Source organism: Lagenorhynchus albirostris, chromosome 19 (genome assembly GCF_949774975.1).
Source record: "Lagenorhynchus albirostris chromosome 19, mLagAlb1.1, whole genome shotgun sequence".
Taxonomy (NCBI): domain Eukaryota; kingdom Metazoa; phylum Chordata; class Mammalia; order Artiodactyla; family Delphinidae; genus Lagenorhynchus; species Lagenorhynchus albirostris.
In genome coordinates this window covers 27,497,396-27,641,574 of record NC_083113.1, presented here as the reverse complement: position 1 = coordinate 27,641,574, position 144,179 = coordinate 27,497,396, and the positions used below count along the sequence as shown (strand labels likewise).

The 144,179-nt window shown below is 44.2% G+C and overlaps 3 protein-coding genes across 6 annotated transcripts in view; 1 reads left to right on the top strand and 2 right to left on the bottom strand.

Moving 5' to 3' along the window:
- Positions 1-33,172: 33,172 nt before the first annotated feature.
- CYLD (CYLD lysine 63 deubiquitinase) lies at positions 33,173-95,033 on the bottom strand. 4 transcript variants are annotated; one of them, XM_060129744.1, is made up of 18 exons: positions 94,898-95,033; positions 94,278-94,358; positions 87,993-88,644; positions 86,306-86,608; positions 84,026-84,131; positions 61,964-62,062; positions 60,285-60,401; positions 55,123-55,502; positions 54,068-54,233; positions 52,771-52,912; positions 51,367-51,489; positions 48,602-48,693; positions 47,376-47,442; positions 42,501-42,633; positions 41,486-41,594; positions 40,339-40,457; positions 39,840-40,056; positions 33,173-38,192 (listed from the first exon to the last, which is right to left on the bottom strand). In XM_060129744.1, the coding sequence occupies exons 3-18, from the start codon at positions 88,494-88,496 to the stop codon at positions 38,008-38,010; spliced, it is 2,862 nt and encodes a 953-aa protein (XP_059985727.1). In that variant the 5' UTR covers positions 88,497-88,644; positions 94,278-94,358; positions 94,898-95,033; the 3' UTR covers positions 33,173-38,007. The 4 variants fall into 4 exon arrangements, with proteins under 4 accessions (XP_059985727.1, XP_059985728.1, XP_059985729.1 ...); XM_060129745.1 differs by having other exon boundaries at positions 94,990-95,026; XM_060129746.1 differs by lacking the exon at positions 87,993-88,644.
- Positions 95,034-103,122: 8,089 nt separating this feature from the next.
- Positions 103,123-129,162, bottom strand: NOD2 (nucleotide binding oligomerization domain containing 2). The gene is made up of 12 exons (XM_060131599.1): positions 129,069-129,162; positions 127,723-128,189; positions 125,770-125,875; positions 120,594-122,409; positions 116,634-116,717; positions 116,319-116,402; positions 113,963-114,046; positions 111,970-112,053; positions 111,369-111,452; positions 109,610-109,693; positions 106,395-106,478; positions 103,123-104,917 (listed from the first exon to the last, which is right to left on the bottom strand). The coding sequence occupies exons 2-12, from the start codon at positions 128,179-128,181 to the stop codon at positions 104,845-104,847; spliced, it is 3,042 nt and encodes a 1,013-aa protein (XP_059987582.1). The 5' UTR covers positions 128,182-128,189; positions 129,069-129,162; the 3' UTR covers positions 103,123-104,844.
- A 12,631-nt stretch (positions 129,163-141,793) lies between these two features.
- The window catches only part of SNX20 (sorting nexin 20), an 8,111-nt gene continuing 5,725 nt past the window's right edge, over positions 141,794-144,179 (top strand). The window contains exon 1 of the mRNA XM_060131574.1: positions 141,794-141,906. The gene's annotated coding sequence lies outside the window, so the exon portion shown is untranslated. The remainder of the gene's footprint in view (positions 141,907-144,179) is intronic.

Sequence of the window (144,179 nt, the reverse complement as noted above, 5' to 3'; positions counted from 1 at the left end):
GGAATATATGCAATCTCTAGAATAAAGGTCTCATAAACTGTGGAAATGTGTTCTCCTGGTAGTATTCTAAGTGGAGAAAAAAGCAAGATACAAAAGGCTATCTGGCTGAAAGAGCAACTTTAAAAACCATACATTCACAAGGATAGACGAGAGATAGCCTGGAAAGACCCTTAAAATTTGAGAGATTGTAAATGACATTTTTGTCTTTTATTTCTACAACTGTTGCTGCAATATTGTTTGTGCAATTAGAAATGCTGAAATCAAAGCCAAGCCGGTTAAGGCTACCCGTAACTCAGATTTAAACAGTCATGCACTGAACCCTGAGCAGCAAGTCTCTGACTGGTCCTGAGCTAGGATTTTAGGACCCTGGAGACAGACATGGAGCCTGTGCTTGAGAAACTCACAGTCAGGGATGGGAAGGGGGAGCTAGAACCTAAACAGATCATCATGACATAGTAGCAAAGCTTTGAGCATGATGGGCACAAGAAATAATAATGATAATATTAAGAAGAATAATGATGGGGATGATGTCCAGCATCCATGTATTAGTCAGGATAAACTAGAATATGCTGCAGTAACAAACAAACCTACAATCTCAGCGGCCAAGGTCTATTGCTTGCTCATGCTTGTTCATTGCATGTTGGCATGGGGAGGAGGGGGAGGCAAGAAGGAGGAGTTGCTGCTTATTAAGTTACTAAAAGACCTGGTTACTAAAGGACCCAGGCAAGTGACGCAGCCTCCATCTCAAAAGTTGCTGGTCACGGGCTTCCCTGGTGGCGCAGTGGTTGAGAGTCCGTCTGCCGATGCAGGGGACACGGGTTCGTGCCCCGGTCCGGGAAGATCCCACATGCCGCAGAGCGGCTGGGTCCGTGAGCCATGGCCGCCGAGCCTGCGCGTCTGGAGCTTGTGCTCCGCAACGGGCGAGGCCACAGCAGCGAGAGGTCCGCGTACCGCAAAAAAAAAAAAAAAAAAGTTGCTGGTCACTGTGCTGGAGAGAAAGAGAGTTCAGGGGAGTCTTACATCTGCAATTAAATACTCTAGCCCAGGAGGTGACACCCATCACTCCTGCAAATAATTCAATAGCCAGAGCTACTTCCATGCACTCATCTTCGGGGGCAGGGGCAGGAAGTATAATGCTACCAATGCTTCCACAAGGCGGGGGCCAGAAACCTTTACTAAACTACCTTAATAACTGCCAGAAACACTGTTTCTGGTACTGTTCAAATGCGTTGCATATATTAGCATATTTAATTCAGATAACAGGCATAAGAGGTATGGACTATAATCCCCATTATAAAGTTGAGGAAAGTGATGCTCAGAGAGACGAAGTAATATACCCAAGGTCACAGTGTAAATGTCAAAACTGGACTTTGAGCCCAGGACTCTGGCTCTAGAATAGGGCCTCTTAACCACATCACTCTGCTAATGAACTGAAAGGAAGAAAAGCTCTTGGGGGACAGGGGCCGGAAGGTGGTCTGGGGGAGTGGTGCTTGAGATGATGATCAAAAAGCCTTGTCATTGCCAGCACTCCACAGTCTTGAAGGATGCTCTCACACCATATCGGGTATCCAGCATTCTGCCAAAAGTGCATAACCTGAATATAATAATCAGGAGGAAATGATCGGACAGACCCGAACGGAGGGATGTTCTACAGAGAAGCTGCCCTGAACGCCTCAATATCGCCGTTGCGAAAGACAAAAAGGGGAGGGAGGGCGGGGGCTGAGGCACTGTCTGGATTAAAGGAGACACACGGGTGAGTGCAACCCTTGCTTCTCAGCCGGACACTGTATTTGGGGGGAAAATGCTTTAAAGACCTTTACTGAGACAATGGGTGAACTTCGAATATGGACAGTATGTTAGATAACAGTATGCTGTCAGCATTAACTTTCCTAAATTTGATTATTATAGTTGGATATGTAAGGGGAAGTGCTTGGTTTTAGATATTCCCTGAAATATGCAGGTGTGTGAAGGGTCATAATACCTGTACTTTCTCTCAAAGGAGCCAGCAATAATCATAAGAATACTATACACACACAGAAGGAGAGAGCAAACATAGCAACATGCTAGCAATTGGTAAGTAAATATGGGTGACAGTAAACAGGCATTCACTGTATATTCTTGCAACCTTATACAGGCAGGAAACTCTTCCCCCAAAATGTATTTTTAAATAAAAATCACCATCCGCCTTCTGTCCTGTTCATGCTCTGTTGTGCGTGCGTGTGTGTGTCGTGTTCACCATCCGGTTGGTGACATGGGCAATCCTCACCCACTGGCTACCCCTTTGAGGACTGACTCACCCTATCCCAGTCGGTCTGAGCAGGTGCTCAGGGCTGTGGCCACCCAGCTCTGACCTTGTTACTTGTTAGATTGACAGGAGGGGTTGCAAAAATCACATTGCCCAGAATGGAGGCCAATTTTGCAAGCAATTTATCCAAAAGTGTGCGTGCCCCTGGGCCTGCCCGTACGTGCGTGTCTGAAGGCATGGGCTTATGTGAAGTGCATGTACGTGAGAAATAAACAAACTGTTTGTACTGCATGGTGGGCTTCCCACACTCAGGAATTGTTAGTGCTGCCTCTTCTGTCCTCCCAAAACCCTCTGAGAGGCAGAGTCCTGTCACTGGTGGCAGCTCTATCCGGAAACTCTTTGCTCAGACCCAGTGCTTAGCGGGGTTGTAGAATGAATTAACGTCCAGTAACCCTGCCTGCAGGGTTGGCTCCACAATCTCTGGAGCCCTGTGCAAAACGCAACTGCAGAGTCCCTTATTCAAGATAGTGACAGCAGAGCATTAAACCAAGCATGGGGCCCTGCTGAGCATGGGCCCTGCCCAGGTCACATGCTCATGACGGCAGCCCTGCCAGCCAGGCCTCCTCGCTTGGCCTGACCCTGGCCACCCACCACAGTGCTGGGCCCACCTTCATTCATTCATTCATTCAGTACAGGTTTATTGAGTGTCCACTCCATCCCAGGGCCTGTTCTACATGCTGGGGATGCAGCAGTGAACGGATCAGTCCCTGCCCGCATGGAGCTTACATTCCGGAGCGGGAGACGGACAAGTCAGAAAAATCAATATGTCCTGTGTCAGACACTGAGCAGGGCTAAGAAGCAGAAACAAAGCAGGAAGAGACACATGAAGTATGAGGCAGGGCCGGGGAACGGGAATGTTGGTAAAGAGGCAGGATAGTAACTAGAGTGGGCAAGGAAATCTTCACCACATAGGTGACTCCTGATTAAGGATCTGAAGGAAGGGAGGGACTGACCCAGGCCCGTGGAACTGGGGGTGGGGGGACATTCCAGGGAAGGAGAACAGGCAGTGCAAAGGCCCTGAGGCAGGAGCATGGCTGGAGAATTCGAAGAACAACAGGAGGCCGTGTGATTGCGGAGGAAGGAGCCAGGTGGGTAAAGTAGGAGGTGAAGTCAGAGAGGAAAGCGGGAGTGGGACAGATGGGCAGGGCCCTGTTGGTCACGGCTAGGAGTCTGGTTTTTACTCCAAAGAGAAAAGGGAAGCCAGAGGAAGGTTTTGAGCAGAGCAATGACCTGGCCTGACTAATGTTTCAAAAGGATGGAACTCGCTGCTGAGTGGAGGAGAGTGGATGGGGGCTGGGGAGGCAGGTTAGGGGGGCTGCCCTTCCCCCACCATGCAAGGTTCTAGTCCAGGCTGTTGGCTCAGGGACCACACCTGTGACTCTCTGTGGCTTCTGCAGCCAGCACTTAGAGGGCGGGAGGTACTGGGAATTACCCAAAAAGCAGCCCTCAGTCAGTGACACATGAAGGTGTAGATAAATACGCCAGCTTCCTCATCTACGGGTGAGACACTCTGGAAGCTCCCCTACAGCTCTGCCCCCCCTCCCCGTGCCCCAGCAGGACTGCACCCCAGGTGCCCATGAAGGTCACCTGCTTGATAACGTACCCCTAGGGTCTTCCTTCTCGTCCCTGCCATCGCTTCCTGGATCACCTCCCAAAGAAACCACTTGCCCCCAAACCCTTGTCTCTGGGAGACCCTTCACTAAGACGGAAGGACGGCAGGACCGTGGTGAGAGCGGAAGGTGGCCGTGGAAGGGAGGGCATCACAGTTGCTGAGAAGGGGTCAGACTCCGGCTCCACTGCGGACAGATTTAAGACTAACGGGACGTGGGTCTATAGGCGCAAGGCACCTGTCTTCACCCCTGCCTGTGTGTCTTTGCCCCCCAAAACAGGCTCCCAGGCCTGAGGGTGGCTCAGCCTCTGGGGAACCAGGAGGCCGGACTGTGGCCTGGACACAGGCCCTCAGTGCCCAGCCGCCAGCCCGTGTCCTGCGGGGCGGAGGGGCTGAGGCTTCGGGAGTTAATGAGGTCCCAGGCTGCAGCATACCCCGCTGAAAATGACAAACGAACAGCATTACAGCCCGTTCCCACAATTACTATCAGTTGGCTGTAATATAAATATGCAAATTCCCTGGGCTTGAACTTTAACACCCTCTGTAGAGACCATTCATCTCTTTAAAGTATTAATTTAAGTTGTAAAAGGGCCCATACATCACCGCGTGTCATTTTGAAAACAAATATTAATCAATTTTACCCTCGGAATTGCTGCGGCGGAGGCGGTCCCCATTACTGCGGAACAAGGCGGCGGCGGGGAAAGATTTACATATTCATCCGAGCTTAAGGAAGCCGGTGATAATGGAAGAACAACCCCGAAACTTGGGCCTCCAGACCTTATCTGCCTGGCCCCGCCGGCCGGCTCCGCTCGAGCATTCGCAGCACCGCCCCGCCATGCAAATGAGGCCCCGAGCTATCTGGATAACCTTGAACGCCGAACCGCACGCAAAGGCCTCTCCCCACTTCTCTCCTCCCAGAAATGACAAAGTATTGGAAAAGGTTGGGTTCGCCCGCCCGCCCTCCCCAAACGGTAGAGGGACAACTCTGGCTTCTGGGGTCCTGAGCAGCCGCCAGCCTTCAGAACCAGGGAACAAGGGTGGCAGATCCCTGGGAGGACGCCCCAGCCTTCAGCGGTGGGGGGGTATCGAAGGTGGTTCTTCCGGGGACAGAAAAGGGCTTTGGGGTCATGGAGTCCTGACTTTAAAAACTGATTCTGCATGTCCACGCTGTGTAAACTTGCATGCGTTGATTTGGCGTCTCTGAGCCTGTTAACATCATCTGAAAAATGGACCTAGGTGTTAACGATATCGACTCATAGAGTCGTTGTCAGGATTAGAAATTATCTATGAGAAGCACCTAGCACAGAAATGTATACAGTCAGTGCTCAAATTGCATTTATCCACAAGTATTATTATCCTCCATTATCGTCCCCTCGTCATCAGCCCCTGCTTCCACTTCTCCATCCTTGCCTTGGACGTGGGTTTAGAGAGACAGGAGCCCCCTCATCCCCAGACCTGCCAACTTCCACAGTCTGAGTCTAATAAAATCTCCTGCCACAAGCCTGGATGTCAGCCACAGGTCCTCCACAAAGTCCCTGTAATGAAATGCCGGTCTCGGTGAAAGGATAATGGCCCCCAGTCCACAAGGCTCTGGCCCTCCTCGGCTTCCCCAGGAAGATAACACCATTCTCAAACCAGCCTCTTGAAGTGGGGTTCGCAGGCAGGTGTGAACCCCTGTTCAGCACGCGGCTGCCACTGTTCCCTGGTCAAGCCAGCAGAGGGCACATCACACCTGTCAGGGGGACCCTCCTTCTTTCCCAAGGTGTCCCATAGTGGCCTGCACATGTGTGTGGGCACCCACTGCATCGCGTGAGTTTACACACACCCTCGGGCACAGAGGACACCCCCTGTGTCATCCACCTCTACATCACACCACAGAAAACCCCGCCTCCTTTCATCTGCCCTCCTACAAGGTGGGGACAGGTCTTCCCTGATGGACTCACTGGGTGGAACTGCGTACAGCCGAAGGGTTCTCCGGGAAATGTTACACCGGCCAGGAAATATTTTCCACCACCCTCTGGGAATGTTGCATGTCAGCCAGCATCAGACATTCGCTGGGGGAGCCACAGACGCTGGCTCAGGTGAGGAACAGGGAGAACTCCCTACCCTCTCCCCTGTGCAAGAGAAGTTTATTGCATCACTTCTAAGCCTGGGCAGGATTCGGGATCACTCACGGATACAATGGAACTGCCACCTCACAGGTGTCTCTGAAGCACTCCAAGCATGTAACACACATGGATGTCGAATCACATGTAAGCACGTGCACATCGCCATGTTGAACCACGTGTGTGCGTGTGTATATCGAACCACACCTACATACGTGGATTTGCACATGTATGTGTTGGGCCACGTGTAAGTGTGCACACATTTGTGTTGGACTACATGAATGTGTGTGCACGTGCATACATCCGTCCCCATGTAAGCATCGCGCGTGCTAGGGTGTGTGTTGAATTACAGGTAAGTGAATGTACATGCGTGCGTTGGTCTGTGAGAATAAGTGCCAAAAATGACAACCAGAGATAACGGGAAAAAAGGAAGCACGGTCAGAGGCCAAAAAATAAAAAGAAATAATCCTTATTCAAAACACCCTACATTCAGATTTTTAATTCACCAAACATCCATCCCGCAAATGTTTATTAAGGATCTAATAAGTTTCAGGTAAACGTCCAGTCACGATTTCCAAGGGCTGTGTTATGAGGAGTAGAGAAGGCAACTGGAGTTTTCATCAAACCTAAGAAGGAGCTCTAGGCTATGAATAAGAGTATGTTTTGATAAAGTCAAGAAATCATAAGCACATCCTTTCGCCTCTGCCCTGCAACTTCGAAATTAACATGGTTATTCCCTGATACTTAAGGAAATCCCAGGATTCTGAAGGACAGTGATAACATAGAGGTGGAAAATTTCAGAAAAGAGGTGTTTTTTTTTTAAAAAGGACAGCGTGGGGTTTTTTTTCTAAATAGAACACTGAAATAAGTTGGCCTCTACCAGGAGATCTATCTTCAGGCAAAATCCATATTTCCACACAGGCCCAGAGTCCCTTGTCAGTACATCTCCAAGTTCCAGGAAGTAAATTACCTGATAAGCTGGACGGCAAGGACAGTTACCTTGGACGAGTTACTTACAGTGCTTCCACTTCCTCACCTGTAAAGCAGGGATAGCATCACTACCTGTCTCACAGCATTGTTGTGAGGATAAAACCTGTCTAAGACAGTCCCTGGTACGTGACAAGCACTCAGCAATGTTAGCTGTCATTCACAGTCATCATTATACTTAATCAAAGCCAGCAGACACTTTATTTTATCGACAGAGTGGGGTTTAAAATTTTTTTTTAATTCAACGCCAACACTAAAAGTTAAAACAGTTGACATAAAAATTCAGAATTCCGGTTCCTCTTTAAAAATCTAAACCTCTAGGTCTGCCAGGCTTTCATTCACCCCTGGCAATATTCAGCTGCAGATGAGCAGTGGTAGTGCCCTCCAGCTTGCCACAATTCCCGGCCTACTCACTCATCTCCGCTGCTGCCTGGCCCCGGTACGAGAGCCTTCACATCCTACTCACTCCCCTCGTAAACAGGTAAGAAGACGGAGGCCACAGCTGGGCCCCAGCAGCCAAGTGCACCCACCCAACCCCTGGCTGAGAACCCTTTCCACCCTCCCCTCCTAAATTCTTCTGGGTCCCAAGACCAGAGGGAGGCCGAAACCTCAGCTCCAATGTTTCCAAGCTCTAGGAGACCGATTCCCTCCCTGCGTTACTCATTATAATGGGATTTCTAAAGATGGATGGGGCCACGAGTTTAGGGTGGAGCTGGGGTTGTTGCAGAACTGTATGGCTTGTCTGGAGTTTAACGTTTTAGCCTCTCTTCCGCGTTCTTTTGCATTTAACGTATTACCGATATTAAGGCAAAGTCGACCTATTAGACGATTCCACAAGGGAGCCCAGCTGCTACCATAAAGCCAATGAAGTTATGACAGCAGAGCCCGGGAGGAATCAAAGCTGAGTAAAACCTGTCAAGGTTGCTGACAAATGATGATAAAGTGATCTCTCCTGCCAGCGCTTGATGGAAATTGACAAGGTGAGCCTCCTCCCCTAATGAACAGATGCAACCCTTGCTCCCAATGAAATGCACGGCAAGGTTAATCTCCATGAGCATCAAAAGAAATTTGCTCCCACGTTTAGAAAGGGACACAGACACGTGGGCAGGAGGCACGGCGTTCATAGAAGAGACCCTGGTGTGTGGTGTGGGGTGACAGCGAAGGTGCTGGGGGCATCCCCATATACAGTATCGCCGATGCACCTGCCTAAAAATACATCCATTGCCCACCTGTCCGGCTCCCAGAACAGAAACTGAGGCTCAGATGGCACCTACGTCACAGGGACCCAAACTGCTCAGAGAGCAACTGTCTCCACGACTCCTGTTAAATGTACCGAGCTCTGGATTCTTACAATGTCAGTTACAGAACAATACCAGCCTGCCAGACAAGACGCATTAGAGGGACAAGGCGGATGGGGTGGGGGAGGGGAGGGGAGCCCCCCCACCCCTCGGAATACAATGCACCAGCTGCACATTAATAAATATGTAATGTTTGATTAGAAATATGTATAGTATTTTTCCCTCCCCAAATGCCGGCTCGCCCTTAAGCGGAAGACGGGATCTGGCCCACACTGACGGGTTTCTTTCTTGCTTGCTTTGAAAATACAAACTCAAATGTTTTCCTGTCCCAGCTGTTTCCCATTGTTGCTGTTTATCAGTTTGAAGGATGAACAGTGGAATAAAAAAAAACAGGCTTGCATTTCAAATGTGCCAGTCAGTCACTCCATTGTTCAAAGAAGAAAGCTTAATTGTCTCTGCTGGCAAACTTCTTTTTGGTGAATGTCCAGGTTTTAAGAAAAGCTATTCAGCTGTGCAATTTGTCTAATACATGCAGAGAAAAGCATATAAAATCACACGTTTTCTGGAAAAAATTAAATAAGGGGAAAAGAGGAATTTGGGGAAAAGAACGAGTCGCACATTGAAGTTTTCCAACTTGCCTGCACTGGGCACAGTTTTCTGCTTCCTCTGGGGCAGTCTTAGCTTCCCCAGGGACACTCCAGGGAGTCCCACCCCGTGGTCAGGCTTGGTGCAGACAAGCGGCACCAGCAGAAGCTGCAGACTGAGCTGTCCAAAACCCCACCTTCCCTGCCGATTGCACCAGCTTCTGTTTGAACGGCTTCTGCTTTCTAGGAATGAAGTGCAGACACAGCCAGCAGTGCTCCTGACTTATCTGGGAACATGTATTCTGAAGCCGTCTCCAGGTTTAAAACTACGGAGAGAAAAGCTTCCAGGGATAAGGTTAGTTACGCCCAAAGCAGACAAGGCCCCGTCACCACAGATCAGCCAGATCTGGGTGGACACACAGGTGCAGGCCCGGGTGCCCCCCCACAGACGCCCACCTAGGGGTTGGCGGAATCTGTGGCTGCCCGAGAGGGGAACCCACGCTGTCTAGAACAGAAATGCCGTTTACGAGGCGGCACGGCCTTCAGCTTGGGTTGAAATTGCTCAGCTTATCTTCCAAAGGAACCCAGCCCCGAGAAGCTTCCACGTTAAAGGAGGACACCAGGGACAGGAGAATGATAAGAGCATCAGTATCAGTAGGAAGACCCTCTGTTCCCTTCCAGACCCAAGTGTCTAAGAAAATGCCCTGAAGATGTAGATGACTGATCTGTAAGTGGAGGAAGGAAGAATTGGACATGATGGAGTTGAGGGGACACTAAGGAATTAGGGGAAAGTGACTCAGAGTAGGTGGAAATAAGAGTCAGTGTCACAGTTTAACCAGAGGGCAACATTATTACCCATTGCTATCTGGCTTTTCCCAGATTCAACCTCAGCAATATTTTTTATACTAGAAAGGAATGCTACGGCTGTAAGTGTCATTACAGCCCAATTCACTACAACGTCCCCTGAATTTTTGAATACGCCATGCCATGCCCTGTGTCATTCACAGCCACCCCATGAGGTCAATGTCACCATGACCTCAAAACAGCAGCGAACAAGAAGGGGGACAATATTCCCAGTGTCTCACAGCTTCCAAGAGGTAACAGGAGGACTTGAAACCAGACCTTCTGAGTCCTGGTCCGCCTCGGTCTGTGAAGAGAAACACAGGTGGAAAAGGTTAACCAGGTCCCTCCCAAGTTCTCCAGCTTCCAAACCCGCGCCCTGAGTGACTGAGGACTGGACGGGGGCAGCGCCTCTGGGCTGGACCTCCGATCCGAGGACTAGTTCCCAGCAGAATCCAGGAAGCCTGTTTCCCCATTCAACTACCTCTCACGCTCTGCACAGTGACGGTTTCAAACATTCCCTTCTCCCAGAACCCCTTGGCTTCTCTCTGCATCCCTCTCCCTCTCCCCACGATAACCTCACGTCCTGGCCCTCAAGAAACGCAGGAGGAACCAATGAGAACACAGTTCATGTTCTGCCATCAAACCTGAGGGCACACCTATACCTGTGGCTGCCCTTGACCCACCCTGCGTGTCCGAAACCAGCCCCGACCTTTGAGCTCAGCCCCTCAAGCTCCCCAGGGAACCGCACCGTATCATGTATCACCTCTCCCCTGCATCTTCATCTTTCCTTGCTCTGTCGGCCTCTGTGCAACCAAGAAAGCACACCTCGGATTCTCCTGACTTAAGAAAAACGAACACACCAAACAAGATGGTTCAAAAGACAAGTTAAGCATTCCCATCTCCCTGTCCTCCTGCCCCAAATTCCTGAAAAGTCGTATTTTAAAAAGAAAGAGTGGGGCTTCCCTGGGGGCGCAGTGGTTGAGGGTCCGCCTGCCAATGCAGGGGACACCGGTTCGTGTCCCGGTCCGGGAAGATCCCACATGCCGTGGAGCGGCTGGGCCCGTGAGCCATGGCCGCTGAGCCTGCGCGTCCGGAGCCTGTGCTCCGCAATGGGAGAGACCACAACAGTGAGAGGACCCCGTGCCGCAAAAAAAAAAAAAAAAAAAAAAAGAAGAAGAGTGAATCCGTCACCAGGCTGGAGAAACAAGAACTTGTCCACAGTTCCTGGAAGATGGGAAGCAGGTGGGGTGGGGTTGACAGGAGCCGAACAGGAGAGAAGGAGAGGCTCAGAAGCAGCCGATGAAACCACAGTGAAAACCACCAGAGCTAGAGCCACTGAGAAAGGAAAAAGGACCCCAAATAACCTTGGGTTCAGAGGAAACAAACACAGAAAGCAAGGGGTGAAGCGATCGGGAGAGAAATTAGTAAAATAACCATGTTCAGAATTGGTCTTCACTGGAGCCAATGGAGCCTGCCTGTCCCTTTACATCAGACAGGAGGCTGCAGTGACATTTCAGGTCAAAAGCCAAGGACTGCACACTAAAGAAGTGAACCCACTTCTACGGGCGATCTCACCCTCTAATTTGCCAAGTGGAGGTACAGCCCCTTTCACTCGGAGCTAGAGACATTTCACCAAACCTAAAGAATTCTGTGGTGACATAAGTACAATCCCAGAGACCCTCCAGGTTCGTTCACAATGCAAACAAAAAATATAAAATACCTGGGAATAAACCTACCAAGAAATGTTCAGGACTATGAGAAGAAAACTATAAAAATTTACTGTGGGACATAAAAGAAGACCTGAAAAAATGGAAAGGCACAACCATAGACCTGGATGGAAATAGTCAATATTGTAAAAATGTCAGATCTTCCCAAATTAAACTATAAATTCACTACCATCCCAATCACTATCCTTACAGGAGTTTTTAAAGGAACTGGACAAGCCCAAGCTAAATTTCATTTGAAAAAGAAAATGCAAGAGAATAACCAGGAACAATTTGAAAAAGAAACAAAATAGTTTGGGCATTTGTTCTACCAAATATGAAAACAGACCATGAAGTACTTAAAAGAGCATGAAGCAGATGGGATTACACAAAGAAACCAAAGAAACAGAATAGAAAGTCCAGAAATAGACACATGTATATAGAGAAAAATCAGGAAAATGATGGAGTTTTTAATACATGAGATTATGACGTCTGGCTCTTCATTTGGAAAGAAAAAAAGTCAAATCCCTACCTCACGTTGTGTATAGAAATAAACTCCTACCAGATTAAGAAGCTAAACATGAAAGACAAATCTAGAAAATATTAGACAATGTCACGTGTTGTATTTGAAATAAATTAGAATGATGTGGTTTTGAAATCATGTAGTATGAAAAACAATAATGTCTCAATGTTACATACAAAGTTTGAAACTCCCCTCAAGTAAAACAACCGTGTGGTCAGGCCACTCAAGATGACTGTTCTCTTGTTCTCTGTACATCCCCTGCTGGACCAGGCCCTGCTTCACTCACAGGACTCTCCAATCTTCTTAATTATAGGGCTTAATCAGTAACTGCCTACATGCTTGCCCCTGCCCCAGCCTCTGGTTTCCATGGTAACTGATGAGCCAACCTGATGTCAATTCCCCCTATAAATGGTAGCCTCCTTCTCCCTCATGTAGTGAAGATTGCTGCCGTGTCCTGCCTGCTGTCTGCTGTCTGGTGTCATCCCGGGACCTTGCTTCAGATGCCCTGTCGAATAAACCATTGCTGTCTCTCTCATTGTTCCTGGGCTCTTTCTTAGGTCTCCAGGCTGGACAACTACAAGGCTTGCAGGCCTGCGGGATGCAGCCCAACAGCAACAATTCATCAAGAATTGTGGAATTTCAAGGGACTTCCCTGGTGGTCCAGTAGCTACGACGCCTCACTCCCAATCGTTCTATCCCTGCGTTCTATCCCTGCGTTCTTTCCCTGGTCAGGGAACGAGAATCCTCACACATGCCGCAACTAAAAAAGATCCCACACGCAGCAACGAAGATCCCAGGTGCTGCAACGAAGACCCGGCAGAGCGAAATAGATAAATATTTTTTAAAAAAAGAATTGTGGAATTTCAAAACTAGGGCAAAGTGAGCTGGAACTACGTTTATATTAATGCCACATGGTGATGACTCTTTAGCAGATAGAAACAAGGGCCTGCTATCCTTTGTTACTACTTGAGCAGTGGTTCTCCAGTCACGACTTCCAACAGTAAGTTTGATGACTAATGTGCATTAACATTAACTGATCTTATGATTCAAAATATAGTTTAACCTTTTAACAACACCCTCCAAGCATTTGTTAGAGTGGTAGTGCTAGGTTTGCGCTAAAACACCCCCCGCACACACACATCTAAACATCAATAACTCTGGGCTAGAGAATGGAGGGGATAAAATTATTTTGAAGACCAAACAATCACCATGGTGTGCTGTTAATTTAGGAGTGTGTGCTCTGTAAACTATCAGAAACATTGCTGGAAAAAATTCATCATCATTATAGAGTTGTGCGTTCCAAGAGTACAATAGACGCCACCTCGTGGAACAATTAGTCTTAAATGATGCTAGCTTTGAATTAGCTGAGATCTCTGGGATGCAGATTTCTGGACCCCAGCAGCCCAGAGCCCCTTTCTGGACCCCAGCTGCTATGAGGTAGGCTGGTAATGGCCCCCAGTGGCCCCCTTTTCTGGAGAATTGCCTTCAGCTGATGGGAGGTCCTTGCCCTGGAAGTTGAACCCCAGCATGCGGCAAGGGCAGCCCATAGCAAATGACTGGCCGAACAGGAGGTGCAAAAGACTCTGGTCTCGAGGGGGGCCAGCTGCAGTGTGATCTATGGGCTAGAGCTCCATCACTGTGGCTCAGACAAGACTGGGCTGTACTGAGGTTACCTCCTTGTCCCGCTCCTTCTCCACAATTACCCTGCTCGATTCCCTCCCTCACAGGTTTTCTGGAAGAGAACCCTCTTTGTTAATCCTGTGCTCCTGAATTCTCATCTCAGGCTCTGCTTCTGGCGAACCTGAGCCAGCAGAGTCGGGACCAGGAGTGGTCCTCAGAAACAGGCTCAGGGAATGGAATTCTGCAGTTGCGAGCGGACTAGCATGATGACCCCATCGTTGGCGGGAGTGGAGAATCGTCTGGAGCATGCGGTAGCAGCGCGGTTACCGGGACTCCCGCCTGTGGGTCCCCTGGGGCATGGAACACATGTGGATGGGGTGCACTGCCTCATGCAAGAGCCCTGATGTTGGAGCAGTATGGGAGGAAAAGGACTGAGACTGTGGAACCGGGAGCCCATTGATGAGCGCCCCTGATGCTCAAAAAGCCAGGCTCGGGGTGGTCAGTCACAAGGTGGAACAAACCATGAAAGACTGGGAGCCCCCATGACAGCATTATGGGCAGAGGAAGCTGACTACCAGGAACTGAACCGCAGAGAAATCTCAGCTCCCAGCCCAGGCAAGTTTTCTACACCAAAGTCGGGACCCTGAAAAGAAGGATTCAGGACTCCGAAACCTGGGCTAGGGTCCTCTGAGTCTGTGCACTGGAGAACTTTGAAGCCTTGGCAGCTGCAGAAGCGGCCCACTCCCCCTGGTGTGGAGACTATGGGAAAAGCCTCAGATGGGGCTTATAAGACAGTGCTGGTCTTCCTAACGATCTGCTGACCGTCAGAAAATTGCTAGGGTCAGCATGACTCAACTGTGCCAGGCCTGCAAAGGGAACGTGGGGTTGAAAAGCCAAAGGAGTTGAAAGACCTCACAAACGGGTCCCAGCAGGACTGACAAAGCAAGCCCAGGGGTGTATCCTGAGGGTGTCGGTTACAGCGCTGGGTGACATGCACAGAATACAGTGCTGGTTAAGGGATCGTCTGTTGATAAGGGAGCCCTCTCCTTTGACATGGGATCTAACACCCTGCGTCTAATACACAGCTGAGATGGCTCTTAAAAGCCTGGAAAAAGTGATGTCTCACATTAAATGAAGTAGAGATGCCAGAACTATCCTTGCAGGTGGTGGGGGAAAGGCCCAAGCAGGCAGTAGCTGAAGTGCAGTTCCTGGGCCAAGTGGGGTATATTTACTAGGGCAGCTTAACGCAACCTCGGGTATGTGGTTTGCAGTCTCTGATCTAGCAAATCCACACTGTGTTAGTTTCCTGGGGCTGTCCTAACAAATTATCACAAACTTGGTGGTTAAGACAATAGAGACGTATTCTCTCACAGTTCTGGAGGAGAGAAGTCTGAAACCAAGGTGTGCACAGGGCGCTGCTCCCTCTGTAAACTTCAGGGCAGCATCCTTCCTTGCGTCTTCCGGCTTCTGGTGCCTGACGGCATCCTTGGCGCTCCTCGGCTTGTAGACACATCACTCCAGTCTCTGCCTCTGTCCTCACGTCACCTTCTCCCCGTGTGTCTTCCCTTCTCTTCTCAGGACACTTATCATTGGATTTTATCATTGGATTATCATCTGAACCCAAGATGATCTGATCTTGAAACCTTAATTACATCTGCAAAGACCCTTATTCCAAATGGGGTCAAGTTTATAGGTTCCAAGCGGACATATCTTTTGGGCAGGGGCAAGGAGGGACCGCCATTCAACCCATTACACCTACCCATCACAAAGGAGGATGCCTTTACATCCAATGAAAAAGAGCATACATTTACAGCCTGGCCCTGGAATATGGTAATTCTGATTTCCGTCATAATACAGTCTAAAGTGACTTAAATCATCAGGACACTTCCCAGAACCTGACATTAGTTCCCTGTCTCAACGATGTCATGTCAACTGGATCGGGTAAGAAAGAAGAGGCAAGTCTTCTGGGTGCCTCATAAGATACATGCTTTCCAAAGGATGAGAAGGAAAGGATTCAGAGGTATGCATCTGCAAAATTTTTAAGGGTTATCTGGAGCAGTGGAACATTCCCTCTAAAGTAAAGGAAAAAGGATGGTACCGTGTACCTCCTATCACTGAGAAAGAAGCCTGATGCTTGGAGGCTGTTTGGATATTGGAGGCAGCATACTCCCACACTTGGGAAGACGGCTCCTGCCCATCCATTGGGTTATGTGGAAGGATGCTGGTCTTAAGTGAGGTCCAAAGCAAGAAGGGGCTCTACCCCAAGTCTGGGTTGTGCTACAAGTCCTGCATCTTGTGCCATATGCCTCGATGGACCCCAGGGTGCTGACATTAGAAAAAAAGAAAGGTCTCAAATTAATGACCTTAGCTTCTACCTTAAAAAAACTAGAAAAAGGAGAGAAAATTAAACCAAAGTAGAAGAAAGGAAATAATAAAGATTAAGGCAGAAATCAATACAATAGAAAACAGAGAAACAATTTTTAAGAAATCAAGGAAACGTAAATCTTTAAAAGATCCATAAAACGAATAAACCTCTAGGCAGAATGATCAAGAATAAAGAAACTACAAATTACCGATATTAGGAATGAAAGCAGGCACCTCACTAGAGAGCCTATGGAAATTAAAATGATAAACGGATATTAAGCGTGAATTTATGGCAATAAAGTTAATAACTCAGATGAAATGGACACATGCCTTAAAAGACACAAACTACCAAAGCTTATATGAAGAGAAATAGATAATATTCCATAAAGGAACTTGATTTATAGTTTTAAATCTTTCCATAAGCAAAACTCCAGGCCCAGATGGCTTCACCAGTGAATTGTGCTAAACATTTAAGGAAGAAATAATACTCCTTCAGAAAATAGAAGAGCAAACACTTTCCAGTTCCTTTTCTGAAGCCAGCAGTACCCTGATACCAAAACCAGACAAAAATCTAACAAGAAAAGAAAACTAGAGATCAATGTCCCTCATGAACATAACCTCAAAAATACTTTTTAAAGTATGAGCAAATAAAATTCAGCAATATATAAAAGGAACACTGCATGATGACTATGTGGGGTTTATCCCAGAGATTCAAGATTTGATTAGCATTCAAAAATTCACCACATCAACAGGCTGAAAAAAGAAAAATGGTCATTTCAATCGATCTAACAACAGAGATTCAAAGAATGCCCACGCGTACCGCCTCTGTTCAACATTGTACTGGAGGTTCTAGCCAGTGCAGTAAGGAAAGCAAAAGAAATAAAAAGCATATATCTTGGAAAGGAAGAAATTCAATATGATCGTCTACATTAAAAAAAATCTACCATAAGCTCTACCAAGTAGCTATTAGAACTAGTATGTGAGTTTAGCAGGGTCACAGGATACAAGATTGGTATACACAAATCAATTATATTTCTATGTGCTAGCAATGAACAATTGGAAACTGAAATTTTAAAATACCACGTACATGGGAGGGAGGGAGACGCAAGAGGGAAGAGATATGGGAACATATGTATATGTATAACTGATTCACTAAAGCGGCAAAAATTGGTTCTCAGGAGACTACAAAACGTTTAAATATCACAATGGTATATGTCCCTCCAGAGAGCAATAGTGCATAAACAGATATGCAGTATACCTGTGGCATTAAATTTCTTGGGCAGGGGTAGTGCAGGCATTAGGGGAAAATGTCTGAAAAGGCTCAGGGGTTGGGGGAAGGGTAGTATTCAAAAATATGTCTTGATAAACACTGGATGAAAAGTTTGTATCTAGAATACATAAAAACTCGCTTACAACTCAATAATAAGACAAAGAATCCAATTTTTAAAATGGGCAAAAATCAGAACAGATACTACATCAAGAAGATATACGGATGGCAAATAAACACATGAAAAGATGCTCAACATTATTAGTCATTAAAGACATGCAAATTAAAACCACAAGAAGATACTGATACACCCGTACAAGAATAGCTAAAATTTTAAAAAAGACTGACAATCCAAGTGATGGTGAAAATGGGGAGCAACCAGAACTCTCTTGGAAGATATGTTGTCAGTCTTCGGTAAAGTCGTAATATATACGCCTGGTTATGAGGTATCTGCTCCAACCTTACTAGTTACAAATATGAACAAGAGACAGTCAAGTAGCTAATTTCTGGGCACCCAGTTTCCTCAGCTGTAAAATGATGTTAATCATACCTGGCTCATAGAATTATTATTCCTACTAAATGAGAATTATGTATAAAGCATTATTAATAGGGCAAAATTTTATCTACTTACAGCTTCTTCACTGGACAGGAATCAGAGTTTCCACTTGTCTGAATCTATCCCCAACCCTTTAAACTTGCACAGTAGAAGGCGCCCCTGAAAAGCCAGAAGACACCACCCTCTAAAATGCAAACCCATCAGCTGGCAGAGGACCCAGGAAGCCAGGATCACCCGTTGACACCTCAGCAACATCAGGTTATCTGACAACCCACCATGGCCCAAGGAGGGCGGGACGCCAGTAGGGGGAGAGGGCTCTTTGGGTGGGTGGGTCTCTGATTCAGGCTCAAGAGCAAACTTGCCCACTCCACATGGTACACCCCCACCTCATGCACAGACTTCAGCCCATCTTTGATAGTCACTTGTTCAACTATCACATGACTCACACTCTCAGTCACTCAGGAATTTGTTCATTCATTCATCCTGAAAAGTATTTATGAAAGGGCCAGACATTGTGCCAGACGTCAGGTATGCAGTATTGATCTCTCTGAGCCTTTGTTTTCCCATCTGTAAAATGGGCTGTTGGCAGAATAAGTTGTGTGTCCATGAAGTGCCCTGTATGGTGCCTGGCTCAGAAAATGTCCTTTCTCTTCCCGTTAGCACACCAGGCTCTGAGATTTCCTTTCCATTAAAATGAGACCAGTGTTAGCCTTTCCTGGGAAATAGGATACGTGGACCCTGGCAACCCCTCTCTTTATGTCAGGGGTTGCAAACTCAATTATCTCTGGTGTCCAGGCCTTGGGGAAGGTGACCAGGTGCAAGCAGAGCACAGAGCTTGTCCTCGGTGGTCAGCTTCAGCCCCTGGTTGCCCTTCCAGAAAACAGCCCCCAACAGGCCAGATTTCCCAGTGTTTCAAGAAAAGCTGGGGGTCCAGATTTCTTGTAAAAGCTTCTAGTTTTTAAACAAGGGCAACTTTTCACATTTATTCCAAATACCATGCAGACTTTGAGTCTGCAACCTCTACACAGCGGAGAAAAGGCTGTGGTTCACAGCTTTCACCGCTTCCCCTCACAGGGGTAGAATTTTCAGAGACACAGACCAACCTCATCCTTAAAGGCCAGCCCATCCTCACAGCCTCCTGGCCCCACAGTCCACACCGACCAGAGCCTCTTCAGTTCTCAATATATGCTTGTTATATCCACTGCCGCTCCCCATACCCTCACTCCTGGGTAAGGAAATGTCAGATCCCAGCTCTTTCTGCCTCTGGAGTATGTTGACCAAAGTGCCCTTTCTTCGCTGCAGACACAGATGAATACAGGGCTGCAAGGTGCCTGCCACGTGCAGGGGCCACTTACAACAAACAGGACTCCCCTCCCTCCCTGAGGCCCCGCTGCCCTGCCAGCCGCCCGCCTGCATGGCCACTGCTCTCCCAGCTACGCTCTTCCCCACCTTGGCCACCTCTGCTCAAAGCGACGCACGTGTCCCCCCAGTGACAGAGCTGTGTGGTATGAAAAGACTCAGAGTTGATAAAAAAGACTTTTCCCCTTGATGACCATTTGGCCTCTGGACAGGCTTTCCAGACAGCCTGGAGAGAGCTTATTACATTATCAAACACCTAGAAAAGCAGTTCCTCTCTTGCCATATTCCAATCCTTAAAAAAAAAGAAGAAAAAGCTACAATCTGGAAACAACCTAAATGGCTACATTAACCGGGGCGCAACCAGACAACAGAGCATTATGCAGCCGTGTGAAAAGCTAAGGAGCTCTGTTATGTGGTCACATGAAGAGAGCAAAGCACAGAACCAAGTGTAGAGTGTGTCCCATTTCTGTCCACAAAATGGTGATATTTAATTGCCCGAGTTGATTCATGAAAAGAATATTTCCGGAAGGAAATAAGAAACTGGTGAAAATGCTAAACTCTAAGGAAGGGAATTGGGAACAGGGAGGCACAGGTAGGAGGGAGGTTTGCCTTTCACTTTTATACTGTTTGACATCTTTTTAACCTTACTGTTATATTAGTGACTTTTTCACAAACTTCTTTTGTTTGGGAATATTTTTTAGGCTCACAGATTTGCAAGGATGACACAGTTCGCATGTACCCTTCATCCAGTTCCCCTTAAGGTCAGCCTAACAGTGGTACATTTGTCAAAGCTAAAAAGCTGACAATGGTACCGTCTTACAGACTTTATCCAGGTCCTACTGGTTTTTACACAAATTTCCTCTTTCTGTTCCAGGCACCCATCCAGGGTCCCCTGTCGCATTGAGGTATCATGTCTCCTTAGTCTAAGTCTGTGACAGTTTCTCAGACTTTCCTTGTTTTTCGTGAACTTGAACACCTTTGAAGAGTAGTGGTCTGATGTTTCATCCGGTGCCCCTCAGTTTGGGTTTCTCCTGTTTCCTCGTGGTTAGTCTGGACCGTAGGTGTGAGGCACAAACAGCCCGAAGGTGATGCGCTCTCCTTGCCATACCACATCGGGGTCCGTGCTGCCACGCTTACCCCTGGTAAGGTTAACCTAGGTCAGCTGGTTAGTCTGTTTTGTCAGTTTCCCCGCTAACATGGCTGTTCTTTCCTGTCCACACTCTGTTCTTCTGACGGGAGTCCCGGAGTCCAGCCCGCAGGCAGGGAGAGGGGATGCTCCCCCTCCAGACGCGGCAACAGCTACATGTGTTATTTGTACTTTTCTAAAAGAGATATTGGTCCTTTTCCCCCATTTTTTAATGTATTCAATCATTTCTTTATATTAATATGGGTATTTGGGGTGTTACAATCCAATACTGCAGCTGTTCGTTTTGTCATCCAAATTATTCCAGCTTTGGTTACATTTTTTTGTTTTGTTTTGTTTTTTTGCGGTACGCGGGCTTCTCACGGCTATGGCCCCTCCCGTTGCGGAGCACAGGCTCCGGACGCGCAGGCTCAGCGGCCATGGCTCACGGGCCCAGCCGCTCTGCGGCATGTGGGATCCTCCCGGACCGGGACACGAACCCGTGTCCCCTGCATCTGCAGGCAGACTCTCAACCACTGCACCACCAGGGAAGCCCTACATTTGTTTTTTAATGGTTTTTGATGATAAAAACCTACAGTCATTTAAGAAGGCTGTGATCAAAGATAAGGTTGCTTGAGATCATCAGAAATTATTCCCGGGCCTCAATCTTCCATACCAGAGGAGAAAGTACTGGGGAGGGATGACAAGCTCAGGCCCCAGAGTGAGAACCAGGGTTCAAATCCCAGCTCTGCCACTTGGGAGCTGTGCAGCTTTGGGCAAGGGGTAACCTCTCTGTGCCTTAGGTGAAACATTAAAAAATGGGATGATTATGGTACATAGTAATACTTCCTACCCCCCAGTTTTTGTGAGAAACAATTACAACAGTATCTGGGAAGCATTCAGAACGCTGCTTGACACCAGGACAGCACCCAGTAACCGTAAGCCGTGGTTGTCATTGGCATGGTGTGGGGTGCTGGGCGCCGGGTGCAGTTGGGGGTCCCTGCACACTCATCTCCCCCCATCAGTCCTGGTCGTCAGCAAGAGTGGGCAGAGGGCCAGCCACATGCAGGAGGAAGGGAAGGCTTGGCGGAGATGGAAGGGTCAGAGGCAGGAGGTCTGACTTCCAGTGCAGCCCACCTCTGTCTCTGCCGCCGCAGGGGGCTGGGGTGGAGGCTGCGTCAGCCCCCCTGGGCCTGAGTTTTCTCACCTGTGGGGAGGGGGCTCATGAAGCTGGGCTGCCTTTCTCAACAATGGATACATGAGAGCTTTGGAAACTGCCAAGTTCAGGGGACCCAAAGAAGTCGGTTGATTCTCGAAGCTGTCTCCCCAGGCAGGGGGTCCAGATGCTTTCCCTAGCCTGTTCAAGGGGGTCCTCTTTCAGCCTTCAGCAGCCTTGAAAAACTCCAGCCAGCCTGCCTCCTCTGCTCTGCCCCCAGGGTCCCAAGCAGAAGCTAAATAAAGTGTGAGATCCCCATTGCCCACACCTGATTCACTTGACCTGCCAGGCCAGGGTGACAGTAGCTGGGCTGCCCTCAAGGCCCTTCCCCTGAGTGTTGAATGGCTGGGAGCCCATTTCACAGCCCTAGAAACTGAGGCCAGAGGGAACCACCCAAGTCAACATGGTGAATAAGTTTCCGATCCAGGACTCAACCCAGGTCTAGACTTCCCCCAGGGATTCCGCTCTGCACATCCCACCGCAGTCATCGTCCCTCTGGGCTGGGGAAGTAGCAGGAGGCCACTGGAGCGAACCATCTCTTTCCTCCACATCTACTCTTCCTGCCCTCATCTTGTTCCCTCGGGAGTTAGCCTAGCGCATCCACTCAGCCCCCTCTGGAGATCCAAACCCTTCTCCAAGTTTCCCCACACTACCTCCTCAAGGAAGCCCTACTGACCAGATGAAAATTCCAGAAAGAGCTCTGGATTCTCTTGGACCCGAGTTTGGATTTTGGCTCCCTATTGCTTAGCTGAGACATCTTGCGAGAATTACCTACTTCCCGAGCTGAGACATCTTGGATGAATTACCTACTTCGTGAAATGGAGGTACCCACCTCGTGGGAATGTCACCAAAACTAGCTGAATATATATAAAGCACTTGGCCTTGGTAAACGTTTAGAAAGTGGTAGACGGTACACTCTTCTCCTTGCAGCAGAACTCACGGAATAGCTCAACCTCATCCTGCATCATCCAACCCTCCGCTCACCCATCAAGTCCTCATGGAGTTCCTGTTCTGGGTCAGAATCCGGGAACCCAGTGCTAAGTAAAGCAACACGGTGGCTCTCACAGAGCTTGCAAGGAGTCAGATGCCATGAGTGTCACATGATGCAAAATGACAGCTGGGAGGGTGAACCTTGTGGCCCTGAGAGCCCATACTTGGGGGACTTGGTGGAGTCTGGGGTGGGTCAAGTGAGGCTCCCCCATGAGTCAGTGATGCTTAAGTGAAACCTGACAGGTGATGAGGGGTGAGGAGGTGTGGACCAGACCAAAGACCAGCATCTCAGCTCCTGGAGGAAGGCCCATGTGCCTGAGAGAGGGAAGCAGAGGGGCTGGGCCAGGTGAGCTCCAGGGAATGGGGAGCCCTGTGTTCTGGCCGAGGAAAGGGACATCGGGAGGTGGGCAGCCGCTTGTGTCCAGAACATTCTACCCCTGTCCACCCCAGCTGCCAGAGGGGAGTCCCCATGCTCCCTATTCATTACCTGACATAACTAATTGCCTGGTGACATTTCCCATATTATAGACAAATGTGAATTATGGGCCCAGCTGTTCCCCTGCTCGTCACCAAGAATCGGTTGATAAATATGTTTATTCGAGGTCAGCCCGGGCTCATCCATTAGAAATATTGTTTTTCTAAACATTACATTGATTTAATTTAACTCTAATCAATTTAAAATGGTTCTGACAATTAACAAAAGCTTCAAATATGACCTTAAAGTAATAGGATTCATTAGCTATGTTTAGGATTAAACTTACCCTAATAGGGCAATTTTTCTTCCGAGGGTATTTGGTAAGCGACTAGTGGTCAGTCAAAATGAAATCAATTATTATAAATTATACAGTTAAAGTTGATTATGTATCCCCTGCTAATTTGTATAAATAAGGGTCTCTGACAATGGGAGTAATTTATTAATAACTATCTCTACCCCAGCCCGGTATCACACTTCATGTAACAGCTGCCAGGGCATCTGTAGCCCATGAAGTATTATTTTCCACGGCTGCTCTCGATGTATGCTAATTAAACCCATAATTAATTGGAACAGTTATAGTTAAGACACAATGCTGGCGCCCTTTGCCCTATTATTCATTACAGTCAACTCATTCAAAAGGCAATCTGATCAAAAATTCATATGCTAGCTCGGCCGCCCCTAAAGTAAGGCGATCTTCCTACAAAGGGTGCCTGTGATGTGACAGCTGGCGTGCTGGGGGTGGAGGAGACGTAGTCAGAATCCCAGCCCCGAGAGCTTCTGTGCTTCCCACCCCGCCAATGCCAGCCAAAGCCCGGTGCAGAAGGAACGGAGGCTCAGAGCGGCAGAATAGAGGGCCTGGGACAGAATGCCTAGGCCAGAGCTCATGAACTGGTGGTCCACACAGTGTCTAAAAACAAACTAGCTAAAAAAACTCATGTTTTGGTCAGAATTGTTACAAATTTGGGAAATCTCACATCTCCTGGAGATTCCCGACTTTGAAAAATCAGAATCCTCTGGGCCTGCTTCTCCCATTCCCTGCAACACCCCCATGCCTTTCCTTCCCTTCTTCCATTACCTGCCTGGTCCCTATAGGCGGTGAGCTTGAGAGCCAAGGTCTAGGACGCCTCCCCCTTTTATAGGTGAAGAAACTGAGGCCCTGAGAGACAGTCTCGTCAAGGAGCATGTGGTGACCAGGCCCCAGGCAGTCTGGGTATGGCTGGTTTCACAAGTATCTAGGTGGAGCTGGGGGCCCGAGGGGAGGTGGGCCTGTCCATGAGTGGACCCTGTCCCTGCTGTAGACTAGATGGACCAACATCACCGTGTTGGATGTTTGCAGTTGGAAACCACAGACTGAGTCCCTCTAATGGCAGATTCTTTGAGTTGGGCTGGCGAAGGATGGGGGAAATTCTTCCTTACCCCCACGTGGGCTCTCTGAGGCATGTGGCTGAAGGAGGGGACCAGAAGAGAAAAGTCCTGACAACTAAAATGGCACGGGCAAAAGAGAATATTCAGCTTGGAAATGCCCATGAAAATGACCTTCATGTGAACGTCCAGTCCTCCAGTGGACATGGTGTGCTTCCCATTGGGCTGTCCTGGGATGGGTGCTGAAGCAGCAGGGACCACGCAGCTCTCGCCCTCTGATCGCCCTCCTACCAGAGCCAGCAGATGAATATAAAGCTTTGTGGAAGTCCCAGGAGTCTTGGGAGCGCCTGGGGAGGGGTCCCCTTGAGGATAAGGGAGGCAGAAGCTCTAGAGGTGAGGCTGAGCCTTTCTCTGCACACAGGCAAGTGAGAGTAGCATTCCTCTAGGGAAAGTCTTGAATTCTTCCTGCAGGAAGTGGCAGGTTGGTGAGTAGCGAGAGGTAGGGATGATGGAGCAGGTCTGAGGCCCCAGAGGCTTTGCTGGCAAGGATACTGGGAAGCTTCAGATGACTGTGAGAACCCTACAGAGCCGTGAACTAGAACCACGGATATACACAAATGAGCGAAAATCACAGACACCGCACGGAGCATACAGGAGCCTGTCCCCCTTTACATGGAGTCACAAACCTGGCAAAATGAATCATGGGGACAGGAGTCAAAATAGTGGTTATTGCTGGGGGAGGGGAAGGAGCTGCCTGGGAGGGGCAAAGGGAGAAGGACCAGGTGCTGGAAAAGCCCCGGAAGTTGACCTGAGGGCTGTACGGACACGTGAAATTCACGGAACCCTGCACAGAAAACAAGCGTGCTTAAACAAGGTACATCTCAATAAGAAAGGCCGCAGCCCCACACAGTCATGCCCGCGGTGGGCGGGGCATCCCCCAGGCTCCCTCCCGCGGATCCCTGAATAGATCCCAGTTCAGCGCCCCTAAGCGCTGGCGCCCCTCCCTGGCCGGGGTGACGGCTTGCTCTCTGCAGGCGGGCCAGAGCACGACTCCAAACGCAGGGCCACAACCACAGAGCATCAGACTGAGACCTTACCTCGTTGGCACGGAAACCCTGCCCAGGGCCCTCTGTCAGAGGGGGACCTGGATCGGGCAGGGTCCCGCAGACGTGTCCAGAAGAATGGCAGAAACGAGTGGGACCAGAGGGAACTGTCTTGAGCAGAAGTCCCCCAACCCTACCTCCTTTTAGAGTCAATGCTAGGCCTCTGGAACCAGGCAGCCCTGAATTTAAGTCCCACTGGCTCTGCCTGGGCCTCCGTTTCCTCATCTGGGAAGTGGGGTGAGGTTCTTGTAAGAATGGGAGAGTACATATAGGAAGCACCTAACCCAGGGCCAGATGTTCACCAGATGGGGAAACTGAGACCCAGGGAACAGACAGACATGCTTCCCTCCATGTGTCAGGACCCTGTGGCTGCAGAGCTCCGAGTGGCCCCCCCTGCAGCCCCAATTCCCCCCAGGCCGTTCTGCCACCAGCAGGAACACATTCAATCCTGCGGTTCCACCCTGGTCCCCTCCTCTGGGTGTCGGGACACCCAGTCCTGCCCACCACGGCCCTTTGCGTTGGCCCCAGCTACCCCGTCTCTTGGCCTCCTCCATCCTCGCGTATCCCTGATGCCCCGCACGCCTCCCCAGCCCTGCCTGTCCAGACTCCTAGCACGCAAGGCCGGAAGGGGAGTGACATTTGGGGGCAGAAGGGACCCCCTGGGTCTCCCCTCCCACTTTTCCGCAGTGAGCAAGCAGCAGGCTCTGTGCCCATGGCCTCTGGGGAGGAACTCAGCCTGCCGCTTCTGGTCCTGCCCGCCCGGGAGAGTCCGGCTTATATGCTCGGGAGCACCACAGTAGAAGTCTGCTTAACCCGTAACTCCTGCCAAATCCCCAGCTCCTTCGGCCTCAGTTTCTCCAAAGCGCACCTCTCCATTCTGTAAGGTCAGAGGGCGAGGGTGAAGGCTGTGAGCTCTGGCAGTCACACAAAGGCTTGAACGGTGAGCAGAGACTGGAGCGGACAGGGCCGGGCACAGCCGAGTCTGTTTACGCCAAACCATCCTGAACACAGCTCTCTTCCTTGGCCACCTCATGCCTGATGGGCTGCCTCAGTCTCCCCAGTGTGATCCCGACGGTTCCTGCTGTCCCTTCAAGACCCCCTCACCCAGAACGGTCGTCGTGGCCTGGGAATAGCTTCTGTCTTGATCGGGCAGCACCCCCGAGCCCTCGCTGACTCACCCTTCGTGCCAGCTGCAATCCCCTCCCTCCCTGGGGTCCTAAACGCCCTCTGACCTCCGAGGCCCCTCCCACCTCCCTTCCCTTTCCCCAGGAGCCGTCTTTTCTCCCCAGGACTGCCAGGAGAGAACTTGAAAACTGGTGGACGTGCACCTGTCTTCATCATGCCAAATGACCTCCAAACTCACCGCCCAAACTCCCCAACATCCTAGCAGTATTTGATTTACAGCCACAGACTTTCCCACATCCATTATCTCCTTCTGATACATGGCCCCTGCCCAGCCACGTCCCTGCATATCCCGTCATTCAGTCAAACACGGGTTTTGATTTGGATAATACTGACAAAGGGAAACAAACGAGAACATCAAAATCATTTGCCATCACTGTAATCTCTGCAGTCAGTGTATTCACTGCAAACTTTTCAGTACACTCGTACAAAACCTTGTATAAACAAAATTAGACAGATCTATTATGAAACGTGTTTTATAATCTGCTTTTTTTCACCTAATATATTGTGGAACTTGGCTCATGTCATTTAAAAAAAAAATGATGTTCTAGAAGCATCTTCAACGGCTGCTGAGTACTCCGTAGTCTAGCTATACCAGAAATTGATCAGGGTCCTGCACCCTTAAGCTTCTCAAGTGTAGCCACGTTGCGAACAATGTTGCCTGTGGTCTTACAGCTAATCTTGGGCATCCTTGTGATCATGTCCTCAGAAAGATGTCCTAGCAACAGAATTGCCAGGTAGAAGAAAAACATCAAGGCTTCTGAAAACTAAGCACACGTGGATGGAACCCCACAAGTGGACTGACTCACAACCTGTGTGTGACTGTTTAGGGTCAGGGGGCTGAGGCAGAACCAAAGCAAGAGAAGTCAGCGGTCTGAGGAGGGGCCTGAGCACATACCAGGCCAAAGCACCCTCAGATGTGAACATGGGGAAGGGGGCTTAGAAAGCAGTGGGGCCCCTGAGTGTCAGAGGACAGCAGAGAGGCTAGCCCCGATCCCCCTATATTAAGGGGTGGAGAAACAGGCCAGAGAGACACCACCCAGAAAGGTGGCGACCTCCAGTTCTGGAGTCTTTCCAACAGAGCCCTGTGCTTTCTGTAAAGCGAGCCCTGCTGGGGAAGAGCAGGCTGCGCCTCGGTGTGGGAGTGTGGACTGGTCGTATCCAACCTGCCAAGCAGAGCCAGGGAGAGATGGTGGGTATGAGCCGGGGTCACGGACATACAGTGGCTATAATCAGCCTGAGCGCCTGTGATGTGCCAGGCGCTGGTCCAGGCGTTTGGGTCTGTGATGACAAAGTGAGTGAAGGTAGGAGCTATGGCTATGCAAGAGACTCCAGCTCTTGCTCACACAGAAAGCAGTTTATGTGAGCCTTCATCCACATGCAAATCCTTCCCGGATTTTGCTGAAAAAAAGTCTTTGCCACAGTGGCAGAGTCTAGGGTAGTGGTTCTCAAACACACACAAAGAGTGTACAAGACTCACTTGGTGGGGGGAGGGGGAGGGGTTCAAAGTGCAGATTCCAGGGCCCCATGCTGAGAGTATGATTCTGTAGTTTTAGGTGGGGCACTTGAGCCTGCATTCTTTCTTTTTTTTTAAGTGACGGATGTGTCAGCCCCATCACATATTTTTTTAAGTCTTCATTGAATTTGTTATAATATTGCTTCTGTTTTATGTTTTAGTTTCTTGGCCGCGAGGCACGTGAGATCTTATCTCCCCGACCAGGAATCGAACCCGCACGTCCGCCTGCATTGGAAGGCGAAGTTTTGACCGCTGGACGGCCAGGAAAGTCCCTGAGCCTGCATTCCTAAGGGTCCCAGATGGCTCAGCTGCATGTGGGCCACAGACCACTCTTTAGGAAACACTGATGAGAGTGTGGTTGATTTTCATACGGAGACCCTGACAACTTGAGCTGTAGTAAAGTTAGTAGATATTAGGCTCACCCCGACAGTCTTTTCCCACACCCTGTTCCCACCCCGCCCCCAGAAAAGCATGTTTCTAATGAAGGGAGAAATGCATACCAGTTTAGGGGCTTGACATCAGGATCCCATGATTTACCTACTTTCTTCTCATAAAGCTAGGGATTTAGTACTCCATTCTTCAGCAGATCCCTGAGAGAAGCGCTCACACCCGACCTTACGGCATTCACCCAGCAGATGGCACTAACTCATTTTAAATACCATTTGTAAAAGGAGACAAAGCTCAAGATAGATGGAGACAGAGAAAGGGCAAGACAGACAGACAGTGAGAGGACAGTCACAAGCAGAAACGTCCTGAAGTGACACAGAGGGAGCTTAAACCCCCCTGGATGTAATTTGTAATCTGGTGTGTAGCCTTGACTAATTGCCACACTTGTTTTCAAAAATCACCTGCTGCTTCCCAAACCTGGGATCTGGCTGCATAGCCTATTATCACCACAAGATGGCGATGCTGTGCCAGGCGGACCAGAAGCACAGGAAAATCTAAGTCTAAAAGGCAATATGAAGGCTTGAGAATATGTCTTGAAAATAAGATCATGGAGGGAGAAGAGAGGGGGAAAGAGACATGTTGATTAGATTTGCAGCCTGTCTCTCAGAGTTCACGATTATGCTATTACCACGACAGCTGCTGCCACCAGCGGCTGCCATTACTGAGGGGCTACCACGTACCAGGCTGTGATAAGCACTCTACATACATACACAGTTTCATTTCAAGTTCATCAAGCCTTACGAGGGAAGTTCCACGATGTCTCCACTTCTGAGAGGAAGCATTATGTGGGACACCAGAGGCTGGGACCTCTTGTATTTTCTCAAAAGAAATGGGGACAGTGATCTAATTCTGGCCACATCAACAATAGTGAATGGGGTGACTTATATGCATAAAAGGCTGAGGGTTCCTTCTTTCACTGAGCAGATATTTGAGTGCCTACTCATGCCTGGCCCTGTTCAAGGTGCTAAGGAAAGAGAACTGAAGGAACTAGAGAAAAATCCCTGCTTCTAGTGCAGAGAGACCACAGAAAAGCACCAGATTCCAGGAGGGGTGCCATGGAGAAACTGAAGAACCCCAGGGCCAGAAAGCGCCTGCAGGGGCATTTTAGAGGATGCTGGTGGTGGGCTGGAGCTAGTCCCACCGACCCTCAGAACCAATTGTTTAATTTTCAGGAATTTTGTGAGCCCGGTCTTAAACACATCCATTATTAATGTTAACTTATATGAACTTACAATTGTTATATGTAAAAGTTATCATTAAATAAGTCATATTTAAAACTCATTCCTTCCTAATTATTTTACATTTTACAATTATCTAATGAGAAGCACACTTCTTCCGTAAAGGACCGGAGAGTAAATATTTTAGGCTGTGCGGAGCATACAGTTTCTGTCATTAACTACTCAACTCTGCCCTTGTATCTTGAAAGCAGCCATAGATATGTAATATGAATGGGCATGACTGTCTTTCAGTAAAACGTTATCTACAAAAACAGGCAAACAGGCGGTGGGCTGGGTTTGGTCACCCAGCCGTAGTCAGCAACCCCCGGTCTGTACTCAGCTATTCCTGTCTGTCGTATCTGGTTGGTGGATATGCTATATATTGATACTTGTGTGCTAATCCTAGCTACATCTCTTCCCGGTGCCACCTTCAGGGATGTCACACTGGCAGCTTGCAATCAGCCGCTGTGAAAGTATTTACACCTCAAAATTGGCAAACGCTGCAGATCAGGGCTTTTTTTTTCTCCCTGGAGAGCTGGCTGTTAAACATTTACCAGCACACCAGCGGCTAATGTGGTCTGAGAAGGCCTCTCTGGGGACGTGAACTCTGCACGGGAACCTGAAACTGCACTTAAGTCTTTCTGTCCTGCAGCCGCCCATCCCACCCACCAGAGGTAATATACAGGACACAGCTTGGAAACAGATCTGAACAAAACAGTCTAAAGTTCGCAGAGACGGCCAGAAAGAGTAAAACACACACTTGTTTAAAACGTAGAGATTCCAGTCTCATAACCCCACCACGACACACTCCACGGAGCAGCCTTGCCTGTCTGCATTCAGCCATGTAGGACGCACAGCTAAGAAGCCATGCGTCATGCCCCAAGGCCTGGCCTCATGTATTCCACAGGCTGGTGAGACTCTGCCTGCTGTCAAATGGGATTCAATAGGTACAACCTCGGAGGTCACATTCAACGTCTCACAAAGTAGGGAGGGGTGGCAGAGAGGGACTCAGGAGGCCTCCCTGGGGAAGTCAATTTCAATCCAACTCTTCAAACCTGAGTTCAGACTGCTTTGGAAAAGGCAGTATTTGAAACAGACCTGGGTGCTATTTGTAAGGGGATGGTCTGATGTATAAAATTTACGAGTTTTCATAAACTCCTAGCAAAGGGTAAGGTCAAAGCAGTGGATGCAACTTGCAAATTTCTGTGGCGCTTTTGTAATGGAGGTCACTGCTGGGTAAATTACTCTACCTTTATGATGTCCAGTTCAGTCTTCACTCACCTAATTACTTCAATGAGACCACAAACTACTCCCTCTTCCGATAAAATTCAGCATTGAGCAACAGCCCTCCAAAAGTGGCAACTTGCACGAACCTGACTGTCCACAGTTCAGTGTAAAGGCTGCCCCCCAAAACACTGAGCCCCTTCCTAAGAGCTTTCCCACCTTCTTACCTAATCAACCTGGTGGGTTTTCTTTTCTGTTTATGACATCTAAGTTTCTACACACCTTGGAATATTTCCTGAACAGGATAGCATCTTCATTATGCCCCTTGAAGGATATCTTCATTCAAGCCCTCTTCAGAAGTAGTGACATTCACCCTGTTTCCAAATCCTTTCTCTGGCCTCTAGAATACATCCCATATCGATTTCCAAGGCTCTTTCTCAATAGTCTGGGCCATGAGCTTTACAACAGACTTTCTACTTCCCCTTTGGAGCCTGTCCAAGTCCATAGTCCTCTTTATCAGAGCAGAAGTTCCACCAGGGAACGACAGGTGGATTATGTTTCCCTCAGAAAACTCCATTCCCCCTGACAAGTGTCCCCCGATCCTGGCTGCATGTTGGACTAATGAAAGGAGCTGTGAAAAATGCCATGTGCCTGTGGCCCCGTTGTCACCAAGCAGGACCCTGTGGAACCTTCCTGGGACAGATGCCTACCCTGTATCCTCTGCTTTAGCTCCTCTCTGAAGCACCTAGATAATAGCGTCTGATGCATATTTCCTGAGATTTTCAGATGCTAAAACCACCACCAAATGGAAGAAGTTTACTACTTGATGATCATGAGCAGTAGCCCCCAGACCTTCTGGCACCTATGGATTGATGACGTTAACCCCTGTGAGACTGCCCTGTTACCTCACCATCAACCAATCAGAATTGTGCATGAGCTGATCACATACCCTGGGACCCTCCCCCCTCACCTGGCCTTTAAAAGTGCTTTGCTGAAACTCTTTGAGGAGTTGGGGGCTTTGGGGGCACGAGCCACCAGTTCTCCTTGCATGGCCCTGCAATAAACCTTTCTCTGCTCTGACTCTGTTCCAGTTTGTTTGGCCTCACTGTGCATCAGGCACAGGAACTTGCGTTTGGTAGCACCATCTGCAGACTCCAGTGGGCTCGGATGGGCACAGGCATGAGTCATCTTAAAAGCCTCCATCCGTGAATTCAGTGCGCGGCCAGGATTGAGAACTGCTGCTGTAGGCAGCACAGCCCTTCTCAGGACAAGGGACAAGAGGCTTCAGCAAGTCAGGAAAGGAGCAGGGAGCCAGGACCCAGGAGAAGAGGCCTAGAGAGGCCATGGTCCTCTGCCAACCAGGTAGCCTGCCTCCAGCAAGGTCTGGCTTTGACTGTCCACATCCAAAGGTGGACACAAGCGTATAAACTATCACTGTCTCACTGACACACCCACAAAGAGAAAGAATGGGTCTATGAAAAAGCATGAAAACCCTTGAGTCTGAACAAAGGAAAATCTGAGTATGTTAAAATGGCAAAGTTTCATTATCACCAATGTGTCATTCAGCTACGCATTTCTGAAACACGAAAGTTCTTGAAGGTTCTATATTCATACGAATATTGCCAACTCAGACCATTCTGGCTTTCTTACCTTGGCATAACAAGTGACTTAAAATCCAAGTAGTAATTCCTGTAGAAGGCTTGTTATATCAGTTACCTAAAAGAAGGTAAAAGTTTCGGTCCTTATAGCATCATGTAATCATGCCTCTGGATTATACAGAAAAGTAAACTGTTTAACTGCCTCCTTGGCAGCTGTGAGGGACCAGGACACACTATTCTATAGTGTGTCAACAGTTTTGTGCCCATGTTTAGAGATGAACAACTTCTGGCTGGATTAGAGACTGGTGGATCAGAGCTTGGAGGTACCAGGTTATTTCAAGAAACTACAAGGAGTCATGATGTCAGGAGGCGACCCAGAGGCCACTGGCATATCTCCCACAACAGGAAAAGTCTGTAAGGTTTTCTAAAACAATTGTGATGATGGCAGAGACTTGAGGAAGACACAGGTGTGCCCGGTACAGCATTTTCCTAAAGCAATCTTCTTTCCCGGCACCACTGCAAAAACTTATGAAGTTGTACTCAATTCTAGTCTTCCCATAACCCAAAACCCTTCCCCAAAGAAATCAAGGAAAAGGAACCATACAAATTTAATTTTAATGATACAGAAATAGTATATAGTACATTTCTTTCCACAGCTGCACTTCAATCATCTCTAAAAAATTTAACAAAATTAAGGCTAAATCAGAGCAATCTGATAGTAAAGGGATATTTTATGTGGTTTTATTTTTAAAGAATGTCTTCATAAATATAGAATGTTCATCAGGCCAAAAAAAAAAATGTTGAACGAGATACCAAATATGGGAAATGCAATACAAAATGTGCTCCTTTATACCAATTTCCTAATAACCACGACTTCCCTGGGAGGTTCCAAATGGGATTTTTTTTTTTTAATGAATGTTTCTGACAGGATACTATGACTTTCTGAAGTACTATAGGCCATTTTAGAAAATAAAACCAAGGACAGTTGAGTCTCCAACACAATCTCTATTGAAAAAATGAAAAGCAAAAGTGGACAGGGTTTAAAAGTGCAGGAGAATTCCATCTGAGACGGCGATGCCCCCAAGGATGATCCCACCATACCTGGCCTTTCCCCCAACCTGTGTTATAGAAAGACTTTAAAATACAGTGAAAATAACTGGCATCACTGACAAGACAGAGAGTCAGGAAAGCAAATGGGGTTCTTGAGTGACCTGCTCCAAATACTGATGTTTATTGTGAACAGGAAGAAGGAATGTCCTTCTTTCCCCCTTTTTCATTATCCTTGGCCATATTTGCTGGTTAGCTTTTTACCACCACTTTCTGACTCAAGAAAGACCCTTCGGCTCTTCCAGGATTTAGAGTAAGATGAAGAGTCTTTTTTCCTCTCTTTTCCCTCCAATAAAGCTTCTGAAAGGAAACTAGACAATGCAGTGCTGACTCCCTGCAGGAAGCCTCGCTCTCTGCAGTCCCAGTCTCTGAGCAGCGACACAAGCCTGCGAGCAGAGAACCCACCTTCACAGGCTGGGTACCACACCTGGTGGCCTTCCCTCCTCCACCACCCCAACTCGCCTTGGGAAATTCCAGTATTATTTTCACTGAAGGAGAATTGTGGGTGTGTTAACATCACTGACCCCTAGAAAAGGTAGTTTTATTTCGTCATTATAAGCCTTAGAGTCCCCCTACTTTAACAAGGACAGTTTATGACCAGAATCTTCTCATACAGGGTTCAAGTTTTCATTATAAAGTAGCAGCTAGTTTACATTTTTTTCTATAACTTTGCATAAGAATTTTGTTTTTCCATTTCTTTGGTTCCCAGAGCCTCAATTTCCCCTAAAGAAATTAAATGAAATGCAAATAGCCAGGTAAATAACATCCAATACCCTCTTTAAGTCTTAAGTGTGTTCCAAAGATGGCTAAAACCTCTAGGAAACAGCGGGCTGAGGCATAGATACTAAAATGCATTTCTTATATAAATTCACATGTAAACACAGAGAAACAATATGACAAACATACAATTACCCACGTGACTGTAGAGTCATTAACACAATAACATTCTATGATCACACAATCACATAAGGAGAAGGTATTCGCGAGATCTTTCAGTTCAGTGCTTCTCAAATCTGGCTGATCATCAGGGTCACCTGGTTGGGCTTTAACATTTCCTAGACTCCACCTGTGAGGAGTCAGATCCAGCATGCATAGCCAGGGACCCAGAAATTTCTTTTTTTCCTATAAAATTCAACAGTCCCACCCTCTTGCTATATAGAGAAGGACACTAAGGCCCAGAGAAGTCAAGACGTTGCCCAAGACTAACAGAGCAAGCGACAGAGAAAGGGCTAGCACCAGCTCTCTTGTCCCCTTGTCCACCACTTTTTCTGTCACACCTCACTGCGTCCCAGAGCTTTCCCTTGACCTGGTACCCTTACACTTAGGCTAAGCAGCCTTTAGTAGACATTCTGTTGTTAGAAGTAGGTGGTAAGCTGCCTGAGGGCAGGGACCATGTCTCATGTTCCTTCTGACACAATCCTAGGTTATAAGTGTCTAAGAAATACTTGTTGGCAGGCAGTCCCTCAGCTAAGGCCTCATTCTGTATTCTCCACTCACATCTCTGTCTGCAATCATCCACATAGACGCAAAATCATCTAGCTGGATATCGAGATCCACCTGAGGAGGGCAGTAATGCCTCTGAATTTATGAAGGTGCCATGTTCACACAACAGGAATTTGAACGACTATGCAAGTTCCATAAGGACTACCATGTCTTCCCCTTGTTCCTGAATTACGTGAATTATGAAAAAAAATAATAATATTAAATGAATCCATGGGATAGAAAGAAGTTATTTACCTATAATATTTGGCAAATATGAATTATAAAAATCCTCAACTAGTCCAGGGAGATAATCCTTAGCAACTGTAACAACTATATTTTATTGAGTTTTGTTACTGTTTCTCTTGGTTTGCAATGTGTATCCCTAGTCTTATAAAACATCCTTTTGTGGATGGAGTCAAACTCCTTCAGAAAGCTGACAGCGAGGGACTGAACACATTACGGCATGGTTGCTCTCCCTCCCCACCCCACATGTATAAACTCTCACACACAAACACACACACACTTACACGTGTGTACTTAATGGAGGTGGGGGAACATGACTTGTTTTATAAATAAGATGATTCTACTATATTGCCATCTTGATTGTAGATATGATAAGGAAGAAAGGATAACAAAAACATTTGAAAAGCCAACAGGAAAATATTAAAGAAAATTTAAGGCTGAAAAGTAAATAAATCAACAGGCACATGGGCCACTGGTGCCACACAGCCCAGCCCTGCCTGTGCCCACCTGACACACGGGCCTCTGCTGGACCAGGAACAACACAGGACTGCAGGGGAGCAGGGAGGACACCCAGGGCCGGAAAGGACCCCGCTTCCCCAGGAACCACTACAGCAGGCCCTGCCTCCCTTTACTGGGTACTCCCTCCCCAGCTAATGCTAAAAGAACAGTCAGCATTCTTCAGCTAATGCTTGAAGAGTCTGTCCTTAGAAATCATTTATGGATGAGGCCCCTCCCACTTGAAAGCGCCTCCACCCGCCTCGGGACACGGCACAGGCACCCTCACAAGTCCTCTTCAAGTCTTCCGCCGCGAGGGGCCGGGCACGGCAGAGCTTCCTCAACTTGTACTTTGTTGTAATTTTTACAGGAAAGGCACTGTCTTCTCTTTTTTAACTGTTAAGTCCAGTCCTACCCAGATATAGAGTCCTAGTCACTCCTCCAGACAGCCTTTTCAAATCACATTGATAAGCTCCTTCATCCATTTCCTCCCCAGCACGTACTGATTACGTGGTGACTGGACTTCCGGAAGGTCAGGACTGGGTGGGACCACAGACATCCTGTGTCCCATGCTTCTCACCTGCCCCGGGGTGACAGGGCGGGGTCACCCCCACCCCCCCACCCCGATCTAGGAACCATCTCACTCCCCATCCAGGCACTGAGCAAAACTTCACGCACAAGTTGCGGACTTCTTCCTTCCAAAACTGAAAAAATCACGATATGAAAGAACTTTTTGTACCTTATTATGATTTATAAAGCTAATAAATATTAGGAAAATGGAATGACAGAACCAAAAAGTAAACGTGACTTGAAAAAGAAACAATTGCAGGGTTTGCAAGGATTCTCTCCCGTTTTTTGGACATTCAATGTTTTATGAAGTCATATGCTAGACACACGACAGCCTCTGCCTTTCCGCGCGGTTGGGAAGTCATTCCAGAGAGACGATGACGCCATACAACACATCCCACGGCACTTACATTTACAGCCTATGCTTCTAGTCTACAACAGACACACACTACGGATATTAGCTACAAAAACATTCATCTTCTACTTATCTAATCAGGAGGAAGGCAAAGCTGCTGCTAACACTTCAATAAAATATCTGATTCGTAATGGTCATTATCTCAAGGGAAATCAGATGGAATTTAATGCAGGTACTGATCTAAGTTCTGGACAGTCTTATCTAAAATAGTAGAGGTTTAGATATCCAATACATCTCTTCAGGGAAATTTTAATGAGTGATTCTATATGCCAAATTTATTTTCTTATGAACCATATATATTTGTGTAGGAATATATTTATCACCCCAACGCTTTAATAAAACTTACTGTGCCCTGTTGCATACAATAGAGAGCCTTAAAAAAAAAAGCTGTTAGCTGACAGTTACTACTATGAATGTAGAGCTTCAATTGCTGTATACGCTAATCCTCCAGGAAAACTACATCCAAAATGGACATTTTATGACAAAATCACTCATTTATATCAAAACCAGAACAAATAGAAAACACCACTAAGGGAATTTAAATACTTTTCTGACCACTACTGCAGAAACACAGAAACTCAGCAGATTTCAGACATGCAGGAATCAGCACTATACAGGGAAGAATTAACAAATCAAACTCAGTACAACTTTAATAACTGGATTGAAAGTAGACTCTTAATAAAACCAAAATATATCCTCCTCAAGGCAACCATCAGCTACAAAGGAAAAATGATTTCATATCCTTGGTCCATAAAGAAGACACATTTATTTACATTCTCAATGGACTAAAAGAGGTTTTAAACTGTCACAATTAAAATTTTATGCTTCCAAAAATATCTTATGATCAATGCACTTAACTTAAAGCTTCAGGTATTAATAACTTCATTTAGGCATCTTAAAAAACCAACACAAACATACTTTCTAGAGTGCAAAATGCTTCTTATTAAATACTTTAGTAACACAAAAGCAATTTGTTTTTAAACGCAGGAATCCTCTTCTGAAGGATCATCACCACAAAGACATCCATTGCCGGCAATGGACGTTGAACAAATCTGCCAGCTCGCGTGAAATGCAACATTAAAATTGTGCATTAGGTTTCTGCACCTGTCCAGATGACCCCGTTTATTTGTACAAACTCATTGTTGGACTCTGGTACATGCACATGTATGCATCACAAAGAAGTCTTCGTGCACAGCCTTGGATTCTTCTGGAGTCCAAGGAATGCAGATCTTCTAGAGACATTTTCAAGTACTCTCCTACTTCTGGGCATGGGGTAACCTGAGGAATGTTGAAGCCATTCTGACCACCTACGGAAAAGAGGAAGAGCTGTATTTAGGGCAGTCAAGTTCTAAACCCTTTTGCTGTCCTGCCCCACCAAAGTAATTTTACAATTCCATAATTTAGTTAAGGCTAATTCCCAGGACCTGAAAGACCTTATTTTACTTCTGATTTCTAGAAGCTAAATCCTCTTGTTAACTCCTGACAGTCTCATTTCTTGGTTTCTGAAAGGATTCCGGGACCAACAGTGAATACTATTGATAAAAGGACACATATCCTGAGCAAAGTCCAAAACCTACTTCCCAGGCTTCTCTGTGTATTCAATCAGGGAATAATGTTACACACACATACATACACGCACTCAACTCTTCACATTCCCAAATCCCTTCCCAGACGCAAGCACCCCTCCCTGTATGCTTTACCATGAGCCTGTCCAGTTCAGGGCAGATCTAGTAAAATGAATACCATTTTATCCCGCTAAATTTAAAATATGTATTTGTGTGATTCTCGCAAGGTTTTGTTCTACATTTCGTTAGACTGAATGAAGATGCTATGAGGCGTGGTCTTAGGGATTCCAGGAAAGGCTTTAGCCTCCCAGTGGCTTTTCTAAAATTGCCTGGAACCCTTGTGCTTTTGAGTTACATGGCTAAATGCAAATTTTAACTGGGGTAAGGACCTATTTACAGTTGGGGCTGTGCTATATCCCTCAACCGTCTGAGAGTTGAGAAAACGTTGAGAACCCTTGGGGTACAGCTTGGGCATCTGATCAAGAGGCTGCCACAAGGTGGCGTCCTAGGTCACCAGAGGGCCACACCAGAAGACTCGGGGTCTGGAGCGTGAGAGTGACTAAAGGAAAAACGGAAGAGAACTGGAAGTACGTGTAAGTCATACTTCACAACCTGGCCTAGGACCAGTCCTAATCTGTAAACTCTATACAGGCAGGGGTACAGCTGTTTTGACAACTGTTTCGTTTTTGAAACCTACTAGAGCCCCAGGCACTTCACATGCACTCACTAGGTATTTGTTAAATAATGACTAAACATCCTAGAAAGCAGCCTAGAAGGTGCAGTATGCTCCCCACTTAAGGAAGACACATTACACACAGAATAAGCTTATTTTTCCAAAGAAGACATTTACTTCTATTCTTAGCTTTGTCATCTAGAAGACAACAGAAAAAACATAAGCACCGAGGTCAGAAAGACTGAATTAAATACAAGCTCTGAGACCTTAGGCACCTTAAATCTCAGCTTTAGTAAGAGGAAAATAGGAATCATTCCCATCTTGCAAGGATTTAGGTATAATGACGTAAGGTACCTCCCTGACAGCTTGGCACGTAGGTATTTAGGAAATGGTGACTATGGTACAGAAAATAAGAGAAGCCTGAAAGTCAAAGACGACAAAGCTGAAAACCTTTCAGCCCTAAAGAAAGAAATTTCCGGTTCATTTTTTTTTCTTTTTTTTAAAAGACTCTATGCATGTCAAAATATCACAACAATATTATCCCTTCGTTTAGTAGCAGGGCTGTTAATGCATTTCAAGATTTCGGACTACGTCACCAAGATATTCCTGAACGGCTTTTCCCAACACTATTTTATTACTCAGACCAGACTAGCCCACTATGGTTATCCCACTACAAACTCAAATGTCGCCACATGTAGAAAAGGTCTGGAAAGTACCATCCCGATCAGCCATGCTGTCAAAGAAGAGCCAGGCAGAGTCGTCTTTCCCGTACTTCACAAAAGCGACATAGTGGCTTGTTTCTATGCAGAGGACAGCAAATAACTCCATCTTCTGACAGGGGATGCAGCCGTGTCTCCAATCCCAGTCAGGTAAATCTTTGGGAAGTGACACTGGGTTATATTTATGATTCAGCCTCTTGGGATGAAGGTGGACCTGAAAGGGAACATGAAGAGAATGCCATTAAGAAGCCAAACTCAATGTTTGACGGGAATGAATGCCACTTACTCTAATTGAATACACCCTCACAAAGAGCAACTGCGTACTTGACAGAGAAGTCCATCAAATCAGCAGAGGAGGCATAAACAATACCATTTAATTACGGAATTTTTAAAGTTAATTATGATTCTGAAAACTTTTCAAAACCTGAAATCTGTTTAAACTACAAATGATTCACTGTTTATTAAGAGAATATCCATTAAGTGAAGTCAAACTTACTTGAGTGTTGCAGGTTTTACAAAACTGCTTGATTTTTCCAGCTGAGATGTCAGGGTCATCGTAGCATTCTCTACACTCATACATTGCGAGCCCTCCACATATCCGGCACTGCCTAGGGGCTGAAAACGTTGGGGGTGGCGGGGAGTTAAGGGGTCTTTAAAAATGCATTCTTTCATTAAAAAGATTAAAAAGAAAAGTTAAGCTTTAAAAAGGATAATGCTCATGGACTCAGTGAAGTCCACCCCTCCCCATCCCCATAAACTTATTGGATTTTCTTGGATTCAGGGTATCTTTAAAAACATTTTCTCTGACCAAATGACAATTTTTTAAAAATAATATATTCTAGAGTGTTTCCCCGATAATAAAATTTCTATTGATGAATATGCAAAGATACAAGAGAGTATAAATAAGAAAACCGAAAGCATCTACAATTTCAGTTAGCAAGAGACAACCACTGTCAATACAACTGTGAATTTTCTCAGATAATTTTATATCTGCACACTCATATAACTCGGCGCACGTGTGTGTGTGTGTGTGTGTGTAGCTCCTCTTATAGAAAATGTCAGCATACTCTCCTTTTCACTTATCATTACATCATGACCACTTTCATATAACACTGGTCTTCAAAAACATGAATTTTAATGGCAGTAGTTTTGTTGTAGAGATACACCATAATTCACTTAACTACTCTCATTAACATATAGAGTGCTTCTAATTTCTTACTCATAAACAATTTACATATGAAATATTGATTTACATGTCTGATTATTTTTTCAGAATAAATTTTTTTTTTTTTTTTTTTTTGCGGTACGCGGGCCTCTCACTGTTGTGGCCTCTCCCGTTGCGGAGCACAGGCTCCGAACGCGCAGGCTCAGCGGCCATGGCTCAGGGGCCCAGCCGCTCCGCGGCATGTGGGATCTTCCCGGACCGGGGCACGAACCCGTGTCCCCTGCATCGGCAGGCAGACTCTCAGCCACTGCGCCACCAGGGAAGCCCCCAGAATAAATTTTAGTGTAGTATTTCCAGGCTCTTCAGATACCAAACTGTCCTTTAGGAAACTCATATCCTGTTAGACTCACATTCACAATTAACGTGAATGACCTGACAGACTATTTCTGAAAAACAAACAAAATAATCTTATACTTACTGTCTTCAAGTAAATCTGTTATATTTAATTCCAGAGAAGGAAAAATTTTTTTAAATAGTTTAAAGTCTTTTCCAAATCGAGGCATCTGAATAATCAGACATGATGGTGCCTAAAAAAAAAAAGATACATAATTTTAGAAGCAAAACGCTGAAAAAAAATTTCCCTGAAATAGTTGATTGTCAAACCAAGCAGTGGTTCCACCATAACATGGATGGCTACTCCGTGTTCACAAATGGGATCCACATGTGAAATGGACTGTGAAGGCAGAGCACCACGGAGCCCCAAGCCTCAAGTAGTCCAAGATCTATGGACATGTGGACACGGAAGTCAGGCAGTTCAACAACCTTGGGTCTCGAATAATATGATGACCATGCAGAGTCATCTACTTTGGGTTTATATTTTTTTAAGGCTTTGGAAAAACCTGAAGGTCACTATTCCTTATATTTCAACAAATAAATAACGGTAGCTGTTAAGGTTTTACCAGAACATTCCTTCAGAGATGGATACAATGAAAATGAACCACAAGCATGTACTACTAAGATCATGAAGATACTCAGTAACCAGTAAAAGAAAAGTAATTTAAATCACTTGTTCATTTACAGTAAGTGAATTTTGTTTTTTATTGAAGGAGGAAAAGTAAACTTTTTTTTGATATATTTGGATAATATGCTTGGGTAAAATTTTTAATTGGGTAAAATGTTAAGCTGGGTGAAAGGACAACAACAACGAAAAAAAGCAAATCTTCTTTGCTTTAAGCTACTTAAAAGTTTTCAAGTTACAAATTAGAATGATATTTTCTATGGCACCAAAAATCTAAAAAGTTCAATCAATTCTAAGGTATTTTCTACATGGACAAAGTTGAAGCATGGCATATTTTTTTTAAAATTTGTGTTTTGTTAACAATTTGTGCTCCTAACTGTTCTCAGTGGGTTAAAAGTAATAGTTATAGAAGCTATAGTTGTCTGGAGAACCCTAATGACTTGCATAAAAAATACAATAAGTAATTATCACTAACCTCAGCAAATTTCAGGTTGCTGTTGATAAAAGACCATTCTAATAATTGCTGAATTGTAGGAACTCCAACTTTCTCATTTTTTTCCATAAAAATCTGATAGAAGTAACAATCTTGAACTTTCTGACCTGCTGATCTAAAAATATGCAGAAAAAAGCCAGATGATTTATTTATGAAATGCATCAAAAAGTGAAGTGGTTCCAGAGGCATTTGAGAACAGAAAAACTGTTGAGAACAGAAACCGATGGTGCAACTCTGACCATAAAACCAATGGTGCAACTCTGACACTCAGAACAACAGGGGCAGAGACAATCATTTAGATAAAATAATTAAATGTACTTATGCATAAGACCTTGCAAATGATTTCTTGTTTAAGTTCTCATATTGAAAAGCTGCCTTAATGATTAGAAGAAAAATAATGCAATAACATCCACAGTCAAGAAGCACTGTGTGAACAATAAAAACCAGAAGCTAACATCACTTGGTTCAACTTAACCACCGAAGCTAGAAAGGAGCAAACTGCATTTAATGCTTGAAACAGGAAAGTTAATTTGTACATGCCTGAATGCGACAGACCCTAAGAGACCTTCCAGATGCAACTTTTCATTTCTAAAATAAAGGCCCTGAGATCTGGGGAAGGATAATCCTTCCCAGTAACTCAAAATCAGAGCCAGGTATAAAACCCAGGTGTCCTAACAACTGCTTACTATTCTTTGCACTAAAGCATGCTGTCTCTTTAGATGGTCACTCACTTATTCAACAAACACCAAGTTAGGGCCCACTATATGCCAATCACCGTGTTACCCTTATATTGAACATTTTCCCTTCTAAATATTTTACTTCAGAATGCATGAAAATTCAAGACTAACTCTACTAAAAGAATCAATAATCTTTCAATTTACTATTTACCCTTTTTAGCAGAATTTCTCCATATAGAATCAGACTGTTTACAATTAGATTTATAAGTACAGTTCAAGATTTTGAGGGAAAAATATTAACATAGTTTTCACAATAAAATCTCAGCTATTGAGAGGCCAACCTCAGAAACCCTCAGTTTCCCAAAGCAACTTATAGCCTGAAATAAACACAACTTATTTGGTAACAAAGCAAAGATTCTTGGGAAGCTACAACAAAAAAAGAAAAAAATGATAGCCAAAAAACCTGAAGGTTATGCTGTACCAATATTTTAATTGGTTACTGATGACAATAAAAGGCCAGCATTTTTCTGGCCAAAAAGCAAAAAAGCATTACCAAAAAAAAGCCATTAAAAAAAGCCAAAAAGCCAAAAAGCATTAAAAAAAATTAATAGGTAACAGAAAAAATAAGACTGGAAACTAAGAAAGCAGAAAGTAGTAGAGGTCAGTAGTTGCAAAAATTAGAAATAATAATAGTGATGGGGAGGGGGATGGTGGTTGGATGGAGCATGGAGTGGCAAACACGAGAGATGGGAACCAGAAATGAGGATGTAATACCAACAGCTTTGGGATACTGGGACAGAAAAACTGGAGGCGGTGAGGGGGGCAGCAACCACTCAAACCTCATAACTAAAGTTTTAGAAGGCTAATATCCTAGGGTAATTAGCTGGGCATTAAGACACACATATAAAAGAATCACAACAAAACTGGTGCTGTTGTACAAAACCATGAAATTTACATTGCTGTTTATCACCAAAAACATCTAAGAGCAGAAGGGTACAAATGTTGTATTAACCTTAAAAGAAAACAGACGTCTACAGAGAAGATAAAAGTATCCATGGGTTTGCATAATATTGGTCTATCTACCTTTGTAACACAGACCATAATGGGTAGTCAACTAAAACTTTTTACAGATTCTGGATTATCTAGTACTATGGAATATAGCATATCCATGTAATAAGAACTGCCAGTTCTATTGTTCTATAATGAGAGGTACTCAGTAATACAACCTGAATATTCCCTTATATCTACTTCCTGATGCTGATCTTATTCCGTTATTTTTCTTGTAATGCTTTACCTCCATCCATTAGCCTCTCGTATTAGTGGCTATGACTTTAGCTTCACCTTAGCACCCCATACACAGTAATTATTATTACTACTACCATCGTTGTTATTGTTTTTAAGTATGAAGGCTTTACTTACCCACATTTACCAATTTCTTGCTTGGCTTTCTTGTTTCTTGCATATCACTCCTTTATTCTAAATTCAGTTTTATGTTATTAAAGTACACCCTGTAATAAGTCTCTGACTGGTAATTTAGTCTTGGTTCTTCCAGCTCAGGAATTTTATGCATCTTTATTCTTAGAAATTAAGTCTGTCAAAAATTCCAAAAAATCTTCAGCTATTATCTCTTGAAATATTGCTTCTTCCCTATTCTCTCTAGTGTCTCCTCCTACAATGACAATTAGAATTTGTCTTCCATGTCTCTTATCTCCTCTTTCTTGTTTTCTAACTCTTTATCGCTTTGGGCTACATTCTGGGTAATTTCTTCAGATCTATCTTTCAAGTAAGCAATTCTCTCTTTAGCTGTCCATACTGCATTCAGTGAGGTACCCTCTCCCAGCCATATATACATATATGGCTATATATATATAACTACATATATAGTTTTTTATTCTATTTTGGGGAGTTTTATTTTTGTTTATTTTTCTTTGTTATCAAATCTGCATTTATCCTCCATAGGTATCTAAGTTCTTCTTTTTTCTCTTAAGCTATTTAAGAATATTCATATTAAGAATATCATTTTAGAATAGTCTCTTTTAGACTACTTTACTATTTCAAGGTTTTAAGGTACTCATCCTCCTATTTGTTGCATCAGCTGATGCTCCCTCAGTCAGGAAGACAGGCTCATGGAGGGGAAGAATGACACTTGGGAAAAAACTGCTAACTTCTAAAGTATTTTTTTTTAATCTTTTTATAATCTTCAAACTAGTGATTCTCAATATGAAGAGGCTGCTGAATGGGGAGGAGAGGCAGAGCTTCCCAGGGCCCTCTTCAAACTCCACAAGACCTTCAGACACTGAGACATACTCCTGTATGTGACTGACCCTTCTTCACCCGCTCTGAGAATCACTGCAGTATTCATCCTATGTACATCCTGTGCACTGCAGTATTCATCCTATGTAACACACCAGGAGTGTATTACAACCCAAGGTGTGTTGGGCTATGCAAAAAAAGAATGAAAACTGTTTTAATCATCTGAAATTTATCTCTTCAAGATGAAAAACAGAAGTGATTTTTTTCCTCCCAAACTGCCTGGCAGATTTCCTACATCATGTATTCAATATATATTTCCTTCCTCCTTTGTGTTTGAAGGTCGACTTATAAAATACTGAAATACCACATATAGTTAATTCTATATCTGGGCTTTCTATTCAATTCTATCTATCCAATTTCTAATTGTATACCAGTATCACACGGTTTTAAATGTCTGTTGTTTTGTCTTTATAGCTTATAATAGAGTTCTTTAAAAAAAAAAAAACTGCAATGTTTTCACCCATTTCATCTTGTAGAGAATTCTAAAATCATTTTACTAAGTTCCAGGAAAAAAAAAAAGTTAAGATCTTGATTATGTACAAGTTATTTTGTAAACATTAACATCCTTAAGTTATTTAATCTTCCTACCTGGAACACAATCGTTCTCACTAATTAATTAAATCACCTTTTAGCTCTGTGCAAGTCTTCTTTAAAAACCTATCTCAGTAAAATTGATTTCTTAGCATTTTGTACTCTCATGAAGTATGAAATTATCTCTTTTTCATATTTGCTAGTGGGGATACCAGAATATGACTGATTTCTCCATGGTTTTTTCCTGCATGGTCAAATTACAAATTCTTGTGTTAATACTAGTAGTTTCTAAACAACTCTCTAGGATTTTCTGGGTATACATATAGCTATGACCTTATTTGAATAGATAATAAATATATCCTATCTTATTTCATTAGCTAGAACTTCCAAAATAATATCAAACTATAACTTCAGTACTGTCTACCCTTCCCTCCATCCTTCTTACTCATCAATTTGACACTGGCATCAAAGAACATCACTTAAGACACTGAGATGAGTAAGAATACTTGTCTGTGATTAGGTTTTAGGGAAGTAAATAGTATATAAGCAAGATTTTTCAACAAAGAAACCCAGACTAAAATGTAAAAAGGCCCAGCATTCAATCTGGAAAGTTCATCAATTTAGAACATCTCACTAAGAACTTCACTGTATTAGATTCAAGGCTTTCATTGAAGATGGGGGGAAAAAAGACCAAGTTATAAAACTGAGAACAAGAGAGCTAATTTAGAGCTAAATTAATTCTTTGACTAATGGGTTGTCAAAAACAGTGCTCCCACAGTGTTTGATTGAGTTTGAATAATATTCTCTTAAAAGGATTCATTAATTTAAATTACAAAAATATTTACAGGGCTTCCCTGGTGGCACAGTGGTTGAGAGTCCGCCTGCCGATGCAGGGGACACGGGTTCGTGCCCCAGTACGGGAAGATCCCACATGCAGTGGAGCGGCTGGGCCCGTGAGCCATGGCCACTGGGCCTGAGTGTCCAGAGCCTGCGCTCTGCAACGGGACGGCCACAACAGTGAGAGGCCCGCGTACCGCGAAAAAAATATATATATATATTTATATACAGTTTTATAAGAAAACGATTTGCAATAGTGCTTATTACTGGGGTTAAAATTAAAAGCACAAATTTACACTGGATTTGTTCCTCAAGTTAAGTATGATACTATGGCAAAGATAATGATTTAAATTAATTTGCATTGCAGGAACCTAACATATTGAGATCCCTAAATAAATACAATATTAAGTAATCATTAAGAAATCATTTCTATTGAATGATGGCAGTGGAAATGAGGACTGTCTATTTTTTCCATGCTTCTGTAACAGTTTAAAATTACCTTATCTTTAACAATGGTTCTACCCTTAAAATATGATGAAACAGAATATTCAAGAATTCTTCAGGATCTAGGAGAAAATAAAAAATCAAATAAGTCACAGACGAGATTTTTAAATCATTCTATTTTTTCTTTATAACAGTCATATTCCTATACAGAATTCAATTTCATAATCAATATTATTTCCATTAAAAGCATAGTTCTCAAGTTTTCCTAACAAACTACAAAGGATATTTAAAGGATATGATAAAGTATTACGTGCCAATTTTGTTATAACTTTATTATATTTCAAAGGGTATAATAATTCACATATAGGGAAATAATTTAATTTCTTTGGGAGGGGCTTAAGATAAGTGTAATAAAACGTGATGTATGACCTTATCTTTCCTGTTATTTAAATAATTATCAAGTCTGTAACTATTATAGCTAGTATGCTGTTAATACATTCAAAGTCAGGAGTTGAATCTCTGAGTAAAATCATTAGCTATGAATAGATTAAAACACTGTCTCTGACCATAAACTTAATCCTAATCAGCCATTTGTAACTCCCTTTATAACAAGGAAGGCTAAGTGAGAAATGTGGGTGACTCAGTGCAACTCTTCAACCCTGAAAAGAAAACAACTCCGAATATCATCGCTGGACGGAAAGATCTCCTTATTTATTCATAATATACTAAAACCAACCAGCTTCTTAAAGGGGTTCATTATTCCACATATCACTCACTTTTAGAAGAGAGAAAGCATTTACAAAAAGAAAATTGTACATCACATAGAAAAAAATTATATTTTAAAATATAATCCCCAAAACTACACAGATATAACATTTCAGCCAACAATTTAGCATTTATGCTTTCAAGTTATTTTTAATGCCTATCCTATAAATTAAAACAGTCACCTTGGGCTTCCCTGGTGGCGCAGTGGTTGAGAATCTGCCTGCTAATGCAGGGGACACGGGTTCGAGCCCTGGTCTGGGAGGATCCCACATGCCCTGGAGCAACTAGGCCCGTGAGCCACAACTACTGAGCCTGCGCGTCTGGAGCCTGTGCTCCGCAACAAGAGAGGCCGCGATAGTGAGAGGCCCGCGCACCGCGATGAAGAGTGGCCCCCGCTTGCCACGACTAGAGAAAGCCCTTGCACAGAAACGAAGATCCAACACAGCAAAAATAAATTAATTAATTAATAAACTCCTACCCCCAACATCTTCTTTAAAAAAAACAAAAAACAGTCACCTTTTTCTTCAGAGGTAAATCCTGATGCAGCCTCAACTTTTTCAAGTATTTTCCTCAGTTTCATAATCTTTGTTGCACATACGTATCCATATCTATGTTAGTAAAAAACTCTTAATTAATATTAGCAAATATATTAAATTAATATAACACATTTTTTATTGAAGGACAGTTGGCTTACAATGAACATAACACATTTTGATAATCAAATATTTCTTATGTAACTCCAGTGTGTCATAAATTAGTAAGCTTAATAAGTATTTCAGAAAATACAATTATAAGCTTCTTGAGGTTTGAAAATTTTAAAATCTATAATCAGAATTATCTCAGACACTATGATAACCTAAAAATAACTATCATATACTAATAAAAGAAAAAAATATTTTTCATTTATGATGACTGTTTTTTTAATACTATTTTACTTAAGGAATTAAAACATGTACTTTACAAAACAGGATATACAATTTTGAGAGAGAATCCTTTTAATGTTGTACTAAAGGATGAAATAGCTACCAAGGGGGATGGAAAAGGGCAGTGATAAGAAAGTGAAATTCTAAACTCTGCAATCAAACCAGTCATCATAACTATGACACTTTCTCTTATCTTTCTCTGAATACAGGATACATTCAATAAGCTTCCTGTCAATCCTTGACAAAATTCTAATTCTAAAAATGGCTTCAGAAGACAGCTTAGAGGCCACCATGGGTTTCATAAGAGCAAGTCAGAACCACCTAATCTTATATCCATTTTTCATATCGGCTATCCACTCACTCATTAGCTCTTTGCAGCCAACATATATTGAGCATCTACCACTTACATAGTAATCTAACCTTTCAGTCACTGGGAATACAAAAATGAATAAGGTGAAAAAACAGTGTCTCTGCCTGCGAGAAGCTTGAAATGGAGAAAGCACGTGTTTCAGTACCAAGTAAAACCAGTCAGCTATAATCTAGATATGACTGCTGCAGACACAGGGAATCTTGATCAAAACAGGGCATCTGACAAGCTTCTTGCTGTGGACAGGGTGACAAAGTCTGACGAACCATGATTCTTGACTGGTTGGACAACAGTATTCAAAGAACGTTTATTAACGGACTTATGGTGTTTTGGAAGGAAAGAAGGAAGTGGTAACATGCCTTAGAACTTTGGATTTAATCTGTCTTGTTCTAGTATCAATCACTTGGGGGGAAAATACACAGTATGTTTAAATTTTGCATTTATACAAATATAATACAAAATAACTGATGTAAAACTCAAGATTCATAATTATCTTAAGGGGGTAAAAACTACAGTTATTTTCATCATTACAGAATTCAAAGAAAACAAAAGATACAAGTGGGAAATTTATTCACCTATAATGTACTTTCCTAGTCATGTTATATAGTAGGTCATTCTAAATGCTCATTATATTTCAGTGTTCTGCATTTTGGGGTCAAAATCTTATATCAAACTATTTTTTATTTTAATTGTTAAATAATAAAAGTATGTCACAAAATTTAAATTTATCTTAATGTGGACTTTAAATTACATAGTTTGCTCCCTATATTCCTAAAAGAACAGATTTGTTTTGTGATCTATGGCCCTGACTCTTCATAGTTTAAATTTTACACTGTGACATTATCACACATTCCTCCTACCACTTAACAAAAGTCCTTACTAGATGTCTTGTACTTATACCATTACAAATTGCTTCCTGTGGCCAAAGAAAGACATACTTATAATTCTTAAACTAGGAGATAACCAAAAACATCACCTTTTTAAGAGAAGTGGAGGGAGGCCTAAATATCTTCCTTTAACCAAGAAATGTGTTAATAAAATACATCTTATTTATTTCTAACATAAAACTATTAAATACTTGCTACTCTATAAATAAAAATGTCCCTTGCTGCTATTCATTCAGATAAAATTAAGTTTAAGAAGCCAGATCATACTGATTAAACTAATAAGCATGATTACATTAGGGGTAGTATTGAAGATAAGAATCCCAAATACCTTATATCAGCTTTTATAAACCTACTGTAATTGCTGAATTGTAGTACACTCTACCAAAATGGTTTAATCACTTCATGGCATACACTATGTGCTACACTTTGGCCAGATTTAAAATGTTAAAGAAGTAAAGACAGTACAACGGGACTTCCCTGATGGTGCAGTGGTTAAGAATCCTCCTGCCAATGCAGGGGACACAGGTTCGATCCCTGGTCCGGGAAGATCCCACATGCCACGGAGCAACTAAGCCTGTGCGCCACAACTACTGAGCCTGTGCTCTAGAGCCAGCGAGCCATAACTACTGAGCCCGCGCACTGAAACCACTGAAGCCCATGTGCCCTAGAGCCCGTGCGCTGCAACTGCTGAGCCCACACCCTGCAACTACTGAAGCCCGTGCACCTAGAGCCTGTGCTCCGCAACAAGAGAAGCCACTGCAATGAGAAGCCCGTGCACCGCAACAAAGAGTAGTCCCTGCTCACCACAACTAGAGAAAGCCCGTGTGCAGCAATGAAGACCCAACGCAGCCAAAAAATAATTAAATAAATAAAATAAATATTAAAAAAAATAAATAAAAGTAGCAACAAAAACTGAACAGAAACCTTCTTAAAAAAAAAAGACAATACAAGGACCGAAAGTTAAAAAAGATGTTAATACATCATCGAGAGAACTAATTCTCTCCCATTTCTCATTAAAGGAAAGCAGAGAATAAATTAATTACTGTACCAAAAAACAGCACCTAGGATACCACCTAAAGGCAAAAATAACTATCTTCTACTTACATTCTCAGAGGATTAACGATTTCTGTCCTCAGCAGCTCTTGAGTTTCACTATAATATTCTACGTCATTCTTTTCTTTGGGTCTAAGTAACACAGTGTCCAGAACAGAACTAAAAGCAAACAAGCTGCAAAATAAAAAGAATATTTTTCCTCATGCTGTAAATGTACTAATTTTTGAGAAACCCATACTAAAAAGAATATGAAGAGAAAAATCACAAACTCTGGAGAACAAATAACATGCAAATTAGTGGTTTTTATTAATACAGGTAACCAAGACCCCTGTCAAGGTTCCCATGGTTCAATCATCAGGGCCTAGAGATCCTTAAGGAGAATACTAATATCAAGAAGGCAAACTATAGATTGACAGTGTTAAAGGATTAAAAATACGCCTTCAGTACACTGGAAAACTTCTTTGCAAAAGCTGAAAGAAGGCCTACAAATCTGAGTCAAACTACAACAGAGGAGAAAGTTTGGAAACTAATTTCCCAAGGCAAACACATAGCCAATATGTAACCCACTCTAGATATTATACTTCTCTCTCTCCACAGCCCTTTGCAGAAATCTGAATTCCTTTAAATGTCAAAATCACTTGTGAGTGACTAACAGCAGTGACTTGCTGATATCAAAGAAAAAGAAAATTTGGCTAAACAGATTTTTATCAGAAAATCTGAAGAATATTACATCAATTCTTGCTTTTGTCAACACCTCTGAGAGACAAAGTATTCTGCCCCAAAAATGGCCCACCACTTTTATTCTTCTCCCTTGTCTTTAAAATTTTAACATCCCATTAACTTCCTAATTCTTACAACATGGCTGTACAGAGCTGGCAGGTTATGCTCAGTTTAACTGGCGATGTTCTTGGTTCAAGCTTCAGAGTGTAAAAATTCTTGCCATGTTAAATTGTTCTTCTTTGGAACAAACTACATATATGAGGGCAACTGTGCTTCTACTGAAAATACTTCTTTAAAATGAAGTAGTTTTATGATTGCCTCTGCCTAGTAAAACAAACACACAAGCCAGTCAATGGCTTATGACAAGTTATTTCATTTGTGCACAAAGATCCTGTACTTATTCTCTTCAGTCCTATGATTTCCCACATACCCTCAGAATATCTGTACCACCTGTAACACTATCATTCACCTCTTATCCATCATTCACTGCATTATTTTTTATATTAATTTTTTGGATACAGGCACATAAGGCAACATTCAGTAGCTTCCAAGGAGTATATAGTGAAATACAAATCTCCCTTTCTCTCCTGAACCCCAGCCCCCAGTTTCTCCACTCAGAGGCAATTAGCAGTTTCTTTCTCTCTCTCTTTCTCTCTCTCTCCGACACACACACAAAGTAACACACACACCTGCCCCCATGGCACTATATTCCTACTGCATTAATTTTAAACTTACCAGAATAAGGTTGAGTCTAAGTAACAAGAATTGTAATGACCCTGGATACCTTTCTTCTTTCCAATCATTATCTCTAAACCTTCTTTTTCCATTTTTGGTGGAGTATTTTCTTCTACTACTTCACTTAAGTAGCCTCCAAATGCTGCAAAGATAAAAATGAAAATAATTCTTTTAAACTATTATAGCTATGTATTCCCATACATATTTCTTCACTTAAAAATATCTCTTTGGGGCTTCCCTGGTGGCACAGTGGTTGGGAGTCCACCTGCCGATGCAGGGGATGCGGGTTCATGCCCCGGTCCGGGAGGATCCCACATGCCGCGGAGCGGCTGGGCCCGTGAGCCATGGCCGCTGAGCCTGCGCGTCCGGAGCCTGTGCTCCACAACGGGAGAGGGAGGCCACAGCAGTGAGAGGCCCGCGCACCGCAAAAAAAAAAAAAAAAAAAAAAAAAAATCTTTTTGTATTTTGATGCACAATTTATTACCCAACTTAAAACTAAGTTAAAGGTAGGTTTTGGTTAATTGTTATTCAGCTTGGCTTATAAAAAAATGCTAATGTTCGTTTTCAACCTTACTTCCTCCACAATTTAAAAAACATTTTAGAGTATCAAGTAACATAAAAAAGCATCTGCCAAGTAAAATATTTTGTTCCCCAAATATCTTATTTGTCTGAAGATGTTCCATTTTCAAGTTGGAAAAGAAAACAAAAAATTCCAAAGCACTACTTCAACTGTAAGAAAAATTGTTTTTAATAAAGATAGCTTTCCTATTTATACCTGTTTAACCCTCAAGATGTTTCACCACAATTATCCAAAACTGGAAAGGAACAGTATCAGGAAACTGCCACCTACTATAAGTGATGAGATCTGTCGTTCATCAAGCAATTAAAACTACTTATAATAATGCTGACTTCTTGATAAGACATGCTTATTGATGTACTTGAACAATACAGAGAGAGGAAAATCAGTGCCATAACGAAGGCCACATTTCAATCTCTACTTCCTGGGTTGTTGAAAATTAAATGTCTGTAATCAACAGGAAGGGGAAAATAAATCCCACTATTTCTCAATTTTTAAGTCTCAAGCATGGTTTCCTGGCTAATACTTTTTCTAAATGTCCCCTCTTAGGATAACTGTAACTTTCTCATACACCAAGTAATAATTTTTTTCTGATTTAAAAGCTTGATGAAAACTGGCAGGAAAGAAGAAACACTGTTTACTACCAACTACTGCAAAATGACATGAGGTCAGAACTAGAGTCATTCCAGATTGATGAATAAATGAAAGGCACACAAATACCTAAAGAGTTACAGCGTTCGATCTGATTGGAAACTGGCTGCAGGGACGCAAACCTAGAGTCTGGCCGGCAGCTCTTCAGTTTAACAAACAGCGCCTTCTTCAGGGCACAGGTGAAATACCGAGTACCCCTAAAGGTTCCATCTGTACAGCCTGCACACTCGTCTTCCTGAAAAAGAAAAAAAAAAAAAAAGCTTAAACATGCATTATTCTCCATCTTGCAAAGATGGTATACAAAGAACTAAGACTTGTTTCAAGTTTACCCTTTCTTAGAATTCTGCTGTCACACCTGTACTGAGAACTCCATCAGGAAAAAGGGGTTGACTAATCAGTGTTTCAGCCCACAGCTGACGATTTGAGAAATTAATGCCTTATTCCAGCATAAAATCCTCAATGTATTTCCCTTCAGAATACATGTTAAACCTTCCCTGGTTAACTGACTTCCCTGCATCATTTCCAAAAGCATTAAAACTAGTGGAGACAGGAGGCCAGAAGGGGCTGTTTATTTTAACAACCCAAAGAGAAAAATAGCATCCACTGGCCTGTAAACCAACAAATAAAAAAGCAAGAAATATATTTAAATAAAAGCTAAATGTACTCAAATTCTCTTTCTGATTATGAAATGTCAAACAATATGCTTTCTAATCTCCAAAATCTTTCCCTCTACCAAAGATCTCAAAAGGTCACTAAAAATGGTGATTAATCTTAAAGTCAATGATAGAAATATTAGAACTGATTGCAGGAGGGAGGCTAAGAAAAAAGAAAAACTGATAACAGTTTGCTTTCCTTACTGTATTCTGTTTAATATAATGAGCCTAAACATATTAGCCTAAAAATCTACTTTCATTCCCTGAACATAGATCAACTAACATTAAGAATAAGTGGATCAGATGCTTAATGGGTGGCAAAGGATGTCAGGCAGCGTGGTAATAAAATTTTTCTCTAGTGATGGCTTTGTGGATAAATAAAATATGTCACCAAAAAGCAAAGCATAGGGAAAGATCTGTACAAAACCCCAGACAGAAAAGAAATGCAATTTTTAGGTGAAATTAAATTACCAGTTCCAGTCCAGCCAGTACTTCATTGAGTCCTGGTGGCTGACCAATCCAACGGATTACCCCATAGAAAGGAGGATTCTCTTTAACCTCGGCCAGCGAGCCCACTTCCAGGCCATGTGAGTTACCAGAAGATACGGCCAAGGGTGGACTCTCCTGCACAGGTGCATTATTTAGCTCTCCCATCACAGACTGAACGGACAGAGAGAGCGGACTGTGGCTAATACTTCCATTGGTGTTGGGCATCTTTGTCAGACTAAATGGTAAAGAATGAAATCTGTTCTCGCTGGATAGTGAGTTCATGGAAGGAGGTTGCAGTGGTGGTGAAGCATGTCCAAAGTCTGGAGAGATCTCCGTAAGCGATTTTGCAGGGTCTTCAGCAACTATAAGAAATTATTCTTAATTAGAGAAATTTATTCAAGAATATTAAATATGCCATACATCTCTAAAGATTAATATATACATAAGTCCAACTGCCCACCTGACCTCTTCTAGTATGATTCTCATAAGCATCACAAACTTACTACCTCCACGTCAGTGTTCTTGATTCAAGCTCCACGTCAGTGTTCTTGATTCACATCCCCACCGCCAAATTTTTCTTCTTCAGTAAATGGCACCCAATTATTCAAACCAATAAAATATGTTATTGATTGGAATTGTATAGGTTATATTCTTTGTCCAAAATACAATTAAGTTACAAAAACCAATACAAAAAAGAGAGCAAAAAATTTAAGAAAGATGCTTCTAAATAACAAATGAGTCAAAGAAGAAATGATAAAGTAAATTTTTAAAATAAAGAAAAAAACACTTGAACACAACTAAAGTAATACTTATAAAAGAAATGTATAGACTTAATAGTTCATTTTAGAAAAAAAGGAAAGGTAATTAATAAACTCAGCATACAACTTAGGAAGTTAGAAAAACAACAGAATAACCTCCCCAAAAGTAGTCAAGAGGAAAGAACACAAAAACAGAAATTAATGAAAGAGAAAACAAACATCCAATAAAAAGAACCAAAGCCAAAAGCTGTTTCATTAAAACAACTAATACAGTTGCCAGGCAGGTACTGCAAATCAGTGTGGAAAGAACAAACTTCTTAATAAACGGCGTTGAGATAATCAACTATCCATATTTTTAAAAAATTAAATTGGACTCCTCTGTCATACTCTACACAAAAACAATTTCCAGATGTCTTAAAGAAAAATGTCAAAGGCAAACCTACAAATTTTGCAAGAGAATATAGAAGAATGTTCTTTATGACTTTAGGGTAGAGAGAAATATCTTAAACATGAGTATACAAACCAAAAAGGAAAAGACTGACAAATATGACCACATTAAAATTAAGAGATACTTGTCCATTAAAAGGCATCATAGCAAGAGTAGAAATATGAGCCACAAACAAGGAGAAAATACTTGTAATCCTTATTTCTGACAAAGGATTAGAATTTGAAAAAGGTCTATAAATCAATTTTTTTAAAAGACCAGAAAAAAATAGAAAAAAAAAATGGGCAAAAGACTTGAAAAGGGAGCTCACAGAAAAAGAAACCTAAATCACCAACAAATCAATGAAAATGTTCTTGCCCTCACTAGTAAATACATAAAAGAAAGTCAAAATCAACATGAGAGAGCATTTCAAAAGGTAAAGGTCTTAGAACATTAACTGCTGGTGAGGATGAGGAGTCAATGATACCCTTACACAAAGCCGATGGGAGTGTGAAGTGGTATTAACTATTCCGGGAAACAGTTTGGCATTATTTAGTAAAGGAAAGATGTGCATATCCCATGTACATCTAGTAATTCCACTCCTAGGTACATACCCTAGGCATGGGTAAGAATGTTAATAGCAGAGCTGTTAATAATAGCAAGAAAATAAAACCAGTTCAAATGTCCATCAGCGGTCGAATGGATAGTTACACATTGTGGTATATTTAAATACCATATTTCACAGAAATGAAATGGAATGGAATGCAATGCTATACAGCAACGAAAACAAATAAATCATCATCACATACTACAACTTGGATGAATCTAGAAACATAATGTTGAGGGAGGAAATTACACAATATACATACAGTCTGATTCCTTGTATATAAAGCTCAAAACCATGCAGAACTAACAGTATGCTGTTTAGATGGACAAACTCATAAAGCGATAATGAAAACCAAGAGAGCGATAAACACTAAATTAAAGACGATGGTAGCTCAGAGGAGAGTGAAAAGAACAACACCAGGAAGAAGCGCTGTGGGGATTTCAAAGGGAATGATAATGTTCTTTGCCTTAAAGTGGGTAGCGACTCCATGGGTGTTCACTGTACTTTATAACTTATCCATTTAAGATTCTTTACTGATGATACTTAATCTAAAAATTTTTTAAGTTATTATTTTCTTTCCCAAACCCTTAACCCCCCAAGCCCAACACTCAGTTCCATACAGCAAGATCTGTTGTTTCTACTTCCAAAATATACCTCAAATTTGTCCACCCCTCTTATCCTCTACCATCATCTCCCCAGTCAAAGCCACCATCATCTTTCACCATGCAACCAGTCTCTTACCTGGACTCTCTGTCCCTCTTCTCGCCCCTCTCCAATCTAATTACCATACCACAACTAGTGAGATCTTTTTTAAAGTTTAACGATCTTACGTGATCTTGTATCATTCCCTTGTTTAAAACCATCAATGGCTTTCCAGTACCTTACAATAAATACTAAATTTCTTACCAACACTTACTAGGTCCTAAATGATCCGGCTCCTACCTACCCCTCCAAACTCATTTCGTACACCTCTTTTCCTTGCTTACTCTGCTGCAGCCACTCTGGCCTACTTCCTGTTCCCCAAATATAGTTTCTCACCTCAGGACCTCTGCCTTTACTATTTCCTCTGCCTAGAATGCTCTTCTCAAGCTCTTTTTCTGGAAGTTTCATTCACATCATCCAGATCTCAACATAAATATCATTTCCTCAAAGACTCTTTTCCAAACCATCTCTGGAGCCAGCTTCCCACCAGCTGCTATCACCTTGTTCATTTCCTTCATTGCACATGTCACAGTTAACCTTGTCTGTCTATACATTTATTGTCTATCATACCAACTAGAATATAAGCTCCCTACAACGAGGAACTTTGTTAGTCTTTTCCATGGTTGGATCCATAACACTTGGTGTAGCCACTAACACAATAAAATACTCAATATTTAATTTAAAAAATTGAATAAATGAATCAAATGTTGTAAAGAATAGCCTTTAAAATGTGTAAGTAAAACAACTACAGATATGATGTTCTTTTACAAGTAAATTGCTTCTATTTTCTAATTTCTATTCCATACAAATTTCATTACTTCATGTGTCTTTCTGGACCAGTTAGAAGGTTACTATATTAATCCAGACAGCAAAAAAACAAAGGAAAGGATCTGAACTAAGGCAGTGGTTTCAGAAATGAAGAGAGGGGAAGGATTCTAGTGATATTAAAGAGGAGGAAATCCCTAGGACTTGGTGACATCTGGATGTGACTAATGAGAGAGAGAGAGAAAATCCAGGATGAAGCAGAAACTTACATTTTAGGCAACTGGACTCATGTCTCCATCTCCTGGCTCCGTAAAAACATAACTCACAAGGCCATCAGCGACTGCCACTGGCTAAATCCAACGGGTTTTTGTGTGGTCTTTATCTTATTTGCCTTCTCAGAAGCATTCAACACTGGTGTCTATTAGCTCCTTGGCTTGTTGGCCCAATAACCTCTTGTTTTGCCCACATCCTCTGGTTACCTTTTCTCTGTCTCCTTTGAAGACTTCTCCTCCCAGCCATTATGCTCCTCAAGGCTCAGACTTCAGCCACACCCTCCATCCCTACTTTCTCCATAGGTGATACTATTCACAGGATTTTAATCACCACGTACGTGAAGGCAAACTACAAATTTATTTCTCCAGCTCTTAACATCTCTTTTAAGCTCCAGATCTGCATATGCAACTGCCCGCTTGACAAATCAACTCTGGGAAGTTTAAAAGGCTCCTCAAACTCAACATATTCAAAGCAAATCCATCACTTTCCTCCACAATCACCTAATCCATCACCTTCCTCCATCATCACCTACGTACGCAGGCCAGAAAACTAGGAGTCATCACTCACATCTCTTGCTTCCTTACCTCTCACTTTCAATCTATCTGTGAATCCTGTCAATTCACTTCTGATATCTCATAGCCATCCACCTCTCCCCATCCCTTCCCCAACAAGTCTAGCCCCAGCGACTATAATCTACGGCTGAGCCTATCAGCAGCCTTCAACGGTGTCCTTGCATTCACACAGCCCCTGCTTCAGTCCACTGTCCACCCTGCAGCCACAATCATCTTTTCAAAAGGCAAACCCTGCAAACCCCTTGCAAAATCCTTCAGTGGCTTGCCATTTCCTTTCAACAGGATACACCAGGCTCCACGTGCCCTGGCCTTGTTTGCCATTCCATTCTCATCTCATAAAATGTTCTCTCTCCGTTCTGGCTACTCTGGCTCTCTTTAGTCCTTGGCAAACACCAGCTCCATTTTACCACAAGGCCTTTACATATGCTGTTCTTTCTGCCTAAAGCGTTCTTCTGCCCCATTTCAATTTGTTATCTATCACTCCCCTGGTAAATCTAAGCTCATGTCACTTCCTCCTAGAAATATCCCTGAGCCCCTCAAGTAAAAGCATCCCTTAATATACTCTCACAGCATCATATGCCTTCATTATACCCATCAAGACTGCAATTCTTCATTTGTTTCTGGCATACAGTAAGCATTCGATATGTACTTGTTGAACAGATGAACAAAAGAAAAAAGAATAAACCAGAAGAAAGTGATGTCCCAGAACCAAGGGAAGGTAGAGTTTTTTAAAAGTGGTATCAAAAAAAAGGATATCAAGATAGTAAAGTCTTTAAATGATTCAACTGATTCTAGAGATCTTCTACCTTAAACAGATCAATGAAGTGCAGAGAACAAGCTGCTAATACATTTTCTAAATATTACATTAGCCTTAACAGCAGTGCAGCTCAAATTGTGTACAATATTTTAATTCAGCAATATTAATAAAGAATGGTCTACTCATTCTGTTTCCAAAAACTATCTATATTGGTGAAAAAGCCATTTTTTCTCTAGTGAGTTAAAAGGAGAGAATCATTATAAAGAACACTAAAATTATAGATTACCTTCATCAATATACCATGAATTTTTTGATTTGGATTGTGGTTGTGAGTCAACAGAAGACCCATTTAAGGTATAAAATAATTCAGATCTGTTTCTATTTCCAGGGTCTGAGGTAGATCCTATGGAACAAGAAAAGTTCCTTTTAAAAATAAAGTCAATACGATGTGAAAGTTTTTCCGTAAAATAATATGTATACGGTGTTAACAATTATTTACACAACCAACAGATGTATACAAACACAATATATTTTATTAGTACCTTCAGCTTTTAAAATTTTGGTAACCATTTTTGCAGTGTCAAAAAGATTCTTCAGCCCAAGAAACAATATAAGAGGAGAACAGGAGTTAAGTTAAAAGAAAAGCCTGCTTTTTTTTTTTTTTTTAAACAAACTGCTTTAAAAAATCATTTCACGTACTATGGCTTATTTCCAAATGTCAAAATCACCATTCCCCAATTTCATTTAACGAAGCTCTTGGTTCACAAACTTAACATATTATTTTAAAACGGTTGCCCTCAAAAGAAGGCAGTCTTCAAATGTATATAAATAGATGCATAAATTAAGTTTAAAAGATTTAAGGTTTAAACATTTTGGAATTTAGTCAACAAATCCCTTGCTGAATTTCTTCATGTCTCTGAAAAAGTGAAGCAGTATTATTTCTTATACATTAGATTTATTAAATGTAAGAAAATTTAGTGTAGCTATGCCACAGACACATCAAGACATTCCCCCTGCCTCATTACTAAAAGGACATGCTATCGTTGAGAGCAGTGGGGTCTGAAGAACCTACAACAAAATCTGATTTCTTTTTCAATTTAAAGCAGATAACTTTACACTTCATACCTATAACTAAGATCTGCTACAACATAAGTAGTACACATATCTTAAGAAAATCTTTAGGCTATTCATATTTAAGTGAGAGTAGCAAATTGGTGCTAACCTATCTAGATCCATAGGTTAACATAAAAAATACTATCTATCACTTATATATTCTATTAATTCTACATCTCCCAGGGTCCAATGTCACATAAAATATTTCTTAAAGTACAATTTCCTTTTAAATAAGCTGAAAAAGTTTTCTTCACTAGATAATTGAGGAAAAAATATTCTTTTCTTAACCTACATCTGAGTTGAAAATTCTTGCAGCTTTTTAAATTAGCTGTTTAGCTTGTATAACTACCACCCTATACATCTATGAAATATGTGGAAGCTAACCAAAAAACAACTAAAAACTCCACATGTATTGTAAGGGAGTCTCTGAAAGAAAGACAAAAATTTTTGCTTAGTGGTTTGGAATTTAATTTGTGCCACCTCTGTTAGCAAAATCCACATAATCTCTAGTATATTTTATCCTATAAACATTATCCATAAATGATTATTTTGTACAGTGTGACTCTAAACTATATATACAAATGTTACAAGTAGGGAATTCCAAAAACCAGCATATATGGACCAGAAAAAGACACAGGTCCCCACAGGAAACTTTTCATCATTTAGAAAAGGTTGCGAACCCTTGGCTTAAGCAACACCATCTATAAACATTTTTTAGTAAACTACTGAAAATGTTTGCAAGAAGAAAGTCTACATATACATTAAGGAGTAATACCTTTTAACCTTTTTTCAATGCTATGGCAAATAAAAAATCATGTAAATAACTAAGAACTGTATTCTATTAATCCATACCTGTAGCCTTTGGTTTATTATGACTGGATGAACCTTTGTCCCCAACACCTCTTGACATAAAGGCTAGTTTGGGAGGCCTCCTTTCCTGTGTAACGCTATCTGAAACAGTAAACATGTTTTTTAAAGATAAAAGCAAATTCTTATAGAAGAGAAACAATTGAGCAAATAATGACAATAACAACAACAATCCCTTTCCAATGAAAAAACAGAATTTTCAGAGTAGTTTTACAAATTCATCAAGGCCATAAAAAGTACTGAAAAAGATCATACCAAAAATAAATCATTGCTGTATTTCAAAACATAATTTCTACAAGATAATACACCCCAAGTACAATTCAGCTATGTGCTTTAACTTCTTGAAAATTTAACCACTTTTAATCAATTTTATTTGATATGTTGAAACACCACCAAGAAAACCTTACTCAGTTTTTTGCAGGATTTCCCAAATCAGTATCCCCAGAACACCCCTGTGTGTTATGAAGTGTCCCACTCTCAAATATCTCTAGAAGATGCTGAGATAAACAGACTTCTTTACTGCATAACCCCAGAACCTTTAATATGCTGATATGCATTGTGAATCTCTCAAAAAGGGATATAATAAACTTATTTGATAATGTTTTTGGTGCCACTCTACTTAGCATCTCAGATTAATATATTTCATGGGACACAGATTGGAAAAAGTCTGGTTAGGTATATGTATCAGTTTTTAAAAATATATATACATGTTAAGAATAACACAAACACATATACATATAAGAGAAAAAACACAGAGAAATACACAAATGAATAATGCAGAAAGCCAGAGATAAATAGCAACAATATTTCTGAAGAAAACACTTAAAACTGTTTTGAAAAATTGGTGCAATAATTTTGTTTTTGATACAAAGACTACTTTAAACCTTAAAGGCCAGTGATTTTCATAAGATATTCACAAAAACTGATCAAGCAAATGTAGAAAAGTCAGTCTGGAAAGTTTTCCCCTGGAAAGTTCAACATATCCGTGGAGTCCAACATGACACTTAAGAGTCCTACCTGATAAAGCTATGTATCAGCAAAAACAATATCACCCACAGTGGATTTTTGAGAACAGAAAAAGAGGGAAAGTTTTACATTTTAAACACAAGGGCTATTTTTTTTAAGAAAAAGGAAATAATATTGAATTAATTATATATAAATGATGCTTGGTAACTTTTTTCCACAGTTGGAGGGGGAGAAGAATGCATTATTGAACTATATCTTAACTGTCTCATAATGTGATCAAATGGAATATTATTTTAGTTCAAAAATTATACTGAATAACCATGTGTTTAACCAAGTGATATAGTAAATGTAAGGCTATTTACCAATATTTTTATGATGTTACCATTCCAATATCTCTAAATACCACATGTGACAGCTACTGTGAAAGTAAAACTTCTTAGTCACTGGCAAAAGTTTCCAAATTACAGCATACAAATTGACTAAAGAAAACTAACTCCCACTATTAACTGTAATTAATTGCATGTAAGTACATTTTGAAAAGATCTTCACATGTATACCATAATCTATATACACTATACAGTTAGTGGTGATTATAATAAAGGCAGAAAATGGTCTTAACTAAGGCCGCCTGGCAGTACCAAAAGGCCAAATGGATGAGCCGGTGGTGACAACTCTGATGGTGATGCTAGGGGAGAGCTCCAAGGGTTAGGAATATGCAGGGCACTGGAGTTGGAAATGGTGGTTATCTTCTGCCAAAGACTTTGTCATGGGGGAGGTAGGGGCTCAAATATCAACTTTGAGGAATAGGACAGTCCTGCAGAATTCTATGCAGATAAAGGGTCATATGCCATATCTAACTTGCCCTCCAGCAGTTACATACCAACTAATTCTTTCCTTATCACAACTGTATTCATGATCCAAAATCAAAGCCTTCCATCTTAAATGAATTTTAAGAGATTACCATCTCAGGAAAAGGCAAGTATGAGAAAGTAAACAAAGTAAGGAATAAATTTGGCAGGCAATTTTGTGAGATTAAAACAATCCTGATTAAAAGATATTAAAAGAGATAGCAAGACATGTCCACCAAACGGCATGTATAAAATGTTCATAGCAGCCTTATTTGTAATAAACAAAAGCTGGAACAATGCACTCTACAGGAGAATGGATAAACAAACTGTGATCTGTTCGTGCAATGGAATATTACATAGCAATAAAAAAGAATAAACAACTGATATACAAAACACCATGGACACTGTGTTGAGAAAAGAAATGAAGCCAAAAGTACCCATTATATATACACAGCAGGAGTGCATTCAAAATGATAAAATTAGAAGCCTGCCCATCACTCTTATCGATTTAATCAGAAAAAGAAAAACCTCTGGAAGAAACTTGGGTTGGAAATCATAACAATAAACCAGTGAACAATAACAAACCACAAGAAATGTCTGTGGATTTGAATGACCCACTAAATTGAGAAAATTGCTTAACTGATGTACTGCTTAACATCATCAGCCACAAGAGCATAATTCAAACCCAAATGAGAATTTAATATCCATGGAGAAATCTACTGAAGAAAATGTAAGTTTACTTGGGTAGAATGAAGAATTATAAAACCCAATACCAAACATACTATACACAACAACAAAGCAAAAATCTCCTTACAGTGAGACTACTGATCAATGTAAATATTTTCCTTATATTTTAGACAATTTTATATGAAAAACTGTTCAAGAAATCCTGGAAGGTCCATAGAGATAACATCAGGGTTGCATACTGTGATCTAGTGCTTCAAAATAACCTTTTGGGCTCTAATTGTCTCATATGAGAGAAGTCCTGCCTATACAGACAACATTCAGGGTGATTCAGACTGACAAATCTCTACAGAAGGCCACTTGGCATTATCTATCAAAATGTAAAGTACACATACCCTTTGACCCAGCAAGTCCACTTCCAGGAAGTTATCTTTTTTTTAAGATCTTATAAATATTTTAATGTAAATATGAGTATAATATATCCCATTTAAATACTCAGAAAAGTATATTGATGGCACACAAGAAAAATCTACAGATGACATGATATTGAGAGAGACAAAACACAAAAGGACAGAATTAGTATCCAAAATGATCTGAAAATGGAAGACTGGATAGTTCTAACGACATGAAGTTAAACAGGGACAAATGTAAAGTCCTGCCATGTGTCCCCCAAATCAACCATACAAATATAGATCAGAAGCAGAAGTACATGTGAACAAAATTGGGGATTTAAGTCAAGCGTAAGTTCAGGAATCATTAATTCATTAGTTTATAAGTGCATTCATTTAGTCAAGAAATACTACTAACTCCATGCAAGGAAGGCATTACCGTGTCTCTGGGAATATAATTCAAACTGTGACAGGGCAGTCCCAAAATCTTTTCTTCCAAAGTCCTGTTCTATTGCAATAATTAGTCTACATACAGACTACGGTATTCTGTTCCCCTCTAGGTGTCCAAGTGTGAAGGTGTCTTTAACAAACCAGGTCTTATTCAGAATATCTGGAAGGCATGCGATATGAGAAATGGCTAAAATGACTCAAACTATTTAGGCTGGAGAACAGAAGATGTAGGTGTCAAGGACACTCATCTTTGAATATCTGAGGGTTGCTACAAGGAAGAGGGGCTGGATTTGTCCTAACTTCATCCCCAGTTAGAAGTAGAATCAATAAGGGAAGTTATAGGAAGGTAGAGGTAAGCACGTATCCAAGGAGAGACTTTTTCACAATTAGATCTTTCTAAAATGAAATACTCTAATTTTCTTCAGGACCAAGTGACTCTTCTATCAAATGAACACATAAGTAATGTTTTAGCTATACTGGATACATGCAAACTGAAACATACATATGACATTACTCACTGAAGCATTGTTTATAATAACAAAAGACTGAAAACAGCCTTAATGCCCATCAGTAGGGGACTGGTTTCAAAAAATTGATACATTTTGGGGCTTCCCTGGTGGCGCAGTGGTTGAGAATCTGCCTGCTAATTCAGGGGACACGGGTTCGAGCCCTGGTCTGGGAGGATCCCACATGCCGCGGAGCAACTAGGCCTGTGAGCCACAACTACTGAGCCTGCGCGTCTGGAGCCTGTGCTCCGCAACAAGAGAGGCCGTGACAGTGAGAGGCCCATGCACCGTGATGAGGAGTGGCCCCCGCTTGCCACAACTAGAGAAAGCCCTCGCACAGAAACGAAGACCCAACGCAGCAAAAATAAATTAATAAATTAATAAACTCCTACCCCCAACATCTAAAAAAAAAATTGATACATTTATAAAATGAAATACAATGCAATAATTTAAGCAAAAGATTAAGTATGCAATTTATGTACTAATATAAAATGATCCCTATGATCGATCTACTGTTAGCTTTTTTTAAAAAGGTGCAACTTACTCTTCTGGGAAGATAAGTTGGTGTACTTTTTCCTATTCCTCCTGATAAGTACAGCTAAAAACTCTGGATGTAACATATAAAACAAAACTGAGAAGCCTCTGAAAGGCAAAGAGGAGAAGGCAGATGAGCTAGGGAGCACAGGACCTAAGGAGTGACACGAGATTTCCCTGGGTTTTCTTATTGCCTCATATATCCTAGACTTAGAGCTGAAGAAGGCAGCAACCTGGAAATGCCAACGGGGAGAGGCAAAAGAAACTCCCAACAAAGGTATCCTCTCATTAGTCAAATAATGAGAAAAGACAAACCCTAGTTAGACAGAAACTTTTAGACAATAATCACTCTATTGCAACCAAACACAGCGGCCACACCCACTCCAACAAAGGCCAAGCAGGGAGTCTGGACTTCTGCCTCCACCTGGCCATAATGAGGTGACACACACCCCTTGAAGCGGCAAAAACAAAGTTTAAATATGATCTAGAATTTCAGAATATAATACCCAACTGTCCAAGTTTCAAATAAAAATCACTCATTATACCAAGAGCCAGGAAGATGCCAAAAAGAATTTAAAAAGACAGTCAATAAATGCCAACACTGAGATGACAGAGATGTTAGAATAATCTGACGAAGATCTGTAAAGCAATCATGGTAAAAATGCTTCAATAAGCAATTACAAACACACTTAGGAAAAAATGAAAAATAGAAAACTTTTTACATAAAAGATAAAGAGAAAGGAATATTAGCATACCACTAAACAAAGTCATCAAACCACAAAGGAACAGAGCAAGAGAAGAAGGGAACAGAGAAGAAATACAAAAACAGCCAGAAACACTGGACTCCATAAAAATCTAAATCTTTTGCTTTGTGAAAGACTCTGTTAAGAGGATGAAGAGATAAGCTACAGACCGGGAAAAAAATATGTGCAAAGGACTAGTGTCTAGGATATATAAAGAATTCTCAAAATTCAACAGTAAAAAAGCAAATAATCCAATGAAAACATGGGCAAAAGAGATGAAAACAAAATTCACTAAAGAAGATACATAAATGGCAATCAGTACATGAAAATAGATATTCAACATCATGAGCTATCAGGGAAATTCAATTAAAACCATAGTGAGATATGACTACACACATCTCAGAATGGCTCAAGTAAAAAATAGTGACCATACCAAATGGTGGTGAGCATGTGGAAAAACTGGATCACTCATAGATTGTTGATGGTAATGCAGAATGGTACAGCCACTCTGGGAAAGTGTGGCAGTTTCTTAAAAAGCATGCAAATACCACATGACCAGAAGTTGTACACCTGGATATTTATACCAGAGAAATGAAGATTTATGTTCACTTGTGTTCACTCTACACAAATGTTTATAAGCATTAGTTATAAGAGCTAAAAACTGGAAACAAATCAGATGTCCTTCAATGGGTAAACTGTTAAACAAATAGTGGGACAGCCATAACATGGACTGTAACTCAGCAATAAAAAGGAACAGACCAGTGACACACACAGCATGGATGAATCTCTAGAGAATTATGCTGAATGAGAAAAGCCAAGCTCAAAAGGATTCCTGAAATGACAGAACTGTAGAAATGAAGAACAAATTAGTGGATGCCAGGGTTAAGGAGAGGTTGGGGACAAGACGGGCAGTGTGACAAGAAAAAGGCCACATGAAGTATCCTTGTGGTAATGGGAATGTTCTGTATATTGACCATATCAATGTCAACACCCTGGCTGTGATCTTACACTGTAGTTGTATAAGATGTTCCTTTGGGGAAAACTGTGTAAGGGGTACACAAGATCTCTCTGTATTATTTCTTACAACTGCATGCAAATATGTAATAATCTCAAATATGTTTAAATCATATATCTGACAAAGGGCTTATATTCAGATTTATAAGAATTCTCAAAACCCAATAATAAAAATAAATTAACAAGAAATTGGCCAAAGATTTGCATAGATACTCCACCAAGGAAGATATACAGATGACAAATAAGCACATAAAAAGATGTTCAACATCACTGGCCATCAGGAAAATGAAAATTAAAGCTACAACTAGATGCCACTATATAGCTATTAGAATAGCTAAAATTTATAAGACTGACCATACCAAGCGCTGGCAAGGACATGCAAAAACTGGGATTCTCACACACTGCTGCTGGGAATGTAAAATAGTATAACCACTTTGGAAAGACCGTTTGGCAGGTTGCTGTTGTTTTGTTTTGTTTTTAAAGTTCAACAATCACCTACAATAGTACCAGCCATTCCACATCTGGGTATTTACCCAAGAGAAATGAATACCTATGTCCATACGAAGACTTATACATGAATTTTCATAGCAGCATTATTCATAATAGCCACAAACTAAACAGAAACAAGCCAAATTCCACCAACAAGTGAATGAAAAAACAAAATGGTATATCCTTATGCCTATAGGGAAAACACGCTGTCTTTCCCTTTGTTCTCATGCTCACAACAATTTTGACACTTCTGGCCACCAAATGTGTGAGGAGTTTTCCCACACTAAGCTGTGACACCAGCTGGGTGTCCTACAATTCAATTTGGTTCTGACGCTATCTACCTGGGGTTAGCAGCAAATCCCACAAGTTAAGGGCTCAGTCCCAAAAGACCGTAAGCTTTGCGGTAACCTGCAAGCTCTCAAAACCCCATACTATGGGAATGTTTATGGAGACTTCATCAGATAGGCATGCTTGATTACTAACTCAATTTCCAGCTCCTCTCCCCTCTCCAGGGGATGGGGCTGTGGCTGAAAGTTCTAATCATGGCTTGGTCTCTGTAGTGACCAGCCCTCCATCCAGGAGCCCACTAAGAATCACCTCATAAGAATAAAAGACACTTCTATCACCCAGAAAATTCCAAAGGATTTTAGGAGCTCTGTGTCAGGAACCTGGGTCAAAGACCAAACATTAGCAAGACTCAGGGGCAGACACATATATATATATATTATACATTTATATATATTATATATACATTATACACACATATAATATATATAATGCATATATACAATATATAATACATATATAATATGTATAATTCGTATATAATATATATATATTATTTCTCACTATAGAATGGAATACTTCTCAGCAACAAAAGGGACACGTGGATGAGTCAACAAATAATTACGCTGAATGAAATAAGTCAGACCAAAAACAAAAGAATACATCCTGAGTTACTCCATTTATATAAAATTCTAGGAAAATGTGAACAAATGTACACTGACAGAAAAAAGATCAAAGGTTGCCTAGATTTTGGAGGATGGGACACGCAGATGGAAGGAAGCAAACACAAGGGGCATACCTCGGGGTGATGGACATGCTCACTATCTTGACTGCGGTAAATGTCTCACTGGTCTACACATTCGTTAAAACATAACAAACTATATACTTAAAATATGTGCAGTTTACTGTATGTCAGTTAAAACTCACTAAAATTGTTAAGATTATAAAAAGAAGGTACAAAAAAGTGTATAAAATATGCAAACACTGAACAACAAAGAAACGAATTAATCAAGAAGGATGCAGAAGATAATTAGGTAGTTGGGGGGCAATGCTAGGAGGAAAAGGTCTCATACACCCTTTGAAAATTCTGTGCGAACATGAATGTACTACATAATCTGAAAAACAAAATTAGTATTACATTCCTAACCCCCAAAACTAAAAAAGACAACACAAATTGGACTAAAAAAAGCAGAAATTTAGGGGAGGCACTAATTGATATGCTTCATCACAACAGGTTTAAGAACCTGAATATAATGTCAAATTAGATTATGTTAGAGGTTTTTAACATTTAAAACAGTAACAAACGGGACTTCCCTGGTGGCACAGTGGTTAAGAATCTGCCCGCCAATGCAGGGCACACAGGTTCCATTCCTGGTCCAGGAAGATCCCACATGCCGCGAAGCAACTATGCCAGTGTGCCACAACTACTGAGCCTGCACCCTAGAGCCCACGCGCCACAACTACTGAAAGCCGGAGCACCCTAGAGCCTGCGCACCACAACTACTGAGCCCACACGTCACAACTACTGAAGCCCGCACTCTCTAGGGCCCGTGTGCTGCAACTACTGAAGCCCGCATGCCTGGAGTCCATACTCCAGCACAAGAGAAGCCACTGCAATGAGAAGTCCAGGCACCACAATGAACAGTAGCCCCGGCTCGCCACAACTAGAGAAAGGCCGTGCACAGCAACGAAGACCCAATGCAGCCAAAAACAAATAAATTAAAAAATAAAAAAAAAACAGTAATGAAGAGATGAAAAACTCTTAACAGGCTGAAGACTCCTGCATTTTTAGTCAATGGTATTCTTCAGAAGCCTACTGTAACAAGCAACTGAATAGGATGAATTCTTTCCTAATCTCATCAACTGTTCAACCACTTCCAAAAAAAATTTTTTAATGCTGTAAATAATTTTGTCCTACGAGTGAAGGTAATAGGGCAAGAAAAAAAACTAAGAAACTAAATGAGATTATGACTATTGTCTTCTCTCTCAAGAAATGGGTGTTAATGATGACATGAAATATAGATGAAGACCTATTTAAATAAATGAAATTAATTTTCGTTTAGACAACTTTGCTTTTTAAAGTCTATTTGCAGGCTTTATTTTGTTGGCAAAAAAGTATAATTGGTGTATTATGTAATAAAAGCTGGTATCATTCCTAATTATCTTCTATTCATGGTTTATGAAAATCAAGGTTTAAAAGAAAAAAAAAAAGCATTCTTTGCCTTGCCTGTCACACTGCTCTGAGAGCCAGTAACAATGACAATGATTGCCACTGATCTATAAGATCAAAGTTTGCCTGACAAGTGATTCCTAAGAGATTCATGTAACTAATTTTGCTTATTTTAATCTTACATCACTATTTAAATAAAATGTAATTGTAAATGTTTTTGAAAATAAATACTACTAAAGATGAGTTCTTTGTGAGGTTATATATAATTCCATCACATGAAAAATAGAAATGGTAGCTTTTTCTTTTCTTTTCTTCTTAAGTGCTACTGTAGAACCCAAGATCATTTACATTTCAAACCAAATCGAGATATGGAAAAAGTATACAGAAAGAAATACAGCTCTGGAGTTGGGAAAAAAGGGGGTGGGGGCATTTCAAATCTTTATTCTACGGCAAACTGAGAAAAACACAATTAATTATACATAAGCCAACCTCATATTTCAGGTATCTTTTTCTTTCTTAAATTATAATACTGAACTAATGATTTCCCCAGCCTCCCAACTTACTTGATATAATGAATTATATTTAGTTGTAAAATGGAAAATTCAAAGAAATTCAATTAAGGTACGTAAAAAGGATGGTTATACTAATAAGGTTTTGAGCTTTCAAAAGTACCCTTTGGACATTTAAAACAAAAAAAAAGGTAAGAAAGAAAGAAAAAGAAATACCCACAGAGATATTTGATTTGGTAAGACAAGTTAAATTACATTTATCCATGTGGTTCTGGTGAGACAATATTAGCATAGAGTTGATTATTCCTGTAAGAATAAATAATGAAAGAAAATTGATTTTACAAGGGATTCCCCTTAGCTATCCAGCAAGTTATTATAAAATTAGCATAACTCACAGAATTTGCTTATTAGGACAGGGCTTCTCAACCTCGGCAAGGCTAACATTTCAGACCAGATCTTTTTTTGTGGAGGGCTGCTTGCTGCATTGTAGGATGTCTAGCAGCATCTCTGTCTCTATCCCCTAGATTCAAGCAGTACTCCTACCCCAGATGCGTTGATCAAAAATGTCTCCAGACATTGCAAAATGTCTTCTGTGGGCAAAATCACCACAGGTGGAGAACTACTACTGGCTTACAACTAAAATGACCTTCTTATGAAGGTTTTGTACTAATGCTAAAAGTAAAAGTAAGGGCTTCCCTGGTGGCGCAGTGGTTGAGAGTCCGCCTGCCAATGCAGGGGACACGGGTTCGTGCCCCGGTCCGGGAAGATCCCACATGCCGCAGAGCGGCTAGGCCCATGAGCCATGGCCGCTGAGCCTGCGCGTCTGGAGCCTGTGCTCCACAACGGGAGAGGCCACAACAGTGAGAGGCACGTGTACCGTAAAAAAAAAAAAAAAAGTAGAAGTAAAACAAAACAAAAAACTTAAAAAATTGCTTAACATACCAAAAAAAAAAACAAAACAGTAAACTGACAGTCTAAAAAGAAAAAACTGCAATGGATACCAATGCATGGATGATTCTAATGTTGTAATTGGCAGATAAGAATTGTAAAGAGGCTATTATAACTGTGCTTAATGAAGTAAAGAAAAATATGCTTATAGTGAAGGAGAAGATAGGAATATCTCATCAGAGAAATAAAAACTAGAGAAACAAAAAAAGGAACTGGACGGAAAGTCTTAAAATACTTTTAAAAACTTAAAAATACAATATCTCAAAACATAATGTATTGGATGTGTTAAAAGCACAATGCGGATAAAAGAGGGGGAAGTGAATAAAATTGAAGGTAGAACAATAGAATTATCTAAAGAACAGAGGGACTAAAATTTGAAAAAAAATTAACAGAACCTTAAGGATAAGGGACAATACCAAAAATTTTGACATATATCAAATTGAAGGTACAGAAAGAGAGAACACTGAAAGGAACAGAAAAAACATTTGAAGGAGAATTGGCTAGACGTTTCCTACTTTGTTAAAAATATAAATTTACAAATCCAAGAAGTTTAGCAAATGCCAACCAGGATAAAGATGAAGAAAATCATTCTGGGCACATCATAGTTAAATGCTGTAAGCCAAATATAAAGTCTTCAAAGCACACAGAGAAAAACAACATATTACATTACATACAGGGTCACAATGATTCAGGCTACTGATGACTTTTCATCAGAAACTGTGAAGGCCAGAAAATCACAGAAAACCAACTTTATAGCAGAGTTCTATATATACCCAAAATATCCTTCAAATATGAAGGCAAGATAAAGACATTCTCAGACAAAGAAAATTAAGAGAAATTCATTTCTAGAAGACTTCACTTCAACAAACACCACAAGAAGTTCTTCAGGATGAAGGAAAATGATAAATAGATGCACAGATCTTTTAATTCTTTAAAATATAAATGATTATTTCAACAAAAAATATAACATTTTCTTGTGCATTTTTAAAGTACACAGATGTAATGTACATGACAATTAATAGCATAAATAATGAGGAAGAGGTAACTAGATTTACATGGTTACAAGGTTTCTACACCTTATACTGATGTATATAATTGGCACAATATTAACCCGAACTAAACTAAAACATTAAGGATATATACTATAATCCCTGGAGAAACCACTAAAAGCAATATTACAATGAAATATAGCTTTAAAACCAATAGATTAATTAACATATAATTCTTAAAATTTTTCAAATAATCTACCAAAAAGGTAGAAAATGACTATAAGAAGAATGAAAAACAGAGGGACAAATAGAAAACATAAAAAACAAAAATTACTTTAAGTGTTAATAGATTAAACACAACAACAAAAGACAGTGATCATCAGAATGGATTTTTTTAAAAAATGACATGCTGTCTAAAAGAAAACAAGTGGGATAGAGTGGGAAAATGGAGTAAAGAAGGTGGGGCGGGGGGAAACATCTCAATCCAAAAAAACACACTGGGGATAGGGCAGATAAAGTAGCACAAATAGAAAACACACAAGATGGTAGAAATAAATCCAACTGTCAGCAATGATAACTATTAATAGATTAAAATCTTCAGTTAAAATATAAAAATTGTCAAACTATATTAAGAAACCAACTATATGTGATTATAAGAGACATAACTAAAACATAAATGATGAAAAAGAGACACACCTGGAAAATACTAACCAAAAGAAAACCTATCTATATCATACAAAACAGAATTTAAGGCAAAAAAAAAAAAAAAAAAAGAAAAAATTACTGGAGATGGAGGCAGTCACCACATAATGAGAAATCACAACAATTCTAAATCACAACAATTCTAAATTCTAGGTATATAAAAATTCTAAACTTGTATGTAGCAAATAACAATTTCAAAATTAAAGGAAACACTTATAGATTAAGAAGAAATTAACAAATCCATCATCATATGAGGATTTTTAATATACCTTGCTCAGTAACTGTTAGACCTCACAATTAAAAACTCAGTAATGATACATAAAATTTGAATAGCATAATAAATTAGCTTGACCTAAGGGACATATAAACTATGCATGAACTACATTCAACTAAAATTGAAGAAAACACATTCTCTTCAAGTACACACAGAACATTTCTGAAAACTGATCACTTACTAGGGCCATAAAGCCAGCCTCAACAAATGTCAAAGGATTAGTATCATATTCTCTCACCATATCAATCAAATTGAAAATTAATAACGATAAAAACAGACACCTGAAAATTTTTAAAGTACATTTTAAAATAGTTGATGAATTACATTAAAAAACTCATGAAGGAAATTACAAAACACTTCAAATTTAATGGTAACAAGATAACTATATATCAAATTTTATGGAATGTAGGTAGTTGGGTACATAGAGAGAATCTATAGCCTTAGATGCTTTACACTAGAAAAAAAGACTAAAAATTAACAAGCTAATAAGCATTCAAACTAAACAGTTTAGAAAAAAATAGAATCCACAAAAAGTCAAAGAAAAAATAATTTTTAAAATTACTGAAACAGAAAATCAATATATCTAGAAAGGATTAAGAAATCCAAAAGATGGCTTTTTGAATAAATGAAAGTGAGAATCCTCTGGCAAGATTGTTTTTCTCTGTCTGCCTTATTTCACTTAGCATAACGCCCTCACAGTCCAACCACATTGTCATAAATGGCAGGATTTCCTTCTTTCTCATGGCCAAATAATATTCCACCACATCTTCTTTATCCATTTATCCGTTGATGGACATTTTGGTTGTTTCCATACCTTAGCTACTGTAAATAATGTTGTAATGCACATGGGAGTGCAGACATCTTTTTGAGATCCTGTTTTCATTTCCTTTGGATATACATCCAGAAGTGGGCTTGTTGGATTGTAGGGTAATTCTATTTTTAATTTTTTGAAGAAAAAGGCAAATACTGTACGATCTCATTTATATGTGGAATCTGAAAAGGACAAACTCAGAAAAACAGAGAGTAGAGTGGTGGTTACCATGGAGTGGCGGGGTGGAATGGCTAATCATTAAAAAGGAAACAGTGTACGATTCCACTTAAATGAAGTACTTAGAGTAATCCAAATCATAGAGACAGGAAATAGAACAGCAGTTGCCAGAGGCTGAGGGTAGGGGAGAGATGCGCGTTTACTGCCTAATGGGTACAGAGTTTTACAAGATGAAAAGCATTAAGGAGGCAGATGGTGATGATTGTTATACAAAATTATGAATGTGTTTAATACCACTGAACTGTACATGTAAAAATGGTTAAGATGGTAAGTTTATGCCATATGTACTTTACCAAACAAAAATGTTTTTTAATTTAAACACATGCATTTTTAAATTTTTTTTTTTTTTTTTTAATTTTACCCCAACACTTTCCAAGGAACAGGCCCTTCCTGAGGCAAGCCCATTCCAGGGCACTATGTAAAAAAATTTTTAAACATGCAATGCAAATTTGTTCTTTAATTCTGAAACATGCAAAAATTAGCAAACTGGACCAAGCAATGCATGACTCATGATAAAAGTGGACTTATATCAGGAATGTAAGGCTAATTTAATATTAGAAAATTAGCAGATTAAAAGAAAAGAAACATAGGACTACCTCAATATATAAAGAAAAAAGTTTGATAAAATTTAGGGACTTCCCTGGTGGTGCAGTGGTTAAGAATCCGCCTGCCAATGCAGGGGATATGGGTTCAAGCCCTGGTCTGGGAAGATCCCACATGCCGCGGACAAGCTAAACCCATGAACCAGAGCTACTGAGCCTGCGCTCTAGAGCCAGCCCGTGAGCCACAACTCCTGAGCCCATGCATCTAGAAACTGTGCTCCGCAACAAGAGAAGCCACCGCAATGAGAAGCCCATGCACCGCAACGAATAGTAGCCCCCGCTCGCTGCAACTAGAGAAAGCCCGCGTGCAGCAACAAAGACCCGACCCAACACAGCCAAAAAAAAAAAAATTCGATATCCACTCATGATAAAACTCTTTGAAAATGGAGAATAGTGGGTAACTTCCATAACCTGATAAATGACAGCAACAACAATAAAATCCTATGATGAACATCATACTTCATAGTGCAATGCTGAAAGCATTCACTTTGAGATCAGGAGCAAGGCCAAGATGCCTCCTATCACCACGTCTATCCAATATTATATTTACAGGGACACTAGGATAACAAAACCATATTTTAAAAATGAAAGATATAAGGATTAGAAGGAAGAGGTAAAACAGTATTTGCAGATGATAATGACTTGCTACTAAAAAAGTAATCTACAGATAAACCGTGAATAAAAGATTTTAATAAGATTGTTTATAACAAAACTCAGCATACAGAAGTCAACTGAGATACTACTTCACACCCACTAGGATGGCTAGAATCAGAAAGTCAAATAACAACAAAAAAATGAAGAAATCAGAATTCTCATACATTGCTGTAAAATGCGAAATGGTGCAGCCACTTTGGAAAACAGTCTGGCAGTTCCATAAATGATTAAACATGAGCTACCATATGACCCAGCAATTCCATTCCTAGATATATACCCAGGAGAAATGAAAGCATACATCCACACAAAAACCTGTACATGAACGTTTGTAGCAGCATTATACATTATAGCCAAAAGATGGAGGGAACCCAAGTGTCATCAACAGATGAATGGATAAACAAAATGTGATATATTATTACAATGGAGTATTATTCAGGCATAAAAAAGAATGAAGTACTGATATATGCTATAACATGGATGAACCTTGAAAACATTATGCTAAGTGAAAGAAGTCAGTCACAAAAGAGCACAGATTATATTATTCTATTTATATGAAATGTCTACAATAGGCAAACATACAGAGACAGAAAGTAGACTGATGGTTGCCTAGGACTGAGGAGGATGAAGGGATAATGGAGTTATAGCTAAAAGGTACAGGGTTCCTTTCTGAGTTGATGAAAATGTTCTCCAATTGACTGTTGTGATAACTATACATATCTGTAAATACACTACAAGACACTGAATTGTATGGCTTAAACTAGTGAATTATATGGTATGTGAATTAGATCTCAATACAACTGTTTTTATAAGTAGACTATATTTCTACTTATCACCAAAAAACTATTAGAAAATATGTTTTACTTTATAATGTATCAGAATACATGCAAGAAATGGAGAAAATTATAAAATTTTACTAAAAAGAGATTAAACAAACGAAAGGCTATACATTGTTCATGTATTAGAAGTTTCAATATAATAGAAATGTCAATTTTCCTCAAATTATTCCACAGCTTAACTGCAATTCCAATCAAAATCCCAACGGAACTCTCATAGTATCTGAGAAGCTGACTGTTAAATTTACAGTGAAGAGTCAAAGGCCAATCACAGCCAAGACACTCATTAAGAAAAAGAACAAGCTCAGGGTTTATTGTTTTGCTCTTCTGATGTCAATTAAAACACTTGGTTATTAATTTTAATAAACCTTTTTAGTTATTAAAAAAAAGAGAAAGAACAAGAAGGGAAATGTACTCTTACAGCTGTAAGACTTCTGCTAAAGCTATGATGATAAAGGCCTAGAGGTCTTAATGTAGAAAAAGAGTAGAGCACAGAAAGAGATCCATATATACATATGTTAAAACTTGATTTATACCCAGCAAGCATGGTAGAGAAAATTGGGTATATGTACCTCATATCCTACACAAAATAAAATCTAGGTGTATTATACACTTAAATGTGAAAAGCAAAACTATTAAACTTGTAGAAGACAATATAGAATAACAGGAAAACTCAGAAGAGCAATGAGACAGGACTAGGGCTCTTATTAAAACATATTATAAAGAATCATTAAAAACAATGTGGTGCTGAAGCATGAACAGACAGAATAGAAAGTCCAGAAATAACTGAAGTATATGTGGGAGTTCAGTATGATGAAAGTGGCATCTCAAAGGAGGAAGAAAAAGATGGACTTTTTAATAAATGGTGTTGGGACAAGTGGGTAACTATCTGGGCAGGGGGCTGGAACCTAAATTAGATCCATATTTCACATCATACACCATATAAAATAAAAATGGATCAAAGAAATAAATGTAAAAAATAAAACCACAAGAGTACTAGAAGAAAACATGGAGAAATTCCTTTATAACCTTGGAATGACAAAATCCAGAAGCCTCTAACAAATTTGATAAATTCAGCTATGTAAAAATTTTAAATCCTGCATGACAAAAATCACCTAAACCAAAGTCAAAAGACATTAAACTAAGTGAAATAAGCTATATACAAAGGACAAATATTGTATGGATTCCACTTACATGAGGTATCTAGAATAGGCAAACTTATAAAGACAGAAAGTAGAGAACAGAAGTTACCAGGGGCTGAGGGAAGAGAGAAATGGGGAGCTATTTCTAAATAGGTATAGAGTTTCTGTTTGAGATTATGAAAAAGGTCTGGAAACGGCAGTGATGGTTGCACATCATTGTAAATATACTTAATGCCACTGACTGTACACTTAAAAATGGTTAAAATGGTAAATCTTATTACATATATTTTATCACAATGTTTAAAAATGAGGACAATCAGATAAGCAAACAATTAAAAACACTAATGACAAATGAGGGTTAGGGACAAATGAAACAGGAACATTTGCATCTCATATCACAAAAAAGTTTACAACCCTAACACATAAAGAAGAAATTGGTAAGAAAAAAACGATAATCCAACTTTTTAAAATAGACAATAAATATGTATAAACAGTCCACAGAAAGAGAAATACAAATTTCTCTTAATCATACAAAAGGATGCTCAACCACATTCATCACAGATATGCAAATTAAAACTATACTGAAATATATCCTTCACCTATCAGATTGGAAAAAAAATCTATGACAAGGCTATAAAAAAATCCCCCTTATGAAACCCTCCTATGCTGTTGGTGAGAATGTAAACTGTCACAGCCACTATGGAAAACAGTGTGGAGGTTCCTTAAAAAACTAAAAATAGAGGGACTTCCCTGGCACTGCAGTGGATAAGTCTCCACGCTCCCAATGCAGGGGGCCCAGGTTCGATCCCTGGTCAGGGAACTAGATTCCACATGCATGCCGCAACTAAGAGTTCGCATGCCACAACTAAGGAGCCCACATGCTGCCTCCCACAACTAAGACCTGGTGCAACCAAATAAATATTTTTAAAAAAAAACTAAAAATAGCGCTACCATATGATCCAGCAATCCCACTCCTAAGCATATATCTGAAGAAAACTCTAATTCAAAAAGATACATGCACTCCAATATTCACAGCAGCACTATTTACAATAGCCAAGACATGGAAGCAACCTAAATGTCCATCGACAGATGAAAGGATAAAGAAGATGCAGTATATGTATACAATGGAATATTACTCAGCCATAAAAAAGAATGAAATAATGCCATTTGCAGCAACACAGATGGACCTAGAGATTATCATACTAAGTGAAGTAAGTCACTTAGTATGATAATCTCTAGGTCTCAGACAAAGACAAATATCATATGATATCACTTATTTGTAGAATCTAAAATATTATACAAATGAATTTATTTGCAAAACAGAAACAGACTCACAAGACACAGAAAACAAACTTATGGTTACCAAAGGGGAAAGGGGGTGGGGAAGGGGTAAATTAGGAGTTTGGGATTAGCAGAAACAAACTACTATATAAAATAGATAAACAACAAGGTCCTACTGTATAGCACAGGGAACTATATTCAGTACCTTGTATTAAACCATAATGGAAAAGAATTTGAGTGTGTGTACACACACACAAACACACACACACGTATATATATATATATATATATATATATATATATATATATACATGTAAAACTGAATCACCTTGCTGTACACCAGAAACACAACACTGTAAATCAACTATACTTCAATAAAAAAATAAAAAACAAAATAAAAAAATAAAAATAAATCACCCTCACACTCTGCTGGTAGGAATATAAATTGTTATATCCACTACTGAAAGCAGTTTAGCAGTATCTAGAACAATACAAATGTATACAGCTTTTCACCAAACAATCCCACTTCTGGGAATTTATCCTATAGATAAGTTAAGCACATGTGGAAAATATATATGTACAAGGCTATGCAGCATTGTTTAAAAGGGAAGAAAGACTATGTATTTATAGTGTGTAAAGAAACTCTGGAAAGATATACAAGAAACTAAAAAAAATAGTTACTAATGGGAGGCAAGGAGAGGAGTGAGGGTGCAACTGGAGCAGAGGGGATAAGAATGGAAACAAGATACCCTCCTATACTGTTTCATTATTTTGACTTGAGCTATGTGAATGCATTTCTTATTAAAAATTATTTTAGTAACTTGATAGTTACTAAACTCAAGGGTATTTGTATTGGTCAAAACTCAAATGATACAATGTATATTTCATTACATGTATGTCTTTTATCTCAAAAGGAAAAAAAACCCTAAATATTTATCTCTAGCTAATTATATGCGCGCTGAAGTATTTAGGAGGAAGTGTACTGATGTCTGTAACTTATTTTGAAATGCATTAAAAAAATGGTGGATCAGTGCATGGATAGAGGGATGGATAAATAGATGATAAAGCAAGTACAAAAATATTAAGTGTAGACTCTAGGTCATAGGAATAGGGATGTTCAGTATAAAATTCTTTCAACTTTTCCATATGTTTGAAATTTCATAATAAAATGTTGAAAAAATATTTTATTAAAAGTTTAAAATAGAGAACTCATAAATCAATAAATAGACAAACAAATCAACAGAAAACTGAGCAAAGACACAAACAGGTATTTAACAGAAGACACAAATGTTCCATAAACATATGAAAAGTTATTCAACCCTACTTGTAATCAGGAAACTACAAATTAAAACCACCTTGAGATACCATTTCCCAAAGGCATCAGATTGGCAAAAATGGTGGTGAAGTGGTGAAGAGGATACGGAAATACGCAAAACCCAAACATCCATTCACATTAGAATGGGTTATTAAATCATGAAGTATTCACACAATGAAATATACTATGAAGCAGTGAGGGTGAACAGACTACTAATACCATCATCTACAGGAAAGACTCTCAAAATACACTTTAAGTAAATGATGCAAGCATTAAAGAATACAATCACTGTGACTCTGTTTATACTAAGTTTAAAAACAGGCTAAACAATATATTATATACCACCTCAATATACCACCTCAATCCAAGCCACCATCCTCTATCTCTCATATGGATAATTGCAACAGTCCTCCTCCTGATTGCCGTTTTTGCCTTCTAACACGCAGCCAAAGCGATCATTTTAAAATGTAAGTTAGGGTTAAGTTGTCCTTCACTCAAAACCCACCCGAGCTCCCCATCTCCCTCAGAGTAAAGCCAAGAATCCATACACCAGCCCACTTGGCCCTGCCTGGTCCAGCTCCACTACCTCTCCTATCACTCTCCCTCATTCAAGCCACAATGAACCCCTTGCTATTCCTCAAGCTGGCCAAGCCCTCAAATCTCCTTCATGTCAAGAGCTCAAATGTCACATTAGAGAGGCTCACTAGGACTACCCTATATAAAGTAGAAAAATCCCACCCTCACAACCCAGCACTCCCCTTCCACCTTGCCTTGTCATTCTCCATGCAATCACCATCTAATTGACCATATGTCTTATTGTCTGTCTTCACTCACTAGCATAAAACCTCCATGTGGGAAGACCTTTTACCTGTTTTGCTTCCTACTATATCCTCAACACCTAAAAGAAGCCTAAGTAAGGCTTTAATAATATTTGATGAAGGAACAACCTTTTACGAAACTGCTTTTTAAACAATAAGCATTTATTGTAACATTAAAAAGTATTTTGATTTATAAGATCACAAATTGTGTTTTTCCATAAGCAGTCATGAAAAGGTAAATTAAATATTACTAGGTAAAATATAAAGCACGTGTATACTTTCCACTGAATGTAAACCATTTGTTTCCAAAGAGAAGCAAAGAAACAGCTAACAATCCAATGTGTAAGAAATTAAAAACATTTTAAAGAAGTCAAGGAAAACCAAGTATGTCAGAGTTTACAAAGCAAAATCAACATAAAGCTATCATTTGAATCCCATACCTCCAACTAAATTAATGTACTCTTGCTGTAAGGCTAAAAGCTAACGTAGAAAGCATTTCCTAACTCAGCAAAACAAGCATTTATTACTTGCCAAGCCAACAGGGAAACAGGAAGGACAAAGAGGGCAGGTTAGAAGGAATCTCAAGGATCACCTAGTATTAGCCCCTTCATTTTTACAAAAAAAGAAACTGAGGACCTGAAATGACCTTTTGAGTTTTGGGGAACTCAAAAGTGTTATGTGTCAAAATCAACAATAATGAAATAACACTGGAAGCAAAAAAAACATTTTGTTCAGTTGTGATCCTTGCTGTAGTAAAATTCAGCTTTTAAAGAATTAAAGACAAAATACATCTCCATGGAAACAATATTCCCAAGTATACATGTGAGGCTGAGAATCATGTTCTTCTATGCAGGGCTTCATATCCTAAGTACACACACAGGATTTGGGGTGAGGAGGTACTGAAAAGGTCAGAGCTTTATAATCAGACAAGTCTGGATTTGAATTTGGGCTCTAACAGAATCAACTAGGATGTTACTTGATCCTAGTCAGTCTTATCTCTATCTAATCCTCAGTTCTTTATCAGCAAAATGGGGATAATTAAGACCTACCTTATAAGTTTGTCAAGAATGTAGAAACTAATTAAGAATGAATGTCCAATCTAATGAAGAGATTCATAATTTGTGGCTACTGAATGCAGACTTTCAATGCTCAATAAGAATCACCACCTCTGATTGCCTCTGTTAGTTCCATGACTACCAACAGACTAGCTGGTAATTGGAATTCTACTAGGAGCAGGGAGAAGGTGATGTTGATGCTGCTATCAATAGGAATTTATCAATTAGTTGACAGCAGCCATTAGGTGCTACTTGTTTAGGGTAAAATAAAAGGTTGCTTAAGATTATTTTTAAGATGTAAAAGTTGAGTGATCTGTTTCTGACTACAGAGTCATGAAGCCTGATCAATTATGCCATTCTCAAAACTGGAAGGGATATCGTAGGGCATCCAGCAAGAATCCTCTCCATAGTATATTAGATTATATTAAATGACCAACTTCTGCTTAAAGGCTTCTAGTTTAAACCAGGCTCTCACTCAAACAGGTAGCAGTTTATTACATTTTCTGACCCTTGCAATTATCAGAAAGGGTTTTTTTTTCACCCACTTAGAAGGGAAACGTAATGAAAAAGTGAACAATAATGGATAAATGCTACCCCACACTCACATACTTTTAGAAATGCAAATCTTTAAATATTGTTTTTATTTGGGGGTAAGGAAGGATATTCTATGTAATAACAATTCCATAATATAAAAGTCAAGTTCCAAAAATGCATCTTGAAGCTTATATTTACATCCTCATAACTAAATATGCCTTAGAAGCTCTGCCTTCATAATATTTAAAACACAAAGAAAACATACCTGGGATGATATCATTGATATGCAAGAGAATTGTACTTTCAACACTTGCAAAACTACAAAGCTGTACTCCATCAAATCTTCCATCCCAGTTGCCAATAGGATTATCCTAGAAATTAAATAATAGAATAAACTTTAAAACCCTCCTCAACAAAACATAAATATGAAAGTCTGTATTTTCCATAAAAAGATCCTCCAACAAATGAGATCCAAGAACAATCAAGCCATAGTAAACCCATGGATGAGCAAGGGATCAAAAGCATTTGCCATATTTCACTGGACAATACTTATCTATATAACAACAATCCATCTACATAGGTAGATGTATTAATCATACACTGTTTCAGCCAGAAATCTGCCCCTAATTAACCCTAGCTTGCTCTAGTCACTTCACATTCCCTGAGCACTTAAATATTCGATTTGAATTCCTGTGTGCCTTTCTGTAGACAGAAAGTCTATTTTTTTAAACTGTTCTTTTGTCATTTTATGGGTATGCAAGAATTCCCTCCAAAATGGAGATTTTTATATTAATTATAAATAATTATAATTATAATTATTATGTACAAGTGCTGTTCATAGAGCTAGATTAAGAGATGGCCCAGTCAGACAACTGCCCTGAGCACCAATATGGACAGCATGCGAAACGTCATCAGAAATAGGAGACGAACACTAATTGCATTTGCCAGAACTTTCCTTTCAAGGAGTGTACTAGAGGGGTTTGGAATGAATGCTTGCACAAGCCAACTGGAAGACAGACAGAGGCAGGGGGAGAAGCTGGCGGTGCAATCACTAGGCAGCCTGCCCCAAGTAAACAAGATGCTCCCTAGACTGCCATCTAAGGAGCGACAGGCCTAAATGGCTTTTGCCAACTTTAAGGCCCAAATGACCTAAAGCAAGAGGAAACTAACCCCAATGACCAGTGGCCCTCTTTCTCCAATCTTCCCTCCACTCAGCCCACAACCTCTTCTCTAAACAAGTTCTGAATATTTAAAGAATAATGGTTTAAAGATGTGCTTTATTTCTAGCTACCCCGAGGGACCCACATGTTTTACACTGGCTCTAACTTCTCACATGGTAAATGTTCAGTAAGTGTTTGTCTAAACAACATAGTAACGTTTGTCTAACTAATGGATATCAAATAGAATTTCCCAGAATTTCCAAGCACAGCGTAAGAGAAACTTACGCTAGAACATTCGTATCCTACTAAAAAGTGTACCTGAATTGATAAAAATAATCACGAAAAACACTGTGAGTACAAGTCTATTACTCACATCCTCTCCCAACTCTTTCTAGTATTTAATAATTCCATACGAATTTCCTTCATTATACCTAACAAATTCCTGTCCGTATTTTCAATCTATGAGAAAAATGTTCTCAAGACTTTTTCTTCTCCTTCTCTTAATCTCACAGGTATCGTCCAATTTGCCATATTGGGATGTAACCATAATTAACAAATATGATTGTAAGGTAACATTAAAAATAAGTGACACAAACAAAAGGACAAATATTGTATGATTCCACTTAATGAAGCACCTAAAATAACCAAATTCACAGAGACAGAAAGAATTCTGGTTACCAGTAGAATACTGGCTGAAAGGAGTGAGTAATAGGGAGTTATTGTTTAATAGGTACAGAGTTGCAGTTTGGGCTGGAGATGAATAGGGGTGATGGGTGCACAAAAATGTGAATGTACTCAGTGTCACTTTAAGGTGGTCAAATTGGTAAATTTTATGTCACATATATTTTATCACAGTAAAAAAAAACACCTCTTTTGAGTGAATTACATCCTAAGAAGACACTCTAATTGTCTTTTCCTCTAAAGCAATGTGCCTTTCCTCTATTCAGGTATTGATATTTTCCAGGAATGACTTTTACACACTACTCATTAAAATCAGATCAGCCAATTAAATTCAGCAAAATATTACAAAAAGAGAAACAGATTACAGAAAAAAAAAAACCTTTTCAAAATAAAGAAAAATAAGACATCATGCAATATATTTCAGTGGGGTTTTTTCTGTTTATTGGTCAGCTATTATAGAGCAAATTTAAAGACTGAAAACATTATTCCAGTTTATTCAAACTGGAAAAACGAGTAAGTGTAAATCTACAGCTAGACTCCTGTCCCCTATCAATGTTCCTCTACCAAAGACATATTATAAAGTGTTATTTAAATTACTACAAATTAGTCCATTTTAGATATTCTAAGTGTTTAATTTGTACCTAAATTGGTCATACAGCTAATAGATATATTCATAAAGATAACATAATTCAAAAGTTTCTTACCATGTCCACACCTACAAAATATCCTAAGCTTTCTTTGCCTGGCAAAACATCACAGAATATAACTGTTCCAGATTCTATAGTTTCTCCAAGCTTCAAAGAAACTCTGGAGTTTATTTCCAGAGGGGGAAGTTCAACTTGCATTGTGTCCACTGGACCTGCATAATCACTTTCCAATCCAGTGTCATCATCTTCTATGAGTTCTAGCTTGTCCAAGGCAACAAATACTCCACAATCTTCATCACACTGAAAAAGCTGTTTCCCTTGATATATCCCATCAGTGAAACCTTGGCCACGACCTTCTTCCTAGTTTTTAAATGAGAGAAAAAGAAATGATTGACTGATAGAGAAAGATGATCCCTAAGGAAAAAGATCCACTCTGGGGACTTCAGAGAAATCACTGAACAAATTCTAAATGACACATATAAGAAATATAATTATTAGAAGTTGATATTGAATTTAAGGTGTTTAAAAAATAAGGAAGAAACTGTATCCGATGCTGAAATAAAATTACTTGATAATTTCAAATCATTACTGTGAGAGAGCTTGGGCTAGATTCTACATTGTGATTTTAACAAAAATTTTGTCATAAAAAGAAAACTTTACTTTAATATGACAGTAATGCTAGCTCCATTTATTGAGCGCTTACTGTGTGCCAGCCACTGTGCTAAATCCTGAATCAATATATCACAAAAACACTGCAAGTTGTGTATAATATTACTATTTTACAGATGAGGAAGCAGATTTAGAGAAGTGGCTTGCTTAAATAACCTAGTAACCCAGCTAGCAAATGGCATAGTTAGGATTCAAATCTCCAATTGTTTTACAATTGCTGCTTTAAAAAATTAAATCAAAAAGCAAACAAGGGCTTCCCTGGTGGCGCAGTGATTGAGAGTCCGCCTGCCGATGCAGGGGACACGGATTCGTGCCCCAGTCCGGGAGGATCCCGCGTGCCGCGGAGCGGCTGGGCCCGTGAGCCATGGCCGCTGAGCCTGCGCGTCCGGAGCCTGTGCTCCGCGGCGGGAGAGGCCGCGGCAGTGAGAGGCCCGCGTACCGCAAAAACAAAAACAAAAACAAAAACAAAAAGCAAACAAGGCATGAAATTCTACTTGCAAGAATGTCAAAATATAACTGACATTTAAGTTCTTGAGAATTAATATTAATTTTGGAAACATTATCACAGAGTTCTTGGTTCTCTTTTCAGTAGAAACAAATTCCAAGATGATTTTCACGTACATTATCAGGGACAACTATAAGCAAGTTGAAACTGCTGTAACTTATATAACCAAAATTCACTACTTAATAGTACACTTTAAGAAAAAGTGAGAAACCTACAGATGATAATATCACAGGATAATTAACAATTTTAAGTAATGAATTCATTTACAATTGATAGAATTCATTTTTAACATTCAATGTTAAAATTTCTAAGATATGAAAGTCTTCAATAATTACATCATCTACTTGCATTTCCTAATATAGTAGGTAGTTTTTAAAAGTTTTCAATGCAGCATCTTTGCATCATCTCAATTTACCATTAGAAAGTAAATCCTAAGGATTATGAATATTAAAAATTACAGAAGATTTCTGGGAAAACTTATTTTGTATTTAAAAGGGGAAAAAACACGTGTGCACACACAGACACAGACACAAATACACACAGCCCACTAAAATGGCTTATCAAACTTACCAGTAATTCTACTCCAAAGAATATTCCCGATACTGTCCTCTCTGCTAATAAGGGTCCTCTGAAGCGTACAACTCCAGGAAATTTCTCTTCCCCAGATCTCAGCTGGACTTTCACAGGGCAGCCCACATCTATTTGGAGGCCTTTACTTAGTCTGTTTCTGTTTTTAAACAGGCTGAACCTCTCTTCACAATTGGTAATTGCCAAAAGTAACTCTGTGAATTTTTCATTTATTTCTACAACATCCTTTTCATCAACAAACAGAACTGCATGTGGTTGCTCTAAAATTTTTAATCCAATCTGATTTTTCTTGCCTTTTGTAGAAGGAATCCTTGAATGCCCCACAGAACGGTCTTGGATATACTGTCCTATACTCCCCTTTGGTACTTTAAGGAGTTTTTGTGTTTGTTTGTCTGTAACACTGCATTCTTGAAGAAGCAAATAAAAAATCCGCTCTTCCCAGTAAGGTGAAGTAACTTTTTCTTGGCTCCATAAGCCCGAACTCATTGTGATATTAACTCCAAAACATTAACTCAAAAAAAAAGGAACTACTAAGTGTGTAGTAAAACCACAAAAGATAAATTCACTGGCAGTCCCAAAGCATGTTTTTAGCAATCTGGTGTCCATGCTGTAAAAAGACAGCAAATCAAAACGCCTGGAGGACAAGCAAAAAGAAACTTTACATTTCACTCTACCGTGAGCTAAAATTACGGTCAAAGACTTTTAAAATTCTTCATTGGACTAGTAAAAACACACACTAATGACATACTTCCAAAAATATCTTAAAAGGTTAAAAGATATACTATATTACTTGTTTCTACTGTAACCTCGCGTATTTAATCAAGGAGATCCAACTGTAAATTATCTCCAAAGACAATACAATAATGTTTGTTTCCAAGGCATTGAAATTTATGAATTCAAATTCTAGTAAAAGATAACCTTATATACATATTCTGACATTTTCAAACTTTCACAAGTAGAAGTTTTAATAGATCCTGCCTAACTTAAATGGATAAGCTGCTATATTTGGGCAACACACACAAATCAAAAAGGCTATTTATATATATATATCTGTACAGGTAGTTTAGGTAAAAAGTTACCCATCACAATTATTATATTGAACATTTTTATCAATAAAAATACCATAAAATCACATTCTGAAACTTCAACCACAATTCATTTATCTGTGTACCACAGTTTGATAATGGAACATTTTATCTAACTCAGTTTCATTTCCTTAATCTTGTACATTTTGTCCTTAGGCAAATGTTAATAGTATTAATCATAGCTATCATTTAATTTCTCTCAATCATAAATATCAGATATTATAAATCTGCTTAATATTAAATATATCTTAAAAATCAATTCTGTAGCCATCAAAACTTGGACTACATAAGGAAGAAATATAACTGCAGTACAGCATCAAATATAAAATGTTTTTATACCACAAGTTTAACTATGTATACTAGAAAGGAATACATGAAAGATTATTTCTTTTTCAGTTTCAATTTTTCATTAAAAATTTTTACAAGAATACTAATCTTTTGCAATTAAAATAGACTTCGCAACCCTACTTGAATCATGGGTTTAAAACTACACAATTTCATCAATTCAAGTAAAGACTTTAATTCATTATGTTAATTAATTATCTTACTGAAAACAATAGTTCTTAGGTATTCTCTGTCACACGCATGTGGCTATTTGGTTTCTGAATACGGTATTTATTCCATCCTTCTCTGAGGTAGCCATATCCATTTCCATTATTCTGGGTAATAGCAGCAGATGATAGCCCTATCATATTTATCTATTTTATTCTTGGAATTAAAAAATAAATACTCCTAAAACTTAAGAGCCAAATTTTAAGTTTAACCATTTAACTTAATGATTAAATGTGTAATCTGGCAAATCTACACACGGAATAACATTTCTTTTAGAACGCACTGGTAGATAGTGAGGTTCTCTATAATGGTAAAGTTTTAAAAGTCTGTCCCTCTACAAGCCAGAGTGAGACATGAAGATCACCCAAGACAGGGTAAAGGGCTTGGCACCTCCTCAAGCCAACATTATCGAAATATATGCACAACAAATATATGCACAATATTTAGTGAGGGCAAGCAGCATAAAGTGGTTCTCTCTCTTTTTTTTTCTTTTCTTTTTTTTATAATGTGTTTGTCTTAATTCCACTTGAGGGCACTGTCTCTTCAGCAGGAATAGGATCAATTTATGTTTGCTACTTATATAAGACACCTGTGGAAACCCCATATAAACAAAACCCCTTAGGAAGGCGACCCAAACCGTAATTTGGCTCTATTCCTTAAAAGTCCTCAAATGAAGTATTTGTTATTGCTGACTAAAATTCTTTTTAAATGTCAGCACTTTTCAACAAGGAAATAGCCTCATTTTTATCTTGATCACTGAATTATCAACATGAATATAAATTATTATGTGTGACCCTCAATATGCAAGCGTGTTCGTTACTTTGTAATGAGGCTTTACGTCATGCTTTCTGAGTTCTTCGTCTGCCTTCTGTAGATTTACAGTCTATGGTTTTCCCCTGCCATCAGCCATTTTCTGTGGTTTCCTGCAACATGCATTTGACTTATTTTACAGCCTTGCTGCTTTCCAGCTTATTGCTTCTAATGAGTTCTGGGAAGCCAGGTGATGAAATATGGTTGTGTGTTTTAAAAAAAAACAAACAAAACAATAACAAAAAGAGGAATGCATAAATTCTGAACGGGTCTTTTAGGAGTAAAGTGCATAGGCTTTATTGCATAGAGATTATCTCGGTTGCTCCCGGAAGGATGAGACGGTCAAAAAGCAACTCCTAAAAAAGTGAAGTTGTTTTGTTCTCTTTAGAATATATTTAAATATTTTTGGCCAAAAACTGTTTTTAAAGTATGGCAATTCTATTTTGAAAAGAAATCTTTTAAGTTCCTACAAATTATATCTTCAAATATTAAAATTAAGAAATTCCTTGAATCTTAATAATTAGTATATGCCAACAACTTCTGCTCTGCTGATGCTCTAGCTTAACAATCCATGTCATGATTTAAAATAAAAACCACCAGTGCTAATGGAATATTACCAAGACAAAACTAAATCACTGTATGGAAGGCATTAGGACACCCTATTTTAAATGAATTTGATTACAAGATTGGTTTTTTGCAAATCATTTAAGAGACAGTCCACAGTAAAATATAACTACCTTTGGTTTATAAAAAGGTTGAGGGCAATTTAATAATAGTTAATAAGAACTGTATTTTAAAGTTAACTACACAAGTAGTAGTAACTTTTTTCTGACTTGCATTAGCACAAGTCAGAGTGAGCTTAACTCATTAACAGGATGGGTCATGTTAGACAACTAGAACAGCCAAAGCAAAAGTTATAAAATATTTTAAAAGCATTATCCAAAACGTAAAAAGGATGTGGTTTTTCCTCTTTGAAAAAGAATACATGAAGGAAGAATAGGTTTGGAATTATCATATTAAACATTGATTCTCCTCATTGCAACTGATAGAGAAAGTTGAACAGGGAACTTTATGGCTCTATTAGAGGTATATAAGACAAATTTAATGAACATTAATATCTCAACTTACTGGCATTACAGCAGAATATGCTAATACAGACTTTCTTCCCTGTAGAAATGAATATGATGCCCACATTCTTCTTTCACTGGGATATGCACAACACTAAACTTAAGTCTTAAAGAACCCCAAGCAGTAAAAACTGACTCAAGACCACATGGGAAAGATTTAAATCACATTGTCAGTGAGTTCTTTATCCATCAAGGTTTGTTAGTTTAGTATTTTTACGGACTCAGCACAGTGTTAGACACTGAAAAATACAGAAGATTTAAGGTTGATGGCTGCCATCATTTGTGTTCTTTTATTACCTTCCAGGTCTAATTGTTTAAAAATTGCCTCTAACAATATACTGTACTTCACTTTGAGTGTAAATGTATCACAAACGATTCATCTAAAATACCATCATACTTATTTCAGGCCGAAAAACTGAGTAATTATGAATATCCTGATAAATACTATAAGTACTGAATGAAGATTATCAAAGAGTTGGAATACAATAATATTTTTAACGCTAAAACCATACTGAACAGGACTTTCTTTTGACAAGACTTCAGATGAGATTCAGGGTCAGATAGATTTGAAAATATATCTGGTTATCTAAGCTTGTTGATGGTCTGGATTCTGAGTAAAGGAGAATTTAATTGTATTACAATAAAGTCATTAAACCAAGTGAGGGTGGGAAGGCACAAATATCAGTTTCCTATCAAATGCAATGAAAAGAAGATGATTGAGAAATACGTTTCATATGAAAATATTAAAGGTCCAAATTAGTTCTAAAAGATAATATATAGTACAGATGAACAGCATTAGCTACATGAAAGTGACAATGGTTAACTTATCTAGAAGAAACAATGTCATTTTGATTCTCAAGTTATCAGGTTATTGTTCAAAGAACTTCACCGAAGAAAACAAAAACAGATGCAATTCAGTAACATTTTGCATCTCCTGAGATATCGTGACTTGTTCTAAAAACCACAGGGGTCTATGTATACCAGAATAAACATTACAACACTAAAAAATTGCCCATAATTATAAATGACAAACAGGTAGGGAGGCCAGTGTGCATACCCAAAAAAAAGAAGATACACAGGACTTTTTCCAAATGCTTCTAGATGGCTAGAATAATTACCATTTTAAGAAAGAATATTTCCCATTAAAAGAACAAGGTTGTACATTCCCAAACAGCAGAGATTCCAGAAAAGAGACCAGACCAGAAAAGAGTCCGTTTTCCTCATAGATTAATCTGTGACCCAAGTACACACTTATTCAGTACCTAAACAAGTGGGTTTTATGAGGTTTGGAAGAAAGTCTGGCTCCCACATCCGCATATTCACATCCTCCGAAGAACCTGAAACACTCCTGTCTCACTGGAGTTACACCTGGCCACTGCACTTCCAAACTGTGAACTCTCTAAGTCCTTCATCTTTATATTTCCACTGCCCAAACAAGAGCCTGACAGTATGTTAGACAATCAGTACATAAGAAATGAATGAATGACTTGGTTAACTCAGGTGATAACAGTGAAAGCCAAACTTCCATTTCCTCATCCTAATCGTTTAAGTGATTAAAAGCTTCTTTTAGGTTAAAAGAAGAAAAAGAGAAAAGACTCAGGAGTTGAGAGTAATTAGGTTTTTACCTAATTCCCTAAATAAATGCTAATTCTAATTCTCTGGCTCAGTGAAGGAATGGTCAGTCTTTATATCACTTCATTGTTACACACGTAAGAGGAAACAAATAAGGAATATTTCACAATTACGAAAAGTTGTTTTGAGGTTCATTTGAAACTGGGTTCCTAGATTCTCACACCATGTCTGATGCCTATAAATTCTGCACAACCAATGAAAATACCTTGACAAATTTAAGATCACAGTTGGAAAATCAGGAACAAAATACTAAAAGTTTGATGAATAGGATAATTTACTCCTTTCTTCTGTGTTAAAGACTTCCTTGAACAAACTCACAGTTTAGGCATGCCAGATCACAAGAAATCATTCCTGCTGCATGTCTGTTGTTTTATATAACAAGTGCCCTGGTCTTATCAGCTCCTCACTAAAGTTACCCTCCAAAGGAAGGCTTCTTCGAAAGAGTACTGTAAAATTTTGTAGCAGAACATTAGAGAATGTTCTAGGTGTTATCAACATTCACAGTACATGAACTTCAACAAGAATTTCCGGCAAATCATTTTCACCTAATATTGTGCTAGTTCAAATCCACCCACTACTCAGTAGGGAATTAGCAAGCTAAATTCTTAGACCATTCAATCTACTTCGGGCGTGAGGGTGTGCGCAGAAAACCAACGCTTGAATGAACACCCTCTCTCAAGGCCTGGATTTTTCTCCTGGAGCCAATGACTGCAAAAGGAACAATCTTATTAAGATCCCTATTAGCCCGAAATCAAAAGCCAGGCAGGGAATGCTCCTTAGCTAAGCTAAGCTAAGCATACAACTTTCCAGGGAACCTGAAGAGAGGAAGGGGGCAGGCATGACGGGGACTGAAAAGCTTGGTGGCTGGAAGGTGACAACCACCCTAAAACATGCAAATGCCATAGGGTGGAATAGAAAAGATGCCAAGTAAATGAATAACTGGACAGTTGAGCCGGCTGAAAACCAAACTCAGGAACACCATCTTCCGTCAAGACTTCACGGTTTCCCCAGAGATCGTTAATATGACAATAAAGAAAAAAAAGAAAGAAAAAAATGAATACCTTGCTTCAACAGAGCGCACCTTTCAACTAAAGAACTCCGGGTTGTTGTGTAAAACCATCCTCACCCTGGAAAGGGAGAAACTGAAAGAAAAACACAACACGCCATTAACGAGGCCAGAACCCCGACTGCTCTTCCTGGACAGGAGCCACAAACACTCCAAAACCCAAGGCACCGATGTGACAGTATTACAGCCCGGGGCTCTCGATGCCAACCCGGGCTGTCCGGAGCCAGCCAGCGGCCCGTGCCTCAGTTTCCCCATCTGTAAATGGGGGGCCCAAGGAGCAGACGGTTTCCTGCGCTGCTCCCACCCCCAAGTCCTCTCTTCTCCCGGGGTCCTGGCGGTGGTGACCACGCTCCCACGACTTGGGAGCCCTCTCAGGAAGGCCGGAGGGGCTGGGGTGTCGGTGGGGAAGCCCCGGGGAGTGGGTAAGTCCAGGCTGACGTCAGCGGGCTCAGCACCCCGCGGGCCCGGCCGGCTAAGGGCCGGGGCAAGTAACGGGCCGGCGCCGAGGCCCGACGGCCGCCGCGGTAGCTTGAGGCGCCCAGAGGCCGGGGAGGGGCGCCCGAGGGACCGGGCCGCCAGTCGCTCGCCCGCTCGGCCGCCAGCTCATTCACTCACCTCGGGCGGCGGGGCGTCGCCCCTTCCCCAGTCTCGCTAGCCCGCCTACCGGGTCGGCCCCGGCGCCCCACACCCGCCGCCCTAGTATTTACCTCCAACGCGCTAGCCCCAGTGCAGCCGAACCTGCTACCTGGGCCCGCCCCCACCTGCCCCGCCTCCGAACCGCCCAGGGACAGAGGGAGGGAGAGGGGTAGGCGGGGGCAATCCAGACGCTAACCAATCGCAGACCGAGCTGCGTTCCTAAGCACGTTCTGATTGGGCCATCCTGTGACAGACCTTCCTCCAATGGCTGCCGGCCCGGAGAGGACTGAAGGGACTTTCCGCTCCGTCAAGCTCGGTCGAGCCAAAGGGAAAGCGAAGGGGAGGGGAGGAGAACTGGAGATATGGGGGGCGGGGGGCTCTGGCTGATTGGACGAAATATTGCGGGTGCTACGGTCCCATTGGCTAACAACAGAGCCGGGGCGGGGCGCTGTGCTTCTCCCGGCTCCACCCGGGTCTTGGCTTTTGGCTTAGCTGTCAAAACTCCTGCAGACTGAGAGTTCGGAGCTGGGGTGGGGAGGAGCCCAGACGCAAGCTAGGAATAGGATTTTAGGATTCCACGAAAAAGCAAATTTTTGGAATAAGACCTAAGTTTGAATCCTTTGCGCTTTCAATTAGTAGCCGCGTGACACGGGGAACTCAACTGCTCTGAGCCTCAATTTCCCCATCTGTAAAATGGAGATAATCGGATCGCCTGTGTTACAGGATTGTTGTGAAAAATCGTATGTAAAGTCCTGACACACATTAAGAGCTCAGTAATGTTGTCTTTTCCTCTTCCTCAGGTTCTGTGTGGGACCCCTGCTGTGTCCGAACCTCCGTTGCCACCTATCCGAGTTTGGAGGAACGTCTCCCTAGGGTGATGGAGAAGGGATTTCCACACAAGGCCTCCCACAGATCTGCACCCCTGGCCACCAGCCAGGACTTGGGGTGTAGTTAAGGATCTTTCAATTAGAAGGGAGATTTCTGATTCCCAAAAGTGCTCACAATATTTAAGGAAGTGCTTTTTATAATCAGTCCCAGAGCCTTGCAGCATGCCTTGCTGCACCGGATACTCCTGTTAATTAATTCCTTCTCCTTTGACATTTTAACTACCAATTATAGGAGAAGGTGATTAATACTGAGGAAGGAAGATGTGGTGTGTGTGTGTGTGTGTGTGTGTGTGTGTGTGTGTGTGTGTGTGGTGTGTGTGTGTTTAACCATGAGAGGGAAAATTTTCCTCAGTGGAAAGTGACATTTCTGAAAATCTGGAGAATTTAAACCAGTGAGTCCATAAAATAAGTCACAGGAGTGATTATTAACATTACTGGTAAACATCTCCATCTCCTTTGCCATAAGAGCCCAGAATGAAATGGACATCTTTTGAAAACCTCAATCCATTCTTGTCCCTCTTTAGTCCATCCTTAGCCATCTTCATGATCACAATGCAGGAGAAAGCAATAAAATGAGACTCAACAGGCCTAACTCTAAGTGTGGCCTTAGGCAACACTGTTCCCTTCTAGATCTAGGTTCTCCAAAAAAAGTCAGTAGGACTCCGAAGTCACAGTCTGGCTGTCGGGAAGAAAAATTCAGCCTGAGGACTGTTTTTGCTTGACCCATACAGTGAGGAGGAAGAAGTGGGATGAGGGAGAAAGATTTTGAATCCTTTTAGACAGGGCAAGCCCACTCCCTTTCTCCAGTTTGCCACACTCCTCACCATTCCCTATTTTATCCTGCTGGAACACTTCTCTCATTTACATTATCTGCTGGCTCCTGAAGGCATTTGAATTTGCCACCCCTGGCATAGAACATCCTCGTGTCCTTTGGTGCTGCTGAGCCCTAGGCTTCAGGAGGGCTTTCTTCCCTACCAGCGGTGGTCAGCCCTCCTGTCACAGGTTCCCTGAATCAGTGTCAGGGCCCAAATTCATCCAACAGATATTCTTCCAAGCCAGACGGGATAAACAGGGCTTATCTCAATTACCGTCTCCTATCAATTGGTAATGACCGCCTAGAACATTGTGTTGAAAACAATCCTCACGCTGTATTCAGGCTCACAGGGAAGAGAGATGCCTGCCAGGGGATGAAATGGGAAACGGTGTCATGGTGCTATTACTTACAGTCCTTAGTAAGCTAGCCTTTCATTTTACAGATGGGAGATTAAGGTCCAGAGAAGGAAAACAGCTTGTCAACAGTCACCCAGGAGATGAGCTGTGGCCCTGATTCTCCTAATTGCAAGCCAGGGCTCTTTCTACCTCTGTTTAAATGGATTCTCCAACTGAAATGCCCATCCTCCCTGCCTTCCAAATCCTCCTTCGTTTAAGGCTCAGCCAGAGCCCACCCACTTCCCGGGGTCTTTGCTGATGGCTCCAGGCCCCACTGATCCCCTCTGTCTACCCACCACCCCGCAGCCTCTTCCACTCAGCCTGGCCCTGGCTTCACACGACCGGTGGTTCTGTTACTGTGCGAGCAGCAGGAAACACGGCAGTGTATGAGAGAGATGCCACCCTCGTCCTTTGGCAAGGAAGGCAGACCTTAAATGAATAATTACACCATCACTTAACTGGGGCGGTTAGAGGGAGCCCCAGAAGGAGAACTGCTCTGAACACACATCAAAGGTGGTTGGGTACCCAGGGAAGGCCTATTTGAGGAAGTCATCTTTAAGATGAGGTAGGAAAGTTGACTGGCAGCCGGAGTGAGGGGAGCACCCCAGGCAAAGGGAACATGTTACATGACATATTGGAGGAACTGGAAGGGGCAGAGCACAGAAAGTGTGGGCGCAGAAGGGCCTGTCTAGGGCCTGATGCGCAAGGACCAAGGGGTGGTCTATATCCCAAGAGCAGTCGGAGCCTTCTGAAGGGTCTTAAGCAGGGTAGTAACTGTAATTCTGCACTACCTCGCATACTTCTCTTATGGCACACAGCAGGACCCCAACAAAAAGCCAGTGAACTGAATGGAGCTCTCCCCCAGGAGCTGGGACCCTCCTGGTTGCCTGGTAGAGGCCTATGACTTGGAGTAACACCCAGTCAGGTCTCAGCAAAACCTTCACAGCAGCACTGGTCATGTTTATTCATGACATGCCGCCCCATGCTTCCCAAATCGCTGCCACAGGCTACCCCTACTTCCAGCCTTGCCAAATTCAGTGTGAATTTTATATCCTGCTGCACAACCCGAGTATCCTGATATTTCACACTTCCACTCCCCCATCTCAGTAAGTGGCAACTGCCAGTTTTTCATCCAGCCTCCCGTGGGTCCAGTCCTGGGAACGTGTGCATTCATGAACTCTAAACCACGAGGCTAAATGGACCAGGCGTCCCCACAGACAAGGACACCATACCACTGCTCTCTCCATGATAGACCGGTGTGGCGTTTCAGTCAATGGCTGAGTCGAGAGCCCTCCATCTCGGGGATGTGCTTCTCTCTTAGCGAGGCAAACGCTAAACACAACTGAACATTCTGTCTGAGGGCTTGTACGCCGGTCACCTAAAAGCTCTTTTTAATCAGATAAAAGAGATTATTTTAATCATCTTTAAACTAATCCAACTGAACTATAAATCCATGTTCTCCTGTTTGAGCTATTTGCTCTTATCAATGACAAATGATTTCTGTGTGATTTAGAAAACACACACAGAGAGAAAAAGGGTTTTGTGCTCTCCATTGGGATCTTTGTGCTACATCTAGAATCTCATTTTGAGCAGTAGATACGTTAGGAATGATCCCATATCCCAGGAAGCCTTCCTCCCTAAGGAAGGAATCACTAACAGTGTCGGAAAAAAGTGACTCATTATCAGAATCTACCCCAGGGGCAGAAACTTCTATTTCTGCCCCTTTTAAGTAGGTGGATTCTCCCTTCATTCAACAAATATGTGGGCACCTACTATGTGCCAGGCACTGTTCTAGATTCTGAGGATGCTGCAGTGAGCATAGCCCATGTTCTCATGGAGTTGACATTCTAGAGGAAGGAAGAAACAAGGGTGCATCAGGTGGTCATGCTGAGAAGAGAGGACTAAGCAGGACAGGGGCGAAGAGGTGGTTGGGGACTGCTGTTTTAGGTAGATTGTTCAGGGAACGGCTCCCTTGATGTGGTAGCATGCGAACAAAGACCCGAAGGAAACTAGGAAGCCAGCCATGCCGCGTCTAGGGAAGAGTGTCCCAGTAGGAGGAGACAGGCAAGTGCGAGGGTCTGGAAGCAGTGGGGTGCTTGGCGTTGCCAAGGAAGAGCCAAGAAGCCAGTGTGGCTGGAGTTCAGAGAATGGGGGTGTGAGTGACAAGGGTGAGGCCAGAGAAAACACAGGGGTGGTCCAGGCCAGCAGCAGACCTCGCCTTTTACCCGGCACCGGATGGGAAGTCCTGAGGCGTTTAAATCAGAGCCCTGGCTCATCTGACTTATGTTTTAATGGGCTCACTCAGAGGCACAAGGGCAAAAGCAGAGAGACCAGTCAGTAATCGGGCAAGGGTGGGCCCCGAAGGAGCCCCTTGTTTCTTGGGGGGTGGGAGAGAGCAGGTGGGAGGAGGGGAATGTGGAACTGGAGATGTGAAGAAAGAAGGTCCAGATAAAGAAGAGATGCAGCCCTTCCTGTGAGGAAGGATTTTCAGGTGATTGACGGGGCAGGGGTAGCACTTAGGGGATTGGATTTGTGGATTTTTCTGGAAGTGATGATAGGTGGGATTACATTTAGAGGAAAAAAAAAAAAAGGAAATCTTGGGGAATCCAAAGAGCTTGGATTGCCAGTCTGCACAGCTGCAGTCTCCCCCTCTGTAGTTCTCCAAGGGCAACTGCCCAGGCCGGTCCTCGATGTTGTTCATGACCTTGCTGCCCACCGGAACCTGCCACCCAGGGCCCAAGGCCCTGTGTCCCCTCCCGTAAGGCCTTGCCAGGGAGTGTGCCCTAAGTGCTGTGTGCTGCACCAATCTCCCGAGCGGGAAAGGAGGCGTGAAGGTGTTGGTGCAATAATGAAATGATGCTGCATGTAGTCTCAACGCAGCCCGCTTGGAATGGGATTCCGCCTCCCACATTTCCGTGGGGTGTATTCATTTCAGCATCTGGGTTTGCCACTCTAGGTTTTGGGGAAAAAAACACTCAGATTGACATTTTTTTTTTCTTCTAAGATGATGGTGAATCTAATTAAAGTCTCAAGCTCTTTAAAAATTCTTCTGCCCTGATACCTTTTTTTTCTGTGTGGAAGAATTAAATATTCTGAGCTACAGATCTGGAATCTGCCTGCTCCCGGATAAGCCACTGGCCACCAGCACACATCTTTCAGGTAACCTCCCTGTTGGAGAATTTTAAGAGTCCTAATTTGCAAGTTACCTGCAGATACCTAGAACGCCTTTGGTGGACCTAAGGTCCACCAAAGGTAGGAAACATCCACTCTGAGCTCTGACGGTAATCACATGTCAAGATCTCAGCTCCACCCTTACCTGGGCCCTCTTACATTTTTTTTTAAATAAATTTATTTATTTATTTTTGGCTGTGTTGGGTCTTCATTGCTGCGCGTGGGCTTTCTCTAGTTGTTGCAAGCAGGGGCTACTCTTCGTTGCAGTGCACAGGCTTCTCAGTGTGGTGGCTTCTCTTTGTTGCAGAATACGGACTCTAGGCGCGCGGGCTTCAGTAGCTGTGGCACGCGGGTTCAGTAGTTGTGGCTCGCGGGCTCTATAGCGCAGGCTCAGTAGTTGTGGCGCACGGGCTTAGCTGCTCCACAGCACGTGAGATCCTCCCGCACCAGGGTTCGAACCCGTGTCCCCTGCTTTGGCAGGCGGATTTTTAACCACTGCACCACCAGAGTAGTCCCACCTGGGTCCTCTTGAGCTCTTTGTTCTCCATAATCTCTCCCTGGGTTATATCATCCAGGCCCAAAGACCCCATTCCCCTTTTGATGCTGAAGATGCCCATGGTGTTATATCTGGTGGTGACCTCTCCCACGGGCTCCAGACCCACGCCAGAACGTGGCGTCTCCATTTGACCTTTCGACTTAGATACCTCAGACTTGAAACTCCAAAACAGCAGTCTCTCCTGCTTCCAAACTTGTTTCCTCCCCAGTTACTCAAGTCAAAAATCTAGCAGATATCCTTGAGTCTTCACTTTCCCTCATCCCTCTCATCAATTCCATTTGTAAACCTTTGGGAATTGACCTCTAGAATATCTCTGGAATCCATCCTTTTCTCTCCACCTCCACTGATACCCCCTGATGCTGCCCAGCTGCCTCTCCCCTGCAATGGCTCCTAGATGGTCTCTCTACTTCCTCTTCTCCTCACCCTTACCTTTATGCATTCCACTCGCTTCTCCACCCCAGAACAAGAGAGATCTTCTTTAAATGGGTTGCATTGCACTGCTTAGAACTCTCCAATGCCCTGCCATGATTCTTGCCCATGGCCAACTAGGCCCTTCATGAACTGGCCCTACCTACCTCTGCAGACCCATGTGGTGGCCTCTCCCCTTAGCTTGCCTCAAACACACTGTATTCGTTTCCTGTGGATGCCGTAACAAATTACCACAGACTTCGTGCCTTAAAACGACACAAATTAATTCTCTTACAGTCCCGGAGGCCAGAAGTCCAAAATGGGGCTAGAACAAAAGTAGCTGCAGGACTACACTCCCTTCAGAGGTTCTAAGGGAAAATGTGTGTCCTTGCCCTTTCCAGCTTCTCAAGCTGCATTCCTTGGCCCATGAGGCCCCTTCCTCCACCTTCAAAGCCAGGAGTATAGCCTCTTACTTCAGTGGTCACCTTGCCTTCTTCTTCTGTGTCAAGTCTCCCTTCGCCTCTCTCTCATAAAGACACTTGTGGTTGCATTTAGGGTCTACCCAGATAATCTAGGATAATATCCCTATCTCAAGATCCTTAACTTAATGACATCTTTAAGTCCCTTTTGCCGTGTAAAGCAACATTTTCAGGTTCCGGGGATCAGGACCTGGCTATTTGGTGGGGGGGTGGATTATTCAGCTTACCACACCCACCAAGCTCTCGTCCATGACAGGGTCTTTGTAAAGTTTGTTCCCTGTGACTGGAATGCTCCCCCAGGTCCCCCTCCCTCTTTGCATGGCCAGTTCCTTCTCATCTGGGGGCCTGTCACCTTACCTGTCACCTCCTCGCAGAACCTGTCTCTGAACAACCTCCAATCCAAAGGTTTCCCTCTATCTTGAAATTTTATTTCCTTCCTAGCACTTGACACAGTGGACCTTATTTTATATATTTTCAAGTTTACTTGTTTTCTGCCTGCCTCTCCCTCTGCCCTCCCCACCAGTGCCTTGATGACAGGGCTGGTGTCTGTTCTGTTCAGATGAATTTGCAATGCAAGATCGTGCCATGCAAACAGGCTGCTCTGTCTACTCCTCTGAGAAAGCAGCACCCCCCATCTTCCTCCTGATCTTCTCTATTTGAAAGAATGGTCCAGACAGAACCTGATGCCACCAACAAAGAGAACCCACCCCTATGTTCATAGCATCATTGTTTATAATAGCCAAGACATGGAAACAACCTAAATGTCCGTCAACAGATGAGTGGATAAAGAAGATACAGTATATATATATACACACACACACACACACACACACACATACATATGCAATGGAATATTACTCAACCATGAAAAAGAATGAAATAATGCCATCTGCAGCAACATGGATGGACCTAGGGATTATCATACTAAGTGAAGAAAGATAAATACCATATGATATCAGTTATATGTGGAATCTAGAATAGGACACAAATGAACTTATCTATGAAACAGAAACAGACTCACAGGGCTTCCCTGGTGGCACAGTGGTTGAGAGTCTGCCTGCCGATGCAGGGGACGTGGGTTTGTGCCCTGGTCTGGGAGGATCCCACAAGCCGCGGAGCGGCTGGGCCCGTGAGCCATGGCCGCTGAGCCTGCGCGTCCGGAGCCTGTGCTCCGCAACGGGAGAGGCCACAACAGTGAGAGGCCCGCGTACTGCAAAAAAAAAAAAGAAAGAAAAAGGAAACAGACATAGAGACTTGTGGTTGCCAAGGGGGAGGGGTGGTGGGGCAGGGATGGAGTGGGAGGTTGGGGTGAGCAGACATAAGATCTATAGAATGGATAAGCAACAAGGTCCTACTGTACAGCACAAGGAACTATTTCAATATCCTGTGATAAACCATAATGCAAAAGAATATATACCTATATATGTAACTGAATCATTTTGCTATATAGCAGAAATTAACACAACATTGTAAATCAACCATGCATCAGTAAAATAAACTAAAACGAACAAAGAAAGAGAACCCACACACATGCTCTCCCTGGGCAAGGGCCCAGGGAGATGTCACAACATTTAACCAACCAGACACACACGAAACCATTCAAGGAAGCAGATTTCACCTTGATGAGCGGCCACGTGAGTCCTTGCTAATTAAATGCAGCTAAGAATTATTTCGCCAAGGCCCACTCAGGAGGCTGCTTGCCGAGGAGAACTGTTCTCAAATCTTCTCCTGTTAGAGACTCCCGGAGCCACTTGGAGAGAATGGAGGGAGGCCCAGGGGTCCTTCTCGCATTTCTCACATTTGCCGCAGCCTAAAGTTCATGCTGGATTAGACTTTTCTAAACCAAAGCCAAATGTGTTTTGATTGCAAGCCTATTTCTAAAACCTGCTTGTGCCTTAAGCAATCAACTATCTGGTTGAAACATCATGTTTCCCCCCTTCAAGTAGAAAATTGTGCTTTAATATTTGACGATGTTCAGGAATATTTTTAAATGTTTGGTCTCAACAAAGATAGCTTCGGTGACTCAATAGTTTTCTCCTCTGTGATTATGTGCGGCATAAAATTCATGGCCCTATTTTTTTTATCAAAACATAAACTTGGGAGAAAAAAACCAAGGGGTTTATAAATATTAACCAGTTTTTCACAGATAACAGTGTTTAAAATAATAACACTTGCACGGCACCTGACAGTTTAGAAAAGCTTCAACATGCATCATTTTGAAAAATTCAGAATAAACCTTTGCTTTATAAGGAAGGGCTTTTGATTTTGCCCCGTAAACTTTTGATCCGTAACTTTATATCCTAAAGCATTCTGGCGCATATAAAACTGAACGGTCTCTTATGAATATATTTTGGAAGTCTGCTTCCAGAGTTCAGTTCACAGGCATCAGAGTGGGGCTGCTCAAACTTCTGGCCCAGGTTAACTTTAAAAAGCTGCATTTGGATGGGGAGTGGTTTCCAAAGGTTTAACTGAAGAGTAATTGATTTCACTGGAAATAAAGGTCCAGGTGTGATACCAGCTGTAGTGTGGTCATATTTTTCTTGAAAATCTAGAATGTCTTGAGGAACACATGGCTGTCATGTGTCCCCTTTCAAAAATGTCTTAAGTACCAGAAGGAGAGCAGGGTAAGTTGAAGCCCTTCCCATCCAGGATGTGTGGGGTGTTGAGCGGAATGGGAGGGCGGGAGGAGGGCTGGGGTGTAACGGAAGGAGCAAAGATGAGAACGCCAGTATTCTGAGTCCTCAACTGCAGAGGAAGCGCCATGTACAGGGGTCCAGGATGAGTGGAGGAACCAGACATAGAGAACAACCTAATGGGTGACCATGAGTTGAAACACAGCAGAAAGTTGCTTCCTGAATACCCCTCCTCACGTGGAGCTCTCTGCACCAATAAGCACGCAGTGGCATCCGTGGCTCCACTGACCCGTGTCAGGTTGGCCCGAGACCAGCCCCATCATGTACAGGGGGGCTGCCCCTCTTCTACATCCCAGGATTGAATCTTGGGAAGAACCTGACAGGAAAAATAGGCTTTGGGAAAATCTGCTCTGCGGGGCACTGATGCGCCTTCCTCTGCCAGGACAAAGGTGACCTATTGGGCTGGCCCTGGGCAGGACCAGGTTCCATCTGAGTGGACTGCTGTCAGATGTCATTCCGTTTCTGGGATCCAAACCCACGGCCTGCTCCCAAACAAACTGAGATGAACGTTGACCTGGAGACATCAAAGCAAGAGTCTGGTGTCCCTGTGGCTGAGCTTCTCAGTTTCCTCCGGAGAGAAAGTGTTTCCTCGGAGCCTAAAGCAAAGAGAGGTTTGAATAAGACCAGGACCAGAGCAGTGTCTTCAACCGGGAAGCTGCCGCTTTATGAACTCATGCCTGGATGGCCTGGCCCTCCGGCCCAGCTGCAGCTCTCCTGGGAGAGAAGTCTATGTGGGTTTTATCTTCTGTCAGCCAGGATGGCTCATGAATCACTGTGCACGATTTAACAAGCCTTCATGGCCCTGCAGAGTCCACACTGGGCCCAGCCAGCCCTGACTCCCAAGGCTGGCCATTCTTTTTAAGGCAACAGCAGAATCTGTCAAGAATGCAATGAGCAAATCCCAATGTCCTCCCAAGCTCTGCCAATAACACCAGAACCCTTAAAATATCAACCTGATGCTAGCTTGCTCCCCCCGGACACAGAATGTGACATTTCTCAGAACTGTGCAATGGTTTAAGAAAAAAATAAAGCCCACGCTCTACCCAGGACCCGAGGACCTCACAGGCTACAAGGATTACACAATCGCACAGAAAGGAAAAATCTCTCCATCGTAGGACAGATTTTTACAAGTCTTTATTTTTAACTTCATCATTTGATAGCTACAGTTGCTACTGCCTTGATGTGCTTTTTGAGGGAGGGACAAATCTGCATATGTAAAGCAGGGTTCACGAGCTTTCAGGGATGAGGCATGTAATATACAGCAGCCGAAGGGGCCTGGCCCAAGCCAGTTGGCATGGTGGGGTTTAGGGTCAGCCTGAGCCGGTTTGCCCAGCTGAGTGGGGTCAGCCTGTCCTCTACTCTGCTTAACTACTGGCATTCTAAATGGAGTTCCAGAGTGGCCAGCTTTTTTTTGAGAAATCCCTGAAAGATAGATTTTTATAGGGAATGTCCTCATTTTAAAATATTGGTTTCTAGCCCAGTGCCTGAAACATATATAGTGTCATTCACTCATAACATGTTAAATCAAGAGAAACCTTTCTACCTATAATCTGAGTGATAAATCTGTATTTATCCAGGGGGAAAGAAGAAGGAGAAATCTTTGAAGTTGTGATGCACTGCTCTTTTCAAATACATAAAGGAACATGGCTTTTCATTACGTCTAAGACTTGGAAACACTGGCCAACAGTTCCCATCCTGTGTAACAGCCGCCCAGAACTGCAGAGGGTCTAATACAAGAGCATTGACCTGTGAAGGCAGATGGGATACCCAGGGAAGGCAAGGGCTGAGTTCTTTTCTCTGTTTCCCTCTTCAACCACACCCCAAATCCCACACGATTGCCTAGAACAGAGACATTTCTGAATAAACGCTCATGATTTAAAAATGAGAGAGTTGGTCCCAGCTTAGAAACATGATGACATCTTTCCCAGGGAACCAGACCCATCACATGCAGAATGGGACTAAATGTCAGGGTCATAAGGGATCTTAGAAATTCTCAAGTTTCTCTCTCCCTTCACCCCAATTTATAGATTGGAAAACTGAGGGAAGTTAAAGAGGCCTGCCCAGGGGCCTTACCAGACTTCCAGGATGGTGTCATTCTTTTCAAGGGCCTGCAGGAGGGCTTCTGCCCCAAGGGAGGTGATGCCGTTGTTAGACAGCCTGGAGAGGAAGATGGAGTGGTGAGCTTTCAGGATGCTGGCTTGTCTTCTTGAGCCTGTTTAATTAAAGGAGGCTTTGGGAGCCGGCCAGCCTCCTGAAGCCCACCTGCCCCCTCAGCATGTCCCTCTCCTGCCAGAGATTCCCAAAGAGCTCACCTGCAAAGGCTCAATGCCCAAAGTGAAATGCACCCCCCCTCTCCTCCATTCACCAGATGAGTATTAAGTACCTGCTCCCTTAGGAAGGAGCATGGTGGTTAAGTACGTGCATTTTAGTGCCAGACCTCCTGGGTTCAAATCCACCTTACGCTACTCCCTTTTTGATCTCAAGCAGATGAGTCCAATGTCCTCATCTGTAAAAAGGACCTAGAAGAGTACCCACCTCATGGAGTACAAGGATTAAACAAAGAATGGCATATTCTAAAGCACTGGGCACTGTACTTAACTGAGAGAAAATAATCGATGAACAGTAATATTGTCATCTAAGAGCCTTGGGGGCACAAGGACACAGACTAAAGAAAATATGAGGTTGGAAATGGGGAGGGAAGATGGCATACAGTCAGGGACAGCAGGGGGAGAGCCAAGTGGTCCCCACACTGCTCTTTTGCTCACAGCTGGCCTTCTATAATCTCCACTACCTGGCTTCCCCCTCAACAATTTCAGGAACTTCTGAGAAGCTGACCCTAAGGCAGTGCTAAAAATAACAGCAGGCAATATTTTTAGAGCTCTTACTATGTGCCACGTCATAACCTACATCACCTGGGCTCACGCTCAGAACCCTATGTGGAGGGTTCAGTTTTTACCCCATTTATACTTGAGGCAACTGAGGCACAAATCCAAGCGGGAACGGCTGGTAATGGTGGAGCTGGGGCCCAAACCCCAGCTGTCAGGCTCCAGAGCCTACAGTCTTAACCAAGGCCTGGCACAGACCACGTCTGGAAGAAGGATGTAAGCTTTGCTTTTCTTTTTTAAGATATGTGAGAAGCTTGATTTTTATGGGGAAACAGTGGAGGAGGATACAATTCAGTGGTGCTGAATTATAAGACTCTCGACAAGAGCAGCGTGGGACATCGGCGGCTCCCACTGCCTGGCATCTGTGGGGTTCGAGTGGGGTAAGTCTATGACAATGAGGGAGGACAAATGCGCCTCATCCGCACACGGTGGATAATAAACCAGGTATTGCCAAGAGCCGCCCTGCGTGCAAAGCCTGGGATCCCAGCGCAGACAGACCCAAGCTTCACCAGGGCCTCCGAGCCCGAGCTTCATCCGTGTGACGAGTGGAAGTGTTTTCCCCAAACACTTGGCAACTTCCTAGCCCCTGTGAAGCAACACAAACAAGTGTTGCCAGAGTGGATGGCGGGTTGGCAGCAAAGCAGACGTTCTCCCGGCTGCAGCTGTCTGCTGGTCTCGGAAGGTGAGTGTTTTCCCCGGGCCACGCTTGCCAGGGCAGAGGCCAGTCTCCTCTAGCAAAAAGGGCCATCTGCTGGTGCCCTGACATACCTGGGAAATGAGACCTTTGGCACCATGGCTGGTGTGACACCAGCCTCAGAGAGCACCGTTCCACAAGCCTGTGGTGACCACTGGCTGGGCCCCTGCTCATACCCGCCGTCCCTCTCCTTGTGGCGTGGGTCCCTGACCACCGAGTGCGCCTCTAGTGGTCCCCTGATCGCCTCCCCGGCAACACCACTGCTGCCCAGCCCTCCAGCTCTGGACCCGCAGGACCTCCATGAGCTGCCATCCCCTTTCACCTGCTTCCTCCACTGCCCTCAGCCTGATCCACTTTCCATCTCTCACCTGGAAGGGTGCAAGAGCCTCCTGGCTGGTCTCCCTGCTTCCATCTTACCCTCCTTCCACCTGTTCTGCACAAAGCAGTAAGCACGATCTTTGGATGATATAAATCAGATCACATGACTGCCCTCATTAAAACCCTCCGAAGCCTTCTCAAGGTCCTTAGAATAAACTCCCGAATCTTTCCCAGAGCTCTGAGGCTGCTGTGGCCAGCTCCTTCCCACTCCACCATCCACTACAGTCCAAGCTCACAGGCCCTCCTTCTGTTCTCAAAACCACCAAGCTCGTTTCTGCCACAGGGCCTTTGTACTTGCTGTTCTGCCCACCTGGATTGCACGTCCCTAAGACCTCAGCATAGCGGGAACCTTCTTGTTATTCAGGTTTCAACTCAGATGTCACCTTCTTAGAGAGGCCTTACCCAGCAGCAACTCCCCTACCCTCTCCAGTCACTCCCTGTCATCTCTCTCTGGAATTTTCTTGAGAGCACTTATTACTAACAGAAATGGTCTCATTTGTTTACTTGTTCATCATCTGTCTCTCCTGTTCAAATTTAAGAGCTATGTGAGCAGGGGCCTTTTTACCACTCTATCCTCAGTGCCTCAAACAGAGCCTGGCACGGACTGGGTGCTCCAGAAACATTTCTTGCATCAGTACATAAATGGATGAACGCACACATGAGTAAAAGCAAGCATGCCTGCCTGCATAACACACCAAGAGGAGCCACTGGGCATGACCATCAGAATTCTCCAGCCTGAGTCAGAGAGGACCCCTGGAGGGGGGGAAGGGCCCAGCCTGTAAGTCACTATAGCGGATGCTGTGGGCAACCCACCCATATTGCCTCAGCTCTCACCTCTACCTCTGAGGGCTGCTTGCCGGGAAGACCCCCATTCTCTGCCTGAGGCCTTTCTGCTGACCCCAGGAGCATGGTCAGCCATGTTCGGGGCAAGCCAGATGTGCCCGAAAACGAATATCCCCGCAAGCACACTTCAATATGTGAAGGACAGCAGCTGGTGGACAAACACCCCCGCTGCCTCGCGCCCACAGCATTGTACCCCAGAGGTCCCCAGGGATAACCGGCTTGATAACACACCTTCTTTTGGTTACTGTCCCTCCCCGGCCTCATTTCACTACCCTCTCGCCAGTGTTTGCAGGGACTACCTCCCAAGTAAACAATGTACACTGGAACCCCTGCCTGGGATTGGGGGAACGCAGAAAAAACAGCAGTTTTCTACCGGGCCACCTCCTGTGAGTTAGCCAGGTTGGGAAGCCTCCCAGATCTCTGATTCAGAAACACCCCCTCCCAGGGCCAGTCATTACTGGCCCAGCTCCTGCTTACAGGTTCCTTACTTCAGGACTTTCAAACTTGAATTTTTCTCCAGTCCTTTCGCGAGACAGCACACACCTTCATCCTGGACGTGGTTCTCCTCCAGGCTGGGAAGAACAAGGGAGAAAACCCAGTTGATATGGTAATGTTTATTATGGAAGATGACGCCAATAAAAATGAATGCATGTGCCCCCCCCCCCCAATTAAGAATATCCAACATCTGAAAACCCACATTCACCAGTAAAGTAAGAACAGGCCAAGCAGGGTATGAGGGTTCTCAATTTCTGGGACATCTCTGGGAGAGAATTTGCCCCAGGGCTCCTTCACATAAGAAGTTTCCTCATGTCCCAGTGACTCAATACCCATTTTCCCTTTCTTTCTCATTAATGGAAGGCTAACGTCATTGGGAGCAGCCATGTGCTTGGTGGAAAAACTATGTTTCCTGCTCTCCACTGCAGCCAGGGTTGGCCAAGTGACATCCACATGGTCACCAACACATAAGGAGAAACTGACAGATGGGACCTCTGGGAATGTTCTTTAAAGGGGAGAGACCCAGCCTTTCGCCCTTCCTGGATATAGAGACTGAACCTGGACTGCAGAAGGAGTGCTGTGGGTGCTGCGGCAGCCACCTTGTGACCATGAGGAAACCAACCATGAGGATGAAACCACACACTAAGGGTGTGCAGGATTAGAGAGATAGAGTCCAGACCCCTGCTGGCCTCATGTAGCTGCCATACCAGCCCTACGCTGCCTACCTCCAAACTGCGTGTACATGAAAACATCAATCCTTTACAAGTTTAAGCCACCGTAAATAAAGGTATTCCATCACTTGCAGCCTAATGCAGTCATGACCGATACACTCACAGTGAGGCACTCCTCTAACAAGAAATTCCAATCAGGGTATACTCAATGGTACACTGGCAGTGCTAGTGAGCCCTGGGCCCTGCTAGTGGGCCCTGCAAGGCCCATTGGCAATATTCATCTTGTGGCCATGCTCATAGGTTTCAGTGCCTTTATGCTTCCCAGAAAAATCAAACATTCAGCATTTTATCTCCCTGATATAATTTGGAACTGCCCAGAATATGTCAGAAGAAGGCTAGACAAGTGGCACCTAAAGGATGGAAAGCTTGGAATCAGGATAAATATGATTCATGGTTCATCTTTTAACTTCTGCCAAACTCCACTCCACCTTGCACGTGACCCTGACTTTAATATCCAGTGCCCTTAGGCACTCACATTCACCTCGAAAAGACAAAACAGCAGTCATTGGAGCAGCAGCAGCAGCGAGAGTAGTAGAAATGCTGTCACTACTACAATTTCACATTTATGGAGCTTACACACACTCCAGACACTGTACTACGCTCCTCACAAGCATTACCTCATTTAATTCTCACAAAAGTGTTTTATAGTGGAAAGCATCCATACTCTCATTTTACAGGTAAGAAATTTAAGATTCAGAGATTGTTACTTAACTTGCCTAAGATCACAGCAGGCCTTGAAGGTCAGCTGGCTGGATTCCAGAGTCTGTTCTCTTAACCATTATGCCCCAGGGAGGCAGTAAACAAACCAACAAACCAATCAATATAATTAAATGAAAAGAATTAGCACCTATATGCCAGGCTCTATAAGCTTCATGTCACCCAGGACAAAGACAAACACAATCACCCAATCATTCAGTCATCCACCTTTGTCTTACACACACAATGGCTTCCACAGATGAGGCCAGAGAATGAAGAAAGGCTGATGTCTGCCTCTCTAGAGCAATGAATCTCCTAAACTCACCAGAGTTCTTCCAGGGCCGTGTTCTTTTCCAACATCAATGCTAAGGCTTGAGCGCCCACACTGCCAATGTCGTTCCCCACCAGGCTGGATGTAATCAAGGAAAAAAATATGTCAGAGCAGGGAGGGGCCTCAGAGATAAGATAACCCATGAAGTGCAAAATGCATGGCACACATTGCCCCATGTCCTAGTCTGCTCCGTGTCAGACATCACTAATTGATTACAGTGCCAGACATCACTAATTGATTACAGTGCTCTTTTTCATTAAGCCCAGAAGTAGCTTTAGAATCCTTCCCAACATAGTGTACTGGGCAGCCCCCACTAACAGACTGGAGTTGGCCCTTGAGCTAAAGTGTATCTGATCTAGCCCAAGACCTTCAGTGTACAGATAGGGAATTAAGACCCCCGAGAGGAGAAGTGACCCAAAGTTACCCAGAAAGACTCAAGTGTCCTGATTCCAAATCTAGTGGTTTTTCTTTATCATCCAATTATCTAATACAGGGGGCTGAAAATGAAGTTCAAAGGTCTTCAGAACGGGCCCAAGCTCCTCCCTCCTCCTATTGGCTCCCCCATGACACTTTCAGGACAAACACTGAGGCATACCTGAGCCACCTCAAGCTCCGGTGATCACCCAAGGCTTCAGCCAACGCCTGGGCTCCCCTGTCGCCCACCTGGTTGCCCCAGAGCCTGAAAAGTCCAACAGAGCCAACAGACAGTGTCAGTGAGAACCCGCCATGTGTTCTAGACATGTGCCTTTCCTCTCTGTGGCCCCAATCAGAGGGGCAGGACCACCCGATCCCAGAAAGGTCTCAGGGGGACTCCTAGGTCCCAGCAAAGTGAACTTGCCTCCGTTTTTGGAGGGATGGCCAAACTTCACTCAGGTTTCTTTAGCTTCTTAAATCAGGCTTACAAAATAGTTAGAGACCCACCCAGTGTACACCCTCAGGGACGAGGAACTCATTCTCAATGCCAATTCATGGTTGTGATATTTTTTCCTGACATTAGATCAGACGTGCTTGTGCTAACTGCCACCCACGAGTCCCTAACTACCTCTGGGACCACCCAGAACAAGGCTAACTGTTCTTCCACAAGCCCTTCATTTCTTCATTTCTTCTTCATTTCTTCATTTCTTCCTCCTTCTTCACATCCCCAGGCCCTTCACGGCATCTAACTCCACCTTTTGGCTCATACACCTCAGACACACCCTAATTTGGACACACCCCTTTTCAAAGGTGAAGCCCCGGTCACACCTTGGGACCTGGCTATTTTATGTGTGGGAAGTTAGGCTGGACCTGTAGGTGCCCACGTGAGCAGAGACAGTGGCCCTGAGATGCTCACTGCACTTTCACTCATTAGGTGAATAGTTATTGAGCTCCTGCCCTGTGGCAGCTCTGCTCTGTGCTCCGGGGATGTGACACTGTAATAGCAAAAACCCTGCAAACAAGCTAAAGTGTGCATCGACATGCAACCAGCTAAACGCATCACGACATCCACCAGAATACTGAGGCAGCTGTTCTTTAAAAAATGAGATCATGTCACATGAGAAAAATGCCTACAAGAAAAACAAAATGCAAGCTACAGAACAGTTTGTATCATATGATAGTGTTTGGGATTTTAGCACAGGGCCAGGCCCAGACAGGTACCTTAATAAATAACGTGTTGAAAGATAAACATCCCCCGATGTGCAAGATGTGATCTCAAGCAGGAAGGAACTCGGTGGGGCCGTGGCCACCCTTTCCTAGACTCTGTGCTGCTACCAATGCATCCTGGAAAAGGTGCTGATGTCTCCAGCAACGCGGTCCCACTCGGGGCTCAAACCGAGCTGGAGGGCAACTTGCCTGCCTATAAAATGGGTTGGAACACCCAGCTCTAAGGTCATTCTCTCTTCCTACAGTCTTGGGTTCTAAAGCCCCCAGTTATTATCAAATGGATCCTAGTTTACACCAGAAGATAGGACAGGAGAGGGTCTGCAGGGAACTGTACAGGTACAACACTGGAGGGTATCGCTCTGCCCAACAAACAGAGGAAGCCCCACTCAGGGGCCCTGAGGTCTGCAGGACTGCCCTCCCTGCCTGCGTCTGACCCCTCTCCCCTCCCTGGCAGGCCTGATGACCCTACAGGTGGCAAGGGCTCTGCAGGACTTGGTGCAGCCCCTCCCATCCTGGGTTCAGTGTCCGAACTTCCCCACTTCCTTCTCTCTCCTTGGCTCTCACCCCAGGCCGCACATCATCTGGGGAGCTTTTTAAAATTACTGATTCCTGGACCTTGTATCTGGATATTTCATTTAATTGGTCTGGGGCAGGCAGTGGCATTCTTCAGGAGCTCCCAAGTGGTTCCAACCCATAGACAAAGGTGAGAAGCACAGCCCTAGCACCCTCGAGGACTTCCTGCCACCGCTCATGGGCTCTGCCCTCCCCCAACTCTGACATCCTGAACTTCCTGTTTATTGAGCTCGAAGCAAGGCAGAGGCAGCCTAGGGCCGCCCACGCTCTCCGTGCCTCGCCCTCCCCACTGCAGCCTGGGCAGCCTCTGGGGCCTTTTGGCTTCGTCTGCCCCTGAATCCTCACGAGCCCCGCCGCCCCAGAATCCCACCTACCCCAGGAACTGCAGGGAGGCATTGGCTCTGAGCCCCTGGGCCAGCACCTCGGCTCCCGCGGCTGTGATGTGGTTGTTCCCCAGCCTGGAAGGAAAAGACAGAGGAGGCTGAGAAAGAGAGCAGGATGGGAGGACCGTTAGTGCCCCGAGACCGGGGTCTGGTGGGGGAAGTGTGGCCTGGACAGAGAAACAGGGAAGAAAGCTTTGAGGACTTCTCTGCAGGATGCAGGAACCAGCCCTCCAGTTCCAGCTGGGCAGACGCAGTGCGTGCTGTTCACGCCGGGGGAGCTCCCTCAAGTCTCCTGCGGACTTCATTTTCCACCAGCAAAGGGAAAGGAGTGGAAGGGCCTGTTTTGCAAAGCAATGGGACAGGTTTGAGCAGGAACCACAACAGGCAGCCGCCCAGGAAGGAGGCTTCCCCCAGGGAGCAAGGGTGACTCACTGTTCCACTCGCTCCTCGCTAGACCCTGCCTCCCCCCTGCAGCCTTCCCAGATTCATTGTGGCTGCCCCGTAGCCTCCACCTGTTTGGAAAGGGCCTGGAGTGGGCCAAGGTTGCTGAAAGAAAGAAAGGGATCCTGCTAAGCCTTCGGGCAGGGGTCAAGGAGGGGGTTTCAGCAAAATCCAGACACCTCAGAGAGTTTTAGGGAGGTTCCCAGAACTCTCACCCACAGCTCGAGGCTTCCTGGAATAATAATACAGTTTCATCTTTCAAAAAACTTTCATACACTTGAAGCCACTCTGGCTGGCAACAATCCTGTAGGGCAGGTATTACTATTCCCTTCCGGAAGGGGTGTGGCAGCCTTTCAAACCTCTGAGCTTCCTGGGTAACGAAAGGCCCCAGCTGCCGTGCTGGGAAGTCCGACGTCCCCTCTGCACCAAGGCCTGTTTCCAACAGGCTGCTCCCAGCCAAGGACTGGAAGACCTGAGACTCCTCTGCTGGGCACACTGGCTGGAGGACTCCCCAACAGCCTTCTGTCCTCTCCCCGATCTGCACTGGGGTCTAAGATGCTTCCTCCCACCCCTCCTTCCTTCCCTCTCTCCCTCACTCAGGGTCAGACCTACACTGCAGTCGGCCAACTCTCCCAGCCTCCCCCAGCTTTCTTCCCCAATTTTCCCTTATAGGCGTTTTCCCCAATAAATGTGTTGCACATCTAATCCCTCCTGGGAGCACTGGATGAACAGGATAAACGTGCTGAGAACTTACGTGATGTACCCACCATCTTTCAGGCACTAAGCTCCCTGTAGAAAGCACTCACTATATTTTGCCAGCCTTTGATGTATGTTAACTCGCTTAATCATCACAACAACCTATGAGGTAGCTATAACCTTTATCTCCATTTTATAGAAGGGAAAACAGAGACACAGCGATAGTGGGCTGACCCAAGGTCACACAGCTAATGAGAATTCAAATCTCAGGGATGCTGGACCCAAACCTTGGTTGGTCTGGCTCCAGAGCCCTGTGCTCTCAACTAGAATGCTATATTGACCAAAAACACAGGTCTCAAGTTCTGGGTGCACCACCTTTCTGCTACCCTACAGCCCTCCCTGGAGGTTGGGCCAGCCCAGCTCTGGCCACAGCTGCTCGCGGGTTCCAGAGTTGGGAGGAGCAGGTGGTAGCAGCAAAAGAGAGTCCTTGGTACAGAATTGACACCTCCGGTGTTGGCCTCAGCAGCCCTGCCTGAGACGGAGTCAACAATTTCAAAATGGCAGCTCCTATCCCTAAACCCAGCTCAGCAGGTAGAAAGAAAGGATGGAGGCAACTCCTCACTTTGTCTTCTTTTACTGCCTCATAAATCCAGGAGGCAAGAATATCCCAGAGAGAAAGAGAAGCCAGGCCAACCCAGGGACTAGCTGGAGGGGCGACACAACAGTGTCAGATGGGAGAGAGACTCCAGTTGAGGCCGAGAGGGCTGGGAGCAGCAGAAACGCAGACTTCCCAGACTGGACCCCCCCAAGCAGTAAAAGGACCTTCTGAGAACTTTTTGGCAACTGGCTGCCTCGCTGTGGTGACAAGTGACGGCTGCATTCCGCCCCCTGCCAAGCACGTGCTCAATGTACATCAGGGAACTCGGGCACCCCAGAGAGCTGGTGACACTCTTAGACACAGGGAAGAAAAAGGTCCTGGAAACCCTCTTCAGTCCTGGGAGATAAAGGTCAAAGGGCAGGAAGCCTCAGCGGACTGGTCCAGAGTTTGCTGGGGCGGTCACAGCACTAGTGAAACCCTGCTCACAACGAGACACTGCCCCTGTATTCAGCGAGGAGATCACACGCCCCATTATGAGCCGAGACCAGACCAAACTGATTCAGTTGTGGGGATGAGAAACAGTCTCCAGGGGTAGGGAAGCCCCAGGCTCACCTCAAAGCCAAGAAATTCTGCTTGCATGCGAGGAGCTTGGCCATGGAGTGTGCACAGCCGTCGGTCAATTTGTTGTTGAAAAGACTGGAAAGTTCCGAGAGAGAAGAGACATGGAGATGAGATGAGGCACAGTGGACAGCGGCCACCCAAAGCCCGGGTAGCCGGGTCCCTCAAGACAGGAGTCCCCTGTGCCCTCCGGCCACGCAAACGTCCCTGTCCCAGCCTGTCCCTTGCTCACAGCTGTTGCCCAGGCGGCATGGCCTGGAGTGAGGCTGGGGACACGGGGCCGAACGTCCACGGCCCAGCCTGACTTACGCTAACTTCTGCAGCTGCTCACAGCGAAGAGCATGTTCAGTGAGCTTGCAGATGCCTCGGTCTGAGATGTTGTTATCTCGCAAGCTGAAAAAAGACAAAATAAATAAATTTGAAAACAGAGCCGACGAGAGAGGGGAAAAAACGAACAAAACCCCAAAAGAGACCTTTGCTCAAGCCAGAAGTACCAGCACCTGTGCTTCTGGGAAACGCCGCAAGGAACGAGCACCCCGGAAAAGTGGAGACTCCCCCACGTCTGGCCAGGGTGCTGATGTCACTCACTCTGTAGGGTGGGGGGCTTCGGAAGTGGGGACCCAGAGCCCACGCAAATAGATAAATAGACAAATAAATAAAACAGACTCTCGGGCCCCTCCCCTGGAGCTGGTGAGTCTGCAAGTGTGGGGAGGGGCTCAGGGACCTGTGTATTTTAATAACCGTGCCCATGATTCTGCATCTTCAGGCCGACTTGGGAGGCCCTGACTTAAAGGTTAACACCTCAAGCTCTCTGGAGTCCCTCAAAGGAAGTTCTAATCCTGGCAGCCACTTACTAGCTATTTGCTGGTCCCTTTATCTGTAGAAAAGGAAGGATGGTAATGCCGGCCTCACTGGGCTCTTGGTGAGGATTTAAAGAGATAGCGCACACGAAGCCCTGTGCGCACCTGGCACATAGTAAAAGCTACCTGTAACATGATCACTGGCACGTGTGGAGCCCTTCCCAATAGTAACAATATTTAATCTTCCTTAACCTTTTTTTTTTTGTTTTTGTTCATTTTTTTTTCTTCTTTAATCTTTAATGAAGTAGGTACTATTCTGTCCACCAGGGAGAAGGAAACTGAGGCCCAGCAAGTGAAGCGCCTTCACTAAGGTTGCACAGCACCTAAAGGATTGCTGCCTAGGTTTTCTGGCTCCAAAGGCCACTCTAAACGATGCCGTTGTACAGCCTCTCCCTTCCGGCCTGCTCTGGGCTCTTAACGTCAGATTCATGCATTGGTGGATCACAAAATCAACCCGGAAGGTTTCGAGCAGCATTTTTACATTGGAAAAAGAAGAGAAAGGAAAAAGAAAGCAGAGTGTATCACGGTTAATAAGTCATTTTGTGAAATTTCAACCTGACGTGCCCGTGTGCTTCCTCACACCCTCTCTCACTGTGGGTCACAGTCAAAAAACTTCGAAAGCCATCGCCCTAGAGTCAGAATCGGGGTCTAAGGAAACCTACACGCATTGGGGCACTTTGTGTATGGGGCTTCTTGAAGCCTGAGGGTTTCGGTTGGCATGGAAACAGCTTCAAGTGGGAGAGATGCAGCTTGGCACTGTGGGAGAGAAACCTCTCTCTCTCTTTCCCTTTCTCTCTCTTCCCCCCTTCCCGCCTGCCCTCCCTGTCTCTGACTCTTTCCCTCTGTCCCTCTGCCCCGCTCCCTCATTCACTATCTGTCTCTGTCTCTTTCTCTGTCACACACAGGAAATGCCCACGCAGCCACCTCATGGTTTCTGCCCCTCCCCGGTAGCAATGGCGGTTTCAATACCAAGTGTGTGGGGGGTAAATCTCGGTGGAACTTGGTCAGGGACTTTCACTGTCAATGGAAAATCAGGCTGGTTCCCACAGAGCAGCAGTCTTCACAGTGTGGCCTCTGAACCGCTTGTAGCAGAATCACTGAGTTAAAAACCTAGATTCCAGGGCCCTCACCTCAGACCTACAGAATGGAAATCACTGGGAACAGGCCCAAGCATCTGCATTTCCACAAGTCCCTCTGCACACTCCGGTCTGAGCGTTAGAACCAGACCATCCTGGTCTCTCTCTGAAAATCGAGGCAGGGCCCCAGCCTCCACCCAGCCCTTCCACACACCGTGGCAGTCACGTGGGCCTTCCCAGCCCAGGAGAAGGGGAGCCACCCATTCTAGGGATCCATCTATGAGGATTATCCAGACCAGAGGTTCTTGACCCCCTGGGGTTCAAGGACCCTTGGGAGAACTACTTTGGAGGTCCATTATCCAGAAAAACACACATTCATATTTCTATCAGAACAGCTCCCACAGACAGGTCTCGAAATTCCTGAGTGAATATATCATGATTCCTACTTCCTGGGGAACGAGGGTATTGTGCTGCCATCTTCTGTCTACCCGGCCAGATCCGCTCTCCCCCTTCTCTGCCTGGCTCTCGGTGGGGAGCTGATTCCAGTGGACTACATCGCGGATACCCTGCTCCAGCTCCCTGTGGGTTAAGGCGACAGTGGGGAGGACAGGAAGGCCAGGGTTTACCCCCAGCTCTCGCCCTTCCAGGCTGCTACAGCCTCGGTCCTGCCAGACAGACCTCTGGGCTTGCTCCTCGCAGCCAAGAGCCACTCCTCCCATCCCCCACCCCTTCAGGTCTAAGAAGGCCAACAGCCCTGTCCCTACCCCATCCCCACTGTCAGCGGCCCCAGGACCCTGCACCATCTCTACCTGCTCTTCCTAACTCCTGCCCAAGCTTTTGTAAGCTGTCCCTTTATTAGACTCTCCTCAAATCATCCAAATCAGCTTCCTCCCTATATACACATGTTTATCACATACATTAACTATGTACCATATACATATTAACTCTCTATGATATGTTATATATTACATTATTATTGCATTGTATTTATAAATCTATGACCACGGTCCTGATAACAAAGGCCACCACACAGTTTCTAGTAGAGATCCATGTGTTTGGCTCCGTGCAGAAAAAAAAATCTCGCTGCTTTGGCCCAGAGAAGGTAGGTCACCCTGATAAAGTCAAGGAGAGGTTTTTTCTTTGCTCAGGGTCAATCTAAGGTCACCTGGGGTAGACCAAAAGCCCTGGAGAGGCTGTGAGTCAATTTCAAGTTAAAGCTATAACTTTTGCATTCTCAGAGGTTTCAAGCAGGGAGCAGGAAGGCTGGAAGGGAAGCTGGGGAGCCTGCAGCATGCTGGCCACCTGACCTGGGCACACCCTCTGCCCTCATCCGGCCCAAGATGTGAAGAGAGGCCCACGGGGGCTGGGGCAGAAACATGGGAAAGCTCACACCTTCAGACAGGGGCTGAGAGCGGTAAGGGCCAGGCCCAAATCTCTGCACTACATAAGGAATAAAAAAGCAGGTGAAACCCTGTGGCCACGTTCTATCTCTTGGGTCTCGAAATTTCCATCTCATTGGGATTTTAAAGACTCTCATGGGACTATGGGATTAACAGATGTACCCTACCATATATAAAATAGATAAACGACAAGGATTTACTGTATGCCACAGGGAACTATATTCAATATCCTGTAACAATCTATAATGGAAGAGAATAGAAAAAATATATAGACATAGACATATATATGTATAACTGAATCACTTTGCTGTACACCTGAAACTGATACACTATTGTAAATCAATTATGTCAATTAAAAATAAATAAATAAATACATTTTAAAGGATAAAATAAAATCTCTCATGGGGTGCAAGTCACCTTTGATTTGGAGGTGGTTCCTACACATATTACACCCAACTTTGCCTGTGACTTAAAGGTTGCCCTGGTGCCTCTGAGGCCCGTCCACACACAGGTTGCTTGTGGAGAGCAGAGACTGGTAACCAGAAAGATGTGATTTGTGAATCCTAGCTCTGCCATCTCCTATGTGACCCTGGACAAGTTACCTCATTTCTCAGAGCCTCTAATTGAGGATAATGGGGAAAATAATGTCCCTGCCTATAGCCCAGGGTGGTCATGGGGATTAAAGGAGGTATTTCTGGGAAGAGCGTAACACAGTGCCTGGCACGTGGACCATTTCATGAATTATGACTATCACTATCATAAGTCGAAACTAAGGCCCAGACTGGGGAGGGGACTCGGCTGGGGTTGCACCAAAGGGGTGGCAGGGCCTGGGGCTGGGTCTGGATTCCTGGCTCCCAGCACGGGGCTCCCCTACCTGCACCCCGATGGTGGCATTCCCCCTGTGCCCAGCCAGCATCGCCCAGCAACACTCACTAAAGAGCCTTGCAGACGCCGAGGCAAGGCAGCAGCTGCTCCACGCCCATGTCGCCCACAGAGTTGTGGTCCAGCTGCAGGGCCACAGGCTGCCGGAGGTGCCGCAGCACAAAGGCCAGGGCAGCACACTCGGCCGGGCCCACGCTGCAGAACGTCAGCTTGAGATGCCCGACGTCCAGCCTACGCACAGCCTCCCGCGCCAGCCGCTCCTCCTGCATCTCATACAGGCTCCGGATGAGCCAGATGAAGCTGGGCATGGCATGCACGCTCTTGGCCTCGCCCGGCACGGCTGGTGGGATGGAGCGAAAGTGCTTGCGGAGGCTGCGGGCCAGACACCGCCGGGTGCAGGCCTGGCGCCAGAGCAGGGCCTTCTCAGACACCTGGCACTCGGCCAGCAGGCCCCGGTGCTCCTGGGACAACAGCCCCGCCAGGAAGGCCGCTGTGATCTGGAGGTTGTGCGGCTCGGCCCCCTGCAGCAAAGCGGCCACGCTGCCTTCTTTGCACCCGGAATCCCGCATGCGCAGTTTGGACAGCACCCCGGCCAGCGGCGAGCAGCCAGGCCCGTGACAGTTGAAGAGGTGTCTGAGCGAGGATGGCGGCGTGTCGGCACTGAGAGCGAGGTAGAACGCAGCAAAGAAGCACTGGAAAGTGATGTGCAGGAATTCCAGGGGGGCTGTACTCCCAGGCACGACCGTCTTGGCACGCACCAGGAAGCCAAGAGAAACCTCCTCACTGTCGACGCGTGCTGCCTGCAGCTGCCTGGGGGAAAACACGTAGCAGCACGTGCCCAAGCCCCACAGAGCCAGGCGGCCGAGGTGCAGGAGGGCCAGGAGACTGCCCCGAAGCAGGCCAGCTCCCAGCCCATGGGCAGCTGAGTCTGGCGGGGAGGCATGCAGCAGGAAGTGCTGCAGGATGAGCAGGTACATATCTGTGGTGGTCTTCGGGGACACCCCGCCCTGCAGCAACAGTTCCCGGTGGCATTTCGACACCATCCAGGAGAAGACGGGCAGGTGGCACAGACTGTGCAGGGCCAAGGTGGCTCTGAGGCAGCAGATGAGGCGCTCGGCCACCCCAGGCTCGCGATGGCGCTTCCTCAGGTACAGTTCGATGCCCTCTTCCGAGAAGCCCTTGAGGTTGAGCTCCGTGCGCACGTGCTTCCTGAGGCTCGCCGACACCGCATCCGGACGGCTGGTCAACACCTTGCGGGCATTCTTTAGCAGGTTGCCCTGCAGAAGGTTGAAGAGCAGACTCTGGACAGACGTGGGGGCGGTCGGACAGCAGTGACGGTCTCGATCCGTGAATCTGAACCTGAACTCGTCAAAGCCATCGAAGGTTAAGAGGATGCGCTCGGGGTGGTCGAGGAGGACCTGGAAGACGTCCTGCTGGCCAAGGTCGGGCCAACAGCAGTGTTCAAAGAGCAGTGTCCACACTGACAGCGGTTTCGCCAGGCACTGCAGCTGCCGGCAGCTGAATGGGAAGACGAAGATAAATTCCTGGAAGGCCCTCCCTGAAGCCCAGAGCAGGTGCAGCTGCTGCAGAAGCGTGCTCTTGCCGCTGCCCGCCTCACCCACCACCAGCACAGTGTCCGCGTCTTCGTTGAGGTGGCCGCGGGTGCTGAAAAGCTCCTCCAGGCCCAGGGTGGCGGGGCTCTGCTGCAGAGGCCCTGCCATGCCCGCCTCTGTCCGGATCTCTAGAACATTCTCTGTATATATTTCCTCCAGGCAAAGGCTCTCTGTCCCATCGTAGGTGCTCAGGAAGCGAGACTGAGCCAATACCATGGTCCTCAGCTTGGACAGGTACCTCTTACAGGCGGCATCTGGAAGACAGAAGAAACAAATGAGGTGGCACCATGATGAAGATGGGACCTGACCAGAGGGTGGACTGCCTGGGGGAATGGGATGTGGCACACGGGCGGTGCTCATCCTGGCTCTCCACTCACAAGCTAGGGACTTTGAGGTTGGTCACGTAACCTTCCCAAGACTCAGTTTTCTCCCCTGTGAAATGGGAGAAGCAGTGGTTCCTACCTTACAGGGATAGGGACCCACGTAAGAAACCATGGCCCAGTGACGATCATGCATGGCGGTTCTTTGTTCAGTGTCCCACACAAAGTGGTCAAAAGACATTGCCTAGCACCATTATTATTACTGACATTGGAAAGAGCTGCAGAAGGTTAGAAGGAGCACCAGGTTGGGGTCAGAAGACCCACATTCTGATGCCTGTCCCACCATATTGGTTCAGGAGCTTTAGACAAGTCCCCTCACCACTCAGCCTCAGTTGTTCTTTCTAAAGGCAAACAAACCGGGCTTAGGAGCCCGGTTTCTGAAGTCAGATACACCTAAGTTTGAAATCCGGGGCCAGGGACTTCCCTGGTGGTCCAGTGGTAAAGAATCCGCCTTCCAATGCAGGGAACGCGGGTTCGATCCCTAGTCAGGGAACTAAGATTGCACATGCAGCGGGGCAACTAAGCCCGCGCCACAACTACTGAGCTCGCACACCTCAACCAGAGAGCCGGGGTGCGGCAAACTACAGAGCCCACGCACTCTGGAGCCTGCGCGGCACAACTAGAGAGAGAAAGCCCGCACGCCACAACTAGAGAGAAGGCCACGCGCCACAACGAAAGATCCCACATGCCGCAACTAAGACCCGATGCAGCCAAAAATAAATAAATAAATCTAAAAAAAAAAAAAGAAAGAAAGAAATCTGGGTCCACCATCAGCTTGGGCAAGCCTCTCATCCTTTCTGGCTTCAGTATTCTTATCTCTAAAATTGGAGACAATTCACACCTTGAAGGATTGTTTTAGAAAGAAATGAGATAAAATAGAGTTTAGAAGAATGTTGACATATGGTTAACTCTCACAAAATGGTGTTGATTATCATTATTATTATTGGGTATGATAGGCACAACAGTGGCCCACATCTTAATTCTCAGGATCTGTGAATGTTAAATTACTTGCAAAAGGGACTAGACAGATGTGATTAAACTAAAGATCTTGAGATGGGAAGAGTATCCTGGATTACGTGGGTGGAGCTAGCACTGGATTGTGTCAGGGTCGCTGGGATGCTCCAGGCAAGGACTTAGACAAGATTCCCTGATAAATATACACGTCCCCATCCTCCTCATACAACCCTCTGCAATAAAAATTCTCATGTCTAGGATGTGTCCACAGAGCTGCTGTTTTTCCTTTATCATCCTAATACCAGCATGAGCAAAACACTCCCTGTGTCAGGGGTTAGTTCTTTTTATAGGAAATGGGGAAATTATGGTCCAGAATCCCAGGGCGGTGGGACCTCAGAGCATCACAGCCTCACTGCCCCCAACCAGGTACTGACCCATTTGTTCTCAGCTCAAAGACTAACAGGTAATTCTCACAGAGCGCTCTGAGCACACTGAAGCTGTACTTATGGTCGTCCAAGGGACACACCTTGTGATTGTGCTTCCTGTTCTGTTCCCAAAGCTGATGATCGTCATTGTTTTTTTTTTTTTTAATATTTATTTATTTATTTACTTACTTACTTACTTGTTTGTTTGGCTGTGCCAGGTCTTAGCTGTGGCAAGCGGGATCTTCATTGCCACATGCGGGATCTTTAGTTGCAGCATGTGGGATCTTTTAGTTGCAGCATGCAGGCTCTTAGTTGCGGCACGTGACATCTAGTTCCCTGACCAGGGATCAAACCCAGGTCCCCTGCATTGGGAGTGTGGAGTCTTAACCACTGGACCACCAGGGAAGTCCCTGTCATTGCTCTTAATGCCATCTGGATAAACTAGGAGCACTGAACGGAGACCGAAATATACATATTTTCTCAATACTCTGATTTCCCATGCAGGTTTTCCAGCTGCTATCAAAATTCTCCAGGAGAAAAAATGTATCTCTCTTTTTTTTTTTTTGCAGTACGCGGGCCTCTCACTGCTGTGGCCTCTCCCGTTGCGGAGCGCAGGCTCCAGACGCGCAGGCTCAGCGGTCATGGCTCACGGGCCCAGCCGCTCCGCGGCACGTGGGATCCTCCCGGACCGGGGCACGAACCCGTGTCCCCCGCATCGGCAGGTGGACTCTCAACCACTGCGCCACCAGGGAAGCCCCTATATCTCTCATTTTAAAAACAAACACATGTCGGTCATCACTTTTGGAATCGTCACCCTGGGGAATCTGGCACCATGGCACGGTGTTACAATGCGTGAAGAGCCAGCTGTGCTTGATGATATCAACATTAAACATTAACCAAGGGTCAAGCCAGGTACCACGCTCTGGGCAGCATCCCCTGTCACAGACCGACGTCTGTGATCTGTTCTCAGGTGAGAGGGCGCACACCCAGGTGCCAAGCACAGGCTTCCGACATCCTTCCCACAAGCATGCTCACTGCCCAGGGGGCAGGGCCCAGGGTGATAAATCCATCTGTCAGCTCCAGGTGCAGTTCAGGGACCCTGGGTGCTGATGAGGTTTCCTGACGGCAATGTGGGAATAAGACACACCAGGCTTGCATCCTCTCTTTACAACCGACAAGCTCTTCTCCCAGGAAAAGAGGAAGTGTAGGTGCAGACGGCCTAAAACCAGATCCATCCTCCCCTACCTTGTCACTCAATCTCCCTGTCCCCGTTTCCACATCTGTAAAGTGGAACAAACAACACCTACTTCTCAAGTTTGTTGCCAAGGACAGACATCGTAAATTAAGCACCTGGCAGGATGCCTAGGATGTTCAAGCTGGGCCGTCCAAGCCTCTCCCATTCCTGAACTGGGTCGGTGACCATGTGAAATGAGAGCTATCACATTATCTAAATCCATCTGGCTCCTGAGTTTCTGTTGATGAGTAGCTAAACTGCAGAGATCAAGAGATACCAGCCATTAAAAAGTGTACCCACATCTTTCCAATACAAGAGCATGGCTAGTAAGGAACAGCTATATTAGCTCTCAGGACAAGCTACCTCCAGTGATCACTCCGCAGTGCAGGAAGAAATAAAAGCAAGCCCTAATACTACACACATTAATCCAGTTAATCCTCCCAATAGCCCAGTGAGGCAGTGGTGATGCTGCCCTTAAAATGAGGAAACTGAGTCTTAGGGGGGTTTGCACAGCCAGTAAGTGGGATTCTGACAAGTCTCATGCTGGAGTTTTTGCTCTTAAGCACGAATCTGAAAGTCTTTCTTTCCCTTTCTGATGAACTGAGAAGAACACATATATACCTTCAAAAGGCAGGGCCAACGGGACAGGTAATTCCTGAACACATTGTAGAAGGAAGGCAGCCAACCCATTCGCCTTCACTGTGGCAAGATCAAGGAGCCTTCTTGCCTGTGGGGAAAGCAAAAGTCATTATTTCTCCAGAAAGGCGGATGGAGAAGTGTGGGAAGGTTTCTACTGATTACGACAATACCATGGGCATCTCTCTCCCACCACAATAAAAGGCCAGAAAGACATCCCTAAACAAGATGCATTTAAAGAAGTCAATACAGTATCGGGTAGTGAAATGAACAGTTGAATATACACATCCAATCTGGTTCCCGCTCAGGACCCACTGAAAGAGTGAATAGCCGAAAATAGGGGGAGAAAAAGAGCCCTAACCCTATAAAGGGTAGGAAAAACAATTCTGGAAGATGTAAATCACTTGGTTGAGAGGTGATTTCATTGAGTCTCTATAATCCCTCCAGGGCCAGCCTCAAGGAGCTAGTGCTCAGGGTACAACTGTAGGTTTCAGGTGCACTAGTGAGACAGAACCAGAACATGTCTGCTCTATAAACACTTGAACATAAATACTACAAATACTTTAAACCAGCCTTGAACAGACTTATTCCATCAGTCTCAACCAGGCTTACCTAAACTCACGTGGACACCAAATACATATTTTAAAAAATAGACAAAAACGGTAACTAGAAAGTTCCCCAACCCAGCCCCTCCTAACACTGCAATGTAATTCCAGTTCATTCATTCAATAATTCATTATTTCTTCAACAAGTATTTCTTGAGTGCCTACCACGTACAAGGCTCTCAACACAATACGCTTTAAGACAGAGCCTGGCACGTAGTAGGCATCAACATAGATTCTGGATGAATAAATTAATGGTGAATGAATTAGTCAAAGCACTGTGTCCAGCACTGGCCCTCTCATGAACTACTGTGAGCTTTTTTTTTTTTTTTTTTTAGCGGTACGCGGGTCTCTCACCGCTGTGGCTCCTCCCCTTGCGGAGCACAGGCTCCAGATGCACAGGCTCAGCGGCCATGGCTCACGGGCCCAGCCGCTCCGCGGCATGTGGGATCTTCCCGGACCGGGGCACGAACCCGCATCCCCTACATTGGCAGGCGGGCTCTCAACCACTGTGCCACCAGGGAAGCCCCTACTGTGGGCTTTTTCAAACCACTTTTCTGGGACTCAAATTTCCCAATCCATAAAGTGAGGTGTTAATGACTGTTCCATCTGCATCATGGGAGGCCTGAGGTTCACTATTTGGGGGAAAATAAAACAAAGAGTTTCAAAAATACCCAAAAGACACTCTTCTGTTCTTGTGGAATGTCACATTCAGAGGCAGTTATCCCAACTCCAAACGTCTATGATCTAATGCAATTTCCTATTAGAAATCCTATGTGGGCATTTAAACTATATTAGTACATAGTATGCTATATTCATTATTAAACACAGGTTTAATTTAATGAATTTTTATCATCTGTTGAGCTATTCATTTAAAGCAGACAGCATTAAAAGTGTACAAGTACAGAATATCACTGATAACATAATTGATAGTAGCCAACGGTAATGTTAAGGAGCGCTTACTCCGTGCTAGACACCGTGCTAAGAGTCACGTAGCTCACCTCATTGAATGCTCCCATCTGTGTTTCACAGATGAGGAATCCAAGACAGGAGAGATGAAGGATGGTGAGTTTCCATAGAGAAGCCTAAAGTCACAGGCTTTGAGCCTGCGTCGTCCTGACTCCAGAATCCAAGATGCTCGCCACCTTATAGCGCTGCCTCTCGTCAGAAGTGGCATGATACCAAAAATCCAGAGCAACTTTTTCCTGCTTGGCTCCCCTTAAAGGGGAAGCGCCACGACCCAGGTCTCCCCGCAGGGCCGACTTCACAAACCAGTCTTGGTAACTAAGCACGCTTTTCCTTTGAATTCTGATGAGCAGAGAGGGGAGAGCCTTACCCGCTGGGATGACGTGAAGATGGGCCGCCTGATTTCATCACATTCGTACCGGCTGATGAAACCCCGCGCCTGTGTCAGGTCCAGCACGCCCTCCACGTGGCCGTGGAGTCTCCTGACGATGGCTGGCCGGTGACTCTGCAGGTCACGGGCTGGGTGGGGTGAGTGGGGCTCCCAGCAGCCGGGAAGCTCGGGGGGCTGTCTGTCAGCCTGGGTCTCCCGCACAGCCGCAGTGAGTAGTTCACAGCCCCAAGCACCCTTATTCCAGACAGTGTCCAGGAGGCGCCTGGCCAAGTGGGAGACAGGCTGGCCCAAGAGGCTGAGTCCCTCGTAGTCCTCCCAGGAGAGGACTTCCCAGGAAAGCAGCCAGTCCAGAACACTCTCAAAGCCCTCCAGGGACCCCGAGACCAGCAGCTCCACCAGCTGGCTCCTCTGTGCCTGGAAAGCGTCCTGTGCGTACATTTCACAATCTGTGGAGGAGAAGGAGGTCCAGTGCAGGACTTCTCAGGAAGCAGGCAGGCGGCAGTGGAGAGGGCAAGTCAGCCCCACCCTGAGACCAAGACGGCCACAGTTCTACCCTCAGACATTACCAATGCAAGCTCCCCACTGTATGGATGTACAAACTGAGGCCCAGAGAAGGCAAGAAACTGGCTTGAGTTCCCACAGAGGGTTTGAAGCTGCCAGGAGTTAAATCAAGGCCCCTGGCTCCCACATCCATGCTTCATCCCTGCTTTACGAAGTTTTAAAAGGCTTGAGTTAATACTAGGAGCAATGTCTCCCAAGGGATCAGGGAATCAATTCTCTTTGAGGCCATATGAGAGGGCCCTTACATGCTGGTTGGATTCAGGCTACCGCAGCTCTCTTTTCAACAATGGCTAACATTTATTAACCACATACAATGTGCCAAGCACTATTCTAAGTGCTTTCATTAACCCTCCCAACCACTGAAGTGGGTACTAGGATCAGCCCCATTATACAGGTGAAGAAACTGAGGCACAGAGAGGACTGAGTACAACTGAGGCTTGTACAAGGGTACAAGGTAGACGAGGTAGAGCTAGGATTTGAACCCAAGCAGTGCAACTCCCGAAGACGTGTCTTTAATTCCCTTATATTTGGGTTCCCCACAGGGACCCAAGCCCAGGCCTGTGTAGGTAACCCACTGCTACCGCCAGGGACAGACCCAGAACATGGCTATAAAGATGCCAACCCAGGTGAAGCGAAACTCATGGTACAAACTAAGACGTTTCAAAGCTTATGGGTGTACTGACCCCAGTCCACTGCCCCCTCCCCAAATGCCCAGGCCCTTGCCACCTCCCCACTGCCTTCCACCACACACTACGTGCCGTCACCTCTGTCGATGGCTTGCTCTGGGCTCAGCCTTCAGACTCTGGGTCCTGGGAATCTGTGGGGAAGCGATCTCACGGAGCTTCAGGCCCTGGGAGTGTCCCCACGCGGCAGAGAAAATCTCTCAGCAGGGCCCCTTCTGCGACAGTCACAGAATCTAGGGCTGTGAGCTGGGGCAGTGCCCGCAGAAAATGAAAGTGAAAGGAGGTAGGCATGGAAAAAGAAGAGGAACGCCAGCTTCTTTCTACAAAAACGGGACATTCCCGGATACTCAAAGGAGCAGACGCCAAGGGGCTTGGAAAGTCTGTGTATTTCCTATTGGTTGTTTATGCGTCTAACTCCCATCTTGGCCCAAGCGGAAGCCTGGGTTTTACTCATCCTGGCATCACTAAGCTTGGCATGGGGCTGGGCCAAGGGGAAGTACAGTGGGAATGTCCATGAATCAAAAACCCACTGAGGGAAGGGGTGGGGCTGGGACTTCCTGCGCCTGTCCTCAAATGCCATCCAAAGCAAGCGAAAGGAGAAATCACCAGCTCGGAATGCTGCCAACACTTCGGCTGGAAGCCTTGCGCTGGCCAAATGAGGAAACTGAGGCAGCGAGCTTACCCATGTGTCTGGCAGCTTGGGAGGGAGGGCATCCTCAGTGCAGAGGCCACCGTAAACCAGAAAGGAAAATAGTTCTCTCTGGCCAAGCAGGCCTCCTTCTTGAGCCCACTGCCAAGCAGAGGAGTCAAGAGGGGAGAGGTGGGGAGAGGGGAGAGGAGAGAACAGGACGGGGTAGGAAGAGCTCTGGGCTTGACCCTGGAGTGGTTCTCAGCCCCATCACCACCCCTGCCCAGGTCCTGGGGAAAAGAACTACCCACCCACCCCTCCGGAAACAGCCCAGAAATGGGGTCAGCACTCTCTTTCCAGCCCAATGCCTGGAGGGCATGTGTGCAGCCAGAAATTAAAGAAGTTGAAGAGTTAAGATGAGATAGGACATTCCCTGCCCCTTTTACTCAGAGGATGCCTAAGGACGGACAGCTGTTCTCTCCTCAGCATCGGGAGAGCCTGGACCACCCTCCCCGCCCCGTCAAAGATCATTAGGCTTAGAGTAGGCATGGCCAAGTCATCTGCAGGGCCTTGAGCAGGAAGGCAAGGCTGAGTGGCACAGGACTGGCAGGGCTGGATTTGCCCACAGATCCCACATCTCTCCCGGGGGAACCCCCGAAAAGATGGGCAGAAGCCAGAGGTGGCCAACCAGCTGTGAGGAGCGCCACAATTCTCAGCAGTTCTGGTACAGAGCCCTCACCCTCCACCATTAGCTGCACTGGGAGACCCCACCAAGCCCAGTGATCTCTGACACACCCGCAGACGTGCCAGGCCACAAGTGGACAAGCTACAGGGACGCAGGGGCCCTTCCCAAACACTCCGAGTCTGGGTCAGCAGGTGGACGCTTGAGTCACACATATCCAACTCGTGATGTCAGGGCACCTGGAGAAAGAGGGAGGCCCAAGCCAGAAGGTTTGCTGCTCTATCTCCCCTCCAGTAGCTGGGAAGTCCCAACTCCGTCCTGGCCTTCTTCCGGAAACCTCAGAGGTGGGAGAATCCCCAAGGGCCAATCTGGCCAGCACCCTGTCTCTAAGAAGGCATTGTTCTTTCCCGTCTTAAACATCCAGGGCAGAGGACCTGGCCTGTTGCTGTCCTCACTAACCAGCACAGGAAGTTCCTCATTATGTTGAACCAAAGTTTTTCCTGCTTCAGTTTACATTGGGAATGGGAGAAAACAGATGTCCATTCATCACCTATCTCATAAAAACTGTCCCTAAAATCCTACCTCTTGCCCCTTTACTCCCTGCTCAGACTTCCCCTCTTCAGACTAAATCAGCCTTTCTCCGTTGCCTTTTCTTCTCTGCTTCAATTACTGCAACTTTGGAGTCATCGTAGCCTTTTCTCGAGGAAGGTGAGGCCTGTGCAAAGAAAAGGGCACTTCCTTGCTGAAACAGAGGGTCAAGTGGAAGGGGCAACCCACGTGGGCACCCCTTATCCCCAAGCCCAGGCCAAGCCCTGACATGTCCCTCCCTCCTGAGACACAGCCAGTCTGGTTCGTCTGGAGCCCTGAGCCAGGTGATTTCCTTAAATGCTGAAATCTCAGCCTGCTGGGCCACTGCAGACAGAAGAGAGGGAGGCCCTGGAAGCTCAACCGAACTGTCCTGCTCTCAGCTGGGACCACGCCCCTGCTGGGGCAGTGCACCCACCCCTCTCACTTCCTGCGGCATCCTCCATTCTTGCCCCCTTCACCGGGCTTCTCTCTGAGAGAGCAGTTCTCACCAGCACATACACGTACTATACTTTCTGCATCTGACCCCATTTCTCTGCCCCCTTCACAGCAGGACTCCTTAGCTGTCGTCTATACTGCTGTCCTGAAGTTCTCCCCTCCTGTCCCCTCCGATCGTGTCCCCTTTGGCCCCCAGCCACTTCTGTCAGGGTCACCAGTGACTTCCAGGTTGCTGGATTCTCAGCCCTCACCTTGCTGGCTCTGCCGAAGGCATCTGTCATAATCACTCCCTCTTTCCTCCTTGAAGCACCTGCCTCATTGCCGTCCAGAACACCCCAACTCTCTGCTTTTTCCTCCCATCTCACTGGCCACTCTTTCTGTCTCCTTGGCTAGTTCCTAATGCTGGGAGCCCCAGAACTCTCTGGTGGGACCTCTTTTCTCTGTATCACTCTCCCTACGTGAGCTTACCTGCTGTTATGGCTTTAAATACCAGCTATATGGTGATGAAGCCCCAAATTTTATTTCCAGCTCCAACTTCCCCACTAAACTTTTTTTTTTTTTTTTTTTGCGGTACGCGGGCCTCTCACTGTTGTGGCGTCTCCCGTTGCGGAGCACAGGCTCTGGACGCGCAGCCTCAGCGGCCATGGCTCACGGGCACAGCCGCTCCGTGGCACGTGGGATCTTCCCAGACCGGGGCACGAACCCGCGTCCTCTGCATCGGCAGGCGGACTCTCAACCACTGCGCCACCAGGGAAGCCCCCCACTAAACTTTTGCAACTGCCTAATGGACATCTTCATGTGGATGCCCAATAGGCATCGCAAACTTCACAAGCACAAAGCCAAACTCCAGATCTTCCCCCTAAGCAGGTCCCATCTCAGCCGATGGCAGCTCTAAACTTCAAGATGCGCAGCCCCCAAACCTCCGAGTCACCTTTGACTCCACCTTTCTCTCACATCCCAAATTCTATCACCCCCTACCTTCAAAATATATCCCAAATCTGAAAATCTGATAGTTTTTCATCACCTCTATGCCATGGGTAACAAGCGCCCACGGTCTCTACCCAGAATGACAGCAGTGGTCCCCTCACTGGTCCCCCCACCCTTCTGCCCTCACCTCCCTGCATTCTCTCTCCCGTTCACAGCCAGATGAACCTGCTAACCCCTAGGTAAGAGCAGGTGACGCCTCTTCTCAAAGACCTCCAGTGGCTCTCAGTGCGCTTAGAGTGAAAACCAGAGCCCTTGCAGTGGCCATCGAGACCCCATGCAATGGATCCCCACCTCCCCACCCCTTATGTCTCTGCACTCATTTCCTACTAATCCTTCACTGGCTCCTCACCTATGCTGCTCCAGCCACGCTTGTTCCTAGAACAAGCCAGACCTGCTCCCACCTGTCATGCTTCTGCCCGAGGACCTTTGCACATGCTCTTCCCTCTGTGGGTGCACTGTCCTTTCCCCCAGTTATTCACATAGCTCCCCCCTCGCCTCCTTCAAGGCTTTGCTCGGTGGTCACCATCTCAGAGAGGCCCTCCCTGACTAAGCTATATAAAACCACAATACCCCCAGACCAATACCTCATCCCCTTTGCCTGTTTTATTAGTCTCCATAGCACTTCTTACCACCTGACATACCTTGTATTTACTTACTGGACTGCTGTCCAACTCCTTTCTAGAAAACCAACCCCATGAGGGCAGGGAATTTCGTCTGCTTTTTTCATTGCTATATCCCCAGTGTCTCATGCAGGGCACTGATGAAGATTGTGTGAATGAATAAAAGAATGAATTTACTCTGCATGGTTCCAGGAAGCAGAAGTGGAGCCAAGGGGTGGAATCTGCAAGCCACAGATTTTGACTAAATGAAGCCAGAGCTGCAGGACACTGAACAGCGCTTCATAAGGAATGAGCTTCCCATCACTGAGCGTATGCAACAGAGGGATCCTGCACTGGGTGGGAGGTCAGTAGGCTAGATGGGGTCCCTTCCTACCTCAGATCTCAGAGTGCCAATTGGCTAAGGGGATCTGAGTAACCAAGAAACTTAGGGGGAGAGTGATTGGGACAGGAGAGCAGAAGCAACCGGAATGTCACTCGGGTCTTCACCAAGGGGTCAGGAGACGGGTGACATGGCAGGCTTCTCCCCTCTATGGAACAAGGACCCTGTGGCCAGGGAACAGCCCATGGGGAGATGGAGCCCACCAAAGGGAGGAGACTAAGAGCTCCAAAAGAGAGAGAGAAGCAAGAGCAAACTCAGGACCAAGGGTCCAGCTGTGGGAGGCCTCCCTGGAGGGGATGGAGGGAGGCTTTTGAGTTTGCTGCAAAGCAAGTAGGACCAGATGGCTGTTCCTCAACATTAGGAGAGAAGGAGAGGATGAACAGCACAAAGGATGTGATGCCGGCAGGCCCTGGTGTGGGGGTCTGGGCAGGGGTGGGATGCAGAATGGGCAGGGGTCTCCACACCCACCACGGGGGAGGAGGAGGAGGTAGGAGACCCCCATGAGAGTTACAAGGCCACAGGCAGGGTTAGAGATCATCCAGGCGCTCTCATTTATACCCACCCATCCACAAGCAAGGTGAAAATGGGGAAACTGAGGGAGAGAGGAGGGGACTGAACAGAGAATAGCTCCCGCTCAGACCTGAAGCCTGGCCTCCTCATTCCCAGGCCGGCCCGGTGCCTCGAAACTTCAACCTGCATGTTCTGCCCCCACAAACCCCTCGATCCCCAAATCACGGTCTCTCTCCAGACCTCAGAGGCTCCTGGGGCAGAAGTTCTGCCCACTCTCCCAAACCCCCTCATCGTTTGTAGTCACAGCCCACCAGGAGGCTCCCCAACCTCGAAACACCCCCCTTTCCTTCCAGACCCCGGGACTCCCGAAGGGGAAACCGAGGCAGCCCCATCCTAAGCCTGGCGGCCTGGACCGCTCAGAAGTCAGGTGTCCCAGTCCCGGGAGCAGGACCCTCGGCACCTGCAGCCCCGGCGCGGGGTTCAGGACCACTCACCCCCGGCCCCCCGATTCCTCCCCGCAGCTCGAGTCTTGACTCCCCGGCTCAGCTCCAGCCTGGGCTGCGCGGACGCTAGGCCCCGGCCCCGCCCCCGACGTGCCCCGCCCCCACTGCCCACCCTCTGCCTGGCAGCCCCGCCCCTCCCGAGAGAGCCAGCCGGACCGTGGGCGGCGGAGCACGCAGGGCAGAGGCAGGCTGGACGGCCTGTGCCGCGTGACCCGGGCCAAGTATGTCATCCTTCCTGAGCCACCTTTCAACCAGAGGGAATCGAAGAGCCTCTCAGGACAAGTCCCCCATCCAACACACACACACACACACACACACACACACACACACACACACACACACACACACACACACACACACACACACACACACACACACACACACACACACACACGGAGGTATCCTGTGAATTGAAAAGCTAGGAAAGCTGTTGGGGTCAGTATTACCCAACGCACCCTTTGTGGGTCAGGAAGTTCATAGTCATCTAAAGCCTTACTCTTGTGAAGTCCCAGGACGGAGTTCTCTGGAGTGTGGTTCCGTGTTAGGTAACAGTGGACAGGGCATTTAAACTTCCTCTTTCTACATTTTTCTTTCCATTCTTCTAAGTTGAGGCAAGCCATCTCAGTTTAGTACTAATAGGGCTTGAACTCCTCTCTAACGCTGCCTAGTCTACTTGGCTCTGTGACATTATCTAACTAGAATTCACCAGCACTGTTTTGTTTACGTTAGATTTATTTTATCTTATGATTTCTTATTCCTGGCAAGTGATTGCTAGTTTTTCATTGAAGGTATTAATATAAACATTCCTTTTAAAACACTTGTAATTGGAGGCTTCCCTGGTGGCACAGTGGTTAAGAATCCACCTGCCAATGCCGGGGACACGGGTTCGAGCCCTGGTCCGGAAAGATCCCACATGCCGCGGAGCAACTAAGCCCATGCGCCACAACTACTGAGCCTGCGTGCTGCAACTACCAAAGCCCATGTGCCTAGAGCCCATGCTCCGCAACAAGAGAAGCCACCGCAATGATAAGCCTGCATACCGCAACGAAGAGTAGCCCCCGCTCGCCACAACTAGAGAAAGCCTACATGCGGCAGCGAAGACCCAACACACCCAAAAATAAATAAATAAAATAAAAATAAATTAAAAAAAAAATTTGTACTTGGAAAATTTTAAATGTAAAGTCAATTTCAAGGAAAAAAACTGACATTGACGTAGTGCTTTACAGATACTAACTCATTTAATCCTACCTACAGGATATTGACTATCTTTACCCTAATTTGTAGAGGAAGAAACTGAGGCACAGAAAAGTTAATTACTTTATCCAAGTCATGACAGCAGAGCCGAGATTTGCCCCCCAGATGTCTGACATCAAAGTTCATGCTCAAAACCACTACCCCACACTGCCTCCAGGTAAATACCTGCACTGCTGGTGCACATTTGGTTGAGGCTGGGAAATGCTGGGTTAGAAGCACTGAATCTAACCCCAGGAAAATCATTCCAGATGGTGTACAGATCCGTCTGCAAGGATGTTCACCACCATCTTATCTATAACAGCAAAAAGCTGGAAGCCTTCTGAATGCCCAGTAATAGCAGATTACTTAAGAAAAGTAACAGAGCAACTGAACCTGGGAAACTTACCCGATTCATCTTCTCTTATACTCCACACTCAACCTGGAAGCAAATTTGTCAACCTGAGCTTCAAAACATATTCAGAATCAGCCACTTCTTACCATAGCCACTATTACTACTTGGGTCCAAATCACTGTCATCTCTCACCTGGCAAGAGCACCCAGCCATTCCCCATGATTCTAACTAGTCTCTCTTCAACCTCACACTGCGCAGCGGTCTCCACGCTGGTCCCCTGCTCCAAGCAGCCCACCCACCCATCAGTGTCCAAACCCTTCTCCAACCAGGCCCAAATGATGCACCAGTGTCCTTATAGCTCTTGGTCCCCCCACCTCTGTGCTTTGCTCACTCTGGGCCTCAGTGGGAGGCAACAGGTTGAATAGCATAGACTTTGGACTCCAACGAACTTGGATTTGAATCCCAGATCTCTATGCCTTTGGGCCAGTTATTTAACCTTGGCCTCAGTTTCCCTAACAGCTAAGTGGTGCTGACAATTCACTTAGATCTTGTCGTGAGGAGTACAAACATAGAGCTCGGCACAGAGTAAGCCCTAAACTCTGTATAATATGAATGTTATTTATTGAGCACTTACTATATGCCAGGCACTGTACTCTCATCCATCACACGATCCTCTTTATGGAATAGGTACTATTCTTTGTCCCCACTCTTTTGAGATGAAGAGACAGGTTCCAAGAGGTAAATAATTTTCCTAAGATGACTCAGCCACAGGATGGTGGAGCTGGTAATCAAGCCCACATCTTTCTTTCACTCCTTTTGTTGGGACTTACCTATCCTTCAATGCCCACCTGCCTCCAGGTAGCTTTCCACTGTCCCCACGGAACTCTCCAGTCCTCTGAGCTACCAAGGAGCAGCCTGCCTGTGCTCCTATTTGCTCTCGGCCTACATGGTGTTCTGTTTCAGCTCATGCGTCCATCCTGTTTTCTCACCAGACTGTGAGTCCTTGAGGGCTTGAAACATCCCTTCGCCATTGCCGGATCTCCACCTCTGGCCCAGTGCCTGGCCCAAGTTTGTTGAGTGACTTATTAAAAGAGAGACAATGCATGAGGGAAAGGCACAGCAGAGAAGGCATCTTTTTACTGAGCTGCCTCAAACCTGGGGAACCCAATGCACCTGGGGCCTTCGGACGGCCTCTGGTCTTACCCATCCCCATCTCAAGACCAGACCCACATTTTGTCCCCTCCCCCCACCTCCAGCCCTAACCAACTCCAAGCTCATCAGTGAGTCAGGCGGGTTTTGCTGCAGATCAGACACCCAACAAATCCAGCTCCCCTGATGGGTGGGCCTCCTCTTCTGCAGACCTCTTACTGTGTCTCCTCTCTTCTTCCCCTCCCCCATATGGTTTCTAGAATCACCTTCAGTTTCTCAAACCCTTCCCTTCTAGCCCCAAGCTTAAAAATTCCACTTCAGCAAAACAGAATATTCCACCAGCTGAACTTACTGTCTTTGAAAAACTGTTTCTCAATCCTCCGTCATTAGTTCACTCACAGCCAGCTCGCATCACCCTTCTTTTCAGATTAGAAAAAGGCGACCCCTTTACCTGAGGGAACGCAGGAGCCAGCTTGGAAAAGCAGTGTGAGGGCTGGATTTCAGCCCCACTCCTGCCCTCTTGAGGCGCTCTGGGCAGGGCACAAACCTTCAAACTACGTGCGATGGCCCTAAACTCCCAGGCAAACTCATCAAAGACTTTTTTTGTGTGTGTGTGTGTTACGCGGGCCTCTCACCGCTGTGGCCTCTCCCATTGCGGAGCACAGGCTCCAGATGTGCAGGCTCAGCGGCCATGGCTCACGGGCCCAGCCGCTCCTCGGCATGTGGGATCTTCCCAGACCGGGGCACGAACCCGTGTCCCCTGCATTGGCAGGTGGACTCTCAACCACTGCGCCACCAGGGAAGCCCAAAGCCTTTTACCTAAGCAAACAGATCTCCCAGGAACACAAGATGTTTGTGTCCTGCTGATAATTAAAGTTAGATTTTCTCCACATTTTAGCCATGAATTCTTACACAGATCAGAAGGACTGACAGAGCTTGTGTGAGGCCCAGGAAGGGCTGAGGTGTCTCCCCAGCCTGCAGTATAGAAATAGAAACCCACACTCCAGTCCCACCCCACCCCCGGCCCACCCGTCGCTCTGCTATGTCTCAGTATAACCACATCGGTGCCCCACAGCGCACTCTGTCTGTGGCCCTAATTTTAAAACCCTGCAGTATTAAGAACTTTTGAGATTTTTTTAAAAGCTAATGTTTGTATACCCAGCTATGGAAAAACAAGATTGACGTGACCAGGTTTTGCATCACCTACTTACGAACAAACACTTCACCAGTTTGGTGAAGTGTACAGATCCGTACACTTCACCAAATTGATTGATCAATCAATTCTTACTGAATCAATCAATTCTTACTGAATTTCTCAAACGTGGCGTCTCAGTGTTGGAGTCCCAAGCTTGTCAGACACCCAGAGCAGCAGTGAGTGGTAGTTTACCGTATTGTTATCTGCCCAATGGGGAATGCTTTGGTGCCGGGAGGATGCTTAACTTAATCTCATGTCGCAATTAAGGAAACTGACATTCAGAGAGGACAGTGGCCTGCCCAGGTCGCACAGTGAGTCAGGGCGGATCTGGAGTCCCAGCCCGATCTCCACTTCTCTGCGTTCGTCCACTCATTCATTCATTCACACAATTACCGAGCATCCGCTAGGTGGCAGGCGCTGCAGTGGGTACTGAGGACAGAACGCTGCCACAGACCGAGTCCCCGTGATCGAGGCGTCCCAGACGGGCACTAAACAAGTAAACAAATAAGCGAAACAATGATAGTTCTTGACGGGGGGTCAAGGAGGGCTGCACAAAGTAGAGACAATCGAGCTGCACCCTGAGGATGAGAGAGAAAAGAGGCTGTCATGGAAGGAACCGAGAGCAGGACGTTGACGGCTGAAGGAATTGCAAGCGCAAAGGCTGTGAAGCACATTTGAGGAACAGAAAGCAGTCCGGATGGCTGGTGTGTGGTAAGTGATGCTGGGAGGGGTGCGAATGAGGTTAAGAAGGGAGCAACCACCAGATTACGGAGGCCTCAGCGGGGGGATGTGGGCGGTCTGGGTTTACTTGGAATGCGGGTGGAGGCCAATGAAGGGTCCAAGCAGGGTGAATTCTAGGGAAGACACCTAGACTCTGACTTGCCAGCACTTCCCTTCCTGAGTTCCCAAGGCCCCTTGGTGTCCCCTTTGGCTTCAGTAGTGCAGTGCGGGGATGCCCATTCCTGTCCCCCCCCCCACCATGACAGCGGGACCCTGCCTGTCTTTGTAGACATATAGAGGTCCTCTGCCACCTCGAGCCCTGTCCTGCAGAGAAAAGCCAACACCCGGCAGGTGGCCAAGTGTGGCCTCTCCTGGTTACTCTGGTCCAGCTAGGTCCTTCCTATGCAGGCCAGACGCTCCTGCGCGTCTGGGGGTTTCCAAAAAGCATCTCCCACCCTGAGAAGAGGAAGCAGTGGCTTCTACACACTCTTCCCCATGGTTGCTGGCTGGGGGTGAGAGGCACGCAGGGCTGCAGAGAAGGGTTCAGAGTCTACGGTGGCATCTCGCAGGTTCCAGGCCCAGGAAAGGACTCAGAGAGGAGGAGAGACGGAGTTCTAGCCTCCCTCTATACACAGCCTGCATCTCCACGCCACACCAGGTGTTCTATGGGGCAGTGCAAGGTGGAGGTGAACGGGATACGGCCTCTGTACCCCAGGGGCTCACCAGTTAGCAGGCCAGAGGCACACGACTGATGCCCCTTCCGCTGAGCTAAACAGACCCTGACGTGTGGATACTCTTTTTATAACAGTGATGGCGCTGCAAAGCAGTGGGATTGGACGGCCATTTCAATAAATAAGGCCAGTAGGTGAACATGTGGGGAAAAAACATGGACCTCCTACCTCACACCATACACAAAAATCTACTTACTCTAAGGGCATTATACTGCCGCAAGTAAGAAAGGCAAACTAGAAAGGTTTGTAGAAAAACAAGAATTGCCCGCCCTTGTACAGTGCTTACGAGATACCAGCATCGTCCTAAGTGCTTTGAGCATCTTAACTCATCTTAAGCCTCACAGTGGCCTGTGAAGTGGCTGCAGAAAGAACGATAAAGGAGTAATGTCCATGGTCTTACGGCATGACACCAGCTATGAAAGAAAAGATTGACACAGTTGAATGCTTTAAAGTTAGCAACTTCTATTTATCCAAAGACCCCATTATAATAGAGTATGCAAACCATAGGATGGGAAAGATATTATTGAGAAGCACATATACCCACATGAATACATAAAGAACACCTATAAACCATGAAGAAAAGAAGCCAATCAAACAAAGGCGCAATGGACTTGAACCAAAAAGGATCCTTCACCAAAAAGGATATAAGGATGGCAAATAAGCCCACGAAAAGATGCTCAACATCACCAGTCATTAGGGAAATGCAACTAAAAACCATGACGAGATACCACTACACACCCACTGGAATGGCTGAAACAAAAAATATTGACCATATCAAGTGTAAGTGAGGATGCAGAACGTCTAGAGCCTTCATACACTGCTGGTGGGATTGCAAAACGACGCAACCACTCAGGAAAAGTGTCTGGCATGATTAGTACAGTTGAAGCTATTCATACTCTGAGACCTAGTCATTTCGCTCCAGATAAATATGTGCATTGGATGAATGTGTAAGAATATTCCCAGCAGCACTGATCACGATGGCCCAAACTAGCAACAACCCAAAGGGGCACCAGTAGACAAAAAAAAAGGTAAGTACTGATATATTCAAGTAATGTAGCAATACAGCAGTAAAAAGGAAAAAGCTTTAGCGACACACAAAGACTGATGAATCTTATTCACATAAATGCGGAATGAAAGAAGCAAAGCACCAAAGCATACGAAGAGTATGTGTGGCTCAATTAATATAAAACTCAAAAATGAATAAAATGAAACTATTGTTTTGGGGTCTGTTAGTAGGTGATAAATTACAAAGAAAAGCAAGGGGGCTTCCCTGGTGGCGCAGTGGTTGAGAGTCCGCCTGCCGATGCAGGGGACTCGGGTTTGTGCCCCAGTCTGGGAGGATCCCACATGCCGCGGAGCGGCTGGGCCCGTGAGCCGTGGCCGCTGAGCCTGCGCGTCCGGAGCCTGTGCTCCGCAACGGGAGAGGCCACAACAGTGAGAGGCCCGCGTACCACAAAAAAAAAAAAAAAAAAAAAGAAAGAAAAGCAAGGAATTGTTCCCCATCAAAATCAGGACTGGGGAGGGGAGGAATCATAGCTGGGGGGAGATACATGGTAGACTTCTTGGGGGCGGGGGGAGCAGGAGAGGTTTAATTTTTTGTCTTGTTCCAGCCTCCTGCACTCCAGGCCACAGTACGGTTGGCTACAAATCACGTAACTGCCCAGAGGTTTGGTTTCCCTGGTACTTTCTGGCATGTGGGATGCAGCTTCCGCCAGAGAAAGGCACTCTGAGTCTACCCGCCCCCAATCCGGCCCTGGCTCTGCATCCCACCAGCTCTCTGCTCCAAGCCTCAGTTTCCCCATCTGTCCTTAGAGCAGGATGGCCCCCATCATGCCTAGCTCAGTAGGGTAGGATAATGCACATTAAAGAGCTTTGGGAACTAAGGTCCGAAATGCCAGAGATTGTCAAGGACCCTGAGGGTCAGACAGGCTGATGTGGGAACTGAGATCCAGGCCCGCCCTGCCATGCTAGGTCCTGCCCAGCAGGGCGGCCTCAGACTGTTAGCTGAGTTCACTAGCATCTTTCGTCAGCCAATGGGCTGGGGCAACCAGGAGCGGGTCACACAGCTTATTTCCTGTTTTCATACAGGGAACTTAGCAAAGTGGCAGCCACTGGCCTGCTCACCCAGAGCTTGGAACAGAGAGCTGAAGGGGGCCATGTGACATCCCTCCTGGACCCCTGGACACGCACAGGACCAGAGACCTCAGGTCAGTGTCTGACCCCAAGCTCAGTGGGCCTCTGCCCACCTGTGGCCTGAGGCCCTGCCTCCTGTAACCGTCCCTCGGTACCTCTTGGGGGCAGGGTGGTAGGGAGAAGGGTTGGTGACAGATACGCAGGACTCCCCTCAGCGCATTGGGGCAGAGCAGGGAGCAGCTCCTCGACCCTCCATCAATGCCTTTTGAAGTACCAGATGCTTCTCCAACCTCTCTTGAGCCTGGGGAATAATCTACCAAACCTGTGTTTCTCAAAAAGTGGTACCAGGGAAAGCCTGTATCAGCACAGCCCTTGGGACTGGTGCAAAATGTAGAATCCAGGGCTCACCGCAGGACCTGCTAGATGGGACTCTCTGATGTTGGGAGCAGGAAGTCTGCCCCTCGGCACCTCCACCTCCACCCCCGCGCCTGAGGAAGTTCTGATATATGCTTACATTTGGGAGTGTGCCCATCCAGTGTCTAGGATCTTCTGTCTCCTAGGTTGGACCAGGGTGCTTTACTCTGCTGGAGTTTCACCCCTGATGGAATGTCCCCTCCTGCCCCCTCAGAGAGGTAGCATAGGCTCCGAAGGGGGCCCTGTGTGCCCATCAGAAGAAGCCTGGACATGGCAGGCATCCCTTAGAGGGAGAAGTGATGCTCAGGGCCCCTGGGAAGGAAGGAGCAAGGGTGACTGCTCCCGGAGCTGGATGGTGGAGGGGCTGGGCGCTGCTGTCCGCTGGGCCAAGGACAGGCCTTCGAGCCAGGAGTACCAACACTTGTCATATTTTGTCGTAAAGCCTAGAAATCTTTGCTCTGTGGGGTGTAGAGATGGGAGGGAAGGGCCCACAGAACACCATGTACAGCTGTCCCCAAGGAGCTCTTGGAGTCACAGGATTGCTTTCCCCATTTCACAGATGGGGAAACTGAGGACTAGAGACTCCATAGATGCACCAGTGACCACTTTCTCTCCGCCGCTTTCCAGTTTCAGCCAATCCCATGAAAGAAAACCTAAGGGAGCTGGCTTTGGCTGCTGAACTTGATATTTATTCTAAGCTCTGCGTTCATGCTCAGCTTTGCCAGGTCTTTCCTGGGATACCCAGCCAAGGCCATCACTCCTGGGGTCTCATGGGGTCTCTGGGCAAACAGTGCCCTGCTTCTGACCTGGCCCCAGCTGCCTGATCAAGACAGCAGAGCTGGAAGGGCTGGGACCACTGAGGCCAATTCTACTCGCCATCACCCATTTTACAGATGAGCTAACTGAAGCAGGTACATAGGAGTGCCCACAGGAATCACTGAGCCCCCAAGAGTCCTGGCTACCCAAAGTCCGTTGGATAAGAGTGTGTGGACCACTTGCTGTCTTGCCTGGGCACCTACCAGAATATAGGGAATCTGTTCCTAGCCATCCATCATCTAGGACAGGGTTGGTGGCCACACCTCTCAGGTGGGGAAACCGAGGACTGGAGATATTAAATAACTTGCCTACGGACCCACAGTTGGTCAGAACAGAAGACCTGACTCCTTAAGGGGAGAAAGCTATAGGGTACTCAAGCGTGTGCAGCCCTGGTCCAGCCATGCCCTGCTCTGTGCCTCAGTTTCCCATCTATATAGGATGAGGCTGGACAGAGGGTCCCTGAGAGCCCCCCACTGGACACCAGCACAGAGCCCCCTGGAGGATGCCCCAGGGTTCCTTTCACCTGACACAGCAAGAGCACGTTAAGAAGGAGGTCAGGGCACTTGCACCCTTCTTATTTTGAATTTCTGTGCCTAAATGGTGCCCCAGCTACTCGCTCCATCTGAGCTGATGTTTTGTTTTGGTTTTTTTTTTCAGTACGCGGGCCTTTCACTGCTGTGGCCTCTCTCGTTGCAGAGCACAGGCTCCGGACGCGCAGGCTCAGCGGCCATGGCTCACGGGCGCAGCCGCTCCGCAGCATGTGGGATCCTCCCGGACCAGGGCATGAACCCGCGTCCCCTACACTGGCAGGCGGACTCCCAACCACTGCGCCAACAGGGAAGCCCCTGAGCTGATGTTTTAATTGGCCCTTTTTCTAATTTGTCTCAGACATTTTAACTTGTATTCCAACTCACATCTTCATTCAGCCATTTATTTCTCAAATATTTCCTAGAGCATCTATCACGGGTCAGGTACTAATAAAAGGGACTAATACGGTATCTGGTGTGTGCGCAGCCCTGATCTGGTGCCTGACTTAACACTCACACCAGCTTCGTGAAGGTTATTGTGCCCCTTTTGCAGGAAACTGAGGCTCAGAGAAGTTAAATAACTTCCAGGC

Bases quoted from the DNA above. Each gene is read 5' to 3' on its own strand.
- CYLD (XM_060129744.1), bottom strand. From the start codon at position 88,496: ATGAGTTCGGGCTTATGGAGCCAAGAAAAAGTTACTTCACCTTACTGG. The intron at 60,402-61,963 runs GTATGGATTAAT...CTTGTTCCATAG, and splicing joins TAATAAACCAAAGGCTACAG to GATCTACCTCAGACCCTGGA. The intron at 51,490-52,770 runs GTAAGTTTAAAA...TTTATTTTGCAG, and splicing joins TTAGACTCAACCTTATTCTG to CTTGTTTGCTTTTAGTTCTG.
- NOD2 (XM_060131599.1), bottom strand. From the start codon at position 128,181: ATGTACGCACAGGACGCTTTCCAGGCACAGAGGAGCCAGCTGGTGGAG. The intron at 116,718-120,593 runs GTGAGTGTTGCT...GTCTTTTTTCAG, and splicing joins GGCGTCTGCAAGGCTCTTTA to CTTGCGAGATAACAACATCT. The intron at 104,918-106,394 runs GTAAGGCCCCTG...TCTTTGCTTTAG, and splicing joins GACACCATCCTGGAAGTCTG to GCTCCGAGGAAACACTTTCT.